The sequence below is a fragment of the Eupeodes corollae genome, chromosome 1 (genome assembly GCF_945859685.1).
Source record: "Eupeodes corollae chromosome 1, idEupCoro1.1, whole genome shotgun sequence".
Classification (NCBI taxonomy): domain Eukaryota; kingdom Metazoa; phylum Arthropoda; class Insecta; order Diptera; family Syrphidae; genus Eupeodes; species Eupeodes corollae.
In genome coordinates, this window is record NC_079147.1 from 296,244,766 (window position 1) to 296,388,944 (window position 144,179).

The 144,179-nt window shown below is 32.4% G+C and overlaps 1 protein-coding gene and 1 pseudogene across 1 annotated transcript; one reads left to right on the top strand and one right to left on the bottom strand.

Annotated features, from left to right (window-relative positions):
• Positions 1-1,029: 1,029 nt before the first annotated feature.
• LOC129940907 (ras-related protein Rap-1b-like) lies at positions 1,030-114,789 on the top strand. The gene is made up of 6 exons (XM_056049434.1): positions 1,030-1,186; positions 59,955-60,337; positions 64,851-65,082; positions 98,655-98,852; positions 113,420-113,512; positions 113,581-114,789. The coding sequence occupies exons 2-6, from the start codon at positions 60,249-60,251 to the stop codon at positions 113,818-113,820; spliced, it is 852 nt and encodes a 283-aa protein (XP_055905409.1). The 5' UTR covers positions 1,030-1,186; positions 59,955-60,248; the 3' UTR covers positions 113,821-114,789.
• On the bottom strand, positions 69,421-72,025 carry LOC129940906 (putative uncharacterized protein DDB_G0271606; annotated as a pseudogene).
• Positions 114,790-144,179: the final 29,390 nt, after the last annotated feature.

Consider the following 144,179-nt stretch of genomic DNA (forward strand, 5'->3'; position numbering starts at 1 on the left):
TCAAGATTCACAAGCAACAAGGATTCGCACATCCTTGCTGCTCCTTGGCCAAAAACAACAATAACCAGAAGCATAAAGATTATTACATCCTCAAAGAATCAAATTCAACATCACACGCTACCGAAATAATATATAATAAAGACGAACCTAGTAACGATTTAGACACCAATATACCTACGGCTCGGTTTGAATAAGAAATCTGCTAAAAAGGTCAACACCCTCCCCAGTATCGAATTGCCTTATTTTATTTATTTTGCTGGTTAAACAAATATATGTAAATTGATTCAGGGCTCTTAACGCACAAGTTGTAATCTATTTTCAAACGAAAAACTGTCAAATATATGCATAGTCAACTAGTGAACTTATCAACATGTGGTATGGCCCGGCGGTTGTTACGGACGGGCCGGGATGAAAACCAGACGACATTACAACTCTCAGAAACGAGCGGGACAGTAAAATAAGCTGATTAAGGCTTAAGGTTGTATTTCTTCCAACCTTCAGAGAGCTATTCGAACGTGAGACGTGAGACCCTTCAGCCCTAATTAATATTGTTCTACAAAACCCCCAAAAAAATATAACTTAACTGTCGCGCCATCATTATCATTCAGTATTCAAAGCCAGATGCTTATAGTAAGCTTTTCCACATCAAGAAAACCGATTTCTCCAAATAGTCTTCTGAATTCGCCGCATTCAGCTATTGGTAGTTCAACGGGAGCCTAATTTGTGCAAGCTTCTCTAAAAACGTAAAGCTTTTTCATTTTACCCCGCTATTTTCTGGATTTTTCAATAGAATTGAGCTTTATGCTCTCCCAGTGGCACTTTAGTTTTTGAAATCCCGTTTTTTGTTATGGCTCCCTCAACAGTTTTCCCCGGGAACTCGAAGCGAATTGGTCGTTTAGCTAAGGTAACAATAACACTTACTCGTGTGATAGTGGTTTAAATTCTGTGTGTGTTTCTTTTTTTGGAAGACAGTGTACTTGATTTTAAAAAATTAATCTACAGATTAATAAAATATTTTGAGTGAATGAAATAAAAATATTAATACAAAAATTATTAAAAATTTTGATTAAATATTGAAAAAAAGTGAAATCGTCGAGTGATTTTCAAACATCAATTTTTCTTTATGGAATAAAAGAGCGAATAAAATTTAATCAAGGATTTTTGTATCAAGGATTTCAATTCTCACGTGAGTTCTACTGCTTTCTATTTGTTTTCTATCTTTTTATTGCAGTTTATTCTCTTTTTATAGCCTTGAGCAACAGGCAAAAGTTTATTTTCGTTTTCGCACATAAATTTTGTAAAAATATATAAAAAAAAAATGTTTAATAGACTAACTTTTGGAATTTACAACTGCGTTGTTTTTTTATTTTTGTTGGTTTCCTTGAAATTGCATTTGCGTATGTTTATCTACCTTGGAGCAACTGGTGGTAGATGGAGTAGATGATTGTACTTATGCTCTCTCGTCTGGAAAATAAAAAGAAACATAGGTATTTGACGGGTATAATGTTATTTTTACTTGCAAAGGTAGATACTTGTCTAACAGGGGCAAGTTTGGGATTCATAGAAAAAAAGGACGAAATGAAGAATTTGAATATAAACTTGGCCACTGAAGGGATATTTTTAAAATTTTGGACGTGATGGAACATTCTGGAAAACTAATTTTGAAGCATTTTAAAGTAAATATTAAATAAAAACATAGATTTTTGAATTTTGGCTTTTGATTTTTTTTTAAATTTTCAAATCTAAAAAATAAGAGAATAAATACAAGAATCCAGTCTTCAAATTTATGTACATAAAAGGCACACAAAATCTTCATTTTGAGCCTAGTTAAATGTCATTGCACAGAACTATCACAGCCTTTATTTCTTAAGACATCTTCTTCGGCATCAGTGTTGAGTTCGTTGTCGCAAACTGTGAAAGATTGTTTTCGAGGTTTGTTTCTGCCTTTTGACTTTTATGTTTCATAAATCGTTTTTTTTTTTTCAATAGCATTTTTTCGATTCTGTCTTATTTTTTAACTTCCCATAGGAAGTTATTGTAATGGGTCCGATTTGTCAAATTGAAAATTTTAACATTTCTCGACGTTTCAAGGCTCCTAGAGTCGAAATAAAAGATTTTTAGAAAGATGTCTGTGCGTTTGTACGTCCGTACGTCCGTACGTTCGCGACTTTTTTTTCGTTATCCATAGCTCAAGAACCAGAAGAGATATCGACTTAAAATACATTTTATTATACAGATAATACTAAAGCATGATGAAGAACAATTTTACCAATTATTATTTGTCGATTCAAATCATTATCAAATATCTTTTCAAAAACTTGAAATTTATACTTCAAACTTATTTTGAATTATAAGAAATATTGTTTTCAACATTTTGAAAAATGTTGAGAAAAATCGAATTGACAGTTTTTTTAAAAAAAATAAAAAAAAACCTAAAAAAAAATGTATAAAAGTTGTTAAAAATTTATTTTCGACTCAAATATATTTTCCAAACATTGAGATATTGGCTTTAATTTACTTTTATCTTTCAAAAAATATAGTTGTCAACGTTCAGTTAAAGTTTGAAAAAAATCGAACTTACAGTTTTTTTTATAAAAAAATAAAAACCGAAAAAAAAATTAACAAAAGTTGTTAAAAAATGATTATCGACTCAAATATGTTTTAAAAACTTTAAGATAATAGCTTGTAATTAATTTTTTCTTATAAGAAATATTGTTTTCAACATTAGGACAAATTTTGAGAAAAATTGAATTGACAGCTTTTTTACAAAAAATAAAAAACTAAAAAAAAATGTAAAAAAGTTGGTAAAAATTGGTTTTGGACTTAAATATCTCTTGCAAAATTTTAAATATTGGCTTCAAACTAATTTTATCTTATAAGAAATATTGTTTTCAACATTTGGTAAAATTTTTTAAAAATTCGAATTGACAGTTTTTTACAATATACTAACTCTAAAAAAAAACAATACCTACTAAAACTTGGTAAACATTTAGTTACGGCTTAAATAGCTTTTCCAAAATTAAAAATATTGGCTTGAAACTTAATTTATTTTACAGAAAATAATATTCAGTATTTTTTATATAAAAATCCAACAGTCCGTTTTTTCATAAAAAATAAAATCTACAAAAAAACGTACGCAGATATGGTTAAAATTGATACGAGTATATAATTATAGACAAACTTTCAAGCAAGACAAATCGACAGACGGGATGGGAAGTTATCATTGTGGGTCGCATCCCGGCCTCTTTTTCTTTAAACTTTCCATTTGAACATGTGCTACTTGATGAGCTTACTGCTTTCGTTATAGATTTAAATGTGGATGTCCTTGGGTCGTCCTTTGTAAGTCCTTTAGGTTGCTTTAAAACACTAAAATTTATTTGTGCTACATGCGGGCTTAGTGGATCCAAAATTGTTAGGTTTTCTTTTTCATTTGATAATTTTATATCGTATATGTTTCTGTAACCTTTGAGGCCGATAACTTAGCCTGTTTTTGGTGCGAAACCAAAAGTTGTCTCGTCCCCATTAAAAATTCGTGCTAGGTTATTCAAAATATCTCTGACGTTAATTTATGTCAAGTTAATTTCTTAGTCAAGTTAGCATTTATAAATGTTTTTAAATTCCCATAGGAAGTTATTGCAATAAGTCCAATTTGTTGAATTGAAGAATTTGAAATTTCTTGCTAGTGTCGAAAAACGATTTTTAGAAAGATGTCTGTGATTGCGTGTGTACGTACGTTCGTGACGTTTTTTCGTCGCTCATAGCTCAAGAACCAGAGAAGATATCGACTACAAATACATTTTTTTATGCAAATAATAATGCAGAAAGATGCATAAAGGGCTCTCAAGAAAAAATGGGTTGGTGTTTTTTTTACCACAGCAGGAGAACAATTTAGTAAACCCTAAATATCTCACGAACTAATGACGCTAAAGACTTGAATTACATTTTATATAACATATTGTAATTGTAAAGTGATACCAAACCAGTATATTTTTTTGAAAAAAAATCCTATTAAAGGATTTTTTTTATAAATCAAAAAAAAAAAAAAAAATTGTCGCCTCGAAAATTATACGAAAAAAAAAAATGATTTCATCTCTAAAACAATTTAGTGCAACAAAAAATAACGTTTTTAACATCTGGTAGGTATAATCATGAGAAAAAAACAAATTGACAGTTTTTTTTATTAAAAATAAAAACCTAAAAAAAAGTTATTAAACACTCAATTTCGATTCAAATATCTCTTTAAAAACTTTAGATTATGGCTTCAAGCTTATTTAATTGTCATCATTCGTTTAAATTTTAAGAAAAATCGATTTCACATTTTTATTTTACATAAAATAAAAACCTAAACAAAAAAAAATTCAAAACTTTGAGATATTGGTGTTAAACTCGTCTTGTCTTTTAAAAAATATTGTTGTCAACATCCATTCAATTTTTTTTAGTTATTTTACATAAAACTAAGAACCTAAAAAAAAATTACAAAAGTTGGTAAAAATTGATTTTCAACTCAGATATTGTTTCAAAAATTTGAGATTATTGCTTCCAACTAATTTTCACTCATATGAAATATTGTTTTCAACATTTGAAAAAGTTTTGAGAAAATTCCAATTGACAGTTCTTCTTGCAACAAATAGAAGCCTAATAAAATGAATAAAAGTTGGTAAAAATTGTTTTTCGACCTAAATATTTTTGTAAAACTTTGAGATATAAAAATCCAACACTCCGTTTTTTCATAAACAACCTTAACTACTTGATATAAAAAATGTTCTTGGTAATTATAAAACTTTTAAGAATAATTGAACTAACAACTTTTTTAACCCAACACGAAAAACCTAAAAACTTTTAAGAAGAGAAATCATCAGACGGGATGGAATGTTATCAGTGTGGGTAACTAAACTAAGCTCTTTTTGGCCCGGTTCAAATAATTATAATTCCATTTCTTGTCACGTCAGCTATTTTTAATGGTGTGATTCTTTTTTCGTAGATCAATATTTTTTTACATCCAGAAGCTCATCTATTAAAAAACCAATCTGTTTAAGCCCATGGGAAACTTTTCTATTTATCCTATTATAAAGTGTAGGTATGGGTACTCCAAACTCCTTGAGAACTCAAATTGTTGTTGGTTATACCTTTTGAGGAATTGTCTAGCCCGGCTTCCGAATATTTTTGATATTTTTGTTTTATTGTGGCTGAGAGATGTTTCCGTTTTAAAATGTACGCAAGAAACGATTGAAGATTAATAATTGTTCGGACACAGGAAAAAAATAAAGAAAAATGTTTTCGAATACTATCCCTAAGGATTTTGTGATATTTAGTGTCCGAAAGAAGTCAACATTTACTAATTTCCCATAATATTTCAAACTTGAGCAAAAGAAAACTAATTTGATGAAGTTGCCTATATTTGAACATTAGCGTTCGAATGGGAAACTCGACCAATAAAATTTATTACATAAATTATGTACTTTTACGAGGAAACAATTGTTTAATTAAATAATAATATATTTAAAATAAGAAAAACACAAGGTATTTACCATAATTAAATTAAATAAAATAATTTTAATGTTGCCATTAATTGTGCTAGTTTAACATTTCCCAAGTTTAATGGTAGTTAAACATTTGAAATTATGCTTTTACATAAGTTAGAAATCAGAGAAATTACTAAGTTTGAACGACATTTTTTTATTAAATGTTCGACTACTGGAAGTGGTAGAATTCAGGCGGCTCTACTCTAAAAAATTTAAGAAAAAATTCTCTGAAAAACATTTTCAAGGTAAACCTTTTTGTTTGCAAGTACTTTTAACATTTTTGAAGGCTTAATGTGTTTTGGTTAAAGAAATGACTAACCTAACATAAGTTTCGAATTCAGAACCAAATTAATATAAAAGAAGATGTGCTATTTTCGAGCCAAGTGCGTGCATACATGAGATGTTTATCAAATATTTTTTTATTTTAATATAACTGGCAAATATTTTAAAAAAATCGCTTTTCTGTTGTTAAAGATTGAAGAAGAAAGTTTGAAGAAGTTCAGTTTTTTTTGCTATAAAAATTCATATCTTTTTAAAGTATTAAATCAAAAGCCATACAAAAATCTTTTTGAGGTTTGAAAATGAAACATCATATTCTCGAAATTATATATGCTTTTAAAAAAAATAGTTTATTTTACATAAATAGAAAATATCTGAAAAATCCGTGATGATATTTACTTTTTGTTGGTACGCTTAAGTTAATTTTGTACCTTTAGTTTAATTTCAATTTATGGACAAATTAATATGTTTCTCCAAAATAACTTCTTCAAATGATGCTTAATTGCGCTAACAGACATTTTATTCGTTTAGGTTAAAGATTAATTTAATTACTGATGGAGGCAAATAGGTAATTGTACCTTGTAAAATACTCGTAAATATAGCTATGCATCTTAGGTTTGGTAAGTAAGAAAGTAAGAGACTTGGAAGCTTAAAAAAATTACTAGATGTGGGCTATGTCTCAATTTAAGGATATGAAGCATCATTTACAATAATCCAAATTAAATCAATATCAGCCCAAAAAAGACATTTATTTTGAATTGGCTTACATATCAATTCTCATTGAAGCGTCTTAATTTGGATATTTCGGGAACTAAAGTCCATAAAAAGTTTCTTTTTTACTAAAAGCATCGTTATACAGACTTGTACGCTATAATTTGTTAAGTTTCAATGTCTGTAGGTATATATACATACATTTAAAAAAAAACTAAAAATGACTTGATTAGAAGACCAAAATTCTGTTCAATTTCGTTTATTTGTTTTTGAGTAGTATATTACTCTTACTTTTTATTTGAATCTTTAACATAAAATAGAAAATAAAGATATTTAAAAAAAACTAAGTACAGATGCTGTACTTAAAGTTATCATTTATTTTCATTATTGAAAATTTTTTTATGATTATTGGTAAACAGAAACTGAAATCACACGATCTAGGCGGCCAATTGACCGGTCCCGAACGCGAAATAAAATGTTTACCGAACTTGCCTCTCAATAAGTCCATTGTTGCGAGTACTGTGTGGCATGTGGCACCGTCTTGTTGAAACCACATGTCATGCAAATCAAGTTCTTGCATTTTAGGCAAAAAGGCGCTCACCATTCACAGTTTCGTTACGATTCGCATCATCTTTGAAGAAGTACGGTCCAATGATGCCACCAGCCCATAAACCCATCAAACTGTGACTTAATCAATGCTTAATCCAAAATCGTCAATTCTGCTTATTTGCGTACTCATTGAGCCAAAAATGATCATCGTCGCTGAACATAAGAAGCGCGCGATGTACTTTCTTAACAAACCACGCATTTTTATAACAAAATTATAAATTATAATTTGCAAGCGTTGTTCGTTTGTAAGACGATTCATGGTTAAATTATAGACCAAACTGAACATGTTTAACAGCAAAACAAAATACGATACGTGCGTCAGCAGTTTAGACCAGTGTTGCAAAAAAGATAATAGCTGAAAAATCACCTTTTTATAAGGCTAGACTTAAATTTTACTTCATTTTTTAACGAATATCTGATTTTTGATTTTATAGTCTCGAATATAATCGTTCTTTGTGTTCCCATCTATCAATTTTTGGTTTCAATAATCAACTCTAACTTCAAATGTTTAGCAGAAAATTTTGTTTCAATGACATACATTTTTCAAAGATACCTGTGTATAAAAATAGTAGTAGGGATCTCGAAAAGGAAGAAAAGCGTGGAGGAGAGAGCGGAGCGATAGCTGTTATGTACAATGGAATTTCTTGATATCTCCCAAATTAATTTCTACTACTATTTTTTGTAAAATTTATTTTTTTATGAAAAAACGGACTGTTGGATTTTTATAAAAAAAAATACTTATAATAGAAAACAACATTTTCTGTCAAATAAAAAGAGTTTGAAAACAATATTTTTTAATTTTTAAAAGCTATTTCAGTCTTAAGTAATTTTTTACCAAGTTTAAGTATTGTTTTTTGTTAGGTTTGAATATTTTTTTTTTAACAGTCAATTAGATTTTTCTCAAAATTTTACTGAATGTTGACAACAATATTTCTTAAAAGTGAAAATTTGATGCAAGCCATAATCTCAAATTTTTGAAAAGATGTTTGAGTCGAAATTCAATTTTTACGAACTTTGAGTAATGTTTTTTTAAGGTTTTTATTTTTTATAAACAAAACTATCGATTACATTTTTTCCAAAATTTTATCAGATTTCACAAACGTTATTCTTCGTTGCACAAAAATGTTTTGAAGATGAAATCATATTTTATTCCTAAAATTTTCGAGGTGAACATTTTTTTTTTCATATTTATAAAAACCGTTTTTAGGATTTTTTTCCAAAAATATACTTCCTTGATATCACGTTGAAATATATAATATACAATTTAATTCAAGTTTTCAGCATCATTAGTTCATGAGATATTTGGGGTTAACAACATTTTCACTTTTATTTTTAAACTGCTATGGTACAAAAACCACCTACGCATTTTTTTTTTCTTCAGAGCTCTTTTTACATCTTTCTGATTTATTGTTTGTATAACAAAATTTATTTGAAGTCTATATACATCTCTTCTGGTTCTTGAGCTGTCTACGACGAAAAAAACGTCGCGAACGTACGTACACACTCACGCAGAGACATTTTTCTTAAAATCTTATATTTCGACTCTAGGGACCTTGGGAAGTCGAGAAATGTCAACATTTTCAATTCGACGAATCGGACAAAATATAATAACTTCCTGTGGGAAGTTAAACAATTACTCCTGAAATTGAAAATATATGTTTGACATTCATTTTTTAAAATAATTTGTGAAAAAATGGAGTGCACAGAAAAAGTTTGGGTAAACATTGTAATTTATAGCTAAAACAAAAATATCCCACATCGATCATATTAATTTATTCATTATAACTCTTTTCCGAGGTCTTACGATTTTGAATGGTCCAGGCACTCCACTATAAGTTTGTTCGCTTGTTTATTAGCATATAAGCCTTTTTTTTAAAGAAGTCTCTCGGCGTCTAGTAAGTTATGAAATACAAATATCAATTATCGTTTTGTTTGTCGAGTGCATCAAATATGATGGCACAATCTTAAAACTCCAGTTAGTATTTTAAATAACATTGTTTTTATATACCTAAGAAAGAAAATTTTACATTTATAGCCATTTGGATTTTTGGATACGCATTAATGCACCTACTCAAGACTTGAGTGAGTAGGTTATTAATAAGGCTGATACTCCGCTTTTGGACCTTATTTTAGTAGCTGATTGAGTAGAATTTGAAGCAATACGTTAAAATAACCGCTTTTTTCGGGAAGTTGTTGCTTGGGCTGTGCGTCCTTTTTGGTTTTTTCCATAGTTTTGGGGATCAGCAAGATAGTTGTTTACAACTGTCTTACTTCTGTTCAGCTGCCTTGCTATTTCTCGGCTTGAGAGTCCCATTTCCTTGAAAGCATCGATTTGTCCTCTTTCTGCTACTGTCAACGTCTTTCCGGAACCCATTTGTAGTTGAAATTTAATAAAAATAGTTATTTGTAAAACGTTCTTAAATATTGTAACCCAAATTTTGAAAAAAATTGCTGATCTGAACTTCTACAACGAAATATTCGCAATGGCCTCATCCTAGTGACTCACTTTTTTATATCCTTTTTAGGTAGCTCATTCATTAATGTAGGGAAATTCCAACGGTCTTTTCTAATTAACCCTTTAATTGTATCACTTTGTTTTAAGAAAATATGTACCTCATGTAGTAAAATTTTCCGGGTTAAACAAATTCCAACAGGTATCGGACCGAAAATCGGTTAAAAAATATGTGGCCTCATCCTAGTGATTGGCAGTGTATGTTTGCTTACACTGCCTAGACTCAGAAAACTTTTAAATGATAAGAATTTTTTCATAGATTTTGTCAAGTGAAAGTTCAAATTACGTTTTCTTGAGCTATTGTCTCCTTAGTGAAACCCACGGTAACTTATGGAATCATTGGGAAATGTTCACTTTTTTTTAATTCTAAGTATGCAAATATTTAATAATTATTAAATATGCATATACGAGTGTGTACATATATGAATGAACCTATACAAGTGCTACATAAATATAAAAATCACCATGAAAAGACAAAACATTTCCACTTTAAATGCAAATGAACTTGTATCACATTGCGATATGATTTTCCCTAGAAAAAGTATATTTATTTTACTGCTCAACATAAAAAAAAGTGAAAGTTTATGTCTACCTACAGCTTTGAATAACACTCAACTGAATCATATCACAGTCCTTATTTTCTTAAGAGCGAGTCATGGAATCAAGTCATCCTTTTTATTTTGAATACGAGTGAACATAAATCCTCTCCAATCAGTAAACCTCCATAAAGGTGATGTTTGAAATAAATGTGTGCTTTAAAAATGGATTTTTTTTAAACTACAGACCCTTTGGTTTCTTAACGCACCACAAGATTTGTTTACCTAGAAAATTAAGTTAAAAATTTAAGATTATTTTATGTTTGACAAACTTGATTGATGTTTTATTTAGGAATGAAATTTTCAATTTATAAAACTGTGTTTTATTTGAATACGTTTTAATAAAATGTCTACATTAAAAGTGATAAGGGATATTAAGTATCCCTGTTGAAAAAAATAACTATTTTGAAGAAAGGACATTTTAAATCCTTATAACAAGATTGAATTCTTTAGATTTAATCTGACATTGAATAGGATGCGAGAAAGGTAGACATTTCTATTGCTTTTCTTTTCAAAGCTTTTCTATATTAAGTCTTATTTTTGCTACGTCAGATATCTTACTTACTTACTTAAGGTGGCGCTACAGTCCGGAGCGGACCTGGGCCTCAACCAACAAGCGTCTCCAGCCAGCTCGGTCCCTAGCTAGCTGTCTCCAGTTTCGCACGCCAAGTTGGTTGAGGTCCTCTCCCACCTGGGTGCGCCACCTGAGTCGCGGTCTTCCTCTACTGCGCCGTCCCTCGGGATTGGATTCGAAGACCTTCCGGGCTGGAGCGTTGATGTCCATCCGCTCTACATGACCTAGCCATCTAAGCCGTTGGACTTTGATTCTGCTAACTAGGTCAGTGTCGCTGTACAGCCCGTACAGCTCGTCGTTATATCTTCTCCTCCATTCTCCATCTATGCGTACGAGACCAAAAATCGCCCGAAGAATTTTTCTCTCGAAGCATCCTAAGACGCTCTCATCTTTCTTTGACAGGGTCCAGGCCTCAGCGCCATAAATGAGAACCGGGATGATGAGTGTCTTATAGATGGTGATTTTACATGCTCGAGAGAGGACTTTACTTCTCAATTGCCTTCTAAGTCCAAAGAAGCAGCGATTTGCAAGAGTTATTCTTCGTTTGATTTCAGCGCTGGTGTCGTTGTCTGCATTAATAGCGGTGCCTAGGTAGACAAAGTTCTTAACTACCTCAAAGTTATAGCTGTCCATGGTGACGTTTTGTCCAAGACGTCGTCGTTCAGTGTCCTTTTTTGATGACAGCATATACTTGGTCTTGCCCTCATTGACCACTAAACCCATCTTCTTCGCTTCCGTCGCAATGCTCAAAAACGCTCCACTGACATCACGCTTTGATCTTCCAATTATGTCAATATCATCTGCGTATCCGAGTAATTGGATGGATCTTTGGAAGATTGTGCCTCTAGTGTTGACGATTGAGTTTTGCACAATTCTTTCCAGAACGATGTTGAAGAAGTCGCATGACAGTGCATCGCCTTGTCTAAAACCTTTTTTGACATCAAATGCATCGGTAAGATCTTTTCCGACCTTGATAGAGCAGCGTGCATTCTCCATCGTCATTCTGCACAAACGGATAAGTTTGACAGGGATGCCAAAACTAGACATTGCTCGGTAGAGCTCTTCCCTATAGATGCTGTCATACGCGGCTTTAAAATCGATAAAGAGATGGTGGGTATCGATTTGAAGCTCCTGGGTTTTTTCCAAGATCTGCCGTAGTGTGAATATTTGGTCGATAGTGGACTTTCCTGGTCTGAAGCCACACTGATAAGGACCAATCAGGTTGTTGACGAATGGCTTCAGACGTTCACATAATACGGCAGAGAGGATCTTATACGCAATGTTAAGGAGACTGATGCCTCTGTAGTTGGCGCAATTTAGAGGGTCTCCTTTCTTATGTATCGGGCACACTATGCTGAGATTCCACTCATCGGGCATGCTTTCTTCCGACCAAATTTTGCAGATGAGTTGGTGCATGCTCCCTACCAAGTCATCGCCTGCTGCTTTGAATAGTTCGGCGGTGATGCCGTCAGCTCCAGCAGCTTTGTTTGACTTAAGTTTAGATATAGCTATCTTCACTTCGTCAAGGTCGGGTAGGCGGAATTGTTGATCTGCGTCGTCGAGGTTGAGTGGTTCTATCTCCCTTACAGCGGAGTTCGGTTCGTCATCGCCGTTATATAATTTGGAGAAGTGATCTTTCCATATTCTCAGCATCGACTGTGGTTCTACTACGATGTTCCCTTGATCGTCTTTACAGGCTTCGGTTCGTGGCTGGTACCCTTGGGAGGTTTTTTTTACCTTTTGGTAAAATTTACGAACCTCATTCCTGTTGTGACATCCCTCTATCTCCTCGATCGCGCGAATTAAGTTAACAGACAACGAAAGTTTTTAAAAAAAATAAACAACTTTATTTGTTGACGTCCAAAAATCAAATGCACAAGATTTTTAATTCATAACCTTCACAATGAGAACAAACTATAGATACATATTTATTATTTGGTGTGAGAACGGAAATGCAGAAGGCTTCTCACACCTGAATTTAAATGGTTTTAGTTTACAAATTCAAAATAAAGCAACTATGTGCTGACAATCAAATTTAAATGAAATGTAATATTATTTATAATGAACATTAAGTAAAGGTTATGATTACATTGATATTGTATATATATATATTTATGAAGATTCATAACTCCTCCCGCCTAAGTATGAAGTGACGGCCATGATAATGTAACATTATCGTTCGGAGCTTCTTGGTCCATTGCTTCCTCTTCAGGATTATTGTTTCTATGACGTTTAAGGTATAGTATGGTTGCAGTTAAGATAAAGATGATGATGATGTAAATCAAAAACTCTGGTCGGTGGTCTGGCATATCTTTGGTCAAAGTGATAACTTCGGTGTTGGTTATTTTGGTTGCTTCCAATGTACTGCTATTAAATTTGTCTAAATGAAGAGAGTTATTAATTTTTATAAAAATTGATGGAATAATTTTAATTTGATCCCAAAACATAGTTAATTTGTTTTTGTAGATAATATTGTTAATTTTTATTTCACATTCTTCATAATGCAAAAGCAGGGTTCCGGAGATAAATTTGTCATCGATTCCACATGTTGAAGTCATCTTCGTGGTCGGGGAATTAATTAATAGTATGAATCCTTCTTCTGGTTGGGTGATACTACTGTTGATGGTGGTTTCGATGACGTCACAGGTTGCTTCCTTGTTTTGAATGATTTTTGGTATGCATTTTTCAGAGGTCAAGTTCTTTAGCTCTTCTTTTGGGCAGTAAAACGTATGTTCAATGGATGTACAAGGTTTGCTCATGTATTGGATGAAATGTTCATTCATAATTACATAGGATTGATTTAAATTTATATTGAGAGTTTCGTTTATAGGGAGTTTTATCAAATGGTATAGGTTGAAAGGTTGTGGGAGAAGGATAGGTAGTTTTATACTGAAAATTATGTTTGTATTATTATAATAAGCTTGTAGAGATAAAAACTCATAAAGTTGTTCGTCAGAAGAAATTTTAATATTTTGTAAATTCATATGTTCATGTATCAGATCAAGCTCACCAGGATTCAAAATTTGTTTGGATATTATATTAACTTTAGCCAAATTAATTGATTCAATTATTTCTTGCAAATGGCTTGTAAGAATTTCAATATTATAATTAATCTGATATATATATTGCATGTATTGAAATTTGTCTTCATCGGTTCGAATTTTTTGAGAGATTACTAATTGATACTTGCTCAAATACTCTTCTAAATCTTTTTGCTGTGCATTAATGTGATTGGTTATGTTTGCAAATCTTTGGATCATTTTGTCATTGATTTGTACTTGTCTGTTTAATTCTTTATTCATGTCATGTTCGTTGAGTTTTAAATTTTGTATGTCTTTATTTATTTGTTCTGCGTCATTATTGTCCATGTTGCCTGTAATTGTTTTGATCAAGGAACCTAGTCCGTTGATTAATCCTCTCCTTTTCCGGTATCGGGGAAGTAAAGACAACAATTTTGTTTGTAGTTCTTTAAATTTGAGATTAGTGACATCTTTCATTAATCCTAGGTTTGTATTTTTATTAATGAACTCTACAGATTTCTTAATGTTGTTAATATTTTCTTCATAGGCGGTTAAATTTACGATATGGATGATTTTTATGTTAGATTCAATCACTCGACTCGGACCTAATTTCATGGGAAGGATGCCTTGACTCTTGGATAGATCTTGTATGTCCATGCGTTGACTCATGGCTTGGGTTACCCTGAAATTTTCGTTTTTTTAGTAATTTATTTTTGTGAGCTTTTCTATTGTTTTTGGTTAGTACTGTTATTTTATTGTCTTTGATTACTGTAAGTTTTTTCGCTCTGGGAGCCATTTTATTCCTTCTGTTATTCCGTTCGAAGATTATATCATCCTTATGGAATAAAGGTGGAGTTTCCCTATTTTTATTAATTTTATCTATGTTTAATTTATTGTGGGTTTGGATTTTGTTTTTAATATCTCTATACAATTGGTCTTGATAAGTTTTTAGTTTGTTAATATAATCATGTTCCGAATCATCACGTGTTAATTGCTTGAATTTATGTGTCCTTCCCGTCATTAGTTCAAATGGTGTTAGGTTTGTCACAGTATGTACGCAGTTGTTGTAGGTTATTAGTGCTTCATTTAATATGTCAGTCGGAATCTGTTTGTTGTTTTTATCGTAAATAATTCGATATATTTCGGTCAAAGTTGAATGGAAACGTTCGACCGGTGAGTTACCAGTAGAATTTTGAGGTGTCGTTATGTGTAAGTTTATATCGTATTGTGTGCAGAAATCTTTGAATAGATTAGATTTAAATTCAGCAGCTGAGTCACACACTATTTTCTTTGGTGTACCGTGTTGCGAAAAGAACTGTCTTAATGAACTGGATATACACATACTGTCACGTGCAGTAAGAATAAAAGCAGAAGCAAATTTCGAAAATTTGTCTAAAATGGTTAAAATTTGTACGTTATGAATGCTGTAAACATCAATATGTAAAATATCCATGGGTTTATTAGGTATTTCTGAATGTTCGTATTGAATTTTCGGTGGATGTCTGTCGTATTTAAGAAGTTTACACTTTTCGCAATTATTAATTGTTTTGGTTATTTTTTCTTTCATTTTGGGAAAGTAATAAGTTCTTCGGAGATGGTTAAAAGTTTCATTGATGCCACGATGATTACTATCTTCATGGTATTTATTTATGATTTCATCTTGTTGGTCGGAATTCGTAACATCGTTTAATTTTTCTGTACACCTAATAAGTTTAAATATTTTATTACTTGCAAAATATTTTGAAAATACATGCTGCACTAGTCTGAATGTATCATTGTCAGTATAAACAGCTGTTAGTCTTTTAGGGTTGAGATATTCTTTTAAGATTGAAATTATAACAGATTCTTTGTCTAGGTCAGGTTGTTTAAAAATGCGTCTATGTTTGGTCTCAAAAAGAACATTATAAACCATGTTTGGTTTCACTACACAGTTAGTTTTGTTCAAAACTAATTGTTCAGTAAACTCATTAAGTGGTCTTTCAGAGATGTATATACCATCGTTTAGATTTTCAGAAGCAGAATGAACAGTTGATATATTAGAATTATTTTCTGATAAACTTGCATTATTTTGAACAGATACATTTGAGGCTTGTAAAATAGAGTTCGAGCCATTAGATTCGTTAAAATGAATTTCTATCCGACTTAAGGCATCAGCATTTGTGTTTGCTTTACCTTTTTTATACATAATCTCATAGTCGAATTCCTCTAATTTCAAACGCCATCTTACAAGTTTTGAATTGGGTTCTTTAAGGGAAAACAACCAATTAAGAGGCTTATGGTCCGTTATGATTTTAAATTTACGACCAAATAAATAGGGTCGGAAATATTTTGTCGACCAGACAATAGCTAGAAGCTCTTTTTCGATTGTACTGTAATTTTGTTCCGAACTCGTGAGTGTTCTTGAAGCGTAGCAAACTGGTCTATCAGATCCTATTGGGCCTTGACTAAGTACTCCTCCTATGGCGACATTACTAGCGTCAGTTGTTAAATTAAATTCTTTAGTAAAGTCGGGATATTGTAATAAAGGATCATTACTTAGAATGTCCTTGCAATGATTGAAACATTTTATATATCGTTCGTTAATAACTATCTTATTTCCCTTTTTTAAGCATTCTGTTAAAGGCTTTGTAAGATTTGCAAAATCTTTTATAAATTTTCGGTAGTATCCAAGCAACCCCAAAAAGGATTTAATTTCAGTTTGAGTTGATGGGATTGGATAATTTTTAATTGCATGGATCTTATTAGGATTCGGTTTCACACCTTCAGATGTCACTAAGTGACCAAGAAATTCTACTTCTTTGCGTAGGAATTCTGATTTATCCAATTGAATTTTAAGGTTAGCCGATCGTAATTTTGAAAAAACCATTTCTAAGTTTTCCATATGTTCTTGTAAGGACGTTGAATAAACGATTATATCGTCCATATACACAAGACATACTTTACCTATTAATTCACGCAGAATATTATCCATTATTCTTTGAAATGTTGATGGGGCATTTTTGAGTCCGAAGGGCATTCGAATATACTCGTAATGTCCATGATCAACAGTAAAAGCGGTCTTTTCTATATCCCTAGGATCTACTTCAATCTGGTGAAACCCAGATGCAAGATCAAGTGTGGAAAAGTACATAGATTTTCCAAGTTTATCTAATATTTCTGTTATGTTCGGTAGAGGGTAACGATCGCCTATAGTTTTATCGTTTAGTTTACGGTAGTCTACTACAAGCCGCCATTTCTGTATGCCAGAGGCATCACGTTTCTTTGGAACAATCCAAATAGGACTACTCCAAGGAGAAAAGCTAGGTCTTATTATTCCTTGCTTTAAAAGTTTTTCGATTTGTGATTTTATCTCCTGTTTGTGCACTTCTGGATACCGGTACGATCTTGTATAAATCGGTATATTGTCTGATGTTTGAATACGATGTTTAATTGTATTTGAGAAGGACAATTTTTCACCTTCAAGAAAGAAAACATCATCATATTTCCTACACAATTTAAAAATTGATTTTTGTTCTTCAGTATTGAGATGTTCTGATCGAATTAGTTTGGTAATATCAATTTCGGATGATATATTTTGAATTTGTTCGTTAAAAGGGCAAATATTGACATTGTTTATTTCTATGAACTGTTGAAAATTTTCTACTGTAATAGGTTGTTCCAAAAAAAACTTTTGTTCAGTGTTTGAAATATTATGTACTTCAATATCACTATACCAGTTTTTTGACTGGTAGATGCCTTCAGGTATTTCTAAATAATTATTAATTTTAGTCGGTTTTATGTATATATCACCATCTTTGTAATCTACAGGTAGTTTTGCTATCATTCTACAATTTGCTGGAATATTGTATATTTTAGACATTAAGTTTGGTTTGAATAACAAGGGCAGAATTGCGTATTCAGTTTTAAGTTTTTTATTAGGTAAGTCAATAGTTGCATTAAGTTTTTTGAGAGTTTCTAAACCTATCAATCCATCAAAATAGTTATGAAACTTAAAAAGGAGAAATGTTATAGGTTCTTTGCAATTGAATTCAGGGAATGCATCAAAGGTAATTTTTTTGTTTAGTGTATGGGTATTTAAAACTGTCTTGATAGTAACGTCTTCTATGTTTTCATGATATTGAGGGTTTGTATATTCTGGGTTAATAAAATTTGCACAAGCACCGGTGTCTATTAAGAATTTTAAATGTTTACCGTAGGGTGAAGCTATATTAATATATGGTAATTGGTTATTTCCATGATTATTTAATTCTAAGAAACCGTATTGTTTTCCGAGGCTTTTATGTGAAAATTTGAATCATCAATTTCATTTTTGTTTTCTGACTTAATTTCCTGATTTGATATGTCGTATTGATAACTAATATTATCTTCATATTGTTCAACATAATAATCTAAATTTGGTTCATAATTAGTAGAGTCATTGGAATTTTGATAATAATCGTAGTCATTATTTGTTTCTGGGTCATAATCAATGTTATGTACTTCTTTTATTGAATATCTAGGTACTGGCTGAGAAAAATTTCTTTGATAGGGATGATTTTGTACGGGAGTTGGAAGCGTTCTAGCTTGGCCGCTTGCAACTTCCATTGGTGTAGAATTAATTTGTGGCTTATTGAAATTGAAGTTTGGTCTAGGAGTAGAATTATAGTGCAATTGGTTAAATGGTTTGGAAGTAAGCATATTATTTGATGGAACAGAAAATCTATTATTAAATTGTTGTTGCGCTGGATATTGTAAACTTGGAGCACTCTGTTGAATTGGTCTATATTGTGGTAATTGGTTGTATTGAAGGTTTTTAAAAAGATGTTGTGGGGAAGAATTATTAAAATTAGGTTGGATTGATTTATTAGGTCTGGAAAATAACAAATTAGAACTCGGTGAAGGTTTAATCAGAGAAACATTTTGGTTGTTCATATTTTGAGAAGGAAATTTGTTTTGAGTTGTGGAATATTTAATATAAAACATATTTTGTTCTTGAACACAATAATTAAAGGCTTCTGTAAGCGTTTTGGGCTTCATTGCACGAATTGTTGAACCTAATGGTTCTTTCAATCCGATTAGGAAGGTATTTAGACACATATCCGTAAAGAGAGATTTTTTGGCTGTAACAACTGATGGTAATTTTTCATGAATTTGAACATGGTTTACTATTGTGGACAGTAATTCTATTACTTTCGCGTAAAATTGTTCAATAGTTTCTGTTGTTTGTCTAAGACCGTGAAGGTCTCTTATCAGAGATGTTTCATTTCTCTTGTCTGCGTAGTGTAGAATGAGATTAGCTTTTATAGTATCCCAGTTTGTTGGGGTGCCATACATGTTTAGTACTTCATTGGCATCTCCCACAATTTTGTTTCGGACAGCTCGTAAAATAACATTCGCATACGGTGTACCATCTATTTGTGGTAATAAAACTAATATTTCCTCTACGTTTTTAATGAAGTCATACAATGACCTCGGGTTACCATCATAGAGTGGTAGGTCTTTTATAGCGTCCGGAATACGGAGACTTTGAAATATAGCGTTTACGTCTGGAGCCGTTGGGATTGTTGGGATCGTTGGGTTAGACATTGTTGAGTTACTAGCAGAAAGATTTGGAAGGTTTTCAGTTTCTGTGCTAATATGATTTTCTTCCAAAATTATTTTGGATTCGTAGGGAGCTGTATTAGATACACGACTTTGTTTATCTTTAGGCATATGTTAAAAAAATATATATATTATTATTAATATTATTATTATTTTTTTTTTTTTTTTCTTAATTATTATTTAGAATTATTTAGAACCAACTTTATAATATATTTTTTTTTTCTAGGCTTAAATTAATTTATTTTATTATTTATATCTTAATTAAAAAGGCAATTTGATTAAGGAAATGAACAATATTCATCAATACAGAACTCACATTAAAACAATCCAGTAGAACATTGTTTCCTATCCTGAATATCGGTCTGGTAAAGTTCTTCTTTGGTGTAGCAGGTTCCTGGTTTGATGAAGGTGTTGTACTTCTGTTGTTGCGTAAGTTCTTTGTGTCTTTTTCACAGTTAACCGGTGTCTTTTTTGTTTTTAGTATCCACAATAAACCGTTGTGATTTTCTTATTTTATTATTCACTATTAACAGTACTGTTTTTTTTTTTTTATTTATTTTTTTTTTTTTGATTTTACACAATAAACCGTTGTGATTTTCGTATTTTATTATTCATTATTAACAGTAGTGTTTTTGATTTTACACAATAAACCGTTGTGTTTTTCTATTTTATTCAACACGATTAACTGTATTGTTTTACACAATAAACCGTTGTGTTTTTTGTGAAAAAAAAGAAATCCGCACGACTGCGCCAATTAAGTTAACAGACAACGAAAGTTTTTAAAAAAAATAAACAACTTTATTTGTTGACGTCCAAAAATCAAATGCACAAGATTTTTAATTCATAACCTTCACAATGAGAACAAACTATAGATACATATTTATTATTTGGTGTGAGAACGGAAATGCAGAAGGCTTCTCACACCTGAATTTAAATGGTTTTAGTTTACAAATTCAAAATAAAGCAACTATGTGCTGACAATCAAATTTAAATGAAATGTAATATTATTTATAATGAACATTAAGTAAAGGTTATGATTACATTGATATTGTATATATATATATTTATGAAGATTCATAACTCGCGCTTCTCATGCTCTCTTTTTTTCCGTCTAAGAAGCCGGTGTTCCTCTCTCCTCTTCTGCTCGTAGAGCTCGCGAGCAGCTCTAGTCCTTTTGTGCAGCGCCGTTTTGTATGCCTCTTGTTTCGCTGCGTGCGCTTGCCGGCATTCGTCGTCAAACCAGGGGTTTCGCTGTGGTGGCCGTGTGAAACCTAGCACTTCAGAGGCGGCATCTCTGATGGCTGCAAGGCAATGTTGCCACTGGTTTTCAATGCTTAATGCAGGAAGCATAGGACTCCTTAGGAGGTTACTAGAGACTCGATCGGAAAAGGACATGGCAGTCTCTTGCGATTGTAGCCGTCTAACGTCGAATCTTCTCACAGTACTTCCTTGTTTTGGCTTGGATCGGGATATCCGTAGCCGTACCTTGGCTACAACGAGGTAGTGGTCCGAGTCAATGTTGGCCTCTCGGAATGTTCGGATATCCTGGATACTGGAGAAGTGTCGTGCGTCGATCGCAATGTGGTCAATCTGGTTGACGGTTGATTGATCAGGAGATTTCCATGTCCCCTTGTGGATATTAAGATGCGTGAACTGCGTACTAGCTACAAGAACGTCTCGCCCCGCAGCGAAATCGACCAGCCTGAATCCGTTGTTGGAGGTGGTGTCGTGCAGGCTGTATCTCCCGATTATGCCACCAAAGATGTCTTCTCTTCCTAGCTTGGCATTAAAATCTCCTAAGACAATTTTAATGTCATAGCCAGGGCACTGCTCATATGTCTTGTCCAAGAGCTCGAAGAACATATCTTTGGTGTCTTCATCTTTCTCCTCTGTTGGGGCATGCGCGCATATTAGGCTTATGTTGGCGAATTTAGCCTTGATGCGGATTGTCGTGATGCGCTCGCTCACACTGTTGAAACTCAAGACTTTTTGCCTTAGCCTAGTTCCAACAACAAATCCACACCCAAATAGACGCTGTCTTTGTTCACGGTAGCAGTCGCCGTAGTAGATATCGCAGTCTTTTAGTTTGCGTTTACCCGGTCCATCCCATCGCACTTCTTGGATGGCTGTAATATCTGCCTTGCAGCAGTTTAGGGCTTCCGCTAATTGTTCGGCTGCACGTGGTCTGTTAAGGGACCTAACATTCCACGTACATATCCGAAGTTCGTTGTCCTTATTTCGTTTGCGTGGGTTGTCAACAGTGAATCCGTCCGTATCCGAGGCTTGTTGTTGCTTCGAAACTATGATGCTTTTACGTGGCCAGGAAGTCACCCCGACGGCACAACCCCCAACCTGGAGGGCCAGATCCTTAGTATAACTCCAAGGAAGGGGAGCCGGATGAACCGCTCCTTATAGGCCTGGGCTCCGAATATGTCAAAGAAGCCCTATAAGGTGTTCACTAAGTAGTTCGACCTTACTGGAACTGTAGACGCCACCGTTGATTCTATCTCGAGAATTCGTCCGCTGCCGCCTGGATAAGGAGAGGTGCCTTAGTGGAAACACCTCTCCCCCCTCTCTCGTTTGCTGCCCCCAACAACTTTCCTCTGGGGTTGGAACCCAATCTCCAGTTGAGGTACTAGGCACCCGATGTTCACCGCGGGGAGGTGAGAGTAGGAGTTGATAGACAGAGGTGGGTTTTGAGAAAAACCTGTGGACGCTTGTGTCCTCTTGAATGCACATGTCTACCATTTGAACATTTACGTCAGATATCGGGTGTTTTTATAATTGGTTTGAGGACTTAGCTGATATAAGCCTTTTATTATCACAATCTAATGGCTTCATGTACAGCAATTTTATTAATTGACGGAGCCATTTAATCAGAAAAGAAAACCTGGGATGCGACCCACATTGATTACTTCCCATCCCGTCTGTCGATATGTCTTTCTTAAAAGTTTTGTACGTTTTTGAGTTTTACTAAAAAATTTGTCAGTTGAATTCTTTTTAAAAATTTTAAATTTACCAGAAATATTTTGAATTTGATGAAATAGTTTGATTTCAAAATCTGTTTTTTTTTACGAGATTTTTAGTCGATAACCAATTTTTACCAATTTTAGAAGCATTTCTTAAAAATGTGTATTTCTTATAAAAAAAATACAAATTGGATGAATGAACCTAATTTGAAGTAAATATTTTCTATTGTTCACTAGATATCAACAACCGAACAGCAATGTTTAATAACTTTGCGTACTATTTTTTGTAAATTTTAATATTTTTATGAAACTGTAGGCTTTTTATAAATTTACTAAATGTCGAAAACAATATTTTCTGTGAAAAGATATTTGAGTCGAAAGTAAATTTTTAATAAGTTTTAGTATTGTTTTTTAGGTTTAATTAATTTTTATAAAAAAAGCTGCCAATTCGATTTTTCTCAAAATTTAATCGATATTTAAAATATTTTGGAGATAAAATTAATTTTTTTTTCGTAAAATATTCGAGGTTAAAAATAGTTGGATTTTTTTCAAAAAAAAATATTTGTTTAATATACTACGTTACAATCTATAATTTAAAATTTAATTCAAGTCTCTAGCATTCTTGGTTCGTGAGATATTTTGGGTTAACCGAAATTTTCACCTTTTTGACTTCCCATAGGAAGTTATTGTAATGGATCCGATTTGTCAAATTGAAAATTTTGACATTTCTCGACGTTTCAAGGTCCCTAGAGTCGAAACAAAAAAAAACTTTTAGAAAGATGTCTGTGCGTGCGTGTGTTCCTACGTTCGTACGTCCGTACGTCCGTACGTCCAAGAAATAAAAACTTAAAAAGAACATTACTAAAACTTGGTAAAAAGTTTACTTACGACTCAAATAGCTTTTCAGAAATTAATTTATTAGAAGTCGATATCTCTACTGGTTCTTGACGACGAAAAACTTCTCAAACGTACAGTAGTACGGACGTACCACCGTACGTACACACGAACGCACAGACATTTCTCTAAAAATCTTTTATTTCGACTCTAGGGACCTTGAAACGTGGAGAAATGTCAAAATTTTCAATTCGACAAAAAAGAATGATTACAATGTTTTTTGAACTTTGCTAAGAAATGTATTTTTTTTTAAAATAAATTTCCAAATTTATTGAACAGAAATATCAAAACAGTTTGACATTCTCAGCTGCCAAGTAATAGAGAACAACTTACGTCACTTTTTATGCAGCTAAAAAAACACCATATTCATGATAAAATAAAATGGTGAAGAAAAAGTAGTTTCTTTTTATTTTATAAAATTCTATTTGGGTTCTTGATCCTTCGATAATTTTCCACCACAATTGGTCCAAAAAATCATCTCATAGTTGGATCTATACAAATATTCGAACAACTTGGAAATCCTCAAACCGATTAATTTAATCCTCCTATTTTGACTTTTCTTCCAAGTTTTGTTCCCGATTCTTTTTCTTTTTCTTCATCTAGACGTATAAGATTTCTAAGTGTTAAATGAATGCACATAAATAATCATCTTTATAGGGATATCCTTTTTTCTTTTGTTATTAAATCCATTTACTTTTGCAAGCTCAGTCAAACCAAAGGGATTCTGATTACAAGAAAGGATGAAAAAAAGCAAACAAAAAAATAAATCGAAAAAGGATTCTCCGAAAAATTGGATTTAATTATTTGAGAAAGTTTTGTTGTCATCTTTTTTTCTTTTTTTTTTGCCGTCAAAGTATCCTTTTTCTATAAATAGAATTTTGAATTTAGAACAGAAAACAGTAAAAGGCACTCTGTCTTAGTCATTATCCTTTTTTTTTGTTTTGTTTCTGGTTCTGTTTTAACTCGGAAATTGTAATGTATACTGAATAAACTTTGCTTTTGGTGGTTTTTTGTTGTGTTAAGACACAGATGGATGTCCAAACCATTAATTATATGGGAATGGACGGCTTTTTATTGCTTCTGCTCCTCGGAAGTTAATGTTGAAAGCACAAAAAGATAAACAAACGATTTCATGATGATGTTTCAGAAAACACTCTTTTCTATATATTCTTGAGCATAAATTCGTCCACTTCAACCCTATGCTTTCTTTTGTTTGGTCGGTGCCACTGCGGGTGTATTGAATACTCCATTTTACTTTATTATAAGGGTATTGGCAGGATAGACTAGAAAAGAGATTATGTCCTTCAAGGCGGTAGATAATACTCGTACTTTTCCTAGACTAAGCGTACATAAAAGCTGTTTTGTTGTCTTATACGAGTGTGCATAGAAGATTTATTATAACAGCAATTTTATTTTAACGAACCAATAAAAGAGCCATTTGGCATTATATGTTGGCATAATGTAAATAAAATGGTTCTGCTGCATGGTGGGGTGATTTTATTACATTAGTTAATGCCAGATGATGGTGGTAGAAATGTTCAACAAAAGGACACTTTTGAGTAAATTATTTACAAATTCGCCTGCAATATAAATAAATAAAATACATATTTAAACAAAACCCTTAAGAATTTCTTGGAATTCGATACAATCACAAAACAAAAATTGTATATCAAAAAATTTTGTGATTCATAAAAGAATATTTCTCTTACATTCGATATTGGCCTTTATGTATGTATGTAGTCATATCGAATTCCAAAAACTTCCGGCTTTTTATATATAAAATGATATTATTTATTCTTTATCAGTGTTATCAGTACGAAAACAAACACTAAATCTCTACTACATTTAACCAATCAGTCCTTATCGCCTAAAATTAATCCTGATAAGTACCTACTTACTTCATATCACTCGTAGCTATGTTATCTATTTTCTTTTTTTGTTGGTGAATTGTTTTAATCGATTTTTCGTTGAAAATGTCACTGAAATATACTCAAGTATCTATTTGCGATAAGTATAATGTTATTATGGCCAAAATAAAATGTCCATTATTTAGTAAGATATAAGAATTCAACGATTATACAAAAAATGTATTTTGTTTTATTGAATTTAACACAAGAGAATTTATTTTAAAAAAAATGCTGTTTCTCAAAACTGTATAGTTAATACTGTATAGTTAATACCTTTCGCAAAGAAGAAATTATATTAATTAATCCAATCAGCCAAAAAAGGCTAGTAAATAATTTGAAAAAAAGTTCCATATACGCCACAGCCCACCTTTGGAAAAATCGTTTCTGTTTTTGAACCTAAATGGATTTAAATGCTTTTTATTTTTGATACAAGAAAATTATATATAATCTAATGCTCTGCTGGACAGACTTCAAAAACGCTATTATGCCCTAATTTGTAAAAATTCTAGAATCGATGCGCAAAACTTTTATTTATTAATTAGTTATTTATTAACGTCTTATTGGAATTGATGAATGATGTTGCCTATCAACTTCTACCACAATATGGTCAGGGTAACAACACATATTTCAATTATATATGGTTTAAATTCACTGTCCAAAGGGGCATCTTTCACACTTGCTTTATTTATCGTAGCCCAATTCTGGATATAGCAATTCGACAGCTAACAAATTCAATTTCCATTTTTTGCACAGTGAGATCGTTGTTACAGGCGATTCAATGTACACAATTCTTCGGGGCTGCGCTATTCTGGTCAGACAACATCCGAAGGTAGGTATGTCGAGATTTTTGCTGAGTTAAGCCACCTGGCTCAGTTAGTTGATGAGTCAACTCGGATTCCTGACGTTGTAGGTCCGCCAATACTCTAAACTTGTTTTTTACCTCTTATCCTAATAAATATGCGTAAGTGTATTATCACGTCTATGCACATCAGACCATTGTGTCATATCTACTTATTTATCATGTCAAAAAAAACCAGTTAAAGAAAAAAACCCTACGAGAGCCGTTTAGCAATATGAGAAAGCCAGCTAAAATGGTCTTCAGAAACTTTAACTGTTCACTATGCTTCCTCGATAGTGACGTGGATTCCAGAGCAGATATGATAAAAAAACTTAATTTTTTTCGGAATTATAAATTTTATCCCGAATAGGTTAAATCCATCAAACTAAAAGAAAACTCATGGTTTGATTCGAGCTATAAAGAGGTTAATAGGATCAAAAATGTAAGTTTCCGGAATTACAAAGCCAACCCAACTGAGGAAAACCGGAATAAGTTCAAACAAGCTATAAAGACTTGTAACGGCCACATTCGACAAACCAAATGTTTGTATGACCAGAAATTAAGGCAAAAAATACTACAAACTCCCAAAGGTAGTGAAAATGTCTGGTCTTTTGTAAAAAAATGTGCACAACACTACGTTATCGTCAATTCCTATGCTCGTTTCCAATGACACTCCTTTTGTAAGCTCGATTGATAAAGCCAATTTGCTTGCAGCACAGTTTACTGTTAATTCGATGCTTTGAAAGCGTAAACTATTTCATGGGACGAATCCTCTTTCGCACTCGTACAGTTGCTAAAGCACTAAAAGATCTTGGCTCTGTTTCGTCTCCGACTCAATTCCTTATATTCAAAAATGATCTTTTGTCTGAAACTTCTAACCCACTTAATGGTTTCGCTGATGACAGTACCCTCAGCTTTTCATATTCGTTTCTAGATTCACATCCTTGTCTTTCGGATGTGGAAAGTCAACGGCAGCGTTATGATAAGCTCAATAAATTCTTATCTTGACAGAATTGTTTAATGGGGAATCAAAAACCGTGGAGAATTTAATGCTCCGAAAACTCAATGGTGTAAACTGGTGCAAAAGCGTAACCCTCCCCCAATGGCACTATACATGAGTGATACTTGCATTTAGGAGATTGAACAACTATCAATCTCAGGTATGTGCATCACAAACCACTTGTTGTGGAGTGATCACATATTTGATGGCACCAAAAATGCGGTTTTTACCCCTTCTGATCTGGCTATAATTTACAAAGCTTGTATTCATCCAAAACTTGATTATAACTCTTATATTTAGGCTGGTGCTCCAATAACGAACATAAATCTTCTGGATAGAATCGAAAAAAGAGCTCTGTAAATGATTGGAGATCGTTCTGTTTGCTTCTCTTGAACACCGCCGCAAGGTCTCATGACTGTCATTGTTTTATCGTTATTTTTATAAGCTCTTTTGAAATAGCCAGTTGTATTCCTCCCCTTAAACAATCCAATAGTAATACCCGTACTGATAGGAATGCCCATCAGTTTACACTTGAGCCCAATTTCGGACGTAAAGTTAAGGACAGAGATTCTTTTTTTTCACCGCACTACACGAATGTGGAATGCTTTACCTGGCTCACTATTTCCCACTCATTACAATGAGCAAACATTACAAATTAATATGCATCGGTTTCTCTTTGCTGTTCCTATCCTCCTTTCCTAATTGCTCGCACTATGTTTAAGCATTATAAAGGTATTCATATCCCCTTAGGGTAACCAGCACCTTTTTTAATTTCGAAATGGTAAATACATATGGAGTACCCGTAGCGTGATCGTTAGTGCGTTGGACTCAACGCATTCTTACAATTACAGTAAGATGCGTTGGCCTCGTTTCACCAACGCCTTAGCGAGTGACATAGCCCCACCAAACAACAGAAACCTGACAAATACAGAAATTGGCCAACACTTACAACAGATGGACGAAACAATAAAACGAACGATGGAACGGACAATCCCAAAGTACAAAGAACAGGACCAAATTGACGCTTACAGAAACGCGACAATTGACGCACTACGTAGGCACAAGAGTGGCTTACTGACAAGACTCAAAAACTTGCACTGACGACTTACAGACCCACGCGACTTCGAGGTTAGGACACTGAAATCGTCAATAAAAAATGTCAATCTGTTGATTAAGGAGAACTACAGGCTATCAATTAACAAGTACTGGGACCGCAAGTTCCGGTCAGTTAATTCGAGTGACCCTAGTATGTTCCCCAAAATCACCAAGATATTCAGGAAAAAAAACGATAATGACCTTCCGTCTTAAACTCCAAAGAACTGAAGAGAACAGAAACGTACTCAGGACAGCGCAAATAGATCCAGAGGAAGCCATCTTCAACGATGACTTTTACATAATTGAAGATCCGAAGGAAAAAGTGGAGGCGGTGGGAGCTGCTTTCCAACAAGTGTACAAGGTGAATGTCAGCATTTGCCCCAACCACGACCTGGAAAACAGAGCCCTACTTAATCACTTTTACCTCCGTAATGATATCACACATTGGCGATCTGAGAACCGCGGTTTCATGCGGTTCAATGACGATTCCTTGGCAAATGCCATAATCGCCGAGCAAACGGGACCAAATCCCTTGTTAGTGACGAAGGTTGAGCTTCAACACATCTTCAATTCAATAAAAAATAAAAAGTCAGCAGGTGTCGATGGTATATCCAACGTTGTACTAAGACATTTACCGAAGGGAGCAATTGACATTTACACCACACTCTTCAACAATGCACTGAATAATGCGTATTATCCAGTGCTTTGGAAAACTGCTGTGGTTCATCCTCTCCCGAAAAAGGGAAAGGACAACTCCAACCCGTCAAATCTTCAGTCGATAAGTCTTCTTCCGATCATCAGCAAAGTTTTCGAAAAAATCATTAATAGGGCTCTGACTAAGTGGGCTGCGGACAACAAAATAATTCCGGATAAACAGTTCGGGTTCAAGGCGGGTCATGACACAATTCATGCTGCGTCTAAACTCGTTTCTGATATCCAATGGAATAAATCAAAACAACAATGCACAAGTGCTGTTCTGGTTGATTTGGAAAAGGCCTTTGACACCGTATGGTTAGAGGGTCTTTACCTAAAATTAAGCAGATTTGGCATTAGCAAGCCATTGTTGTATATACTTTATGATATGCTTAACGGTAGAAAGTTTGTTGTCAAAAGTGGCAATGTAACTTCTATAACAACATTCTCAATTAAAAATGGTCTTCAACAGGGAGCGGTGAATTCGCCGATTCTCTTCAGCATTTACACCAGCGATCTGATGGGTATTCTTACAAAAGCAATTACGTACCCCGACGATCTAATTGCGTACAGAACGGCCCGAAAGGTTGAGGTTATCAGAATTCTCTTGCAGCGTGATTTCGACAAAATTCAGCGCTATTGCGACGACTGGAAACTGAAAATAAATGTCCAGAAGTCGGAGAGAATTCTGTTCCGGACTCCGTTGGCTAGGGCCACGAGGGTTACGTGCAAGAATTGGCGCAAGATGGTCATCGTTGATCTTCACGGGCAGCCATTAGCGAGCAAAAGTGTAGTGAAGTGCCTCGGTATCTGGTTAGATCAGTATTCATATTTCGACAGACATATAAATGCTGCTCTGCCTAGGGCCAGAGGAGCCTTCGCTCTGACGAAACGGCTGTTTTTTAGCAGTCGGCTTAACCCCAGAGTGAAGTTATTTGCCCCTTCCCGGATGGAGAATTTTCGGGTGTTCGAGCGGCAGTGTTTAAGATGCTATACCGGCTTATATTGAACAGCTGAATCTTCATATGTGCAATACTATCCCAACGAGGTCCTATACAACGGGGCTCGAATCAACAGAATTGACAATTTCGTGATAAAACTTGTTCGAGGTCACATTGCAAGAGCTATGTCTTCGACCAACAATTTAATTTTCGGGGCGTTCTATCCGAACGACGAGTATTTTGAAAGTGCACGCTTGAGCGGGTTCATTCCACCAGAGGCATTCCTCTTTTTAGACAAATGCGGTCTGATACAGGATAGATTGGCAGTTCCGTTAATCTACCACGTCAGACGAAAAACCGTGGATAGGCGACTCCAGTACAGTCAGGACGTCATGGCACAAGGCGGAGCGGAGCTCCTTGGGTTCAGTAGGGCTGTGTCCGAACGGGACCGAACTGATAGGGTGAAGCAGGAGAACCAGTTTTGGTGGCTTCAATCGGCACTTGATATTGGGTAGTCGGGATGGGGTTTTAAGCCTTGGCCGCCTTACATACTTGTTTTATAGTTTTAGGGTTTAGTTTTAAGCAGAATAGGCATGGTGGCACAAAAAGAAATAGAAAAAAAAGAACATTAAAAAAAAAACATGGTATAAAAAAAAAAAAAAAAAAAAAGACAACAAAATATGAAAAACAAAAATGTTAGATAGTTAGATTTGCTGCTGTGGTTGTTCTAGTTTTAAGTAGTTTATAGGTAGAATAGGTAGTTAAAGTTAGTTTTAAGTTTTATATTAGGGACCTTATTTTAAGTAGTTTTTAGGTAAAAAAAAGGATCTTGATATTAGTTTTTTTAAAAAATTTCTAATAAATATAAAAATAAATAAAATTTAAATTGAAGTAAAATAGATCTTAGGGCCGAAAGGCATTAGTATTAAGTGTTATAGTTTTACTTAGAAAGTCCGTATGGGACCATTAAGTTAGTTGTAAGTTATGGATAATAAGGCTAGTTTTTTGAATTTTTGTCTAGCTCTAAGATAGGTTTAAGATTGAATAAATAAAAATAAATTTGAAAAAAAAAGTGCGTTGGACTGTCATGCAAGGGGTCTTGGGTTCAATCCCTGCCTGTGCTACCCAACTTTTTTCATGGGTTCTGCCTCTTGCGAGGAATAAACAAATCCTCCAAGAATAATATCTGTCATGAAAAGTGATTTCTGAAATTAACCGTTTGGATTCGGCAAATAAATTGTAGGTCTCCTCCATTCCTAACAACATTACTCGCACACAGAAATGGTTGAGAGTTTTAAATCGCTAGGCCTTGGTTCTTCATGGACTGTTGTGCCACCTAATTTATTTATTTTCTTAAATACATATGGAAACTCGGTAGAAAAGTCGACCAAGAAGAGGATTCGTCCATTCCGGTCGATTGAGTTCAAACATAGAAATATTTAGGATTTAGTCGCATAAAAATACATTTATTAAAAAATCAGAAATTCCAGATTACTTAAAGACCGGTCCAATAGATTTAATAAAATCTTCTCTAAAATGTGTTTATTTATATTTAATATAAAACACACATTTAAGTATTTCTGCAGTAGGGTTCGCTCTATAAAGTCATTGTTTTATTTTAAAACTTACTCAGAAATAATTTTTTTGTATTGCCTTCTTTTAATAGCTTCAAGGATCTTGTGTTTGAGGGATTATGAATTTGGGCAATATGTAGATGTTTATCTTCTGATGTTGATTTTTGTCCGCTTGAAATTGGGCAATCCGCTAGAATATGCCAGACAAACAGGACTTCCTTACAGTTTTCGCAGTCTTTGTGAGGTTGTATTAGTGGCGACTTAAAAATACAGTTTTTCCCTTTTGTTTTATTATCTAGGCATTGGGCAGTAAGTTCATCCGCTTCAATATTGTTAAAGATTTTTCGCATTAGAAGGGGTACGTTAGGCAAATCTTTGACGAATGGAAAGCGATTCGCTTTCTTAGCTGTTACATCTGCTGCTTAGTTACCTTTATGTCGACAAGAATAAGTTTTTTGGATGATGAAAAATGTCTAAATATTTAAGTATATTTTATTTTAAAATTCGATATTTACAACCGAGCAAACGTTATTCTACAAAATTCAAAATGAAGAGTACTAAATAACTTAAAGACAACTAAATTTCTTTAAGAAATTTGAAAAATGTTATATGCAAGAAATGAATTTAAAAAAAAAAAACATTCTGACGATTTTTTAAAAGAAATTAAAAAATAAGTAATTTTAAGATTCCCATAGGAAGTGATTGTAATTGGTCCCGTGTAGAAGTGAAAATTTTGATATATTATATATGTTTTGACGCGATTCCAAACTGATTCCATAATTTTTTTTTATAAATCAAAAAATTTGAAACAAACAATAATTGACACCTCAAATTAATTTCATTCATCCAATTTGTAGAAATTTAAGAAATGCTTCTAAAATTGGTAAAAACTTACTACCGACAATTTTGTCGAACATCGTTCAAACAGTGTTGCCAAAAAAAATATAATTAATTTTACACTACTTACAAAAATATTGGTAGCAATTTTGTTTGTTTGAATCTTTTAATAGTGTTTCCTAAATAAGTATATATTTTTCAACAGATGTCACATGGAGCTAAATATAAAGAAATACAAATTCTCCCTTTCTGTTATTTTTTTAAATAATTTTAATAAGAATTGTTTTCTAATTCAAATTTTCCTCATTTTTTGCAGTGTAAAAAATCTAAATTTAGCTTCTACTACAAACATTTTTTCTATCCTACCAATCTTATTAATTAAAGATTTCGTTTTTTTGAATGAAAATAATGAATTCAGCAATGTTAAAAAGTTTTGAAATGGATTTATTTATATTGCTAGAAAAAATAAAATATTTTCCTTTTGTATTGCTATACCATTTAAAGGAGATTAAAAAAAGGGTTCAAAACCCATAGAAACAAAAACATAATTTAAATAACGAACAAAGACTTATTTTATACTTTGGTTAAATTTAAAGAGAAAACAGTTAACATTAACAAATTGGTTTTCGATCCAAATTTTTTCAAAAAAATTATCATGCAAAAAATATTGTTTGCAAATGTTAAAGTTTTGTCTTAGTTTTGTATATTCTAATCTTAATAACAAATATTATCAAGACATGAGATTTATAGACAAATGAAATGCTGACATTTTAATCCTCAAAAATCCTCAAAATTCAGTTGATTTATTACAATCCATCTAAGTTTAACAAAAAAATACTGAAAACAAACCTTTAAAAAATGTATGACCCTATCAAAATCATTTTTGAAACCCAAGCAAAACAAATTTTGCAAGTCTTAGAGTGAAAGAACTTTTAATCACTCAATTTCACCTTCGTTTCCCAACAGAAGGCAATTTTCAAAATTATCTGATTTAAACCATTTTCAACAACAAAAATAAAACTAACTTTCTGAATTTCGAATTGAGTATGTAATTAGGTTGCTTAGATATAGAAATAGATACAATTATTAAGTAAGTAGGTTGTCCTACCTTTCTATAGGTAGCTTAGCTACTAGGCAATTAACAACTTTATACATTCAACAACAACACGAAACACATTTCAAAAATTTAAATATGAATAACGGTATTATAGGTATAGGTAAGGTAACTACTCTATGGTTTGTGCAGAATGCTAAATACGTGCGATAAGCGAAGCTTATTTCCAGAGCTAACCTAACCTCAAATGGGTTATTAAGAGATAAAAATGCCGCATTCGTGTCTGTCTGTCTGGTCGGGTGTAAAATTCTGTCTACCTTGTCTATGGTGCGGTTGTTGGTTGGTGTCTATGATGTTAGTGGTTTTAAGGAAGGGGTGGAGGGGGGTGGGGGTTGGTAAAGAGGTCTGATGGAGCGAGTAAACATAAGACCTATTGTATTGTGTGTTTAAACATATATTGAGGCCAACCAGTAACAACAGTTCTGGTCCTATAATTAAGCCACTCAAATGAAATGTATGTGTTTTTTTAGGGACAGAAATATGTATAGCATAATTGCCATACAATTTTTAAATAAATTGATAGAAACATAAATGTTCTGATGTGTTCATTTTGTCATGGAAACCAAAAATTAGGAGTTTCGTATAGTTTCATTTTTCAAATAGTCAAAAAGTAAATACCACTTGAAACCAATGAAGAAAATAGTAAAAAGTTTTAATATTATTAGTTTGAATAGGAAAAAGCGAAACTGTTTTAGAGTAATTTTTGTTTTTGAAACTAATCCTTCATCTGAAATGCTAAGTTTTAGGAAATATTTAAAAAAAAATGGCTGAAACCCACACTGATAACTTCCTATCCTCTGTCGATTGTGTTTAAAACTTGAATAACAATATTTCGTGTGTTATAAACAAATTTGAAGTTATACATTTCAGAGTTCACATAATACTTGAGTCGAAACCATTTCATATCGGTTTTTGTTGTTATTTTTAAGTTTTCAAATCCAATTTTTCTAAAAACTTAACTAAAAGTAATCAACAATATTGTACATTATGATAAAACAAGTTTGATTTCAAAATCTATTCATGTTCCCGAAAACCAACTTTTTATCAATTAAAGCAGCATTTTATGGAGGTTTTTATTTTTTAACATCCAGTGAGGGATAAATAATTTAAAGTCAATATTTTTCTTTGTTCTCTTAACACGTGAGTCGAAATCTATTTGTTATCAGTTTTTTGTTGTTTTTGTTAGTTTTGTATTTTGTCCGTACTTTCTAATACTCCCTAGTGCAAAAGGAATATACTATAGTGGCTTTCAACAACGTTGACACATACTTCTGTTATGACGACCTTAAACGTCGAATACTCAATCTGTGAGTTGAATAATATAATGCTAAAAAGCAGGATCATCAACTCTAAGTTGGGGGATTTTCGCACAAAAAGGGCTGTCAGTAGAGGTACTCCGCAAGGTGGTGTTCTGTTCCCTCTCCTGTGGAACACAGTGTTTAACGAACTACTAATATTCCTTGAGAGGGAAGGCTACAGAGTGGTTGCGTATGCCGATGATGTTGCTATCGCCGTCACAGGGGAACATCCTAATACACTGAGAGACCTCCTCCAAAATGCACTCAATATGCTCACTAGATGGGCTGATCACTGCGGACTTAGTATTAATCCTCAAAAAACAGACCTCGTCCTCTTCACACAGAAATACTAGATTCCAGAAATTGTACCTCCTTCAATAAAAGGTGTACCACTAATTTTTACCAATGAAGCCAAATATCTTGTTTTGATATTGGACAAAAAATTAAGTTAGAAATCTTATATACAGGAAAGAGTTAAAAAATAGGAAGCAAATGGGGTTTTCAACCTCGCATAACCTACTGGCTATACACATCGGTCATCCGACCAATACTTATGTACGGGGTTGCAGTATGGTCGTCTGCACTGGAGAAAGTCACAAACTACGACAAACTCAGCAGAGTCCAACGGACTGCATGTCTCTGCATAAGCGAAGCATTGAGAACCACACCCTCAGCAGCGTTAGACACTCTCCTCCATCTGACAACTCTCGACATCCTTAGTTAACAAGTGGCAGCGAGTACAGCAATAAGACTCGACGCCTCATCTCAATGGAGCAACAACAATGTGGGGCACTCCATCATTTTGAACCTCTTTGGTTCTACAACAAAGTACATAGACTACACTATTTCTAAACCCCTATTTGGAAAAAACTTAAAGGTATCCAAAGGAAGACAAAAAACTCCTGGATAACAAAAGTATTCATTGTTATACTGATAGATCCAAGACAAATGAGGGAGTTGGTAGTGGTGTGTACTCAGAAAAGCTTAATCTAAGCATCTCATTCCGCTTCCCTTATCATTGTTGCATCTTCCAAGCTGAAATTTAAGCCATCAAAGAGGTTTTCTCCTGGCTAAGATAAAACGTGATATCAACTTCTGATATCCACATCTTCTCTGACAGTCAGGCGGCTATTAAATCTCTTGACGGTGTTTCAACCAAATCTCAAACGACCCTCGATTGTCGATCGTCTCTTATGGAGATGGTGTAGCAATTTAACATTCACATATGTTGGGTGCTGGGCCACAGAGACATCACGGGAAATTGTAGAGCGGATTAACTCCCTAAAAATGGAACCGTAATGCCTATTTCACCTGAAAGGGAGGAGATAGGTACACCGATAGCTACATGTAAACTTATGCTAAAAGAAACAGCTTTTGCGATAGCAAATTCTAGCTGGCACAATTTACCAACACGCGCAGCCACAAAACAAATATGGCCTTAACTGGACCTAAAGCGCGCTAAAGACTGTTATCTCAAAGCAGACTTCATATTAGCTTTCTAATAGTTGTCCTCAAATGACTTCTGCAGGAACTGTATGGACGAAGAAGAAGAGGAAACAATCTCTCACCTTCTCTGCACTTGCCCTGCTCTTTCTCTAAGACGCAAACTTCATCTGGGAGACTACTCTTTTGATAATCCCAGTGAACTAGCAAAGAAGGACATCAAATATCTTCTTCGCTTTATAAAAAGCTCAAAATGGTTCGACTAGTAAGAAGTAATTCTCTAGATTCATGTGGTACCACAATAGGCCTTTTCTTTTGGCCTATGGGTGTGAATTCTAAATCCGCAGCCACGTTAACTTAACCTAACCTAACCGTACGTTCGCGACGTTTTTTTTTATCATAGTTCAAGAACCAGAAGAGAGATCGACTTCAAATAAGTTTTGTTATACAGGTTATAAAACAGAAAGATGTAGAAAGTAAAAAATACAAAAAAAGTACACAATTTTGGTAAAAATTGATGTTCGGTCTTGATATCTTCCAAATTAATTTCATTGATCCAATTTGTAAAAATTTAAGTAATACTACTAATATTGTTAAAAATTCGTTTTCGAATAAAAATTTATTTAACAAAACTAGATTTTTTTGCTTGATTGCTTGATACGAAAAATATTGTTGCTATTTTTAAAATGTTTAAGAATAATTCAACTGACAATTTTTTAAACCCAACACGAAAACCTACAAACTTTTAAGCAAGACAAATCTACAGACGGGATGGGAAGTTATCAGTCCCTGCTGATTTTTCTAATTTCTAATTTCAATATTCAGTTTAATTATTTACCATTAAGTATTTGATAAAATGTTCTAAAAATAAACTAACTCAATTAGACGATTAATAGTTAAAAACTGTGTTTTGTCTTACCTTAGTCTTAAAATCACTGTTTTGGCTGTTTTAACATTTTTAAAGAATTATATTTTAAAAACCTCATCTAGTGAAAAATTTATAAGGTGCGATTGGAATTCAGGACGACTTTATCTTTTAATAAAGCAATGTTTTGTTTGTGGGACGGGAAAAGAACTAAATTTCGGTGATCATTTATTTTTGTCCCCATGCATAACGATTCCATTCTTTGACATGTGTTTTTCTTAAATGCACAGCCAAGAGTTGTAAAAGAGTAAAAGTAAGTTGTGTGGTTTTATTAAACGTCCAAAACTGTACTTTACCTACCCTATACCTTTGCCTATATTTTGCAATGCAAATTTAATTCCTTCTTTTATTTTTAGTGAACTTTTGCAAAACCACATTTAAAACACAAAGCGGCTTCAATAGACATCAGCAAATTGTGTTAAAAGGTGTAAAAGATTGTGTTGACTTTAAAACTAAGCATATGTATACAAATTCGTGTATCCAAAGTAGATATTTTGAGCTTTATTTGTTTTTGTTTGAAAATATAAATGTTGATTTGTAATTGAATTTACAATCAAAATGAAAACTAAATTGTCCAAAAATGCATTTAACATCGATTTCCATCGATTCTACGAAGTGGACTGGGAATGAAAAGGGATGGAAAATGTGTGATGTTTGCATAAAATATTCAAAATTTGCATTTTTATGAAATTGAATTAAAAATTCGATGATAAATAATGAAATTGAGTTTATTTGATAATTATTTTAGTTTTGAATAATTTATTATTGTTACTAATTTATTTTTTGTTGTTACACCAAAAGTTATTAGGGATATCAGAAGAACCGCTATATAAAACTTTTATCATTTGAATTTTATATGAGTCAATTCACTTCATTAGATTGGATTATTATGAATAAAAATATACAAGTATCGTTAATTTATTGATATTTATTTAATGAGTCACGAGTTCATTTCTATATAATGCGCTTTACTGGGTTTTGCGGTATAATTAAAGGTTCCTATTCCTATGAAAAATCAAACTTACTTTGTACCTATACTTTGGGGGTGGTGGGTTTGAGGTGATGTATTCATATATACTTAGGCTTAATTATCTTTTATTTTGTTTTGTGTTGGATTTTAATTTGATACGTTTATTTTATGTTGTTTATGGAATTAAACATAATACTCAACTCCTACCCAAACAACAAAGTAGGTTGCATGGTAAGCGATTATCATATCGAATAACATTAATTATATTAATTTATTGTGTAAAGGAATCTCATTATGATGTACTTGAAGATATATGTATGTTTATACATACATTTAAATCAAATTCAAATCAAAATAATGTGATCTTTGTTTGTTTTTTAAGTACCTTATTTTTTTAATGTCGGATTTCCTGGAAAATTCACCAATCATTCTATTTTTTTCCCTGAGAATATAATAAATTAATTCAGGACTTAAAATTATTATGTTTTTAATTTCAAGTCCTGAAATATATTTTATTTCAATAACTTGAGTTTGATAACTAAGTTAATGAATGAAATTGGTCCTGGTTGTTCTTCGTTTTAGCAAATGAAATTGTTTGCTATTTAAAACGAAAATTGAAAACGAAGTGTATTTATGTTCTTTTCCGAATAAACCTAAAACATAATAAATACTTAAAGCTAAGTTTTTAACTTCCCATAGGAAGTTATTGTAATGGGTCCGATTTGTCAAATTGAAAATTTTGACATTTCTCGCCGTTTCAAGTTCCCTAGAGTCGAAATAAAAGATTTTTAGAACGATGTATGTGCGTGCGTGTGTACGTACGTTTGTACGTCCTTACGTCTGCACGTCTGAACGTCCGTACGACGTTTTTTTCGTCCTCCATAGCTCAAGAACCAAAAGAGATATCGACTTCAAATAAATTTTGTTATACAGATAATAAGGCAGAAAGATGCAGAAAGGGCTCTCAAGAAAATTGCGTGGGTGGTTTTTTTTACCATAGCAGTTTGAATAAAAGGTGAACATTTTGGTTAAATATCTCATGAACCAAAAACGCTAGAGACTTGAATTAAATTTTATAAAATATATTGTAAAGTGATATCAAAGAAGTATATTTTTTGAAAAAATCCATTTAGCGGTATTATTTATAAATCAAAAAAACTGAACAAAAGTTTTTTTACAAAAAATTAAAAAACGAAAAAAAATTAACAAAAGATTTTAAAAACTGATTTTTGACTCAAATATCTTTTCAAAAATTTGAGATAATAGCTTCTTACTATTTTTACTGATAAGAAATATTGTTTTCAACATTAGGACAAATTTTGAGTAAAATCGAATTGACAGTTTTTTTTACAAAAAATAAAAACTTGAAAAAAAAAAATGTATAAAAGTTAGTAAAAACTGATTTTCGACTCGAATATCTTTTCAAAACTTTGAGATATTGGCTTTAAATTAGTTTTATCTTTCAAAAAATATTGTTGATAACATTCAGTACAATTTAAAAAAAATCGAAGTGACAGTTTTTTTACAAAAAATTAAAAACCGAAAAAAAAAATTAACAAAAGTTGATAAAAAATGATTTTCGACTCAAATATCTTTTAAAAACTTTGAGATAATAGCTTTTAACTAATTTTATCTTATAAGAAATATTGTTTTCAACATTTGGCAAAATTTAAAAAAATATTAAACAGACAGTTTTCTTACAAAAAATAAAACTCTAAAAAAAACAATATTAAAACTTGGTAAAAATTTACTTTCGGCTCAAATAGCTTTTCAAAAGTTGAAAATATTGGCTTCAAACTTATTTTATTTCACAGAAAATATTGTTTTCGATATTCAGTAATTTTTATATAAAAATCCAACAGTTCGTTTTTTTCAGAAAAAATAAATTCTAGACATGGGGATGGGAAATTCTCAATGTGGGTCGCATCCCAGCCTCTCTTTCGTTTTTTTTTTAATTCCTATTTTTTCATATCAAAAACGTCATTCTTAGTAGTAAACAAATACCATGAATTCTATTCACTTCAGTTTTCGTATTGGTTCGAAAAATATTTCGTATTAACCAGCTCTTAGATTTTTTAAATTTCTTTTGAAATTTTCAAATATTTTTTTTTAATTTAAATATTTGTGTAGCAAAAATGATATTATATCCAAAATAATTGCACGCATTTAAGAATAACGAATCGACAATCGAGGTGAGAGTTTTTTGTTTAACAAAAATTAAAACCCTAAAAAAAACACTATTAAAAGTTGGTGAAAATTCAAATTTGCTTTGAATACCTTAACAACAATTAAATATATTGCCTTGAACATAATTGCACATTATATAAAAAGTTGTTTTAAACATTTTAATGCATTTTTAGGAAGATGCAACAATCAGTATTTAAAAAAAAAATTAATTTAAAAAAAGTTAAGAATTGCAGTTTGATTCGAGATGAGGGTATTGACTTTAAAATTTGGTTAGTAACTTTATATATTGTTTCAGAAAAATCCAATCGGTACTACTGCAATTGCTTAAAATTGATTTTTAACCAAAAATTTCGGGCAGTAGATAAAATATTGGTATCCAACTTATTTTACCACATGAAAAACGTTGTTGCTAACTATTAATTGTATATTTTACAAAACTTCAATTGAAAACGTTTTTACAATACACCAAAAACTACAAAAACAAAACTGTTAAGAAATAGATTTTGACTAAACTAGTATAAAAACAAAAAAAAATTGCTTCCAATATTGTTAATAATATTTTATTGAAGTTGAGGAAAAATCACAAAGTGTGTTATTTTTTAACTTCCCATAGGAACTTATTCTAAATGGTCCGATTTATCGAATTAAAAAGGTTGACATTTCTCAACGTTTCACGGTCCCTAGAGTCTAAATAAAAGATTTTTAAGAGGTGATTGTGCGTTCATGTGAGAGCTTGTTTCTTCGTCTATATCTCAAGAACCAGAAGAGATGCCGACTTTTAGTAAATTTTGTTATACATATAGTAATACAGAAAAATGCAGAAAGGACTCTCAAAAAAATTGAGTTGGTCTTTGTTTTACGACAGCAATTTAAAAAAAAGTAGTAGCTTTGGCATGATGGTTAGTGCGTTGGAATCTTAGCTCCTTCGGTTCAGTAGGGCTGAACGGGAATGAACTGATAGGTTGAAGCAGGAGAACCAGTTTTGGTAGTTTCGGCACTTGATAGTGGGTAGTCGGGTGTTTTAAACCTTGGCCGGCCTACATACTTGTTTTATAGTTTAAGGGTTTAGTTTTAAGTAGAATGGGCATGGTCGCATAAAGAAAAATAAAAAAAAATGTAAAAAAAAAGTAAAACACAAAATTTTTTATCGTTACATTTGCTTCTGTGGTTGTTCTAGTTTTAAGTAGTTTATAGGTAGAATATGTAGTTAAAGTTAGTTTTAAGTTGTATATTAAGGACCTTATTTTAAGTAGTTTTTAAGTAGAAATAGTAAAAGATATTGAAATTATTTCTTTTTTGAATTTTCTGGCAAATTAAAAAAAAATAAATAAAATGAATTTATAGTAAAATATATCTTGGGACCGAAAGGCATTCGAATTAAGTATTAATGCTTAACTTAGAGTGTCCGTATGGCACCAGCAAGTTGGCTGTTAGTTATGGTTAATTAGGCTAGATTTATAAATTTTTGTTTAGCTAAAAAAGTGCATTGGACTGTCATTTCAGAGGTCTTGGGTCCGATCCGTTACTGTGCCATCTAAAGTTTTTTTTTACGCGTACTGCCTCTTGCGAAGAAGTGACAAATTCTTGTCATGAAAAGTGCTTTCTCAAATTAGCCATTCGGGTTCGGCTTAAAACTATTGGTTATCTCCATTCCTATAATATCTATAATATCTAACGAACCAATAACGCTAGCGTGACTTGGATTAAATATTATAAAATATATTGCGACGTGACACCAAACTAATAAAATTTGGAAACAAAATTCAACTTCCACTTTTTTATAAATAAAAAAAAACAATAATTGTCACATCGAATATTTCAACTAAAAACTATTTTTTTCCAAAATAATTGTTTGTATTGAAAAATTGCGTTTCAAATTGACAGTTTTTCTTACAAAAAAATAATATATTACTAAAAATTGGTGAACATTTGTTTTCAAGTGTTCAAACTGATTTCATCTTATAAAAAAAATGTGTTGCAATATTCTTCAAAATAGTGGAAGAGATCAAATTGACCACCTTTCCTTTTTCTGTTTTTAACTACATTATAACCTTAAAAAAATAAACTCCAATTTAGCCATGATCAGGCTTCGTAACTTGTTTATTTATATTCAATTAACTTGTTTAAATCATCGCCACCACTTTTTTTTTCAAATTTCTTACAAAAATCTGCTGAGTTCTTAAAAAATTAGAGTCTGAAAAAACGTAAAATATGGTAAGTAACTTATGTTTTATCTTAAAATAAAAAATAAAATTTCAAATGTTCATGAAGTGATTAATGCTATTTGTTTTTTTTTTACAGTTTGATGTAACATCATTAAACCTTCTATTCAATTTACTTGAGTAAATAGTTTCTTTATTCATTATGCAATCAAAGATTTAAAAATTCATGGACTGTGCTTTGGTCTAATCTAAACAAAAAAAAAATATGAAAAATTGAAAGAGAAAATATTAAATTATGAGCTTATTGAACAAAAAGTAAAAAAATTCTAATAAGATGATTCATATCGAATAGCCTACTTATTGGACAACTGTCACTTTTAAAGCTGTCATGCGTTGACTATCAAAAACTACGCCATTACTAATACTGGGAACGATACACTCTTCGACAACGCTGTAGTAGCCAAGGCGGTATCGGTCGGATACAAAGGGTGGGCAAATCCTCCGAGGGTCATCACCATCGACAAGCCTCCCTCTCTATAGGGATCACTCTACCCAACCCAAGGACATTTTGGGTTTCCATTTTTTTTTTTTAATTATATTTTCCCATGGTATGAAGTCGTAGCCCCGTCTAGTGCTGCGGTAGCAAGAACCCGCCGAAGCGACGAGGGGGGCTAGTTCGTGCGAATGCAAGCATGCCAAGCTACCGTGGCCTGGACACCTTGTCCTTTTTGCTGCCAGGATCAGCCCCGGGAGCCTGTAGCCCGAGGTTGTATTGGTAGTAAGGAAGAAGAGGTTTACACTCAAGTGGGTTCGTTACAACGCAATGAAATTGTTAAGATTCAATATAAAAAAGGAGCTTTACTAAATGTTGCAACCAAAGTTTCTTGACTTGTTTCTATTTCTCTAAGAGGTGACAGCAATTGGCTTCAGAAAAATATTTTCCAACTACTTAATTAAAATATTTGCATATTTTAAGACTATAAAAGTATTTTATTTATATATTTTTAATCCAGATTTTAATTATTTCGTCACTTATCGAAGTTTCCTTCAAATGCTTCATTTTTAACTTCCCAGAGGATGTTATCTATTGTAATGGGTCTGATTTGTCGAATTGAAAATTTTAACATTTCTCGACGTTTCAAGGTCCCTAGAGTCGAAATAAAAGATTTTTAGAAAGATGTCTGTGCGTGCGTGTGTACGTTCGTTCCCGACGTTTTTTTCGTCCTCCATAGCTCAAGAATCAGTAGAGATATCGACTTCAAATAAATGTTGTTATACAGATAATAATGCAAACAATTTTATTTTATATTATATATTGTAACATGATTCCAAACTACCATATTTTTGGAAAAAAATTTAACAAATTGTTTTTTTAAAAATCGAAAAAACTGAAAAAAAATTTGTCACCTCGAAAATTTTACGAAAAAAAAATGATTTCATCACTAAAACAATTTTGTGCAACGAAAAATAAGTAAAATGTTGATAAAAACTGAATTGACAGTTTTTTTTACAAAAAATAAAAACCTAAACAAAAAAATTAATAAAAGATGGTAAAAATTGGTTTTCGACTCAAATAGCTTTTCAAAAATTAAAAATATTGTCTTCAAACTTTTTTTTATTTCACAGAAAATATTGTTCAGTAGTTTTTTGTTTTTAAACTCAACAGTCCGTTTTTTTCATAAAAAATAAAATATACAAAAAATAGCACGCAAAGTTGGAAAAATTGATGTTCAGCTCTTGATTATCAAATTAATTTCATTCATTTAATTTGTAAAAATTTAAGAAATGCTATTTTTTCGATTAAAAATCTATTTAACAAAACTAGATTTTCAATCTAAACTTTTTTTTTATACGAAAAATTTTTTGGTAGTTTTAAAATTTTTAAGAATAATTCAACTAACAACTTTCTTAACCGAACTCGAACACCTACAAACTTTTAAAGCAAGACAAATCGGCAGACGGGATGGGAAGTTATCAGTGTGGGTCGAATCTCAGCCTCTTTTGTTTTTCTTTAATTCTTACTTCATCAAACGCCATGCCAGTGTCCCTTCTCTCAAGTTGCTCTCTTCAGTAAATGTACTTCTGACCATTAAAACCTTTTTATTGTCAAATGTAAAGATACAATTCAGCTGCCATTTTTTAGTTGATGTTTCGTTATTAAATGTAAATTAAACTTAGATTTAATGATAATTCGTCACTAAATCACGTTTATTAATATGGATCTATTATATGAATAATCTTAACGATGTGTTTTATTAACACTTGTTTCTCATTTAATTCATCCCCAATGGACACTACAAGGACTAAAACAAACATTATAATTTCATTCAACAGTCCAATAAAAGTTTTATATAACTTGTGTCATCTCACACCTCTTAAAGAAGCAGCAAAGCAATAAACGTTATTAGATTCGGTCCAAAACAAAATCACCACCGCAATAAATTCGAATGAATTCAAATCATTCGCTTCAATTACTTTGCAAACGAAGCGATATGCCTTTGCCATCATTGTTATTGTAAATATCGTCTCCTCGATCTCTCTCACCGTCACCATATCTATCAACTATATAGACCACCAGGGACGTGTCCTGGAAGCCAATTGACAGGGCACAATTCCTGACATAGACACACTAAACTCAAGACTTGAATGATGAATCTCTTATACGACTTGCTGCGCTGCTGCTGCTGTAGGTTGTTGAGAGCAGCTCCCCAAAGATAAATTATGTACGTCTTATACCCATGGCTAAGGATATATAAGATATAGGGATATAGGGTGTAAGAAAGTTGGTTTTGTGCCTGCAATGAGTGTGATGCTAAGCTGAGCTGATGGTGCGAGTGAAGTGAACTCGAAGTCTGAAGAAAGGAACCAACTTCTTCTCCTGCTTCGCTTCTTCTTCTGGGAACAACTTACAACAAAGACGATGACGACGAGGATAGGGAATGTGATGATGCAGATGTCCCTTTTGGCAGAAAAAGAGGGAGGGGGGGTTGGTATTCTACGAGTAGGATACGATTCAAAATGGCTTCCCAATCCCCCAGGTTTTTCTTTTAATTCATTGTTCGTTTTTGTTGCGGAATATACTGCTGGGAATTATCCTCGCGAGGATGCTTCGTCCTTTTTTTCTGTGTTTGCTTTTGTTTTGTTAAGTTGTTTTCTTCCGACCGCATGATGAAGATGGGTGGGTGAAAAGCTACATTCACGACACGACACACCCTCAATACATCCATGGCTTTGCAATGTGAGTCCTAGGATCCTTTTTGACATTATCTCGATAGGAGCATTGAGTTGGAGGGAGCGCTCCTTCTGCATGTGTTTTTTTCTGAATCACTTGGTTTTGGTTCTGGTTCTGGTTCTGGCTCTGCGTTGAAAGTTTCTCTTGTCTTTTCTTGTCTTCACCCTGACATTGTATAAATGATGGAGCATCGTGCAATATTTGTAAGGACTCCTCGTTCCCCGTCCTTTGCTCGAAGATTCGTGATCGGCATTATAAAATATTTCATGTTGCGTTTGCTTTAGCATTTGCGGGTTATACAAAGGTTAGGAACATCGAATATTCGTCGTATCCTGTTCAAAATGGATGCATTACATACCCTAAACCTTATACCAAGAAAGAGGCTTTAGGCTTCGGGGGTTGGGTTTTGGTTTGGATTTAAAGGAACCATCGAGAATATAAGGTGTTTGCTTCGGGGATTAGTTATGGCTTTCTTTTGAGTGAGATTGTAAAGAGGAGCGATACACATAGCTACTGTTTGTGTGACAGATGTTAGCTTAAGGCCGCTGAATGTGAAAGGAGCTTAGCCTTTAATAAACTAACATCAATATGGCAATGGCAAATAGAGGGCGCTATACATGACAGCGTTCAACGAACGGCAACGACGTAAATGCAGAAGGAGCGAGAAAATATAAGATATTTAAATGAATTTGATATAAATAATATAAATCCAATTGATTTATGAGAAAAGATCCTTAATTGAATTCTGAGTTGGTGTTTCTGCTTCTTTGCTCGTTTTGTATTTTGTTCGTTTTAGGGGAAGAAGACGACGAGTATGTAATAAATTCAGAGATTTGCTGAAGGCTCTTATATAAGCTCCATTGAATTAATAAACTTAAGGGTGATGGAATGGATTCTGTGTAAAACTTTATCCTTAAACATTGAAGAATGTCAAAGGGACAACTAATAAAATAATGGCTGGCTTAAACGACTTTTTTTTATTAAACTTAATCGTAGCATATAAAGTTTTGAAAATAAGTTAAATTTAAAAAATAAATACAAAAAAAAGAACAAACCTTTTCCAAGTAGCTTCTTTTTTAGATTATAATTTTCTTTGTATGGAATTCACTGAGGAATTCTAAGGCTTTGTGTGCGTGTAACAAATTTCCTGTAAAAATGAGTTTTTAATTAAAAAATACGTTCTTTGTTTTTTTTTCTTTGAATATTTGATACGTTTCAAGTACCCTATAGAGTCTTAATCCATAGTTCTTAAAGAAACCAAAAACCTTCTGCAAAATTTAATTTCGGAAGTTCTTACCCTATGTAAAAGATTAAACCACTTTTTATTCCTTCCAGCCATTTAAAATTTTGTGTTGCACTCCAAATTAAGAGAACTTTTTATTATATTTATTTAAAGACAGAATTTAAATTTAACGCGTTTAGATTAAAACGGTTCTTGAACTGTTAATAAGCATTTCTTCTAGCTTTTCAAAAAGTTTACAAAGTTGAGTTAATAAGGGGTTTTTCAATTGACACAGGTACATCTAAGCGCTGCGTAGCGTTAATTTTGTTTTGGTGACATCTGTTGCTTACGTCAAATCCTCATGACAAGTTACACGATTGAACACCACGTTCAAATGAAAAAAAAAAATTAATATCAAAGTGAGTGCTTATTTACGCAAACTTTGAGCGCATTGCGCCAATTTTACTGTAAGTGTGGTGGCCTTTCACTGTCGAGTAGCTTCAACGTTTGGGGTCCAAATTTGAGACGACCGGCTCACTAAATAATAAGGCAATACCCTTACGTTTAAGGATGGCATGCCCTAAAGGTGAACATAACACAGGCATCGCTCAAATTTAGCCGGATCTATGCTAAAGAGTCACTGAAAATTGGACCACTCGGATCAGTGCCACCGTAAGAAGTCTTGGCGGACATTTGAATGATGTCATATTCCACACTTAATGGCATACATGCGCCTTTCACATACCTCACACACAGCTTGTTTTATTCCATTTCAATATCTACCCGCCCTTATTGAAATCCCCTTTATAAAAGAAAACACATTTGTGTTGAATAGCTTGGATTTATGTCAGGTAAATTTTCCTTAACAAATCTAATGCTTTGGATATGTAGACAAGATGTGTCACCGATTCATTTGAATCTGATTTCCAGGTAGACACGTATCTATACAAATTTTGTAAGAGATAATTCAATTTGTTATAAGATTCTTATAGATAAGCTCAAAGCTTGTTTTTCCATGGCTTGTTGTTTAAAAGGATATTCAGCAACCTTGATGATAGGCCGCAATGACTAGGAAAATGCATGTTTAGTACCATAAAGGTTTCATCTTAAGTTCCTTAAGGTAGTCACCTTGTGCCACCTCTTTTAAAAAAATATACTTTAATGATATACCATTTCTTCTTAAAAATATTGTATGTTCGATATATGCTGATGACTTAAAATTTCATCTATCTATACAAAATAAAATCGATCATCAAACTCTTCAAAGTTATTAAAATATTTTATCTGTTTGGTGTGGAAGAAATCTTCTTGATTTAAATATAAAAAATGGTAATGTTCTTACTACACATCGCACTTTTATTCGAACGATACACAACTACCAACTTTTCAATATATCTAAAATTCGGAATCTATTGCCCATGTTCTGTCACTTATTGTAAATACACTTTGCGAAAGTGAATTTAGGTATTCCACAATTCGTTAATGTGAATTGGATTTTCGAACATGCAAATGGATGTTCTGTTATTCGGTTTCTTCCATTTTTTTAACGCATTCAAATTAAATTTTTATTTCTGTAAATTGATCTTTGTTAGCTTTCTTGGGCTAGAAACCGAAGGGTTGCAGCAAAGTTTTTGAATTGAAGGAATAGATGAAGGTATTAAAAAAATGGAAATCAAGAAATTACTTTATTTATCAAAACAATTCTACATAATTTTCACACACTTACATTGTGTCATTTAAGTCGAATATATTTGATTTGTTTCGCAAAATTCGTATTATTATTTTTTCTCTTGAATTCAACTTCCATTTTCCACTTAAAATTGCCAATAATATTGCATCCATCTTTAAAAAAGCAAACATTTTACTTCAGAAACAAAATAAAAATGGATGATATTTCAGTTCTAACAGTTCGAAGCAATTTCGAAGTTTTCGAAATCGATCAAATTGAAGAACATGCAATTTCATCTCACGTGAAATTAAAAAGTGATTTCAATTTACTATCGATCGAAATTCAAAGGTTGTCGTTTTCTTTACATGTAGACAAGCAAAATTTCAGTGAGTTCTCCAGTGTGCCTTCTAGGTGTGCCTTGATTGAACTTGATTTCTTAGTCTGTTAGTGTATATTGTTTGTGATTGATTTATTTTCATATCGTATTAAGCGTCCATCAATTCCGGAAAGAAACCAGCAGATAGAGTTTTTGTTGAAATTAATCTTTTTCTAGATGTATTAAACTTTTCAATTCTGTACGCAATGAGCTTGACTTATCAATAGAGAGACTGGAATTTACAATTAAATTACAAAATATTGTACAATAGCTTTAAGTTATCTATTTATATATATTTATATATATAGTGTTCCTTATATTACTTCAATTGTTAGTAATCTATAAGATTTATATTGGTAGATGAATGAAAAAATATGACATGTTTCCCATAGGAACTTATTGTAATCGGTCCGATATGACGAACTTAAAATGTTGTCATTTTTCGAAGTTTCAAGGTTGTTTAAGACAGATGTTTGTACGTTCGTACGTCCTTACGTTCAGTGAAGCTTTTTTGTCGTCCATAGCTCAAGAACCAGTATAGATATTGACTTCAAATAAATGTTGTTCTACAGATAATCATGCAGAAAGGACTCTCAATTTAAAAAAGAGGCTGGGATGCGACCAACCTTGATAAGTTCCCAACCTTTCTGTCCTTTTGCCTTGATTACAAGTTTGTAGGTTTTCATGTTGCGTTAACAAAGTTATTAGTTGAATTATTCTTGAAAATTTTGAAATTACCAACAATATTTTCATATAAAGAAATAGTTTAGTTTGAAAATCTAATTTTGTTAAATTGGTTTTCAGTCGAAAAATGTTGTTTACCAATCTTATTAGAATTTCTTAAATTTTTACAAATTGGATGAATTAAATTAATTTGAAAGATATCCAGAACCGAACATTATTTTTACCAAATTGGCGTTCTATTTTTTGAGTGTTGACAACAATATTTAAAAAAAAATAAAAGTAATAATTTTTTACGACCTTTTGTTAAATTTTCTTTTAAGTTTTTATTTTTTGTAAAAAAAAATGTAAGTTCGATTTTTCTCAGAATTTTACTGAATGTTGAAATCAATAATTTTTAACACATAAAAGTAGATTAAAGCTTATATCTCGATTAAAGCTTATATCTCAATGTTTTGAAAAGATATTTGAGTCCAAAATCAATTTTTACCAACTTTTATTAATTTTTTGCCTAGATTTTTATTTTTTGATATTGATAGAAAACTATCATTAATGTTTTACTCAAAATTTTTCCGAATGTTGAAAAAAAAATGTCTTATAAGATAAACTTAGCTGGAAGCCATAATTTTAATTTCTTAAAAGATATTTGAGTCGAAAAAATTTTGTTTTCAGTTTTTTTATTTATAAAAAAACTTTAATTAGATTTTTTTCCAAAAATATTCTGGTTCGGTATTACGTTACAATATATTATATGAAATTTAATTCAAGTCTCTAGCGGTTTTGGTTCGTAAGATATTTAGGGATAACCAAAATTTTGAACTTTTTTTCAAACTGCTATGGTAAAAAACCGCCCAATTTGTTTTCTTGAGAGCCCTTTCTGCATCTTTCTGCCATATTATCTGTATAACAAAATTTATTTGAAGTCGGTATCTCTTCTGGTTCTTTAGCTATGGCCAACGAAAAAAAAGTCGCGAAATTACGGACGTACGAACGTACGTACACACTCATCTTTCGACTCTAGGGACCTTAAAACGTCGAGAAATGTCAAAATTTTCAATTTGACAAATAGGACCCATTACAATAACTTCCTATGGGAAGTTTAAAAAGCGAAAATATTGGTTAACCCAACATATATTGCGAACCATTAACGCTTGCGACTAAAATTAAATGTTATATTATTGTGATATGATACCAAAAGCATATATTTTGAAAAATTGAAATAACGGTTTTTTTATAAATACAAAAAACGAAAAGGAGATAATTGTCATCTCAAATATTTTACGAATGAAATGATTTTATCTCCAAAATAATTGTTTACAACCATAAATAATGTTTTCGACATCTTGTAAAATTTTGATAAACATCGAATTTACAGTTTTCTTACAAAAAATGTGAATCTAAAAAAAAAATTACTAAAATTTGGTGAAAATTGATTTTGGAATCAAATATCTTTCAAAGAATTCAAGATATGGGCTTCAAACTGATTTGGTGTCATGGAAAATATTGTTTTCGACATTTAGTACATTTTTTTATAAAAATCAGCTTTTTGTTAATAAAAATTATGATCTTAAAAAGAAGTACAATCGGTAAAAATAGATGTTCGATTCTGGATATCTCGTGAACTATTGAAGGTATTAAATTCAAAACGGTTTCTTTCTGTGCTGAATTGTCTTAGAAACATCTAATCTGTATTTGTTTATAATTGGTGAAAATTAATTTTCGACTAATAATCTCGTTACCAAAAATAAGTTTTGAAATTAAACTACACCATAATATGCAAAATATTGTTTTTAATTTTTAGTTTATCTTTTCGGAAAATTCAACTGACAACTTAAAAAAAAACACGAAAATCTGCAAAAACACCAAACAACTTATAAGAAGTATTTTTCGAATCAAATATTAGGAAAACAAAAGAAGATATTGACTTCAAATTATTTATATCAAACAAAATATTGCTATGAATATAATGTCATAGTTTTAAGCAGGACAAATCGATAGACGACATGGGAAGTTATCAGTGTGGGTCGCACTCTAGTTCCTTAGTTTCAGACACAAACAATTCAACAGTTAACATTTAACAATGACAAGTCTTCAAAGTCAGAAGCGCTTTAAATTTTATTTGTTATCAGATTAAAACTGTTTTCATTTAATCATCAAAAAGATCAACAAAGCCGATGAGAATCACCACTTTAATTGTTCTCAAATCAAACATACAACTTACTCCTAACAAACATTTTTAATTTCTTATTCTTAGCAACAAATGCTTATTTCTCAGATGTGTGTGCGGAAGTTTCGTTATTCTGCATAAATGAAATACTCATAGAAACTCACGTCGTTGGGTTTAGAGTTTTTCTAATTTTCAAATTTGTATGAATTCAACTTAAGTACCATCAATCGCATACTAAAATTTAATAAAAATATAATAGCAAGTGTCAATTGCTTTTGGAAATTTTCGATTGACAAAATTCAAATCGCTTTTAATTTTACTTCATCTTTGATCATGATCACTCCCCTATTGATGTGAAAAAGTAAAGTATTTGAAACATTTGATACATAATAAAGGTATGAAGCAGTTCAATCGTAGAAAAATAAAATTTTAATTCAAAATCTACATAAATTATTAAATCTGGAGAAATAATGTTTAAAAGCAAATTCCTGAAATTTTATTAAATTCGTAAACTCTGATCTTTTAGCTAAAGAGTAAACTTTAGTAGAAAGGACGAATGATAAAAATGTGATTAAAACGTTTTGTTTAAATCTATTTTCTTATTTAATTTCTTTATTGTATTTTAATACCAACAAATTTTTAAAGTCTATTGCAAACGAACCATACAAAAAAATAACTATGAAAAACACAAACCCGTAATATTTATTTATATTATTCTATGGTCTACATTTAAATATTTGTACTGACATATTTTTGTTCAATAATATTTGTTTTTTGTTATGCTAAATATTGTAATGCTGCGTAGTCACTTACCAATAAAACGCGACCACCATGACTTTAACATACCACTAAATCCATTTAAATGTTGATCCACTATCCTTAGACGCATTACTCATTTATGCAACAAATAAAAATGATATTAATGTATTTTGTTTAATTTAATTAATGAAACACAATATAGGTTAAGCCTTGTTACATGTGTTACATAAAATTATCGAATATTCAATATCTACATACATATTTTGAAATCGCAACATTGCTTAAAATATGTATGTATTAACGCAGCTCACTAAACAAACCAACATTAATCAAAGACATGACGTGACGACAATATTAATTAATTTCGAAACAATTAAATAATTTATTGTTTGAAATAAATAGTATGACTTTAATTGAATTTCAAAAGGTTCGAAAGGTAATTTTATAGAATTCATCGGAAAAATAAATAAAATGGATACATGACAGAATATTTAGTGCGTAATTATTCATTGTTATATAATATGACGAAGCAACAAAAAGAAAATTAACCATAAACATAATTAAACAATAATATTAATTAATGTATATTTTGCATTAATGCTAACGGATAAATAAACTTAAATAGGCCAGTGTATAATTTCCAACCACATGACAGGATGAAGACAAATCAATCAACAAATCTACTTAACACCTAATTCAAAGCTAATTTAACAAACTACATTTTTTCTATTGAAAATAAAATTGTTATTTCAACAAAGAATACATAAATCCCTTAGGTTTAATTTTATTAAATTCTTTGAAGATAAACTTAAATAGCAATCTACTTAGCAATTCCAAGGGACACCAAAGAAAATGCCATTAGTCAAATTATACTAAACTTAGACACGAACAACATCTTATCCCATCGACCATCACATCGAAAATGGACTTTTGCACAAGAAAAAGGACATTCTTCATGTGTTTCTGTCTGTTCTGTTTCTTCTTTTGAATTCTTGATTACATCTCATCAATCAAAACACATTTGTATTTTTCTACATATTTTCGACTCTTATTTTCAACGAACACGAAAAAGGATCTAACACGAAATGACGTTAATTGCCAATCAGGAAAACCTTAATCGCTGTAATTTATTCCCAAAGAATATCCTTAAAGTATGCATAAAAGTACTATACACAAATTTAAGGTGTATGACTTATGTAGGTACGTTACTTGATGGAAAATTCTATCAAAGCTCATATGGGGAAGGAAAGTGAAAGTTTAGAAGATTCAATTGGATTGGTGGTGACAAATGTCTTACATCCTGAAAATATTCGATACACAAAACAGCCAAAAATAAAAGGAATCACTCCTTGTGATGTTATGATTGTGTTTCCTGAGAGACAATATAAAAAAAGAAACGTCAAAAGCCAAATTTTCATCATTTTTGTACAACTTCAAGATTCTATAAAGGATATGGTATTATTTTTATATGAAATATATGAACACACGATGTTATATTGAAACATGAGTGAAAAAGAGGCTCAAAAGTTAAAAAATAAAACATATTGTTGGTGAATATTTTTTGGAGAAAACAATTTTACGCAGCCATATGAAAACCCATAAAAGTGAAATTTATTTAGGTACACCATGGCGTATATATCATTTTTATACTGATTTCTTACTCCCACGTGATTGGAAACAAGAAAGTCGCATTATTAAAAATACCAACAAAAATCAGAAAAAAATAAACATGATTTTCCGTGTGCTGACATCTTAAGATCTCATATGAAAACTCTCATGAAAAGTCATATACCTTATGGAAAACTTGGTAAGAAATTGAATAATGAATAAAGAACTTACTCGCAGAAAGATGGAATGGGATTTTTAAAAGGAACTGATGTTGACTCATTTGTCATATTTATACCTTCTTTGAATATATACATATGTGTGTTTTTAACATGCATATACAATGTAATATTTCAAAGATTAAATTAAAACAAATATTTTATCGGTCTTTAAGGTAAACTTTAAAAGTTTCCCTTTTAAAATATTTCCAATTTATGTTAAAAGTTTGAGTTGATATTGAAATTTTGTTAGGATATTTGTTTTTAAATATTTTTTTAATGTAAATTTTAAAAAAATAGAAAAATCTTTATAAATAACTTTTAGAAAATTTTCTCAAACAAATCTTAAAATCGTTTCAAAATAGAATAGAATTTATAAAGAACTTTAAAAAATCAACTGATACTTTTTTTTTGTAAATAGTGATTACTTTAATGTTTACTTTATTTTATTCACTGTCAAAATTAAGTTTGAAACGGCAAGTGTTGAAATTTTTTATATAAAATACAAATACGGATACATTTTTAAATTGCTATCATAATTTGAATTATCAATTCATATTTATGTGAAGACTTAACTTCTGCCAAAAATTCTTTTTCATGTGTTAAACCAAAGTAGATGAGGACGATTTTAATGTACACAATTCTTCATTGCTTCAAAATTCGGGCCAGACAACATCCGATGGAGTGTGTTCTGAGATCTTCGCTGAGTTGAACCAACTAAATCAGCTGGTCGGCGAGCCCACTCGAATATCGGACGTGGTAGGTCGAGCAGAAAACACTCTTGACTTGTTTCTTACCTCTGACCCTGATGAGTACACTGTTAGTGCTCTATCTCCTCTAGACACATCTGACCATTGCGTTTTATTTCGTGTCAAAACTCTCCTATTAAAAAACATGGGGAATTCTTAATCTTCAACGCTGGCAAAACCACTGCGTAATAGGTGCACTGGTGATCCCTTGGTTCATCTCACCGAACAGTGAAGCAAATCTTTACATCGCTTTCGAGAAAGTAAGATTATTGCACTTGATATTTCAAAAGGACTTGATAAGGTATGGCATCAGGCTCTCTTATCGTAAATGTGTGCTTTCGGTTCATTGGATTAGTAATTACCTTTCGAATCGTTCAAACAAGTTGTGTTGGATGGATTCAAGTCTAGAAACCACGCAATAAATGCTGGTGCGCCCCAGGGCTCTGTTCTTTGTCCAACACTCTTTCTCATTGTTATTAATGATCTCCTGTCTGCAACTTCTAGCCCAATACATTGTTTCGCTGATGATAGTAGTCTTAGTTTTTTATTCAGATTCGCATTCTCCTTCTTCTGATGTAGAACTGTAACGACAAAATATGATGAGCTCATTAAATTCCGACCTAAACAGCATTGTACAATGGGGAATAAGAAACCGCGTATAATTAAATGCTTGGAAAACGCAAACTGTCTTTTATCGTTTAAGCGAGATATCCATTGCCATTATCCATAGATGGTACTGGCATCGAGGAGACTGAACATCTCGATATTCTCGGTATGTGTATCACCAATCACCTTTTGTGGAACGATCACATACGCGATGTTGCCAAAAATACTTCAAGATGGGTTTTCTAAGGCGATGCAAGAAGTTTTTCTCCCCATCTAATCTGGGGGAGACCTTTATATGTATAGCTTGAGTATAACTCTCATATCTGGGCTGGTGCTCCTGTAACATACTTCAGCATCTTGGAAAGTGTTGAACTTAGAGCATTTAGATTAATTGGTGATATTTCCATCATAAGATCATTTACGTCGTTTAAACATTGTCGAAATGTTTCTTGTCTCACCATTTCTTACAGTTATTTGTTTGTGCTCTAGAGAAATAGCCAATTGCATTCCTTCCCTTAAACAGCTCAACCGTAATACTCGCTCTTCTAGGAATGCTTATCATAATACCATCGAGCCCAAGTTCGGTCGTACTGTCCAGTACAGGGATTCGTTCTTTAGAAACTGCTTAAAGAGTTAGTGTCATTTTTACAAAATGGCATCCTTAGAGTTGTAAGCTAGTCCGTACAAGGACGATTTCATTAAGTTAAGTTCTTTATACAAGCTACCTATTGAAACCTCGTCCTTGAAGTTGAATAAACAAACAGCATTTTCAAACATTTCAAAACTTATTCTATTTTCAAAGTTTATGAATTCGAGTTTAGCAAAATTATTTTCATCTTCTAAAAAATAGTAACGTTGATCTAAATACGTTTCAAAATTTAAGTAAATGTTGTGGAAGTCTTGAATTGGATGTCTTCTTATGTGAACTTGTATTCGTTGATTTTTTAAAATGATTTTCGTTTTTAACAGAAATTCTATAAAGAACTCTGAAAACCAGCAAAATTTCGTTCTTTGGAAAAGTTTGTTCTTTCGAAAACTGTCAAATGAAAAACACACTTAAATCGTTTTGAATTTCAAGTTAGAAGTTTTTGTAATTGGTTAGATTGTTCATATTTTAAATGTTGACATCACGTTCAGGGGTCTCTAGAATCCTTTATTTTATAATACCTTTTTTTTTGTCAATTTACAATCTTTTTTATACAAACTGATAGATTTTTAAGCAATCCTTTTTAAAGTTTCCAGGTCCTTATAGTCTATATCAAAGGTTTGTTTGTAAGATGTATGTCAAATATATGTTCTTATTTCTGTTAGCCATATCTTAAGAAGCGGAGGAATATTGCCTTCAAAAAAATTGTGATTTATAAAAAGATGCAGAAATGACTTTGGAAAACAATTTCGTTGTTTTTTTTGTACTGTAAAAGTTTAAAAAACAAATAAAATGAGGCTTTGATGCAGCCCACACTGATAACATTTAATCCCGTCTGTCGATTTGTCTGAACTAAAAGTTTAGTAGGTTTTCGTGTTTTGTTAAAAAAAAATGTCTTAAAAAATTAAAAATTGTCAACAATATTTGATGAAATTGTTTGATTTCAAAATCTATTTTTGTAAACGAAATTCTTTGTAGAAAATCATTTTTTTCTTATTTTAGTAGTATTTCTTAAAAGATTTTATATCTAAACAAATACAGATTGGATTTTTCTAAGAAAATTAAGCACGGCATGAAATAACTTTAAAGTCAATATCTCCATTTATTGGGGAGATTTCAAGAACCGAACATTAATTTTTATCAATTTTGCCGCCTGTTTTTTGTTTATTTTAATAAAAATTTGTTGAATGTTGAAAACTGTATTTTCTGTTAAATAAAATAAGTTTGAAGCCAAAATCTTCAATTTTTGAAAAGAGTCGAAAATCAATTTTTACCAACTTTTGTAAAATTTTCTTTTATGTTTTATTTTTTGTAAAAAAACTGTCAATTCGATTTTTCACAAAATTTTTCCAAATATTGAAAACCAATATTTATCATAAGATAAACTTAGTTGAAAGCTGTAATCTCAAATGTTTAAAAAGATATTTGAGCCGAAATCAATCTTTACCAACTTTTATTAATGTTTTTCTTAGGTTTTTATTTTTTAGTAAGAAAACTATGGATTCGATATTTCTCAAAATTTTACTGAATGTTGACAACAATATTTCTTATAAAATAAAATAAGTTGAAACCCATAATTTCAAGTTTTTTAAAAGATATTTGAGTAAAAAATCAATTTTTACCAACTTTGAGTCGTCTTTTTCTTAGGTTTTTATTTTTTATTTAAAAAGTTGTCGATTTGATTTTTTTAAATTTAACCAGATTCATGTATTAAAAAAATTTTTTTCGTTGCATAAAATTGTTTTCGAGATAAAACCATTTTTTATTTGGAAAATATTCGAATTGACAAATTTTGTTTCAGTTTTTTAAATTATAAAAAAAAACCGTTAACTACATCTTTTTCCAAAATATATTTGTTTGACATCACGTCACATTTTATAATATAAAATTTAATTCAAGATTCTTCCGTCATTGGTTTGTGAGATATTTAGGGTTAACCAAAATGTTCAACTTTTTTTTAAACTACCTGCTGCTCTTTCTGCATCTTTCCGCCTTATTATCTGTATAACAACATTTATTTGAAGTCAATATCTCTGCTGGTTCGACAAATGTCAACATTTTCAATTCGAAAAATTGGAACGATTACAATAACAATAGGAAGTTAAAAATATGTGAACATTTATCGATTTTTAGAAACTAATTATATTAAATTAAGATTTTTTAGCAACACAAAAGGCGTTTACTATTTGAAGACACACTCTTTTAATATAGTTTATAGTTCTTTGGATTTAGTTCTATTGAAGTCCTAATAAATAACAAATTATTTGGAAAAATGCACTTATAAAAGAAGAATACAAAAATCAATAGAACACAGCTTAAATATTTTATAAATTTTAATATTGTGTTTTTATAAACAAAAAAAAACACGAAATTTAACACAAAGAAAAACAAAAAGTCGTCTTCCCTTAATCACAAAGAAATCACTGAACTATAATAAATCAGTATTCATCCACGATAGCATATTTTCCTTTTTTTTTTAATTTTTCTTATTTCATGCAGTATTCACATCCGTCTTTGTATAACCTACGAAGCTCAACATTGTACATTCTCCTATCCTCCTTAATTGAAAAATCTAAAGCAACTGAAAAAACTAATTATCCTAACAAAACAAAGATCATTATTAAAAAACAAAAAAATACTTGCAACTAAATTCAAAACGGCTAATCCCCGACCTTATTGTTCTATTCTTTTCCTTTGGGTGTTGAAGGTTCTATTTTTTATCCCTTAACGGCGAGTATGGATGCTATGTCAACAAAAAAAAAATTAATTAAATTTTACTTTCGAACATTGAGTCCTTAAGACAAATTTTGAAAAAATGGTTTCTCTTCGCCATTGTCTATTTTTCGGGTATCAAATATTATTTTGGCCAAAATTCTTTAGTTTTTACTTATAAAGGATTTACCTTGATTTTGTTACTGAACTCAATTTATGAGAAATAAATCTGTCAAATATTTATTTTACTCATAACTTATTTTTTAATTTACTCAAATAGTCTTTATTTCCAAGAAATATCCTTATTTGTGTGTATGTTGAATAAATTATGGTTTGACAAGTCGATAAAAATCTCCCCAAAATTAAATCCTCTAAATCCTTAAATTGTACCCCAGTTAAGGTAAATATTGCTTCAGTTAAATTATTTCAACAGAACCTTTATGCTTTTCAGTGATTTAGTAATAATTTAAAGAAAGAAACGAAATATTGTTTGACTTAGTTATGTATTGTACAGTCTATCCTGAAATCCTGAAATTTTACCTCAAGGCTTTTGATTTTTTTTTAATTAATTATATTTTTTGAGTAAAATCCAAATCCGGCTTAGGGTTTAGTGTTTTTTGTTTTAAACTTAATTTTCTATGTTTTCTGTTAATTGGAATAGAAGATCCTTCCTTACTATAAAAAAAAGTATCTAACAATGATATTGTTTGAAGTAAAAATGGATTGTTGATTTTAATCAGGATTCAGGAAAGAATAATTTGAATAAAAGGAGAAGGTCACAATGAAAGTTAAATTTGGGTACAAACAAAAATTAAAATTAAATCCCAATCCGAAGGCGATGACTCTATGTTGTATATGAAAACACTCTAAATTGCTTGGGGCTCTTTATATATACTTACCCTACTGAACCAATTAAATTTGCAAAAAGGACTTTATTTGGCAATGAGAAGATGTTGGCATAGGATTTAAGCATATTTGATACAAAATAAAAGTTTTCAATGTGATAAATATTCAAATGTGTTTCTTAACTATGTTTCTTTTTGTTTTTTTTTTTCCTTACAGATTTGCACATTAAATAAATCTGTCCTCAGAGACAACTTAAAGGACTTTTCTAAGCTTAAATAATCAAAAAATAAAATAAACCAAAAACTATTCCTCATCAAGTGCGTCAACAACTCCCAAAATAACTTCCATATAAAACAAACAAACAAACATACATATCTATTACTTTCAAGGACGTCCATTCATCTTAAGGATTATAATATAAATTTCATCAACTAACCTCACGAAACTTTGAGAGTTTCCACATACACAACATATTTATACATAAAGTCCATCATAAAACCGGACACAAATATGAAAGGAAGACATTTAAGGAGACGATTCAGTCTACAGCCTTCGTTTATGAACAAGGACGACAATGAAGATAAACAAAAACGAGATAAGTAAGTTATAAGGATATTAACACTATTATTCATATATCTACAAAACATCCTTGTAAATATATAGAAAACGTAAATAAAAGGACTTCACATCACATACGAGCGTATATACGAGTAGAGAGGTATTGTAATCTTATACATGAGAGATAAATTGAAATAAGTAGATTATTATATCTTTGGAGGCTTAAATTATTTTGATGACATAGAAATGATCTAGTATATGTTTTAGCTTGTTTAGATTAGGTACGTGGAGTGTCTATATTTTATGTGGATGTTAACTTTTCTAATTAACCTGTTGATTAAACTAAACAAAGTATACTGTGTTTCTTTTATTTTTGTTCAAAACAAAGATAAGTTCAAAAGAATGCAGCTTAAGGACGTCAGAAGAAATACTATTAACTTAAGTATTTAATCATTTGATCCTTGGACTTGGTTTGAGGGAGATTACACCGAGAATGAAATTCCAATTCCGATGAAGAATGAGAGTCTTTTAGAAACGTGTGCCCTTGTTTTCTTGATGAGATTTTTCTTGGCTCTTTGTTTGAACTTTGAGACAAATTAAATCTATATCAGCTTTTGTGAAGTCCTGAATTCTTTGTTACAAGAAATTTTTACATTTATATTAGACTGGTCCAAAAAATCGAGTATTTTTTCTTAGAATATTGTATAAAGGAAAACATTCATGCTTTTTTAAAATTTTATAATTCTTTTAAATTATGTTCTCAAAACTTTGAAAAATTGGGATTCAAAATTAATCAATACATATTTTTTAAAAAGATTCAACGTTTTACGAAATACTTTCTTTTAGCTAACAATTTTCGTGAAAAAGGTTTTTGAATACTAAAAAATCAATATTCAAATGAATAAGTTCATTTATTTCGTGGTTTCAAGTTTGTAACGCTGGCATTTGACACCTGTTGAACTCAGCTGTCATTTGAATTGTCATAATATTAGTTGAATATTTGAAATTGAAAGTAGTGAACTGTTTTAAGATTGCATAATGCGTTTGAATCAAATCAATAACACTAAATACAAAAGTTCTCTAACTCTTTGCCATTATGTAGGTCATCATAATCGATTGACAACCCAAATAAAAATTGCACCAATCATTGAGGCAATTTTTAACAGCTGTCTATTTCTGGTATTTTTAACAGCTATCGATTCCCTCGATATGGTGAAAAGTAAAAGTTATTTTTATAAGCAAAGCAGGATCACAAGTCAACCCTTAAGATCAACGATCTATATGTCTATCATCATTCCTTCATAATTGATGATATCCATTTAAGGACAAATATTGATACAAGACTTCTAGAAAAATCAGTGGAAACGTTGTTACACACACTAGTACGCACCATCGAAAACTTCCTCCATCATAGAGAGTTTACTATGGTTGCTTTCCTTGACATCAAAGAAGCTTTTAACAACGTGGACACATCTGCACTAACATCTCTGAACGTATTGGGTTCGTTTGGGAAGTTAATTAATTTAATGCTAGCAGAATAATTAGCTCAAAACTGAGCAACTCTTCTGCTAAAAAAGTTGTTAAAAGATGGACACCGCAAGGTGGTGTTCTATCCCCTATTCTGTAGGACCTGATTTTACATTTTATCCAAATGATCTGGATGCGGAGGTTTTTAGAGTGAATGTCTATGCTAATGATGACGTTGCTAACAGCGGTTTCAGGAAAGCATCTTAGCACTTTAAAATAACTTTTACAAAATGCCTTAGACAAACTAATTATTTAGGCTCATCGGTGTAGACTGGGTGTTAACCCCCACAAAAACTAATTAGTCCCATTTAAATTGTTTAGTCAAAAGTATGTATTTAAGTCTTAAAAAAAAAACTAAATTGAAAACACATTACACAAGAAAGAGTCAAAAAGTATAATGTTGTTCTCTTTTCTTACAAAAAAGCTGTTGGTAATAAATGGGCTTTATAACTCCGAATAACGCATTGGTTATACACATCGGTAATCACACCGATTTGAATGTATGGTATCGACGATTTTCTTCTTCGTTCGATTAGAAATTTTCTTTCGAACCGTTCAATACAAGTTGTTTTGGAAAGATTGAAGTCTGAAACCCATAAAATAATTTTTTTGGCGTGTCTCAGGGCTCCGTTTTGTCTCCGACCCTTTTCCAAATTTATATAAATGATCTCCTGTCTGCTACTTCTAATCCAATTCATTGTTTAGCTGACGATAGCACTCTTAGGTTTTCTAATTCATTTCCAGACTCACAAATGTGGAATTCTTTGCCAAGCACTATATTTCCCTATTGTTGCAATGTTCAGTAATTCAAAATCAGTATACATGTACACCGACACCTATAATCCAACCCTTATCTTTTTTTCTAATGGGCACACTGTGTCTTTGCTATATTAAAGGTATAAAATACCCTTTAAGTGTTCGGTAATTATTGAAAAAATTATGGTCTGGAAGTTTGGTGGATTGCTTTAGAAAAAGCTATAAGCCGCTACAAAATAAATAAAATAAAACGTTCAGCTTGCTTATGCGGATTTCTTCGCATGTCCTAATTTCCGAAACTGACACCCTTACAGGTTGGTAAAGTTGTTTACTCTGAAAGAATGAAATTAAGAAATTAAGTCTTTCATTCCGCCAATCATTTTAGCGTGTTAGAGGCGGAACTTTTAGCGATAAAAGAAATCTTGTCTTGGCTTAAAGAAAACATCTGATATTCGTATTTTCTCAGATGGTCAGCCGCTCTCAAATCTCTATAAACTCTATAATAGTCCATAACTGTCGATCATCTCTTAAGGAGATTGCATAACAGTTTAACATTCATGTTTGCTGGGTGCCGGACCATACAAATATTTCAGGAAATCTCGAGGCAGACAAACTTACCGGGAGTGATACAGTACAACTCATTCTACCAAGTCAAACAGCAGGTGAAATAACATTATAAAGTGTCAGTTCACAAAAAAAACATCTAGCCTACACTTGATCTAAAGCAATCAAGAAGCTCGCTATCCCTAAGCCGATTGCACAAAGAGGAAGAAATAGTTCTTCACCTCCTCCGTACATGCATTGCTGTAGCTCAAAAGCGCAAGAATTCCCTAGAAGAATTCTCTTATAAAGATCTAAACGGTATTAAGCATAACAACATAATCATTCTTTCACGTTTCGTAATTGGCTCAAACGGTGTCATTGAGCTTAGAAGAAAGCCACAATATTTATGTGGTCCCACAAAAGATCCTTAAACTGGCCTAAGTGTGACTTACTCCATCTTGGAAAGCCCCTTTCACTTATCCTTGTATTCCGCAAACAAAGCAATACTTACATACTTAAATAATGGATAAACTTGTCCTTAATTCGAATCTCACCTTACAAATTTTATATCAGATCAATTTTTTAAGGTATTTCTCTTTAAAAATGTTAAATACGGAGTTTTTAAGGCTAAGAAAATAAAGTTTATATCAAAATGAGTATTTTTGTATACATATAGAAGAAATAAATCACATTATGGCCAAAAATAAAGCTTTACTATTAAAAAGCCAAAAAGTTCCAAAACTATTTCGGGCAAGTGGCCGCAGCGGCTGGTTTAATCCAAATGGCACCTGTCAAATAGATCAATTGCAAGAAGCGTATTGTTAGATTGAAAACCACAAGTTTTAAAAAAATATCTGATAAAATTTAACTGATGTCCATGAAGCTATTGGTTTGTAATATTTTTCGGATAAATCATAAATTTCATTTTCGAATTGCTCTCATGAAAAAACCAATCACTCAATTTTAAATTTAATGCAATCTTTGATTAGGATTCTAAATCACTTGAACCGTTGAGAAGTTTCAAAACTTTAAGTTCGACAAAATGAAACTATTTCAAAATCTTGCTATGGGAAGTTAATAATCTTACATCATCGATACTCCTTGAAATAAATCGACATTCTTAAATTTTTTTGAAACCATCACATAACTCAGAATTCAATTTAATTTGATGAAGGCACATCAAAAAGCACGCATTAAGAAAATACATTATTTCTTTAGAGTATTCGACAACATCAGGAATGTTGTTTATTACAACATGTGACTTTAAGCTAAGAACTGAGATGTTTTAAGCCGATTGCATTGTGGATAGACCAACTCCGACAAAAAACTATTTTTCAAAAATAAATTTGAAAAACCCTCCAGTCACAGCTTTTGTTTCGTTTTCTCTCAAAAGAACTTGCTAATATCTCACGCTCCTTAATAAGCTCTTCTGACATTTTACAGAACAAAACTAAATTGTGACCTTTAGGTCCATATCCCAGATTTTCTTGTTCTCACCAAAACCACATTTTAAAAAGAAAACACTCTAAACCTAGATAGATCTAAGGAAGCTCAATGGAACCATAGTCTTAACTATCATAATCATTATCATCATCATCATCATCATCAGCATCATCATCATCAACGTCATAATCATCCAGGCACTCAAGGGTCATCCCTTGTCCTTGCCCATCATCATACAGTAATTTTTCATTGTACACTTTTGTTTCCTTTCACCTTTTCGTATAGAGTTGGACGACATAATGCAGTTGACGACAGTGTAAGCCCGTCAAATGCCCGGCACAAAATTGTCGTAATGGGTTCGGCCAAAGTAGGAAAAACCTCCATCATCAACCAGTTTCTCTACAACACATTCTCTACGAAATACAAAAGGACAATCGAGGAGATGCATCAAGGGAACTTTTCAATAGCTGGAGTCAGCCTAACGTTGGATATACTTGATACAGCTGGATCCTATGAGGTGAGTTATATTTTTTATTATTTCTTAGAACAAAACAAAGTTCCTTCCACTTTATTCAAAACATTCAAGTCACAGTGCAGGCGATAAGAAAAATAAAACAAACAAAAATATTACATTTTCACCTCGAGGATACAGCGTTTTATTTTGTATTTCTCGAGGGAAGTTTTCAACTATATTCACTCTCGTTCTTCTTCCTTGCAGAAGTTATTTATGACAGGATAAGGGTATTGTGAGCATCATATACTTATAGACGTATGACGTAGGTGTATTACTCTGGTAGTTAGAATTTTCACGCCAGCCAACAGTGAGGCTTTTCTGTGTAAATCACTTGAGAGATGGTTTTTCTTTTCTCTTAATAAATACACTGCACGTCATTTGATTGAGGACTTATCGTTTTCTAAAGCTAAGTAAAGACGATTGAAATATTACAATCTTGAAGATCAGATGATTACAAAAATTGTTACAAATGTCATACAATTGTTAAAATTTACAATTTGTTTGTGTCAATACTGTCAGAAATGACTTTTTCAGTCATTGTCAGGCGTCAATTGAAACTGTCGAATAATTTTGCTAAATACATCTGAATGTTATTGAAAATTCGTTCCTAACTAACTTACTTATATTTTATAAAAATAAAAATAAATTGGGTGACGGAACAGTCCGTTTGAGAACTAGGGCCTAGTGACAACTCTCAACCATTCCTGTGTGCGATAACTGTTGTCAGGGATGGAAGGGACCTACAGTTCTAAGCCGAATCCGAACGGCTAATTTGAGAAAGCACTTTTCATGAAAAGAATTACTCTTGGAGAATTTGTCAATTCCTCGCAAGAAGCAGTACCCGTAAAAAACCTTTTGGTGGCATAGGCAGGGATCGAACTTTCGACCTTTCGCATGACAGTCCAACGCACTTTTTTTTTTTTTATAATTCATTTTTATTAATTCATTCTTAAACCTATCTTAAAGCTAGACAAAAATTCATAAAACCAGCCTAATTATCCATAACTTACAACTAACTTAATGGTCCCATACGGACACTCTAAGCTAAACTATAACACTAATTACTAATGCCTTTCGGCCTTAATATCTATTTTACTTCATTTAAATTTTATTTCATTTATTTTTGTATTTATTAGAAAATTTGAACAAAAAACTAATATCAATATCCTTTTTTTTATTTATTTTTACTTACAAAGTACTTAAAATAAGGTCCTTAAATAAAACTTAAAACTAACTAAAACTACCTATTCTACCTATAAACTACTTAAAACTAGAACAACCACAGCAGCAAATCTAACTATCTAACATTTTTTTTTTCATATTTTGTTGTCTTTTTTTATTTTTTTTTTTATTCCATGTTTTCTTTTTTTTATTTTAATGTTTTTTTTTTTTTGTTTTTTTTTTTTTATTTTTTGTATTTTTTTTATTGTTTTTTTTTTTTTTCTATTTCTTTTTGTGCCACCATGCCTATTCTACTTAAAACTAAACCCTAAAACTATAAAACAAGTATGTAAGCCGGCCAAGGCTTAAAACCCCATCCCGACTACCCACTATCAAGTGCCGATTGAAGCCACCAAAACTGGTTCTCCTGCTTCACCCTATCAGTTCGGTCCCGTTCGGACACAGCCCTACTGAACCGAAGGAGCTCTGCTCCGCCTTGTGCCATGACGTCCCGATTGTACAGGAGTCGCCTGTCCACGGTTCTTCGTCTGACGTGGTAGATTAACGGAACTGCCAATCTATCCTGTATCAGACCGCATCTATCTAAAAAGAGGAATGCCTCTGGTGGAATGAAGCCGCCCAAGCGTGCACTTTCAAAATACTCGTCGTTCGGATAGAACGCCCCGAAAATTAAATTGTTGGTCGAAGACATAGTTCTTGCAATGTGACCTCGAATGAGTTTTATCACGAAATTGTCAATTCTGTTGATTCGAGCCCCGTTGTATAGGACCTCGTTGGAATAGTAATGCACATAAGAAGATTCGGCTGTTCGATATAAGCCGGTACAGCGTCGTAAACACTGCCGCTCGAACACCCGAAACTTCTCCATCTGGGAAGGGGCAACTTTAAACCACACAGGACAACCATAAACGATCATTGGCCGTATGAGGGCCATGTAGCAAATTACCTTCACTCTGGGGTCAAGCCAACTGCTAAAAAACAGCCGTTTCGTCAGAGCGAAGGCTCCTCTGGCCCTGGTCAGAGCAGCATTTATATGTCTGTCGAAATATAAATACTGATCTAACCAGATACCGAGGTACTTCACTACACTTTTGCTCGCTAATGGCTGCCCGTGAAGATCAACGATGACCATCTTGCGCCAATTCTTACACGTATCCCTCGTGGCCCTAGCCAACGGAGTCCGGAACAGAATTGTCTCTGACTTCGGACATTTATTTTCAGTTTCCAGTCGTCGCAATATCGCTGAATCTTGTCGAAATCACGCTGCAAGAGAATTCTAATAACCTCAACCTTTCGGGCCGTTCTGTACGCAATTAGATCGTCGGCGTACGCAATTGCCTTTGTAAGACTACCTATCAGATCGCTGGTGTAAATGCTGAAGAGAATCGGCGAATTCACCGCTCCCTGTTGAAGACCATTTTTAATTGAGAATGTTGTGGTAGAAGTTACATTGCCACTTTTGACAACAAACTTTCTACCGTTAAGCATATCATAAAGTATATACAACAATGGCTTCCTAATGCCAAACCTGCTCAATTTTAGGTAAAGACCCTCTAACCATACGGTGTCAAAGGCCTTTTCCAAATCAACCAGGACAGCACCTGTGCATTGTTGTTTTGATTTATTCCATTGGATATCAGAAACGAGTTTAGACGCAGCATGAATTGTGTCATGACCCGCCTTGAATCCGAACTGATTATCCGGAATTATTTTGTTGTCCGCAGCCCACTTAGTCAGAGCCCTATTGATGATCTTTTCGAAAACTTTGCTGATGCTCGGAAGAAGACTTATCGACCGAAGATTTGACGGGTTGGAGTTGTCCTTTCCCTTTTTCGGGAGAGGATGAACCACAGCGGTCTTCCAATGCACTGGATAATATGCATTATTCAGTGCATTGTTGAAGAGTGTGGTGTAAATGTCAATTGCTTCCGTCGGTAAATGTCTTAGTACAACGTTGGATATACCGTCGACACCTGCTGACTTTTTATTTTTTATTGAATTAAAGATGAGCTGAAGCTCAACCTTCGTCACTAACAAGGGACTTTCTCCCGTTTGCTCGGCGATTATGGCATTTGCCAAGGAATCGTCATTGAACCGCATGAAACCACGGTTCTCAGATCGCCATTGTGTCATATCATTTCGAAGGTAAAAGTGATTAAGTAGGGCTCTGTTTTCCAGGTCGTGGTTGGGGCGAATGCTAACATTCACCTTGTACACTTGCTGGAAGGCAGCTCCCACCGCCTCCACTTTTTCCTTCGGATCTTCAATTATGTAAAAGTCATCGTCAAAGATGGCTTCCTCTGGATCTATTTGCGCTGTCATGAGTACGTCTCTGTTTTCTTCGGTTCGTTGGAGTTTCAGACTCGGAAGGTCATTGTCGTTCTTTTTTCTGAATATCTTGTTGATTTTAGGGAACATACTAGGGTCGCTCGAATTAACTGACCGGATCTTGCGATCCCAGTACTTGTTAATTGATACCCTGTAGTTCTCCTTAATCAACAGATTGACATTTTTTATTGACGACTTCAGTGTTCTAACCTCCAAGTCGTGTGGGTCTGTAAGTCGTCTGTACAAGTTTTTGAGTCTTGTCAGTAAGCCACTCTTGTGCTTTCGCAGTGCGTCAATTGTCGCGTTTCTGTAAGCGTCCATTTGGTCCCGTGCTCTGTACTTTGGGATTGTCCGTTCCATCGTTCGTTTTATTGTTTCGTCCATCTGTTGTAAATGTTGGTCAATTTCTGTATTTGTCAGGTTTCTGTTGTTTGGTGGTTCTATGTCACTCGAACGAAGTTCTCTCGCTAGGGCATTGGTGAAACGAGGCCACCGCATCTTACTGTAATTGTAAGAATGCGTTGGAACGTATTCCTCCAACTCCACGCGTTCGTTCGGAATCTGCATTACAGCACCCAGTCCGCAGTGATCACTGTCGTACTCGACTGTCTGTAAGCAGTTTTGCGGGTGATTACCCACTTTGTCTGTAACTGTCAGTCTGGTGTCGTAAAGCAAAAGGTCCAGAAAGGAGCCGCTTCTTGGATACGATGGCCTTTCAGTAGCCAGCAGGTCGACGCCATACTCAACGCTGTAAAGATTCATCAAATTAAAAAGATGATTACTTCTGGTATTACTATGTTGATTTCCCCAATCTTCATGTTTTGCGTTCAAATCACCGGCCAAGATGAAATAGTTTTCTTCCAAGCTCAGTTTTAGTTCCCTAAAAAGAATCTCGAGTTCTGAAGCAAAGTAAGTAACCTGCGGAGCTCCAGCCGCATAAGCCGCAATCATATACATCCGCTTCCCTTGAGAGAGAGAGATGCATACAACGCAAACTTCTAGCGTCTTAAGCTTTCGCAATTCATTGTTGTATATGACTTTATAATTAATGCCTTTTCGTATAAAGAGAGCGACACCGCCCCCTTGAGTGGAATCAGGCCGGTCTCTTCTTACGATATTGTAATTTTTATGAGTCAATTTGTGTTTGTGGTTTAGCTTAGTTTCGCTAGCCATAAACACATCGGGACTGTAGTCTTTCAACAATTGGAACATATTGGCTCTTCGTTCAATCCTAATCAGTGAATTTACATTCACAGCTAGGACTTTTAGGCGCGTCTCCGGCAGCGCGCCCATTATTGTCTAAATTGCGCCAGGCCAGGCAACAAAGAGTAGAGATGATCTACCCTTTTGCCTTGCTCCTTTATCTGACTTTGCAGTCCTGTTAGTTGACCTTGAATGCTCAACAACAAGGCTACAATGTCAGGCTGCACCTCTGGTGCCTTAGGCAGAGGGGCCTTTGGGGCAACCGTTGGTGGAGCCTGTCTCGTGTTCCCATTCCCTGACACCATTTGGGCGTAGGAAAATTTGGGATCTACGAATTTTTGTGTTGGAGCCTGTCGACTTTTTTCGGCTTTTTGACTGGCCTGTTTTTGTTTCATTTGTTGGACCTTAGGGCAACCCTATAGTTAGCGGGGTGCCCTTGGTTTCCACAAAGGACACACTTGAGCAGGGTCAAATCCTCAACCCGCTCATTCCCCAGCTTGCACTCTCCTTCTTTGTGGGTTTCTCCGCACCTCACACAACGCAACTGCATATTGCAGTTGGCATTGGCATGGCCAAACCTCTGGCACTTCGTACATTGTAGAATGTCGTCGTGCCTTTTTAATGTCTCCCAGCGTACAGCTTGATTGTCGAGAGTTGTGATTCTCTCGACACTATTCAAACTGCTTTGGGGCGATAATGTTACGAGGAACATGGGCAGCCTATAACCCCCTCGTCTTGACTTCACCGTAGTGAAAGGCTTGACCCCGATAAAATCGAGATCGTCACTGGCTTTTTGGCGGAGCTCAGCTAAGAGCTCCTCCGGTTCCGTGCAGGAACTTATGCCCTTCAGAAGGACCGTCTTGAATTTTTCGCTCTTAGGCGTGTAGCTGAAGAACTCAGCTGTGGCCTCTTTTAGCAACTCTTTAACTAACTTGTATTCGGCCAGTGAGAAGCACTAGACCGAATAATTCTTTTCTTTTTCGTTTAGAATTTTAATGAGAAATTTGCCCTTAGTGGCCGACTTACATACCTGTTTAATGTCCTGTATGTCAACCTTATGGGTCCTTATTGGTGGTATTTTTTCTTTGTTAGGCTGTGGTTGTTTCTGGTGTTGCTGCTGCTGTTGCTGCTGCTGTTGCTGCTTCTGCGGCTTTTGTTGCTGTTTCTACTGCTGCTGCTGCCTTGCTTGTAGCTCTTGTTGTTGCTGCTGCTTGGCCTTACTCGAGGTAGATGGGCCCTCCTTCATTGGGCCTGTCACTGCTGGTAAAGCCTTCATTTTTTGCTCCGCTCCAGTGATTTTGGTAGCGGGCTTTGGTTGTTGCTGCTGTGGTTGTTGTTTTTGTTGTCTTGCATCAGGCTTTTTTTGCTTCGCCTGTTGCTGCTGTTGCAGCCGTTGTGTTACTTTTTCCTCCTTTTCAGCTGCCTCTTTTTGTCGGCGCGCTTCGATTTTGGCTTTCAGTGCACTGAGAAGGGGCTCCATCTCCTCCTTCAGTTTTTTTAGCTGGTCCTCATAGGCATCTATTTGCTGCTTTTTTGCCTGCAGCACTTGTGCCAGCTCCACTTCATCGGCTTCGTTGTCGTTGGGGGCTTCAGTCACCTCCATCTCCCTTTCCTTCGGCTGCTCTGGCGGCGCTAGGCTTGAGAACCTATTTTTATTTGTAGGCGACCTATAGTGCCCCTCTCCACCTTCGGAGACGTAGTCGATGTCTCCGTCTGACGACTCGCTCTGTGACGTCATCTCTTGTTGTTTTTTTTGCTGCACGCCTTGTCGCATCGCTCCGCGCTTAGCAGCATTGTTCCTTTCCACAAGGTTAGGCTTGAGCTTTCTCTTAACATTTGTTGTTGGTAATTGACTATCAGACTGGTGGCCTGATGATGTTGCGGTGAATTTGTGTACCGCTGATGGCACCACATTGGCATCACCTGATGAATTGGCAGAGGTATCTTTCGATACCCCTGCTTTCCTCTCCTTATCCATTTGCCTTTTTTCCCAATCAATAAAATCTACGATTTCCCGATTGTGAAAAAAAGCTTCTATATTTTTGGTGCGCTCCGCCCGGGATTCGAACCCACGACCCTTGGTATTGTGTTCGGACGCCAGCTCCACTAGGCTATCGATTTGTTAATTTTCCTTTTGGCAAACTGCCAACTTTATTTTTAGTATTGTTTGCACTATTTAACTTGAAAATAACTTTAAATGAAACACTTCTATACTCGTTGGAGGTCAAATAACGACTGACAGTCCAACGCACTAGCCATCATGCCACGTGTACTACTATATTTTATGGTTTCGTTAAATATTTCATTCAATTGTTAGACAACGATATTCAGCCATATCAAAATTGTATAGAATTCCAATTTCCGAAATTTATCCTGGATGTCAGATTTTTGAAATATTCCTCTATAAAAATATTGAAAAACAAGAAAATAATGTTTTTAAGGCATTGAAATTTTGTGATTTACCAAAAGGCTCTATACTTGGTCCATTTCTTTTTATTAAATAAAGTGATGACATTTATAAGATTGTGACACCAGTAGTTTCAACGTCTAGTGCAGAAATTGAACCCTCAACTTCATTGGAAAAACCTACCACACCAAGTTCATTAGAAGAAATTGAATTACCTAAAACTTTTGGAAATAAGGAGCATGATATCAGCTTTCAGGAAAAAGAACATTTTGGTGAATTGGAAAAGCAAACGACTAGCAAAGAGTGCTCTACTTATTCTGGTATTTCTAAATAGCCAATTCCAATGTGTGATCATTTGAAAATTTGATTTGGTAAAAAAGAGAAGTGCTCATTTTTAAAACAAAGATGGTCCTTTTAATACAGCCGAAGTTTAAAGGTCAGGCAATAAAACAAAGGGGACGAGTAGGTCTGGTTTTATAGTAGGTACCCTCCCAAATGGTGAAAGAGTATTGCGGAAATGGACGATAGATTCAAGCTAACAAAAAGTTTGTTTTGTTTTTGCTGTCGGTTATTCGCATGCAATGAATCGCATACTTCGTGACTGGGTTTAATGTGCGGTGGAAGCTTAGCCCTAAAGTATTAGAGCACGAGAAATCGGATAACCACCTAACTTCATTAGAAAAGTGAAAAACCTTAGAAATGGGCTTAAAGCTGCAAAATACAATATTATACCAGTAACACGCTTTTTGCACGTATCTTTGTTTGTTGCTCGTCTTTTCGGGGCCACAGAGCGGATTAGTCATCGCACAATAGGGGCAATTTCTTGGAATTGGTGAAACTTATACCCATAAATATGGCCCAGTTTTGAAAGAACATTTGTTGAAAATCAAGCATTCAATAGGTGATAAGGCAACCACCACTCGAAGTACTTTGGCATTATTTTTGACAGCACACCCCATGCATCACACATTGACCAAAAGAGCGAGGTAATTAGATACGTTCACATCCAGGAAGTAAAGGTGAGGGAATTCTTTCCATGGTTTTTTCCTACATATGGAAAGACTGCCAAATGCTTACTGAAGATATCTTGAAGCAGCTCAATGAAGATGGTCTTGACATTACCCTGTGCGGGGCTCAGAGGTAAGATAATGCTGCGACCATGGCCGGTATTAATGGAGGTGTTCAAAAATTAATTCGACAAATCAATCCAAAGGCTTTGTTTACGCCATGTGCGAAACATTCTTTAAACTTTTGTGGAGTACACTCTTTAGGAAGTACTCCTTCAAGTACAACGTTTTTTGAGACATTGGAAAGAGTTTACATATTTTTCTCAGCGTCTACGCATTGTTGAGATATTCTCATAAAAAAGTTGGTGTGTCAGTCAAGAGACTTGTAAAAACTAGATGAAGTTCTCATCGCGAAGCCGTTAACCCATTTACGTGAAGATAGTTTGAACTCTTGAATTCCTTTGTGATCCTCAAAAGAAGAATTTGGATACCAGAGGTGCAGTTACCATACTCTTATCTATTGTATGCGACTTTACGTTTTTGTGTTATCTCTTATCGATATTTTGGAAGAGTTGATGCAGCAAAGAAATATTTGCAAAAATCCAGGCTCACTCTAGAAAAAAGTGTTATAAGACAACTTAAGGCACTCGCGAGTTTTCTTCATAAAAATCCTGAGTATTTATTTAAATCGGCCATAATTTACGCAAAAGAACAATCACCGAGCTGGAAAATTCAATTGAAAGCCCGGGAAGAAAAAAACAAGAAAATTATGGCTGGCAAAAGGGCTCAAGACGCTGTTTTGACGTTATAACTCGAAACAGAAAAACCCATGCTAGAATGTCAGGATACATTTTGCACTGAACTTATTCATTGGTCTAATACCATGAAAGACATTGCGTCAGTTTTCTCTGCCCTTCAACCGAAAATATTAGTATATGGAACGGAAGAAGAACTGCCTGCTTTTGTTCCAATGCTTACCTCAATATTTACAGAACTAACAGATAACAGTACCTTATTAGAAATGTGGCGAATACAGCGTCACTTGGGAGCTGCAAAACTTAAAAGAAGCATAAGTTTGCACTGCCTTCGAATTTGTAAGTTTCATTTTTGGGAGGAACTTTTAAGACACATTACAGAGCCTATCATTGGTGTGAGAATTTATTTAACAATTTGCGTCTCAGTGGCATCGTGTAAACGAAGCTTTTCAAAATTAAAGTTGATTAAGAATTATCTAAGATTAACAATGAGCCAAAATAGGTTGACTAGTCTGGCTTTTTTTTTTTATCGAAAAGCAGCACACAAAAATATAGATTTTGATGATATATATATAGGAAAGGTGAATAATAATTGAAGGAACTTTTAAAAAAAAATGTATGAAATACTGAAAACATTTAAATCAACTTCAAACGAAAAAAAGTATTTTGAAGTTGATTTCGAAATAACGCCATTAAAATCCTATAAAAAAATATAAATTGAAATGCAGGAGCAAAGCCTTGGAGAGTTATCGTAAATAATACATTTTGTTTTCTAAAAAGTCTGTTGAATTTTTCAACAAATTAAATACAAATGACCAGTTACATTTTGCGTATGATGAAATTAAAAATCTATTTTTATTAACGAGATTTTTTGTCGAAAACCAATTTCTGTCAATTTTAGTACCATTTATTAAAAGCTTGTATTTCTAGTATAAACAATTAAATATTGTTTCTTTCTAAGAAAATGTAGCACAGAATGAAATCATTTGGAAGTGAATACCTTCATTTATTCAGGATATATCGTGAATGGAATATCTATTTTTACCAATTGTATGTGCTATTTTTTGGAGATTTTAATTTTGCTGAAAAAACTCATTGTTTTATTTTTATGAAAATTTTAGTGAATGTCCAAAAAAATATTTTCTCTAGGTGAAATTTTCAACATTACTGTCAATTTGATTTTTCTTAAAATTTTATCAGATGTCAAAAATATTAGTTATCGTTGATTACAATTATTTTGGAAATAAATAAATAAAACAATAATAGTAAAATAATCTACTGGTTCTTGAGATATGGACTACGAAAAAAACTTCCCAAACATACTGAAGCACGTTTTAATCACCTTTTTTTTAAATTCAAAGACCTTGAAAAGTAGAGAAATGTCAAAAATTTAAATTCGACAAATCGAACTGATTAAAATAGCTTCCTAGTGAAAGCTAATAATACAAACTTAATTTGCTTTCTTTTATAAAGATTCTAACTTAAAGCAAGGAACATAAATTAATGCAAGGAACTCAATAGAGAATACATTCAATTGATTTCTTAGAACTAAGATTACAAAAAGTCCCAAACTCAAATTATACTCAATGATTGTACTCTTTTGAAGAATATTGCATTCACAAAAAATTTCACCTCTACCTTATAGTAATTAAGGTGAGTACTAAAAACTGTAGGATAGAAAAGCAAAAGAGAAGAACTTTCAAAAAAATAGCTTAAATCCAATAACTTGGAGTGTATCAAAGAAAAGATTCAAGAATAGAAGTAAATATGCACGAAACACACGTTTATTTTAAAAGACTGAGATTTTACCGGAAGGTATACACGCCACCGAATATACGAGTATACGTTTACACATTTGAATAAAACTCTGTGCCAAAGTAAAATATGAAGGGTTTTATGTTTGTTTTAATTTTCAGTTTTAAACAAAAAATCCTCTTCCACTTCCGTTTCACATGATTTAAAGGACAACTCATTTAGCCTTTATCCAGAAGGAGTGAAGATGTGAAAACAACGACCATATCTTGGTTGTGGTATAGTAATAATGTTTTTTAATATTTATTATTATCATGTATACTTTTATTTTTGGTTTAATTTTAAAAGCTCAAGATGTTTTAGATGCGAAAGGGATTACAAAATATTAAAATACTTAAGATCATGATGATGTAAAACAAAAAAGAGAATTTTTAATTATTAAACTCTTATTATTATGTTGAATCGAAATTTTCTCTTCCATTAACATTTTTTAATGAATATTTAAAGAATATGTGATGGAATTTTTTTATCTTGATATTTTTAAAAACACTTAGATCTTTAAAAAGGGATCAAAATTAGAACAACATTTATTTTTAGGAATTTGAGGAAAGACTGATATCCATCATCATATTTGAACTCTCTGACACAAGGTTATAAAAAATTAAAAGTTCTGGAAGGATATGACGGGATATTAATAAAATACTTCAAGATTTTTGATAATATCGTGAAGTATCTTATTTATAGAAACAAAACCGACGGAAAAAGACACGAGACAAATTATTCACAATTAATTATCTTGGTCTCTTTAAAAGAAAATAAATAAAATTTATTGCGGGATGAACAAGCGATAATCTTGACGTCTTTCGAATTTTAAGGCAGGTTTAAAGGATGGACATTTTTATGGAGGGTTAAGAACCCTCGCTCTCTACCGAATTTCAGCTCTGTTGGAATTTTTTTTTTGAAGTAGGGTCATAGACTTTCAATGGTAATTGTTATAACTCTTAAGACTTTTATAAAGGAAGAGTTTGTCTTTGGAAGCTTAAAACCAATCAACAGTGTATGAATATTATTCCCTTAGCCAGAAATGTTAAGGCAAATAATTGATGTGTTTTTCTCTTAAGTAAGCCTTTAGGAATCATGCACAAGAAATAGCTATTCATCTTAATTAGTTGCAATGGAATCTTACAGATAAAATATTAATCAATAAAATTTAAAAGCCGGAAACTATTAAAAACTACAAAAATATCTCATTCCCTCAAATATTAATGAATGTGGGATGTAGGATCTTTTTTTTTTCTTCCACAAAAACTTCCCTTAACGCAATTATTAACAGACATACTCAGAACTACACCTACGAGTATTATAGTGCACAGAAATTTTCTTCTTCCTTGAAAAAGATCCAGGGTATATCAAAACTCTATTAACGAACAAAATTCCATTATGATAAAGTTCATGGAGAAAACTGTGTGTGTTTTATTTTTCTTGGTTTTTAGTTCTTTGGCCATGATGGAAACTTTAGACACCTCATTGGTCAGTAGATTGAGTTATAAAGCAGCAAGTTTGTGATTCCTTTAGGTTTCACACTCAATTAGTAGTAAAGTGCACTTTTAGATGGAAGAACATAACTCTGCTACGTAGATATAGACAACATGGCTTTTATGGTCATTGGACAATTCATATCTGGTATCTTCTAGAAATTATTAACCTATACTCTCTATGGACAGAATACACATATTTTTGAAAGTATCTTGCTGTTTTTTTGATGAAGAGGATTAAAAAATAATATTTTTTTCTTTCGTTTTTACTTGTGATAAATCAAGATAGATTCGTAGGTACGTATGTTGAAGAGAAAGTGTTGAATTTTGTATAGGAAACATAATAAAATGTCAAAAAAGTGGGTGTTACAATCCTAGATTTACTCCTCCATGTTTCTCTGTGACTTGAAAAACATCTTTAACGTGAAAATTATTCTTTATTGTTTTTGAAATTGTCTGCGAACTTGACAAAAATATAAAGAAGTTAAGTTTTTCGTTATGTTAATAATATGTTTTCCTTTAAAATGTGATGAGTAAAAACTAAGCAATTTTAAAAAATGGAGAAATACAAGCTTCAAAGTTCAAACTTGACCATTAACGTTTTAAACAGATTAGAGTTAGGTGTTTTTTTTATTGTTTTAAGGCCAAAATATCTTTCGAAAATTATTAAATAAAAAATAATAATATGGTATGTTTAATCATGAATTTAAAGTCAACATACAGTGTTGGCCAAAACAAAAGGAAATATAATTCCCTCGATTATTAAATAATTAAAAAATAAATTTAGATTTCAACTATAATTTTGTATTTTTATTTTTAAAATTTAAATAAATATTAACACTTTCTAATATAACATATAAAATAAAATTGTTTTTGATATAATTTCATTTAATAATAAATATAGCATAATTAACATACAATTAGTTCAATATTAGGCTGGTCTAAACAAAATGTTCTATGGGTTTGAGATCTGGGTTTATAACATACGCCAATCCGGTTTTCTTGAGACAAATGTCTTAACCGTATTGAACGTGTGCTTTGAGTCGTTGTCATGCTGAAATTTCCATCTCAAATTCAACTGATATTTAGCGTGTGACAGCATTTTATTTTGATAAATGTGACAGTACATAAAACGATCCATAGTTGAATCTGTATATCAGAATTCTAGCACTGATCAAAAAGGAATGATTTTTGTGCCGTTTATGTTGCGTTCCATACAGAGATACATAAATCAAATCCAATGTTTTAAAATTCTAATATTTTTTTATTTATTGATGATACGAAATAAAAATAATTTATTTCTGTAAGAAAATTCTGTCAACAGAAAAACACCTTTTCCATTTTATGCCAAATACAATGCCCGAAATTGCTCAGGGATCCTAGAACCCTGCTTTGATTTAAAAATATAACTGCAAAATTTGTATTTAAGTTTAGATGCCAATCGATTTCTTGACTTTTCCACATTTTGTTTGGTAATCGTTAGAGCGTGTTTTTTTTAAGTACATTTAGTGCAGGGTTATCCAAATTTTCTTTTTTTCATGATATTTCTTTTTCAGTATAAAGATTGAACTTTGACATTATTATGAAACAATACATCATTTAAAAGACCACGACGCGAACTGTTGCAAGCATTGATTCTTTTGAGGTAATTTTTGTTCAATGTTTTCAACATTTCAAATTTGTTGAAACTGCTATAACTTCTTAACGCTTTCTGAATGAAACATTTCCACATTCAAAACTTACAGTTTATATAAGGACAATTTTGACAAAATATGTCAATGACTTGAGATTGATTAACTGTCAACATTGTGAAATGATTGAAGTTCTGTGTGCTCTCTGATTTATTTAAATTGTATTGTTTTTTAAAGTCACAACAACAAATAAAGTCACATCGTCATTCAAAAAGTTAAAAAAATCATCAACTGCTAACACAAGGTACGATTCTTTCATTTTTTATTATTGGGGATTCATTGACTGGTACACTGTGAACGTATTGCATATGCAAGCAAAATTTCTCAACTTATATAAGCTTCTTATAACCAATACCTCTGCTGCTGTATGGAATGGAAGTAGAATGTTTAATTTCTTCAATACAAGTGCTGGTAATCCAAAAGGTTGTGGATTAAGTCCATTAACATATGCAATATATATTGATGACGTATTCAAAGATTTACCTGGTGGTATTAAGGTTGGTGAAACATTAATAAAAATGCTCATATACGTCGATGACATTGTACTATTGACTGATAATCACATTGCTTTGAAGATACAAATAAACAAGCTGAAGCGTTTTTGCGATTTGTGGGATTTAAGTATAAATGTGGCAAAGTCGAAAATCATGGTTTTTGAAAATTATCATCAAAGAACAACTTTCCAATAGAAATGGTTTTTGGAACGTGAACCAATAGAAATACACAATCAGTTTCGATACTTTTGTTTTTTGATAACTCGTAACCTTGATTTCCCCATGTAAAACAAAATGAACTGCAGCCAAAACGGCAATAAGTCTTATGTGGAGTGATTTCTTCTGTAACAAGCATGTGGATGCAACTGCTAAATTTAAATTGTTTGATACAACCATTAAAACCATTAAAAAGTCTTTGGCTATCAAAACTTAGAAGAGTTTTAAGTAATTCAACGCTCATTTTTCAAACGCATCTTCAAACTGGATATGCCACAAGTATTTTAAAATAGTTTAAAATCAAATGCTGATTATATAATAAAAGTTATGAAAAGGTCTTACTCAAACCTTCAAAAACAGATATTAAAATATGCACTTAGACGTGAAATGTAGCCTTTAAAAGAATAAAATAATCTAGCTTTTAAACACAGCGTAAACTTCGACCTCAATAATATAGCCTTTACCAATTGGCAGCACTTATTCTACAGTATAGTTAAAATAGATGATTCACTGTATTTTGAATGTGTGAATAGAGCGAAAACATCGATAACTAGGCTTACATATAAAGAATTAAACCACACACTTTTTATTCGAAATTATTTTAACCAAAAACTTACTCTTAATCAAATGAGTGTTATCTTTAAAGCAATGTTGAAAAGCTTTGTTGATATGTAGTTTGTGCAACAGCAATGAAACCGAAAACGTGTATCATTTTCTAGCTGTGTGCCCAATCTTACAAGAAATCCGCAGGCCTTACTTCTCAAAGAGTTTCCTTAGACTTGAAGGTACAAAGGATCTTTTAAATTATTGCTCAGGTTGGAACATTCTTTGTCTCTATATTCATCGATTGAATTTTAAACTTATTTAAATGATGGTTAAATAAAATGCAAATATCTTTTTCTGTTAAAACATGCTCTTCATTTTTTATTTTTAACTTCTCATAGGAAGTTATTGTAATGGATCCAACTTGTCAAATTGTAAATTTTGACATTTCTCGACGTTTCAAGGTCCCTAGAGTCGAAATTAAAGATTTTTAGAAAGATGTCTGTGCGTGCGTGCGTGTGTACGTACGTACGTCCGTACATTCTCTACGTTTTTTCCTAAATAATAAATTTTAACGTGATACCAAACAAATATATTTTTTGAACAAATCCAATTAATCGTTTTTTTATGAATTAAAAAAATTTGAAAAAAAAAATATGTCACCTCGAAAATTTTGAGAATACATAATGATTCTATCTTCAAAACAATTTTGTACAACAATAAATATTGTTTTTAACATCTGGTAAAATTTTGAGAACAATCAAACTGACAGTTTTTTTTTATAAAAAATAAAAACCTAAAAAAAATTACTCAAAGTTGGTAAAAATTGAATTTCGACTCAAATATCTTTTCAAAACTTTGATATATTGGCTTGAATTTACTTTAATCTATTTAAAAATGAAGTTAGCAATAATAAGTAAAATTTTGAGAAAAATCGAATTTACAGTTTTCTTACAGAAAATAGAAAATTGGAAGAAAACTTAACAGAGTTGGTTAAAATTGATTTTCGATTCAAATATCTTTTCATAAACTTTGAAATATTAGCTTAAAACTACTTTTATCTTTTAAAAAATATTGCTATCAACATTCAGTAAAATTTTAAGAAAAATCGAATTGATAGTTTTTTTTACAAAAATTAAAAACTTAAATGAAAATTGAACAAAATTTGGTAAAAATTCATTTTCCACTTATTAATTTAACCTTATAAGAAATATTGTTTTTAGAAAAATCGAATTGACAGTTTTTTTTTTTACAAAAAAATTAAAACCTGAAAGAAAATTTTAAACAAATTGGGAAAAATAGTTTTTCGGCTCAAATATCTTTAAATAATTTTAGATTATAGCTTCAACAGTCAGTAAAATTTTGAGGAAAATCTAGTTGACAATTTTTTTTTACAAAAAATTAAAACTTAACAAAAAAAAAAAAAAAAAAAAAAACAATACAAAAACTTCTTAAAAATTTACTTACGACTCAAAAAGCTTTTAAAAATTAAGAATATTGTCTTCAAACTTGTTTTATTTCACAGAAAATATCGTTTGCGATATTTACTTGTTTTTTTTTTTATAAAAATTCAACAGTCCGCTTTTTCATAAAAATATAAAATCTACAAAAAATAGTACGCAAATTTGGTAAAAATTGATGCTCGGTTCTTGATATATCTCAAATTAATTTCATTCATTAAATTAGTAAAAATTTAAGAATAATAATATATCAACAACTATGTAAGATTTTGGGAGCTTTTGTAAATTTTTAAATACAAACATTTGTGACTCAATACTTCCCACCTTATAATTTTCCTTACGAAAGAAAGGTATACAAATATTTTGTATGTATGAAAGATGGACTACTAAGTGTTACTAAAAGTTTTTTTTTTCAGAAGCTTTAAGTTATGGAGTTATTTTCAAGAAATAGTATTTGATTCCCTACCCCCCGAAATTTGTTTGTTCCAGACTGGAACTTTTGGTGAGTTTAAAGGACAATTAAATACAACAACAATTTATTAAAATGTCCTCAGTGTCCATACCAATTTTCATTCACATGCGAAATATTCAAGGTTTGAAAATATGTGTGCCTATTTTTACATTAACAATTGACTGATTGATTTTACAAATTTAGTTTTCTTAAGTAGAAACCATTAAAAATACTAATAACGTAAAATAAATGAAACGACTTGGTCTGAAAAGCTATAAATAGCATGAAAACATAAAAGTGTGCAAAGGCTTTTGAAAAAAGTCGAAGAAAGAAGCATTTTAAAAGAGCAACATTAAATTCTTGGTGATATTAACTTCAGTTATCCTCCCAATTTATTAACCTAAAATATCAATTTTCAAAACGTATGGGATAACCATTATTTGTTTTTTGATTAATTTATAAAAAGTGATGTTTCATAAATCACTGAGTGTCATTGAATGTATTCACAATAGCTTATTGCACTAAGATCCTTAAAGACTTAAAGTAAACACAAATTAAAAGATATAATGAATTTTCTTTTGTATGTATTCATAATGTAAATTTAACCTCAAAATAAATTCGAAATTAATTTCCTTATTCTTCATTATCATTTTACTTTTTTTTATACTTTCAATTTCCTCGTTTAAATTCAAAATTAATAGCTCTTAAAGCCACAAGAATTAATTATCTTTCTTTTTCGACTTTTCTTTTTGTCTAAAAAGTCCTTACAAAAAAAAACATCCATCCTTAAAAGAAACACAAAAATTGAAAATAAAGCTGAATAAATAACATTGATGACCCACGTATTTCCATCTAACTCCCCCGTGTTATTAATTATCTTCATCACAAGGCTTCCACAGAGTTGGGGTTTCTGTGAGTAAAAAAGGACAGGTCCACACTCTTAACTTCTTGTGTTCCTTTCACTCACAAAAAAAACACACCAACAAAAAATATAACTTTCGAAGTAATATCAAGCCAGGCCACTTAGTACTGCCATTATTTTTCAATTCGCTTAAAACGTTTTCTGAAGTCGGAAGTAAAAGCAAAACAGAAAAATGCTGAAGTATTTTACAAATAAACAAACACATCTTCCAAAAAAATGTAGTATTTAACCATAAAAAACATACGTACCAATTCTGTAAGTTAAGGGAAAAGTTTAAGGCCCTTTTTCAATACCTACCTCAATCTTAAAAAACAATAACAGTGAAAATGGAGGAAGAAAAAAGGAAGTGAAAAATTGAAATTCCATCACCTTTTCCGATACGATTTTTATTTTATTTCTTTTTGTTTTACTTTTTTCTTTCGTTTCTTTTGTTATTTTCCTTCTTTTTTTTAACAACAATGTTTCTTAACAATAAGTTCGTTTCAGCAAGATTTATGTGCATTTTATGGGGAAGCTGTGAGCACAGAGCTAGACACTTTAAAGTGCTTTCTTTTTTGGAAAAGTTTACTTGAAAAACACGAAAGGAAATACTTTACGATATAAACTTTTTTTCTGTACATTATTTTCAATTCTGGTACTTGTTTTTTCTCCCTCCCTAAAAAGTTATTTCTTGATTAGACTGAAAGAAGAAAAGTTAAAGTGGTTTTATAGACTTAGGTGAATTTGCATCCTTGGAAAATACCGTAAATTTGTATGATTTCTTATGACGGGCGTTACATTCTGTGTTTTTTTTTGGGAACGAATTTAGGATTTCGGTATAAGAACTTTTTTCAAGTGTAGATACCACGAAGTAATTACTGTTGAGAGTTTTTGAATGACTTCAGAGTATACCTTGAATTGAGTATTATATTGAATTTGTTTAGAGTTCTTAGAGACACTGGTTCCAAAATTATTGTTTGAAGGGAAAATGATTGTTTATTATTATATTTTGCGAAATTTATGACTTTCGAACGCGTTTTGATTATTGTTTAATAAATACTCCACAACTTTAAAATGTTAAAATTCTATAAAAAACTTAATTTTTGTTTAAAATTCCTAGACATCGCAAATATTATGTGAATTTCCCATTAGAAAATGTAATCATTCCAATTTTATGTGTAAACGAAAACGTTCATACGCTCAGGAAACAGTATTCTTTCAGACTTACAAATATCTCAAGAACTAGAGAAGATATCTACATGAAAATAATTTTTTTTTACAGATAGTTACATCACAAATGCTGAAAGAACATTCAAACAAATTTAATTTTTCTCAAAAGTGAAATAATACACAAAATAAATAAAATATATTTTTTCTACCAGACTGACATTTACAAATTAATTTTTATAATTATAATACTAAAGAAAAATCTAATACAACGTTTTAAAAAATTAAATTTAACAATTTTGCAAATAATTTTGTATACATTTAAGACTTTGATTGATTTAACATGTTCTGAATCGTAAGAAACTCAAACAATATTTGTGTAAGACTTCCCACCCTAGTTCTCTATTCATCAATTTTATGGTTTCCTCTAGACTGAGTGCATCAATTCCAAAGTATCTCCTGCGAAATTCTTTTCGCATTGGACGAACTCCCAAAAAATGGAACATGTTCTCTTTGATTGCATAAATCACACCATAGAGGAAGATCTGGACGGCGAGGAAAAAAGTTTAAGCTGAGGAGTTCACCTCTGACTTTAAGGATTGTACTGATTTTGCGCATGGTGTGATCGGAAAAAAAGTATGGCTTTTTACAAAAAGTAGGGTTGTTTTCCAAAAAGTTGTTAACTTTAGTGTAGTATGCTCTATACAGTGATAATTCCGTTTTCTCAGTTAGCTTATCGTACATCCTGTTTCCGATTTTTATCAACAAAATATCAAATTTCCAAGTAAGCGAAGAAAGGTTATCTTAAGTTGATATTGAAAAAAGTTGTTGAGCATTCGTTTGCCATTTTATACCACTCACCTAAGCAAGCTCCTTTAGAATTAATAGTCTTACTTAGCACAAGACTCAGAATCCTATTTTCTCCCATATCCATATTTCCTGCCATATAATTAAAGTGTAATTTGAGAGTATCAAAGGAAAGGGGACATGTTCCTGTTTCTAGGTGAAGCTTATAGTTGAGCGTCGTACTTGGCAGCCTTAAGGTGGTTTTGATGAAAAAACGAAGGAACTTTTCCACTGCATCGAACGACATGTATCCCCACACTTGCGCTCCGTGAGCAAGAATTTCAGTGACAGTTGCTCGAAAACTTTTTATTGAGCAATATGTGAAACGTCATTTCTTCACACGTTACACATTACACGCTTAGGTTTTCTCGGAGGTGTCTTTCGAGATTCACGTTCGCGGTAATCAATACATCCAGATACTTCTACGACTTCTACTTGAAAAGTCCATTTTTCCATTCTTGAATATCTCCCTACACCGCTTCAAAATATCATTATTTTGGACTTAGATAAATTAACTAATATAGGTTCCAGACTTTGCAATAGCACTGAAGTATATTCATCATCAGCTGCATTCCTTCTATAGATTCAGCAAGGAAGATTATATCGTCAGCACACATAAGACAAGGAATAGATTTTCCACTAAGCACTATACCGCCTCTGACTGAGTTTGTTTTATCGTCTATGTATAGACTGAACAGAAGCGCGCTTTAAATGCATCCTTGCTTAACTCACATTTAGGTCCGAAACTCATTTTAAAGTTGTTTTCCATCCCACATTCGAGACACGTTTTTTGTATACTTTACTCTGATGACTGCTATTATTTTTGAAAAGATTCTACAATTGTAGAGCTTTCCTATGAATAGAATCGAATGCTGCCCGAAAGTCGACGAAAAAGACATACAGATTGTTGCAATTGCAAAGAAAATATTTGATCGATTTGTAAATAATTTTTCCTGAACCCTGCTGAAGCTCAGCCAAAATGTCGTTGCTTTCAATCCAATTGGAAAATCTATTTTACATACAATACGGAACTAAAAAGCTTTGTCACAGTGTTTTTTTTATTCTATTTTTTTAAATTTATTTTATTCAGCGTTGATAGATTTTGAACACTCTGAAACGATAACGCAAAGCGCTTAGAGTTTATTGAATTTAAACTCTGTTTGAGGGTCGAAGTAACGGTGATGATGTTTTTGATATTTACATTTATTTTGATATTTATTTATTTGTATGTCAGCTGTACATCAAGTTGAACTTATAAATAGTACAGGATATAAAACATTGATTTAAGATACAATTAACAAAATTAACAAAAAATTAGTTAACATTAATTATACATTAAAAATGGACTAAAATTAAGAATTACTCATTTCAGAATGCAACAAGAGACATATTAATTAAAAGTTATCTAAATCAAGACTTAAGTAAATTAAATTGAAAATTATTATTTTAAAAGAATGTTCAGTGCAAGTTCGAGAAATATTCAAAACAAATTTGCTTGAAACTTTCTGTTTTCGATACTAGACCTCATATGACTGGAAAGCTCACAGTCTAACAGTATAAATGACAAATTAACTGCGCGATATCAAACACGTAAAGGTGGACGAGCGCAATAAAATGGAACGGCTAGAAAGACACAAATTAAGTCTGTAACATAGATAACTTTGCTTCTTTTTAACAATTAATTTGAAGACTAAAATACAAGAACGATATTTAAAGAAAGCTACTAGATCGCAGCTTGAAAAGAGACATGATCGAACCTCCGTAGTTTAAAAACAAACCGAGCTATTGGATTTAATGCCACCTTCAGTTTGTGAGCTGATTGAGAATCAAGATCAGCAAACAGCTCACACCCGTATGTTATTATAGGTAGGACAAGTGCTTTTACCAGCTTTAATTGAATATGGGTAGGTAGTACGAATCTAGTAACAGATAGTCTCCTAAGTTAACCTGTTGTTAAAGACCAAAACTACATTTCTAACTTGGGCAACATATTCAATAATACAATTATTCAACAAAACAGAAGGGAAATTATCTGAGTTTAGTTTGTTTATTGAAACAAGGAAAGAGCTTTCCTTTTTTTAGGATTGAGTTTAAGTCCGTTCCGTGTCGACCAATCATATATAGCCTGTAAATCAATGTTAGTTTTATATATTGCATCCTTAAGCATCATCTCAGGAAAACTAATATATAATTGGCCATCATCTGCATGGATATGAAACTGACAGTAAGACAAAACAGAGAGCAGATCATTAATGAACAATTAAAACAGTAAAGGTCCAAGGATTGATCCTTGAGGAACACCATTATTAACACAGAGGAACGAGAACATTCTACCATTACAAGACACGGCTTGCATACGATTGGTCAAATATGAATAGATAAGTTTTTTGGTTGTGTCAGAGAAGCTAAATAGGGTCGTCAATTTATCACAGAGAAGATTATGGTTTACAAAGATTATGGTTTGAAAAGTTAAGTAAGGTTATCACAGCTGTAATATTATTGTCTAAAGGATGTCTTTTGTCCTCAGATACTTTGAGTAAAACTCAAACACAACTTTGTCCAGACCGAAATCCAGATTGCAAAGGATTCGATAATTGCTTGTTTTTAATATAATATTTTATCTATTTACTTATCAGACTTTCTAAACTTTAGCTAGAAAAGATAGGATATCTATCGGTCTATATTCCTTCTTCTTTCCCTGTTTTAGGATGGGGATAATTTTCGATGTCTTCCATTGGATGGTATAAGTACTAAGTAGATGTCATTATAATGTTGAGGAAGGATTTTAACAAAGTCAGGTTGAATATTGTGAAGTCTGAAGCATTTAGATTTTATGGAAAAAATTGCTTTACATACCTGTTTATCAACTACGGCACTTACCGAAAGACGTTAATAGTATTATTCTCTGCACATCTAGAAAACGTTTGACTGAATAGGGTTCCTGAAGTATAGAATTTAAAATTTAAATATTACACATCAATATTATCATCACAAAATTGAACAGCTTTTCTCAAACCAATATTCTTAACTTCCTTCCAAAAAAACTTTGACGAGCGATCTGAGTTAAACTTATTAATATAAAATTTGGAAAATCAAAACGTCTCCAACGTCTGTATGAGACATCTTTAGCCTTAATAGCATTAAGTATATCCGCAGAGAGCCAAGGACAACTTCGAGATTTCATATGACACGTTTTTAATGTAACATGTTTTTTTTAAAAGATCTTTAATTACTGATGTAAAGTATTCAATTTGATAGTTTACATTAGATGTGGTGTAAATTGAATGAAAATCCATCGACATACATTCGTTAAATAAGTTTTCAACATTAATATTACGAAAATCACGATACTGGAAAGAGTGCTGGAATTTTTGTATCGAAATTTAAGTCAAGCATTGAAAATATAAGGTTATGATATTAAAACGCAGGGATGGGTAATTGACTAACCATTTAACAAAATTGTCATCATTAGTAGGAAAACATCAATCAAAGATGGTGCACAGTTAGAGAAGAAGTGAGTTGGTTCAGTATTATTAATGAAAAAGAACCCTAGGGAATTTATTGATGTTTTAAAACAATTTGATGAAGGTTAAAAAGATTAATATTTAAATCACCACAAATGAAAAGGTTTGGTACGCGAGAACATATTTCTTCAACAATTGGTGTAATCATCCGCAAAACTAGCCATGCGTAATGGCATATAAATAGTACCAACGCTACACTTATTATCACCCTTAAATATATCTATAAAGTAATAGTCACATGAATCGGTACTATTAAACATGACAAGATCGAATATAACTTTTAACAAAGATAGCGACACCTCCTCCCGTAGTGCGAATTCGGTCAGGCCGATATTATTTCTTAAAACCTTTCGAACAGAACTATATAAATTTTGGTTCAACCAAGTTTCAGGCACGCAAACTATATTATTTAAGTTTATCTCAAAAATCATTTTAAACTCATCAAACTTGTTAAAAAGACCCTGCGGTCTGCGCATTAATGTGACAAATATGTAATCCATTTGTGCTTTAGCAAAAATTTATATTTTTCATTAATGCTGTAAAAACATATGTTATTGTTTTAAATGTATGATGACGTTTTAAATATACAAAAATATATATCTACATCAGATATTCTCTTAAAAGCTTATTTTTTAGATTTTTTAATTAAATTGCCATTATAATTATTCTCCTTGAATCAAAAAATAAAACAAAATCTAATAGAATTTCCTCCTAAACGGACAAATCCTTTCAATTGTCGTGGGTGGATGCACCTTCGTTTATTTATCAATTATGGATAAACTGCGGATGTTCCGGTAATAGCAAATCCTTTTTATCAGCAAAAAGAAATTAAATGAACCTTACTACATCACGCTCGTTTAATACTTTTTTATCAATTTTCTTTTCCCGCCCGTGTCCCCCTGTCTAATGGTTACTTTTTCCTCATCCTTCGTTCAACGTCACGTACAGCGTACAGTGAATCAAAATTTATTTTTCACACCCCTATGAACGGTACGTGACAAACTAATATAACAACCATTTTTTGTTTTTGTTGAATTTCCACATCTCTATATAACTTCCGTTTAAATTTTAACCTCCTTTAACACCTACTGCCTCCCCCCCCCCCCCCTTATAAATCCCTTGGTGCTAACATCACGTCTTAGGTTATAAACTTTCATAATTAATAATAATTGTTTTGTTTCTTTTATTTTCCAACGATCGTAACTTTGACACAGTTATTTTATTCCTTTCATTTTTTCGTCCTTTATTTTTGCTTTGCCTTGAGTAAGCAACCAACTATGTACTGTTACAATGTTCCATTTAAGATTCAACATAAAAATGTTAACAAAATTGATTTAAATTACCCAAAAAAAATAAAACAATAGTAATTTACAAAACATTTGTTACATCATAATTTAATTTCATGAGCAAATGCTAAACGAAGCTAATAAAGGAAATGCTTCAAATTGTGACATTCTTGTTGTTGCTGTTGTTGTTGTTGTTATGCTGTGCTGTAGCTGTAGCTGTTATTTTCATTTGTCAGAAGGACCCTTCAATCACATTTCAATGTGTTTCTTGTTTTTGCAAATATCCTAAGAAAACCAGCTAAAATAATTGAAGTAATTTTAGAAGGAAAGCCTTGAAATTATGTTGGAAATTGTTTGGCATTTAAAATAAAGGAGAATTTGTGTGAAGATGTGGACTTTTGTTGTTGATGTGTTTGTTTCTGATGGAAATGGAAAATGGGAAATTATATTCCATCATCAAGCATATGAGAAGCATTTATTTGGATGAGATGGAAAGGACCATGATGGTTATAAGGACATCAAGCATTTTGTTGATTCAAAGGAATTAACTGCATCGATGGACTGGAAGGAAATATTTCTAAAGATTGGGAAATTTCGGAAAGGATTAAATTGCTTGAGCAATAAACTAAGAATGTTAATTTTACAGCTTTTAGAATTCTTAACGTCTTAACTTGATCTTGGTAAACACCCCAATAGTAACTAAGCCAAATTGAATGTAAAAATAGTTTTTTAAGATATTTAAATTAAATATTACTCTTTTTTTTAAATGGGTAGAAGGCTTTGCACAATCAATTAAGTGAAGCTTTATTGCTTTAAATTGTGATATATTTTGAATTGTTTTTTAGGTACATACAAATTCTTTCAGCTATTGATAACTATCACCTTATCACCCCCCCCCTTCCTGTTACTTACCTTCTACCTTAATTAGTGCCTAAGAGTTACTACAATACAATGATAATATTCTATTTTAACGCCTTTATCTGAATTTTTTTAATTATCCTTATTTAAAGGAACATATCCTAAAATATGGAAAATATTTTTTATAACTCCAACAGAAAGCACCGAAAAGGGAGTAATAAACTATCAAACTATGTGAACTTTTCAGCTTCCGTTGCAGATACCACGTCTTGTAGAGGGATGATTATAATTTTAAAGCCTTCAAATTCTCGTCCTCAGGTTTTGTATCTTTTTTTCCTGAAATTGATTACTTCTAACCCTGAAAATCAGGAATATTATGTCCAATTTAGATCCGCTCGTTCCAATCCTATATTCAAGCTACTTCTGGTGATCCCCGAGGTATTCAGTTAGGCCCTCTCCTATTTATTCTTACAAGTAATGACATTGGCATGGGCATTACACTGATGGTAGGAACATTTTCAAAATCATTACAATTCATAAAGAATTATCTCTTCTATACAAACAGATCTCCACAATTTCTCAACCTGTTGTACACAAAATCGCTTAGAACACTATAACAATAACAAATACCAGACATTGACCTTTTCATACAAACGAATTAAAACAGCTCCCTATCATTACTATCTTCATAATCAGCTACATACAAATAGTATAAAACAGTGAACTTTAATTTTTACCTTACATTGACGAAACAATTCACAAGGCCAACTCTGTATTAGGTTTTGTTAGTCAAAAATTGTTTTAACTCTTGTATTACCCATATACACAATAATTGTCATATAGAAAGCATCCAACGAAGATTTCTTCATTTTGCACTTCAATTCATTTCTTGAAAAACTCCTTTGATCCTATCCCTTTATTGTGATCGCCTCCGTCTATTAAACTTCAACTCTGTTATACAACCGCAACTTGAGAAGTCCTCATCCCTCTATTTACCAAATCACTACACCTCCTATGGCCTTAACGAATTTCGACCCGCATTCTCGCTAGTCAATTCAAATCTATCTAATGTGAACATCAGCACTCCTTTTGACACACCCCGACTCATAGTTATAAGTTGACATTTAAGTCGGTTTTGAAGTTATACATATATCTTGAATTAAGCGCAATAAATGGAGGTTTTAACCCCACTAAAATAGCAAGTAGGTCAAGGGCGGATCCAGATTTGTAATCAGGGGGAGAGGGGGTGGATCACGGACATAACATAATGTGCATCTTAACCTTAAATGTACACATTTCAAGGGCTAAAGTCACAACTTTAATTATTAAATTATTTTAGAACGCTATTGTCCAGCAAGGTATAGTCTAACTATTTAATTTAGTGACTGCATTCAAAAAAAATGTCCTCAAAAATTAAAATGCTATTAAAAAAAATAACGAAATTTCGATCATCAAAAATCATCATCAATTTGAAAATTTGACCATCGACAAGAGCTTGCATTGAAAGACAAGATAATTGAAATCTGATTAAGTTCTTGAGAAAATTTGAAAACAAATTAACGGCATTATGAGGAGTGACCTTCTGGTGCAATCGCAAAATATGATTTTCTTGCAAAAAAAGCCGAATAGATACAAAAATTAGACAAAGTTAGCAAAATTAATCGGTTCATAACTGAAAAAATCGAATTTTCGATTTAGCCTTAAGCTAATTGGCTTAGTTTCATTGTATCATAGAAGTCAGTTGTTGCCATATACATAGTTCCTATGTGTCGCAAGTAAAAATCACTATTTATGACCATACAAAAAATAAGATGGAATTGAAGGCTAGTTTCAGGAATTCAAAGGGAACGTTTTTTTTTAAAACCTGAATCTTTGCTTTTTTTCTTGGAAACAAATTTTATGAAAATAATTTAAAATTATAATAATTAAAATTAAAGTTTTTGACAACAAACCACTTTTTGGTGAATGTCGTTAAATAACTAACAAATCTTTACTTACACAACTTAACTGCATAAGCCTTATTGCTCATATGACCCCCACACCCCCTTTGCATCGTCCATTATTTAAAATTTGATGAAGTTTTTGGAATAGGGCTGAACGTCAGATTGTATGTTCTATGTTATGTTCTTGGTTCACCCCTCAGTTAAATATTATACTTTTTGCAAGGAAATTTAGAAAGTAAAATACAAATTTTGTTTTCATATACAAAAAATAAATAATTCAAAATACAAAATATATATCATATCCATTGACCCAATACGATTAGTTTTGAATTGAAGGGAATTCCTACAAAAATGCAAACAAATTATCTCCTAGGGGGGGGTCATGACCCTTATGCAACACCTCTGGATCCTCCATTGATGTAGGTAACTTTGTTCTGAATTTCAGCCCATTCCTTAAGGTATTTTTTGCCTCTTTTGCTTTAGGACTGCATTGACATAGCATTCCGTCTTCGTTGAAGAATCTTCTGTAATCTGCACGATACATATTAAAGGATTCTTAAATGGACATAAATAAAATAAAAGATGAGATCTGACAATATAAGTAGAAAACCACAAAAGGTCATGCCACAGAAAGGATAATGACCCAAACACACAAAACTATTGATACAAATTTATAATTTTCAGATAAGAAAAACTCTTTATGGTGTGGCCTATTTATCGTCTTCACCTAAATCTTAAAGAGAATCTGTGAGCACCAAATGGGAAGTATTAGAAACTAATACTTCTGAAACTGAAGTGGCGCTTCAGTCTTGATGTGAACTAGTCCTCACCCAACAAACATTTCCATCTAGCTCGATCCCTAGCTAGAAGTCTCCAGTTGAGCACTCCAAGTTGGGTAAAGTCATTTTACACCTATGCGCGTCACCTGATTCTCGGTCTTTCTCTCTGCACTTTCTTGCAGACGTGGAGTCGAAAAACGTACGGGTGGGAGTATTGGTTTCCAAGCGCTCTACGTGACCCGCAGCTATCTCAGTCGTTGAACTTTTGTTCTTCTATCTATGTCTACGTCCTTGTACAGCTCGTACAGCTCGTCATAGACCAAGCCGCAGTATAGCAGGATGGGGATTTTGACTGTCTTAAATAGCAACACTTTGATTGCTCCAGAGAAGGCTTTGCTGCTAATTGTAATTCTTCGTTTGATCTCAGCGCTGGCATGGTGTTATTTTATGTGCTCATAGCGGAGCAGCGAAAGTCCTTAACTCGAAGTTACGTCTGTCGATGGTGAAGTTTTATACTACCTTTTCAAGTACGATGTTTAAGAAATCGCATGACAGTGCATCACCTTGTCTAAAGTCTTTTTGATATAGAAAATATAAAATATAATTTTTTTTGCAACCTTCATATAGCAGTGTGAATTCTCTATTGACATTCTGCACAAACGGAAGAGTTTGGCAGGGATGCCAAAACTAGACATGACTCTATACAGGTCGTCCCTGTAGATGCTGTAATATGCGGCCTTAAAATCGATGAAAAGGTGGTGGGAATCGGTTTGATGTTCTAAGGCTTGTTCCAATATCGGCCGTAATGTGAAACTGTGGACATTTCTGATCCAAAACTACATTAAACATGTTGTTGACGATGGGCTTAAGACGTTCACATATTACTGCAGTGAAGATTTTGTAACCGATTTCTCTATAGTTGGTGCAGTTTAGAGGATCTTGTTTTCCAGTATCGGGCTAACAATACTGAATTTCCATTTATCGGGCATACTTTCATTTAAACATATCTTACAGATACATAAGTTATTGTATGTTCCAAATTATCTCCAGCTCCTTTGAAGAGCTTGGCATTTAAACCTATTTGCTCAAGCGGCTTTGCTTAACTTCAGCTTGGATATGGTAATCTTCACTTCGTCTAAGTTGGAAAGACTTATCGGCGCCGTTATTTAGTTTGCAGAATTGGTCCTTCCATATCTTCAGCATTTACTGTGAAAGAATTTGAAAACTTAACAGAAAAATCATTGACCTGTGGACTGTGATTAAAAATCATTTCAAAAAGTTTACACTATTAGGTCAGGTTAGGTTAAAGTGGCTGTTGATGGAATGGGACAAACTTAGGCCAGTTTAATGGCCCATTTTGATACAACATGAACCTTGAACCTAAACTCAATGAAACCAGTTTGAGACCATTACGAAACGTTTAGATCGTTATAGAAGAATTCTCTTGGGTATGTCTTGCGTTTTTGAGCTTATATACGTTTTGCTTAGAGATAGCAAGCACCTTGATCGCTTTAAATCTTGTGTAGGCCAGATGTTTTTTTCTGACCTGACACGTGGTGATTTTGTTCCACCTGGTGTTTGCCTTTTTAAAAGCTTTCTGCATTAGCAATAGTTTACAAGCTGCAATTGGTATGCCAGAATTTGCCAAACGTGGTAGAATGGGCTGTACTAAACCGATCCTGGCGAGTTCATCTGCCTAACAGTAACCTGGAAATTCTCTATGGCCCGGCACACAGCAAAGGTGAATATTAAACTGTTTTGCTACATAAGAGATGATCGATAGTTATGGACTGTTATAGAGTTTGTAGAGACAGAATCCAGAGATTTGATAGCGGCTTGACTATCGGAGAAAATACTAATATAATATCAGATGTTGATATTACGTTTCTTTAAGCTAGGACAAGACTTCATTTATTCAAAAGTTCCGACTGAAAAACGCTACTATGATTGGGAAGGCGGAATGAGATACTTAATATATATAGAATACATCTCCACCAACCAATTCTTTTGTTTTTGATCCCTCTGCAGAAAGATCTATATTTTTCTGTCGAATTGCAGTTAGGGGATGGTGTGGTTTGTGTGATTTGGAAATGATTCTAAATACCTAAGACTAACGGATTGGCCAATGTTGTTGTTAATCCACTGCGACGAAGCTTTGAGGCGAATAGCAAAACTTGCAACTAATTGTTTGCTCAATATAACAAGACGTGTTAGGTAGAATAAAGTGTCCAGTGCTGCAAATGGGGTTGTGCAAAGCGATCCGCTTATACATAGGCAAGGTGAAAGTTGGAATTTATATAATTAGTGGCGCATTCTAGCTTTCTCTAGAGCAGTCCACAATACTGCCACACCATACACTAAATCGGTCTAATTACCGATGTGTAAAGCCAATGCGTGATTGTGAGTTGTGAGCCCCATTTATTACCAATAACTGTTTTGCAAGAAAAAAGAACTACAGTATCATTTTTGACTCTTTCCTGTACATTACGTTTCCAATTGAGTTTTTTTTATCTAAAATACGACCCAGGTTTGAAGTCTCGTCTAAAAATTTTAATTGGATTCCTTCAATATAGGGAGGGTTGACAAATGGAATTTTGCATTACCGCGAAAATAAGACTAAATCGGTTTTGTGTGGGTAAACCCCAGTCCACACCGGTCAGCCCAAAGTATTTATTTGTATAAGGCATTTTGTAAGAGTTCTTTAAAGGTGTTAAGATGCTTAATGACACCGCTATAGCAACGTCATCCGCATAGGCACTCACTCCGAAACCCTATGCATCCAGACTATTCATTTACCTTCGGGTTCCAGAGTAGAGGAGATAGAACATAACTTTATGGTGTCCCTCTACAAGGTGCAACGCTGTTTCCACCGATTTGCCTTTACGGAAGGTATATTCAGACATACGCAGAAGTCTTGTATCAATACTTGCCCTTAAATGGATTTCAATCAATCTTTCCAAGGTCTGAAGAAGGAATGATGATAGACTTTTAGGTCGTAGATCTTTAGGACCTGCTTTGGGTACAAAAACAGCTTTAACTTCTCTCCATGCCGAGTGAATATGGACCAGATAAAGACAGCTGGTACAAATTGCCTCAAGTGCAATAATGTCTATAGTTTTTTGTAGTTCGGCTGGTATTTTTCCATCTGGTGCTGCAGATTTAAATGTTTTGAAGCTGTTGAGAGCCCATTGTAGCTTGTCCCTTGTCTTCAGACCTTTTGGACATGTTGTATTGGAACTTGAACGAATATGACTGTTGCAAATTTCGGTTAGAGAACTACCAGGAAAGTGAGTATCCAGTAGTAAGTAGTAGAATTTGTCGAGGAGCCAACTGCATTTTTCAATCATCTTGACATTTCTGGATTTGAAAGAATTTTTTGGAGGTTTCAGAAGTTTCTTCTATCGTGCCACAGATGAATCGCTAGAAAGATCGCTTGGATTTCCTTAGTACTTTCTTGTAAATTATTAGGGATTCTTTGTATGAATCCCAGTGAGAGGCTAGTCTTGCGGCTTTGGATCGGTTGAAGAGTTCCCTAGACCTTTAGAAATGAAATAATTTTCTTCTTTTTCTTAAATAAAAAAATATTATCCTTTCTTGTTTTAAAACATTTTTGTTAAAAATATTTAATGAATGTTTAACCGTTTTACTCCAAATCATAACGCTGCCCGATTTAGTGCCACTTTTCTCGCCTCTCCACTTAAAATTTATGAAAACTTTAAATAAGTTCTTTAAAGTCTTATATTAAGCTCTCCACCAAAATTCACTTAACATTTTGTACCTAATTGCTTGGGCTTTTTTTTTTAATTATTGTTAAGTTTAATTGAAATATTTGTTTCTAGTTATTTTGTTACAAAATTGTTTTTTCTAATAAGTAGGTTAACAGTTTGAAGAAAAAACATTTGCATGAAATGTATGCTAAAGTTTCTATTTAACACAATTTTTTTTTCAAGAACTCATCTAAATACAAATAATTCTTAAAGGAAAGGATTTATTCGTAAATCTCAAACAAATATGAAAATATAAAAAATAAATATAAATTGTTCCACATACGCCACCGTCATCCGTATGTGTTCTTCTTACACCTTTACAAAACATTCTTACAATGATAATGCATACAAATATTTCATTTTCACGAAGAAAAATGAAATCCTTTACCAAGGACAATATTTTAAACAAATAAAAACAAATACCTTTACACTTTTCATTGTCAAAATAAAAAATTATATTCTCTTCGTTTTCCCGAGACACGAGACAGCAGAAAAGTACAAAAGCATCTATAATATCCTTTATTCTTCTTCTTCTACCCCTCTAATCTATCTCTATGTGATGCTTCAATCAAAAACACTTTTCTGAGTTCGTAACGATGATGGAAGGAAGGTGAGCATAAGTTCGAGGTCTTCAAACTGAGCAAAAAGTTATCAAAAAAAACTGCAATCTGCAATCTCAAAAAATAAAAATAAATAAAGCAATAAACTACAATCATAATCTTGACACACCATTCAAATCCGCATATCATTTTCATTCGCGTCGTCCTTGTTGTCCTCGTCATCATAAGAACAGTGGAAGATTTTTCTTTGGGTAGTGAAGCAGATGCAAGTCTGAGTTCTCCCCTTTTATAAATGCAAAGCCCCATTAATGTTAGTTGATTTTTGTTTGTAATTCATTCTTACATCATTTTCATATTGTTACCATGTTTAATTTTCCTCTGTGAAAAATCATTTAATAAGGTGTTGGTGTGGGGATTTTCATGCTTTACAGCAACATGAACATATTTTCAAAAAAATGAGAGGAAGAGAAGCATTTTTATTGTGTTTGCAAACAATATAGTAAATAGGTGGTTGGATGAGGATTATGATTCTTTGGACGTCATGCATTAAAGTTTAGTTAAAAGTTGAAAGTTCCGGGGGAGATAAAATGATAGAAGGAAGGATAAATATTTTAAATGACAAAATAATGCCACACAACAAAATTATGTTAGTTTGAAAAAGTGCCATCAATTTCATCTTCTTTTCCCATCAACTACCCTCATCCTACATTAATGTACTCGTATCCTTAATGAACTCAAAACCCATAAATGAGTTTCTATTTTTAAATGAAGTTGTCATTTTTTTAAAGTGCACTGAAGTTGGAAAATTCAAAAAATTCCCTTGAGCAAAATTATGTCTGCAACATTTTATTATATATTTTATTTCTCTGTCAAATAAAATTTAAAAATGTTAAATTTAATTTAATTTTTTTTAATTACAGTTTCCAGCAATGCGTGCTTTATCGATTTCGTCGGCGGATGCTTTTATTTTAGTTTACGATGTAACCGATTCAAGTACATTCGATGAGGTTCGAACGATAAGAGATCAAATTCATGAGACAAAAGGAACAAGTGCTGTACCGATTGTTGTTGTTGGTAATAAAATCGATTTGGTGGAGGAAAATAGCGAGCTGAGAGAGGTAAGAAATAAGAGATGATAACGTTGTGGGAAAGGATAATGTATGTCCTCATATAAGTACATAAATTATACATTCTTTATGGTAAAAGTGGTTTTCTTTGGAAAGAGAATTTCCCGACATTCAACTACGCAGAAAAGATAGTTTCTGAGAGTGTTTTGAAAAAATAAACGTGTATACAAAAACAAGCTATAAATTTTAATAAAATGAGATTGTTTATAAAAAAGGAGAACACTCACTTTAATCAATTTCAAAACCAAAATAGTTCTCTAAATTTACGAGTTTGTGTTCTTGTTTTTAGTGGTTTACCCCAAGAGAAAATTAATATATTCATAAAGATAAAATCTTAAAATTTATATAAGAAAATTATGAGTACAAAAACTAAAATACTGAGTGTCTCAAAATTACAATGAAATTTAAACATTTTATCATTCGTGTGATAAAAAGCATGTTGTTCTAAGAAAAACAATTTGGAAACATTCCACATGATTGTAAAAGAGCGCAACGTAAACATATTCCCAAAAAATCAATGATATGTTACTCCTTTGATAAATATCGTCTTAAATCACTTTTTTCCTCTCCGCAATTTTTGAAAAAATCATTGCGAGAAGAGTCAATTGGGTTATTGAAAAAAAGTTTTATCCCGGATAACATGCCTTCCCGTGGTACCCGTGGCATGATGGTTAGTGCGTTGGACTGTCATGCCAGAGGTCTTGGGTTCGATCCCTGCTTATGTCATCTAAAGTCTTTTCACGGGTACTGCCTCTTGCGAGGAATTGACAAATTCTCCAAGAGTAACTATTGTCATGAAAAAGTGCTTTCTCAAAATAAGCCGTTCGGAGTCGGCATATATACTGTAGGTCCCCTCCATTCCTGACAACATTACTCGCACACAGGAATGGTTGAGAGTTGTAAGTCACTAGGCCTCGGTTCTCAACGGACTGTCGCGCCACCCAATTTATTTATTTTTAACATGCCTTCCAAATAAAAAGAGATGTACAAAGCCTATTCCACTTATTAAAGGATGAGCTAGCTGAGAGCTTATCTATGCGGAAGCATTGTGTTTTTATGTCAGCTGATCTTGTAAAGGCTCTTGACAGAGTGATATTTATCCCTGCTATTAGACAGCTTCATTCATGGGGTGTTCCAAAAAGTATCCTAAAAAATATAATTTCTATTAAGCAACGCGATACAACGCAAACATCGACTCTTTGATATGTGAACTTAATAAGTTAATATACGGATTAGATTTTATCAGTATCTATGCAAATAACATCTTTACTCTAGCATCTGGAGACTCAAGCCATGTCAGATAACTTTTGGAAGCAACCGACTCAGCAACCCATCAATGGGCACAAGAAAGGGGAGCTTCTGTTCTACCAGATAAGATCAAAGCTATTCACATTTGCTCCTGTTCATCTCTTTTTCTGCAAAATGCCTTAATTCCACTGAAAAGGGAACTCAAGATACTCGGCATACTTTTTTCAGGAAATTTTAAATCTAATTCTCAAATAACAAAAAGCAACGAATCAACTAAAACTACGCAACAATGCCCTAAAAATGATTTGATGAAAACGTAAAGGCCCTAATATAGAAACCGCCATCCGACTAGCTAAGACATTAGATGGTTCTCTTCAACAGGGTGTGACAACTTTTATGTGGACTACAAAGATAAATATAGAAACTATCAATTCTACGATCACATAATGCTTCCGAATGGCGACAGGTGCGCTAAAAACAACACCTATATTAGCACTTCGAAGTGAACCTGGTAATCTATCATTTGAACTCTTTGCTAAGAAAAGATCAATATCATTTTCATGCAAATCCCTTTACACAAAAGCTAAGAAGAAATCACTTAGAATGGGAATGTCAGCAAGTACAGTTTTTGTAATAAATTACATGACGTCCTTTTTATCGATTCGATACTGTCTAAGCAAATTATAAGAAAAACAATACACCGGATGTAACAATTTTAAGGACTTCATAGTCAGATGATCTCTGATAAAAAAGCCGATTGAATTTTATTTGCAAATGGTTCGTTCAAGGATCCAAACTTTTTTTACGCAGTAGTGGAATTAGAATCAAATGAAGATTCAAAAATAATCCACCAAAGACTTTTTCCTGATTCTACTGGAAGTTTTGTTTCAGAACTAACTGCAAATTCAGAAATGCTTATTTTTTACCAAGGATCCTCTACAAATTAAACGGACTTGGTTTCAATAAATGTTAGTCCTTAGAAAACATTAGAAGTCTCTTATACCAAAGATAATTGGTTGGCTTTGGTACCGAGGTACGAGTACATGTAGGCATCAAAGGCAACCAAGATGCTAACATCGCAGCCAAGGAAACTTTTAACTTACCATTAACAATTATCCCAGAATCATCGCGTTTAATTTAACATTAGCAGAATAATTGGATAAAAAGGTTGGCACTTTGTGTTAAAGTAGTCAAACTATCTTGCGGTTAGACGAAAAGCACCAAAGCGTATACACAGTAAAACCTTACCAGAGAAAACTGCATTGAATTACTGTTTATGAGGCTGGGAAAAACATTTTTCACGTCAAATTTTTTGTATGGCATATAATTTAAATAATTTTTGCATTAAATTATAATAAATGAATTCTAACTTAAATTAATTTTGAACTCAAAAAACGACTTCAAATGGCATTGTCGCCCTGAAGTCTTCTTCATCAAATAATTTATAAATAAATTTTGTAAATTGTTTAGAGTAAATAAATACAAAAAATTAAATATTACAGTAAAGTTTAGTTATGAAGTTATTTGAGGTCAAAGGGTCATATGCCAATAAACACTCAACACTCACCGACAGATCAAAGACTATGTAAGAAAATAGGAAATTACCAATGCATATTGGGTTTAAATGTCTGCACAGTAAAACGTGTGAAATATATTATTGAGCCTGGTAAAGCATTCGAAATTCGTTAAGTGAATTCTCAAAGGTAAACTGATGAGCTCTCTTAAAAGTAAAAGAAATACCGATGAATTTTTTGAGGTAAAAAATGCAACTGCAACATTTTTCAACAACAAACATTATTTAGAAAGCTTTTTCGAAAAAAAAAACATATTTAAATCTGTTCTTTCAGTTCTAGAAAAATGTAAAACAAAAACACAGTTTAAAAATATACTTTTTGTTTTAAAAGTTAAGAAACAAAATTTAAAAAAGATCTTTTTCCATTTTTTTAGAATCTGCTACAAACCTTGATTTCAGAGTTTGAACTCATTCGATATACAGATGGAATAGCCTTTGAATTCTTTACCATTTTCATGTCATATATGAGTTAAAATCTCGAAATCGAAGTTTCTTACTGCAATACCTACAATGATCCTGTATATTTGTCGCAAGCGAAAAATTTAGATATTTCTTACACGATGAGGATTTTTGGAAAAATGTTTATATAAAATAAAATGGATTGTTTTAAAAATGTCTGATTTTATATCAAAAACTTTATTTCTATGCAGCGTAAATACTATTTACGGGATCAAAAACAGTTGATACAAAATTTATTTAAGGGCACTTTAGCTTTTGTTGCAAACTTTTCCGATTTGAGCAAAAACTAAAATGATAATTTAAAAGTTGAACACCACTTCTTTTTTAAAAGTATTTAAGTATTTTTCAGAAATTATGATTTCCTTACATTTAATGAAAAAATCATGAGCAAATGAAAACGACGCGTAGGTTGGCGCATGTCGTGCCAGAGGTCTTAAGGTGTGTGGCCATTTGAGAGTACTTCTGCTAGTTAACTCTCGAGTGCAACTCTTTGGAGACTGTACATTTGAGAGCCAAATTTAAGGAATGTTGCTGCCATCGCGACCTTTTACTGGAATATTGAGAGTTTTCTTGCTGAGGGTACTCACATAATCGTATCCACTTGATAGATTTCTTCTGCTAGCATATTGTCAGTTGGCCATGTATTCTTACAAGCGAAGGGTTGCAGCTGCTTCAATTAACGGCACTATTCTTAAAAAAGAAAAAAGAATACAAAAAAAAATGTTGGGCCAAACCGTGGTAGATCATCGTTACCAATTCGGTGCTGTCCTTTAAGCTAGCTTCAAATTGAAGATCCTCAACAGCTTTGAAATCTTTGCCATTTGTCAGTTTGAATTTCTGATACCAAACGGTATACCCATAATTTTTAAAAAAGAGAACCAATTAAGGGAAGCCATACTAGTACGCGACCATATACTGGTAACACTTAGATTTTTGGCATTTTTGAAGGAAAACTAAAAGTTAATTCTATTATCTGTGCAGGTGATTCATTCAGGAGTCTGCAGTGCCTTTTTCGGATTCCAGTAAGTACAATAAAAAGAATTGTGAGAGACTTCTGTCCAGCAATTTTCAACAGTTTAAAAAACAGGTTTTTGAAGGTAAAAACGAACAAAAAATTATTTTTTATTTGAACAAAAGTTCATAAAATTAAATGTCATATTAAAAAGTTTTTGTTGAAATTCCTAGAACATCCGGACTTAGTTTTATAACGTGTTTTTTTCTTCGATTTGTCAATATTTTTTTAGTTTTCACAAAATGAGAGAGATTGGTTGAATACTGCGGCAGACTATGAAATGTTGAATATTCGCTTATATGGGAATTTGGATGGAAAGCACGTGGTAATGCATGCTCCAGATAACAGTGGAAGCCTTTAATAAAATTATAAAGGAAGCCATAGCATCGTTTTGTTGATGCGAATTACAAATTCACATATGTCAATGTTGGATGTAACACGCGCATCTCTGATGGAGGAGTATTTTTCAATACATCATTGCACAGTGGATTAACAGAAAACACTACAGTTGTGCTAGATCAAAAACCTCTTCCTGGTAGAGCTATAGAGTAGAGTTATGTGGCTGATCATGCGTTCGCGATGACTAACTTTATATTACAGCCGTATCCGTTTCGCAACCAACCAGCACCTTTACAATAGTTAAAAATGTCTTCGGAATTGTTGCAAAAGATGTGGTTATGGCTGATTTCTTGCTATCTAAAAATGAACCATACTACCTGAGCACGGGCAGAAACTCATGATTTACTCTATGGAAGCTGGATTTTAGATAATAGCGTGGCAAATACCTTTTCTTGATCTTGAAAATGCCTCATAGCACAACTATTGTGTTTCTCAAAAATATGTAAGGGACGAATTTAAAAATGACTTTATGACTCCGGAAGGTTAAGTTCCATGGCAGTACAGACACATTACGATATAGTTCAGAAGGCATTAAAAATGGAAAATTAAACTGCAGAACCCGAAAATAGGGCCACTTACTGCTATATAACTCGTCAGTTCCTACTCCACTTGTTCTTTTTTTACTTTTTTTTAATTCTTTGGGAATCTGTAATATTTGTTCACGATTATAAAAAATATTTTATAAATAAAAATGAATATCACCTGGTTTCTGTTATAACGATTTCGTTTCGTTGTTTTGCAAATTCAATTAATATTACTCCTTTTCTATTTCTGTCGCGAAATGATCTATTCCTAGTTCTCCACAATAATTCAACTGACTCATATTTTTCAATAAGTTGATTGGTTTCAAAATACGAATTGAGTTGGTATTCCACTTGAGAGATCGCTCTCGAGAGCAGCTTGAAAGCGACTCGCAACACGTTTACTCTCAAATGGACACCCACCTTTAGGTTCAATATCTGCCATTGCCATCTAATTTTTTTTTCACGGGTACTGCGCCTTGCAAGGAATTGACAAATCCACCAAGAGTAATTCTTGTGATGAAAAATTCTTTTTCAAATTAGCTGTTTAGTTTAGGCTTAAAAACTGTAGGTTCCTCCATCCCTGACAACGTTACTCTCACACAGTAATTGAGAGTTATAAGTCACTATAAAACGAAAAGAATTTGATGGACTATTCTCCAAGTTATAGTTTTAGAGCCTTCGTACAGTCATATTTTATTCCAAATAAATATTTTTGAAATCCTTGAAATACATATAGCATACATTATGTTAAGTGCAAATTTCTTAGTGTTTTTACGTCTCCCTAAAGTTTTTCAAATTTGTATAACTTTCCTAGTAGGTATTAAAATGACAATGACTAAGAAAAAACAACAAAAATAATATTTTTTGTATTGAAAGAAGAAAAGAAAACTCTAAGTTCAATTTTGAGAAAATATGAATTTTCAATTTATGACCAAAAAATGTGTATGGGTACTACTGTTATTTTTAGTCTTAAATAAATAAAAAAGAACAATCTTTAAATTACTGTTATTTTTAGTCTTAAATAAATAAAAAAGAACAATCTTTAAATCAATTGACCTAATGGTTTGGTCTATTGGGCGAGGACAGACAGACAGACAGACGTAATCGAGTTACCCATTTTTTCGACTTCTTTACCATCATTATAGCATTTTTGAAGAAAATATTGAGTTATAAATTTTGTACGAATCATGAATAGGGCGGTTAGGATAAGTTTTTCTCAAGGTCGGCTAAGTGTGAGTAAATGGACAAGGTCTCCGTGAGATAATGTCATGTCAAAAATAACGAATCGTAAGTTAGAGGACAGCGGAAAATCAGAATTTATTTTAAAATTTCCCGTCCTGGTGTGGTTCCCGATTGGAAAAAAAGTATGTTTTCGAACAACAGGAATAATTACAAAAAGGCCACGTGGTCCCGTATGAACTCCCGAAAATAAGGAAAGGGTAAGAGCCACTGTTCTCCAAAGTCCATGGCGCTCCGTGCGTAAACAAACTCAGGCTTTACAAATTAATCATTCTTCCGTTCAATGCATCGTCAAACTTTAAACTTATAAGTTGATAATTGTTCAAGAGTTGAAACTGATTATCACCAAAACGTATACAATTTTCATTTAAGATGCTCTTGTTATTAGAGGTAGATGACGATATAATGTTATTCATGAATTATGAAGCGCATTTTCATCTCAACGGTTTTGTAAATAAGCAACATTTCCCATAATTTGCTGCATAAAAACCTTAAACTCCTAACGAACAACCGTTGCACTGCGCTAAAAAAGCTTTTATGCAGTTTCAAAATAATTATTCATTGGTCCTTACTTATTTTAGGGACTAGGAACGGTGATAGTAAATAGTAACCTCTACATTGACATGCATAATAACTTTTTTTTTAAATTAGAGGAGTTGTATTTAAGAAGATGATTTATCAACCCATCAAATGTCTGGTTTCAGCAAGATGGAGCACCTCCTCACACTGCAATCGACACCATGAACGTCGTATGCGAAATGTTTCCCGGCCATCTCATTTCACATTTTGGAGATATGCATTGGCCTCCTAGATCACCTGACTGGACGGTGGGCGATCATTTCCTTTGGAGGTATTTGATGTCACTGACTTAGGAATCAAACCACATACAAGAAAAATGCAGAACGGAACGACCCTTTAGTTCCTACAAGTCGCAAGAAAAAATGCTTTTCTCAAAATAAATATTAATTAACCAATGAAAATTGCATAATTTTTCTCAAGATAAAGTTTAATATGGATCTGTGATAATTTATCATAAGGAATCAGAATAAATCAACGCATTCGTATTTTCTACAGCTTTAAAAATTATTCATACTTATATTGTATTTATTTAACTTTTTTAATAAAATTATGACATGCCTCAAAAATTTGTTCTTTTGAATTACCAAATCAAGAACAAAAAAAAACAATCCTTGTCAAACGTTTTAATTTTATTCCTTTTTCCACCTTGTAACTTTTTAATTTATAATTTGAATATTTCCCATTCGTTTGGGAAATCATAAATATTTATGTACTCAAATCCTAATCAAACACAAACTCTCGACCGATGGTTCATTGCTTTAAATTTTATTACTCTTAAAATGTTTCCAGTATCTTCATATACATAAATATACCCTTATTCAAGTACATTGTATTTATTTGATTTCAAAAAGCTGACACAAAAAAAAATAGGAAAATAAGGAAATTTTATAAAACTAGGACGAAAACTTTTGATTTTTCCTTTCACTTGGTCGAACTCACAAGAGATCAATAAACTTGTGTTTTTTTCTGTTGTATCTTATATCGAATGTCTATAATCTCAACATCTAAAAAGAATCCCCATATATCCTTTGGGACTGATGTTCTATGTAAATTTCAACATAAGTCACTCTATAACACTTTTATGAAGAGGAATGAGTAATTTTTTAGAATTTCATTGATGTGGAAAATAATTTTGAAAATAGTCACGGCACGTTTTTTATTTTTTGTTGGCTCCAATGCTTATAGTTTATAATCCAAATGAAAATAAGGAAGAATCAAAGGGCTTTGAGGGTTTCATATAAATGTTGTCCTTTTGTTCGTCTCTTTAGGAGACATATCAATCTGTTTTTTTTTTAAAGCTTGGTTGCAATATATTTCCAGTTTAATGAAATTAACAAAAATATTTCATGTGTTGGGACACTCGTTTTTAAAAAGCTTCAAACACTATTATTTCTTTGTAAAATGTGTTAAAGCACCATCGTCCATTTTCCAAAAGTGTTAAAACTATACAAAATTCTGTGAAGTGTGTATTGGAAGGAAAATAGACTTTGGTTAGCAAATAATTATAAATTAAACATTTAACCTTTATTTTCTCAGTAAAAAACAAAACAATTTTGAACTGCTGTTTTTAATGTTTTTCTAAATAATCCTTTAAAGCTTTTAACATTTGCTGTACAAATCCATGCATTGAAAAGTTAATTCAAATGTATATATATTATATTTATAAAGTATCGGATTTTCCTTACCTACATTAAATACAGTATGATACTTTTCTGGGAAAAAATAGTTTTAAATTTCAATATTATTATTTCGGAGATATTATTTCATACTAGAAATAGCATTAAAATTGGAAGGAATATTTTAAAATTCCTCTTAAAACGCTGGTATTTGGAAAAGCTATTTAGAAATATGAAAAGAAATAAAAACATTTCAAAACATAAAAGAAGAAAGGGTTTTTATTTTTTTTGAGATGTGAGAAGATGCATGAGAAGTTTAGATGGTTATTGTCTATGATTCATAATTGAGAGTGTCAAACTGTGTTGCCGTTGAGTAAGGCTTGACAATTCATTTTGACTTATGTTACCTGGAAATTTAATTTAAATAAAAAAGCGGCACCATTAATGCCATACTTAGCCATAAGCAAGGCGTACTACAGGAGAAGTTAATTGCTTGAATATCATCTTACTTAAACTATACACATTATATTGTTGTCTTCAAAACTGAACATTCTAATTCGTTTATTGTTAATTCAGGTGTACCTTAAGGTAGCCAAGGTCCATTGTTATTTGTTCTGCTTATTCAATGACATTAATATACGCAAATGAAGTGAAAATATTTTAAACAGCAAATACAAATCGTTTAATTTTGAATATTGACAAGTGCAAAATTATGAGTTTTACACCCAAATATAATGTAATTAACTATGAATATATGCTCAATTCTACGAACTTGGAAAAACTATCTAACTTCTCAGACCTATGCGTCATTTGGACTCAAAGTAAACTTTTATTGATCACATTTTTAATTAATCTAATAGAACTCTAGGCTTTATTACAAGATTTGGAAGGCAAGATGCTTATGTCCTGAAACTTCGTTATGCATCATATGTCAGAACAGTCCTTGAATTCGGTTTAATAATTTGGGACCCTTATTACACCACTCATACTTACAGACTTGAAGCTGTCCAAAGAAGGTTCTTGAGATTTACTTTACGTTTTCTCCCATGATCAGATTTTGTTAAATAAAAGTTCATATTCGGTAATTTCAGTATCATTTTTTTCCCACATTATTTAAATTCTTAACTTTGTGTTTCGCGGTACGAGGAAGTCAACTAAGACGATCTCAAAAATTTCGTCAGAACATTTATCTGGTCACAATGTTTTCTCCGTAGTGACGTAAACACTGAGAATGAAATCTTTATTGCAAATAAAGTTAAAAGTATCAAACCCTAAGCTAAGTTATTCTATTTAAAAGGTGGAAGTATTTATCATGGAGAAAGGGTTTGTCACTGAGGTGTGTTAGTGGCAACCCAACTAATGCAAACCGAAAAAAGTTTAGGCAAACAAATTATCAAATTTTTGCATGACCCAAAATCAGGGAATTTTTTGTCTTGCTCAATGGCACTCTTTTAGTTAACTCTATTGAGAAAGGTATCTTGTGTGAAAAGCAGTTCACCACACAATGCACATGTCATGGATCTCTTTGTTCTTAAACGCATTAATGATTCTATGGGACCAATCTTGCATTGGGGCGAGAGTCTTAAAGATCTAGATATAAAACCCCTACAGAAGCTTTTCCATCTATCCTATTCTTCTGGACTCGTTCCAAGTAGTTGAAAAGCAGCCTTTGTTCAGTCAATACCGAAAAATGTCAAATATTCATCTTTCTCAAATTATCGACCGATAGCACAAGTTTTCCTCCTTTTCAAGGTCCAAAAAACGCTGATATTAGTTATTATAAGCTTAAAAAATTTTTGATTTTATGGATCATCTCACCGAAAAGGGAAAAAAAATCTTTACATTGTTTTGAAAAAAGGAGACGAACACCTTCACAGTTGAATTATAACTTTTCTTTTAAAGCTATTTGTGATGGATTGAAGTTTGAAACCGACAATATAAATGGTGGCGTTACGCAGGACGTCACTTTGTATTCAACTCTTTCATGTTTTTAAAAATGCTCTTCTGCCTGCAGTTTACAATTCAATAATTTGGTTCGCTGACAATATAATTCTTAGTTTTTCATATTTGTCTAAAAGCTCACATCCCTCTTCTTAAGATGTGGAAACAAAACATGATTATATCATTAATTTTTAACTGAAACCTATTAAATTGATTGGCAGAAAAGTCATTATTAACTTAATTACGCCACCTAAACAAAGACACAGATATTCTCGCTTTAAAAATATTTAACGTTACTTTAATGGACTGTACTCGAGTGCAATAGTGTAATACTCAATTGCATGACTTGGCTTAAACAGCTTAACCTTAACTGTCACGATTTCAATGCCCCCCAGTTAGCCCCGATCCAAGCTTCGTCGTACTTTGAAAATAGAGATTTTTAGCCGTACTACCGGAATATGGAAGGCCGAGGTAAAGCCTTTGTCTTTCCGTGTCATTGCAAAGATCCAGTATTCACAATTTTTAATGTACAATGACATATCCTTTCTAATCCCTCCCTTTTTCCTATTGCTCACACTATGATTTTGGCATATTAAAGATATACAATACCTTTAGGTTTGGTTAGGTTGATAAGCTGACACTTAGATCAATGTAGATCCATTGTGATACCCTGAAGTATTGAACTTCCCTAATAGAGTGATATTGTTCAAACCATTTAGAGGCTCTGGTGACAGGAGTCTACCTATAATGTCTTTAAGTTCTTCAGCATTCTTCGAAGACTTCTTGTCAATTCCCATCGGTTCAGTTGCCGTAGTGGAAAAAGTATAACACAAAAGTTTTTGCTGAACATTAACATTTAAGTTTGGGTTTAGAAAATGGGCCTTAATGTACTATTCTATTGCTTAACTTACTACTGTATTTATGCCAGTTGATACTACTGTGATTCTTAAAGGTTTGCTCTGATTCCTAATGTCTTAAATTAGGAATTCAATTAACCTAAGTTAAGAAAATGAAGGTTCTTTGCACCCTCCACCAAACTATCGGACAGGTTTTCCAATTTCAGGTACCTAACCGTAATGTCAAGAACGTCTTTTTTATTTTTGATATGGTTATTTCAATTTTAGGTACTGTTAAAAAATACTCCAAGATTTTAAACAGTTCCGACATATAAGTAGGTTGATGACAAGACTATTATCTGAAAACCAACTTGAAATTCAGTTGAGACCTTCATTACTATACAGCACTCAGCGAGTGCTATAAGCTCAAGGGGATAACTAATATAAAACTAAACGTTGTCGGCATACATTTGTATAGAACCATTTTTAACAAAAGACGGCAAATCATTTAAATATATATCAAATAAAAGCGGACCGAGTATTGAGCCTTGTGGTACATTGCGTGAAGTAGGAATAACATCAGTGAGTAGAGTACATTGTTTAGTTGAACCAATGTCTGCGGCCTGTTAAATGAAAAAGTTTGACTGCAGTGTCAAAAAATTAAAGGGTTGGACAAATTTTTGTATATTAAACCGATGGTCAACCATGTCAAATGCCTTAGAGAAATTTTATATGATAAGGAAGCTTATATTTTATTTATCCAACGCAAGACGGATGTTTTCTCTGACTTTTTCGAAAATCTGATTGTTTAGTTTAGTTTATTTTTATCAAACCGAGTTCAACTCTTACAGACTACTTTAAAAAGTTAATATGTATAATAATTTATTCAATACAAAAATAATAATACATAAAAATGGTAGCAATAGATAAATCTTAATTACAAAACAGATGCGATAGCAAAGCAACGTGCAAACGGTTCGTTTCTTCTATAATTTCTTCTATCAAAAGTCTCTCGCAAATGAAAATTAGTGCGGATAGTCCTTGATGGAAAGTGAAAAGTATTCGTTCTAACAAAAAAGAACATTTGATACGATTGATTATTAAATCTTGTACAAAGATTATTGAAAAATATTTTCTCCTTACTTCAAGCTTTTGAATATTAATAAGCAGGCATCTAGATGGATAAGATGGTACTTCTATATTCCAATTTAATTTATAGAAAGCATACCTAGTAAAACTTTTTTGTATATTTTTTATTCTAGAATAATGCTTGATATAATAGGGGTTTTAAACTATGCTGCAATATTCCAGTACCGATTTAACAAGTGCAATATATAATGATTTAAGGGTGTAAGGGTAGTAAAAATACCTAGTTTCTTCTGATAAACCCAAGCACCCCATTAGCTTAACTGACTTTTTAATCGATGTGCTTATTAAAAGAAACTTTTCATCCAATATAACTCCCAAATCCTTTTGTGCCGTAACCCTATCTAAATTCGTATTGTTGATAGTATAATCAAATATGATAGGTGTTTTCTATGGCATTTAAGGATCTGACATTTGGCAACATTCAGGAAGAACTTGTTAGATTCACACCATTCAGCCAGATTTTTTATATCCTCTTGTAGATACAGACAGTATGTAGAAGATTTTATGAGTCGGAAAATCTTAACCGGAATGTATAAATGACATTCCGGATAAACAACAAAGGGCCAATATGACTTCCTTGCGGAACACCTAAAGTTACATCAATACTTTTGGATTTAAACTTTCCCAAATTTACAAATTGAACCCGATTTTTTAAATAGAACGAAATCCATTTTATAAAATTAGAATGGAAACCAAGTTTTGAAAGCTTAAAAATTTGTATACTATGACTAACTCTATCAAAAGCTTTTGCAAAATCTGTAAAGATAATATCTGTCTGTAAGTTCAGATGCGCATAGCATTAAAAGGTTTGTAACAGTAGATCTTCCAGAAACAAAACCATGCTGGTATTCGGATATTAAATACTTGACAAAAAAATATAATTTGTTACAGAAAAGCATTTCGAAATTTTTTTTGATCACCGATAATTTGCAGATAGGCATATGATTGGTAACATTTTGCTTCCAGTCAGACTTCCAAAAGTCCAAAAACTAGCCACTTTTTACTGATTGAAAATCTAGCTGAGTGGTAATGCTTAAGAAACAGTGCAATTTTTTAGTGCAACAGGGGATATTTTATCTGGCCGAGCACTTTTTTTACATCAAAACTAGCTAGAGCTTTAAAAACATCAGAAAAAGTTAAGTGTATACTCCCAATAGCTAATTTGCATTGTAGTGGATATACAATATGGAAAACATGAGTAACGTACAGTAGAACAAAAGGTAATTTGAGCTTAAGGAATCCATTTCATTAAGGCCGAAAACATTTGATTTAACAGATAATATGTTTTCCACTACTTCGGTACTATCCAATGATCTAAAACAGTAACCTTTGTTAGAAAAATCGTTATTTCTGGATGACGATGATATTGACATACATTTGTTTTTGTAAGCTGTTAATAGAAAGAGGTTAAATAGCTTCCCAACTAATTGCAATCTAAAATTGTACTGCTCGAGTTCTTTTGAATTCAGTCCTTGAATCCGTTCCACTGTTACCCAGGGGTCCTAAATTAGGGCAACATCATAATGTCCACTATTCATTACGTATATTTGGATGGCGCTGGCTGGCGTCTTAACGGCATTGAAGATTAATTTGAATTTGATGATTATCAGAGTTATTAACCACTCCATTGACCTGTTAACTTTGGGTTGCAACCAACCTTGTTTTGCATCTTGCTTACTATCTTACAGTGAAGGGAGAAATGTGATTGTATAAAATATAGTTTCTGGAAAAAGTAGTAAAAAATTAGACCATGGACCATAGGCAAAAAATAAATGCTACAAAAATATCTATCTTTTTACAAAATTAATTCAACAATCAATTTGGCTTTTATTTTTTTTAAAAATTCTCAAAACATTCTCTTATAAAAAACACCCTTTATGTTTAAAGAAAATCTAAATTTCTTTATTAAATCGTATGAGAAGCTTTGTATGAAAATTGTATAAATGATTAAATGATCTCTTTTTTAATTATTTATTATTTCAGATTGACAATGAAACAACAGAATCCGTAGTTATGGTTGATTGGGAAAATGGATTTGTTGAAGCATCTGCTTGTAAAAATGAAAACATTACACAAGTGAGTTTAATTTTTCACATCTTCATAGATCATACAAAACATTTTCCTAATTTTTATTTTCTTTAAAGATTTTTAAAGAACTTCTATCTCAAGCTAAAATCACCTATAATCTAAGTCCTGCTTTAAGACGTCGTCGAAGGCAATCCTTACCACCAAATCAAATGGGCAACAATGGTCATCCCAGTACACCAAGTAGTGCGCCCATTTTACCTGGAGCTCATGTTCCATCGGCAGCACAACTTCAACACCTACAAAGAATTCAAGAACGCAGTTTGGGTGGAAAAAGAAATTCTTGCAGCATTTCTTAATTAAAGTTCTTAAATTAATAACATCAAAAATATTTATATTAATTTTTTTTAATTTGTTTCTTAAAAATAAGGCTTACGGGTAATCTTATACAGAAAAATAAATAAATATTTAAGAAAAGCAAACAAACAAAAAACATGAATACTTCAAAGGTTTTCATCAGAAAAATACAAAACAACTTTTAACAGAACAACTTCCTTAAAAATAAATCCACTTCAATTTTAAGGTTTCTATTTGAAAAAGAAAAGTAAATAAACAAAGGTCAATATTTTATTTTTTGCAGGAATACATGAAAATTATGTATATGTAAAATATAAATAACAAAAACAAAATAAAATTATATTTTAAAATGACAAAACCATCTCTAAATTTATTTTATTTGTATCTATTTTTATCAATGTTGAAGTAGAGAAAGTAAATAGATAAAATATTACATCAATTTGTTGGCACTTTTTTGAAAAATAAAGAAATACTTTTGTTGCATAAGTTTCGATTTTTTAAAATGGCCTCCATCAAGTCGAAACGTATGCACGTACACAGGTCTTAAAATTTCAATTGTCAATTGTTTCAATTGCATTTAAAAATCTTTATTAATTTATTTAAGTTTTAATATTTTAAAATTAAAGTACACTAAAATTATTTTCCAGAATTCTGTAAAAAAAATTAAAAAATATCTAGACTGCAAAGCATTATTCTATTCCAAACAACTTTCGAAATGACTATAAAAACCACTTAAGTACTAAATTACACTTTATTTCAAATCAACTATTTTTAAACAAAAAACGCCAACAAAATGTAAAATAATTGATTTTCGCGATTTGTAAAATTTTTATTTCCAAAAAACAATTTTAAGAAAAAATATTACCTATAGTAGAAAACAAGTATTAATTATAAAATTGAATGTAAATAAAATATAAACAAAGACAAAAAATTAATAAAAACAAATTAATAGGGAAGCAGACAAAAACAAAATAACAAATTATAAGTTAGGGTATTTATGTAATAAAAATAATAATAAATTATATATGAACGAAATGAATGTTTATCAAAAACAAAAAAAAAACATAAATCAATATATATCAAAACATACTACTATATTATATATATTATAATAAATTATTATATAAAAATTTTATTCAAAGGAAAAATGAAATGATGACACCACTTTTTTTAAAAAAACATATTTTTAGGTAACTATATTTAAATGAATGAAACAAAATCAAATAAAATAACTTAACTAATTATAAACTTATATTGATGTGAAACTCTAGATATATATATTAAAAAATACAATATATATACATACTTATATATATTTAAGTAAATAAAAATATCTAATATAATAAAATAAATAAAAATTCTTTGCCACGCCAAATTAAAGAAAAAAGAAAAATGTTTGTTAACTAAAATTTAAATTTTATTTAATCTATATTATATTTGTATGTTGATTGCTATAGGAAATAAATGCATCATACTAACGGGAAAAGTGCAACAATTTATACAAACCAAAAACAAAATAAAACTATGCTAAATTTATAAATATATTTTAGTAAAAATGGATTGCGAAGAAAATAAATTAACACTAATATCAAAAATAACTAATAAATGTATATCCTATATAATAGCTAAGAAGAACTATAATTTTGAAGAATTAAATAATATCATTTTCATTTCGAATCAAGAAGAAAGTTGTTTTATTTACAAGTTGAGTTGGAAGACATTTTTGCTATGTCTTAAGCAAAGCAGAGAGGTGCAGCTAGTTATCTTCTTTGCAGTAACCTCAATTGATAAAAATTCTGCTTTGTGTTTGAAGTGTTTTAATATAAAAGTTGTTGTTAGTTTTTTTTTATACAAATACTCGTATTTACATTTGTTTCTTGTTTGCTATAATGATAGGCCTTAGAATGATAGCTTCCAGTATCATCTTTATAGAAGCAGTAACTTTCGATATTGTTTTTTTTTTGTAGGAAAATTAACAAGAAAAACATTTCTTGTTTTAAGGAAAAATGCATTTAGGAAAAATTTCCAAAATTACATGAACCGAAATGACTAAAAACTTATTCACGAATTTGGACATTTTAACTTCCCATAGAAAACTATTGTAATCGGTTCGATTTGTCAAATTGAAAATTTTGAAATTTCTCAAAAGTTTGAAGGCCTCTAGAGTCTAAATAAATGATTTTTATAGATATGATTGTGCGTGCGAGTATACGTACGTTAGGGAGTCCAGTCGTTGTATGGAGAAAAAAAAAGTCTCAAATTTTTCATCAAATGGGTTATTAAAAGTTGCGTATTGACGAGTAGATTCTGACTATGTACTTACTTTTTGAATCGGACATATCTTTTGGGTCTCTACCGACGTTTGAAAGTTTTTAAAAAGATAAAAAAAAACACTATATTTTTTTATTATTTTACCTACTTAATTGTTTTATTTATAAATTTAAAGTTGAAGCTTAAAAATTAGAAAGTATTTTCTTAAAAAATATATGTACGATGATATAATAGAAATATTGGAAACGCTTGAAAACGCTTAAGAACATATAATATCACATTGAATACTGCAACCCACATAGAGTCTTAGTATTCTATTAGCCGTTGTGGCCCAGCTTGAATGTGCCATTTTCCCAGGCTGTCGATTTGCTAATCGGGGAGGGCAGTTACCCGATTTGATAGCTTGACACATTTTAAAGAGATATATTCTGTACTCAAATGATCTACGATATTTTGGTCAATGTCAGGTACATTTGCGAAAAAAAAGTTGAAAACTGAAGAACTTTGGTGTTTTCAGAATCATTTAGCGCCTTACCAATCGGGCTAGAATACTCACGAGGTCACGAAGTAAAAGCTGGTGAAGAGATGTCTTAGTGGCAATTCGTTCACATGAAGTTAACATATTGCCCACTTTAATGGTCGACCTAGTTCCAATTCCATATTTCGAATTACTCCTCTTTTCTAACCCGTATTGGTGGCAGTCCCATCACATCCAATGCAGAGAATAGTTTGTAAATCAAATCCCTTACCTTTAAAAAAGTATAAAATTGAATTGCATATTTCTTTTACTGTACCATGCTTCGGAGTTACGTGACCCAAGAATATTGATTGTGGTTCTGCAAGAATTAAAATATGGTCTTCTAGAACTCGTTTTTGATAATGAAGCCCATCTTTTTTCTTTTCTTCCATCAAAATAATATATACTTCGAAGTGAGATACTATCATTTTGGTTTGGTTAACTGTCTCTTGATTTCAACAATGCTCGATGTATTTTGTTTTTATTAATAACAAGAGTGGTATTATCGGCTCTTATATTTCCGCTGTCCTGGAGAACTGTTGAAGCCATCGCTGCGGCAGATCGGACATAAAGGCCGTATCTGTCGCAAACACTCTTGCTACAGATGGTAGATCAAGTATATTGCGCTTACCTGATTATGTTAATGGCTCTGATATACAGACTATCTCGGATGGTTCCACTGAATTGTTTCTTCTTTCTATAAATTCGACGGACTCTGCTGTATCGACCACATTTATTAAACCTTCTAAGACAGAAGAGGAAACTCTTTGGTGATTTAATTCACAACGTTGTTTTCGCTTTGAATTCTCAAAGTTTCAAGTTTGTCAACAGCACCGATCACCATTTTTCTATCACTTCTTTGGTCTATTAAAAATGACATTTCATTAGCAGGTACTTTTTTATCCTTTTCACCATGACATTTGTCAAATGTATCACACTTACACGATGCAATGTCAAACAATTTTGAAATTGAAAGATTGATAAGGCTTGCAATTTGCTGTTATAGCTTACATTTTTTTCGAATTAGGATATCTTTTAAGAGTCAAATATTTATCGAAGTGAATTTTGATTAATTGTAAGATTCGACTATGACACACAACTGGAATCGACGCACTTTTCCACATATTTTCGATTTCTGTACTCACACTATGAAAAACTTTGGAATTTGTCGGATTTCTACCATTATATTTTGTTTTCAGGTTGCTTTGTGACAAAAGAACATATTTTATTACTTCTTTCACTGTTGGTAACTGATTTTTTTCAAGTTCTCGAAAGGGCCCGAAAAAGGGACACATTGTTTCTTGTTGACGCGGTCCAGAACTCATTTTGACGAAGATGATTAAATAATAGCAAAAATACAACCCAATTATAACACAAAGCGAACACTACTATAAACACTACAATAGCAGATTTATTTAATTTCTTTTCCTAGTTGCAAAAACATTTATAGAAAACGTCACAGAAAACTGAATTTTTAAAAAAAATCAAGTAGGCTTCTTTTTTTACTAGCGATGAAGGGAATCGAACAAATACATACCTACACAAATTATGTTTATGGCTACCGGATCGATATTTTTTTTTATTTGAAAAACGTTGCGACCGCAGTTAACTGATAGATCCGTTATACTTATTTTTTTGTGGAATACGAATTAAAAGAATTGATAACTACTAGTAGTACCCGTAGCATGATGGTTAGTGCGTTGGACTGTCATGCAAGAGGTCTTGGGTTCAATCCCTGCCTGTGCCACCATAATTTAAAAAAAAAAAAAAATAATTTTCGCGGGTACTGCCTCTTGCGAGGAATTGACAATTCCTTCAAGAGTAATTCTTGTCATGAAAAAGTGCTTTCTCAAACTAGCCGTTCGGATTCGGCCTTAAATTGTAGGTCCCTTCCATTCCTGACAACAGTACTCGCACACAGGAATGGTTGAGAGTTGTAAGTCACTAGGCCCTGGTTCACAACGGACTGTTGCGCCACCCCATTTGATTTTGAACTACTAAATTAATATCAAGGAATCTTGCGACGAACGAATAGTATAATTAGTAGGTACCTACCTAATAAGACAAACGAACCATTTTTTAAGAAATTGGGTCTAACAAAAACCAAAAAAATGCTACTAAAATATCAGCCCCAAGTCCTAAACACACTATTAAATAACTAAATAAATAAAGTTTACATCTGTCAACATGGATTAACTTTAAAAAAAAAACTGTTGAAAATACAAAAAATAGAAGATAAATTGCATATTTTTTTTATTAAATTTCAGTGCGCGGTAGAGGCCCAAAACTAAACCTGATTTTTTTTCTTTATTTTTTCCATAATATACTCTTTAATACGCAACTTTTGGGGGGACTTTCGTTAAGTGGCTCCAAATAAAATTTGACGGGACGCCCTAACGTACGTCCGTACGTCCATATCTCAAGAACAAGTGTTTAACAGATAAAAAAGACCCTCAAAAAAATTAAATGCGTTTTTTTTACCATAGCAATTTACATTTTCGGTTTCGCTAATAACTTGAATTGAATCTTATATTATATATTTTGACGTGATACCAAGGTAACTAATTTTAAAAACAAATTCAACAAAACTGAACATTTTTACCTTCAAATTAATTGTATGCAGCAAAGAATAACTTTTTTGACATCTGATACCAATTTGAAAAAAGTTCGCAAATTTACTAAATTTTTGTATAAACATTAAGATCTAAAAAAATACACAAAATTGGTGAAAATTGTTGTTCGACTTTCGATATCTCTTGAATTAATGATTTTATACTGTGCTAAATTTTCTTAGAAAATTCAATCTGTAGAAATACAAACTTTCAACAAATGCTTCTAAAATTGGTAGAAATTAGTTTTCTACCAAAAATCTCGAACAAAGAAAAATATTGATTTCAAATTATTTTTTACCACAAAATAATGTTGTGGACACTTTGCTAAAGTCTTAAGCAAAACAAATCGATAGACGGGATGAGAAGTTATCAGTGTGGGTGGCATCCCATCCTCTTTGTTAGTTTTGTAATTGCATTCAGAATGTGATCTAAATTGTAAGCCAATAACTGAAAGCGGTAAATTAAGTTTCTGATAAAAAACACTATAAGTTGGATAAAACTCAGTATTTTTGATTGGAAACGACAGAACAGCGTTTTTAGTTAGTGAATAAATATTTTTTGTTTTACTACACGTAAGAAAATTTTAATGAAAATAACGTCAGACTGTCAAAGTTCTGTCAATTTGGTTGACTAAAAGTTACAAAAACTCAGTTTAAGAATAAAATTTGTTTAGGGAAAGTTAATGTAACTTAATTATTTCATTGCGAAAATTACAGTGACCAAAAAAGCCGACGAAAAACTATACTTCCACTAATCACAATTACTACACAAATTGGTCAATAAATAAACCCAAAGGAAAATTTGTTTTGTAATTCTTTAGAAAAGTTGGATTGTCAAAGTTTTTATATTGACAATACGAGTTTTGAGGCATCTAGTTTTGACGTTTCAAGTTTTTATTTTGATTCCACTCCTTGTCTCTTTAAAAACAAATTAAGAACGAGCGAAATAAAATGGTAGAAAGTACTGAAACTTCAAGAAAATTCTAATGTGGTGACTGTCCATGAATGATAAAATCTTTCTTAAGTATGTTTTAAATGCAAACATTTTAATTTAATGAAACAATTTAGGGTAGGAATTTCATTTTACCAACAATACAATCAAAGAAAAACTGAGATACTACCTTCAGAATAATTTAATGCAAGGAAAAAAAACGCTTTTGATATCTGTTGTAATTTTTATAGAAATTTAATTGAAAAGTTGGCAGTAGTTCGAGTTCGAAAACATAAAAATACTATTAATAATAAGTGGTTTAAAACTGATTTTTGGCTCAAATACTTTGACAAAAAATAAGGACAATGATTTCAAAACTAATTTCATCAACAAAAAATATTGTCAACTAAAATTATGAATTGCAAACTTTTCGAATTGTTTTTTTTTTTCTATTTTAAAAATGATTATTTAGACTTTAGACTAAAAATCACAGAAATTCATACTTAAGCAATAAACTTAACGGTTAAACAGATTAAATTCCAAAAAAATAAGATTCCTAAATTTCCATTACTAACAATTCTTTTCAGTTTAATTTTTTTAACAAATTTTAAATTTGTCAAGCTTCTCTAAGACCACATATAATTCTCAAAAAGGTCCGATTAATTCACTTAGTTAGAATTAATTAGAACTTTCCTGGTTAGAAAAAAATAGACAGATATAAAAATGAAGCTTTTGAGAGATGATAAAATGACGATGGCTACAAAGTAACATTTCTGTCAATTTGACGTTACAATTTGGCATTTTGAATAAAATTGTGAGTCCGCCTTAATTCCTGTCCGTTTTCAATCACCTACAACAATAGAGATACAAGTCAAAATAGTCACAAAAAGACTTAGGGACCAAGGTCGATAACTGAAGTCAGGCTGTTCTATGTCGTATTGTTAATGTTTAATTTCCCAGAGTCGGAGTTATTGAATTTCTATAATTTTGCAATCTTAACAGTATTGTAAAAATACATTCTATATTAGAATTTGACTATTTGTAGTTGTTAATTGATATTCATATTTAAAATTAAACGGTTTAATTGAATTTCCTTTAAGAAATGAAATCATTCAGCAAAAAAAAAACTTCCCAATGGATGAATATGAACGCTTTTGGATATTTCTTAAAAAGCTTTATGTGTCCAGTCCAATGGGATTTGTTTAGTGAAAACTTTGTATATGAATATAAAAGGTAAAAACTTAGTATATGTATCATTGGATATGCTTTCCAATAGAAAAATATGTTGAAAAGAAAGCTTAAAGCTCATAAGCTCAAGAAATTTGAAACGAAACGTCAAACAATTTGATATTCAAACCGGAACTACTATTTCTTGAGCTTTTATGGGTTTACACAAAACAAATACTATTCTATGTTCATCAACCACTTTTGTGTCAGCTAAAAATTTAAATCAGTTCTTTAAGAGTTCTCATAACAACATTTTGACATTTCTCGACGTTTCAAGGTGCATAGAGTCGAATCAAAAGTGAGATGTCTGTGCGTCCATAGCTCAAGAACTAGTAGAGATATCGACTTCAAATAAATTTTGTTATACAAATTATAATGCAGAAAGGGGTCTAAAATAAGGATGGTTTTTTTTTACCATAGCATTTTCAAAAAAGGTGAAATTTTGGTTAAACCAAAATATCTCACGATACTTTGACTTGAATTGAATTAAATTCTATTTATTTTAAAGTGATACCAATTTTTAAATTACCAACAACATTTTTCATATAAAGAAATAGTTTAGTTTAAAAATATAGTTTTGTTTAATAGATTTTTAGTCGTAAACAAACTTTAACCAATTTTAGTAGCATTTTTAAATTTTTAACAAATTGGATGAAAGAAATAAATTTAAGAGATATCAAGAACCGACCAGCAATTTTTACCAATTTTGCTTAATATTTTTTGTAGATTTTATTTTTGTATGAAAAAATGGATTGTTTAATTTTTATACAAAAAACTACTGAATATCGAGAAAAATATTCTCTGTGAATTAAAAAAAATTTGAAGACAATAATTTTAATTTTGGAAAACTTATTTCAGTCGAAAGTGAATTTTTACCACGATTTCGTACTGTTTTTTTTTTGTTTAGGATTTAATTTTTTGTAAAATAAAACTGTTAATTAGATGTTTCTCAACATTTTACTGAATGTTGACAACAATATTTTTAAAAAGATAAAAGTGCTTTAAAGCAAACATCTCTAGGGTTTGAAAAGATATTTGAGTAAGTTTTTAATTTTTGTAAAAATGCCCATTTTATATTCTTAAAGTTTTACCAGATGTTAAAAACAATATTTTTCGTTGCACAAAATTGTTTTTTATTCGTTACATTTTCAAGGTGACAAATTTAAAGAAATAAACAGACACGCAATTTCCTTGAGAGCCCTTTCTGCATCTTACTTACTTACTTAAGGTGGCGCTACAGTCCGGGCGGACCTGGGCCTCAACCAACAAGCGTCTCCAGCCAGCTCGGTCTGTCTCCAGTTTCGCACGCCAAGTTGGTTGAGGTCCTCTCCCACCTGGGTGCGCCACCTGAGTCGCGGTCTTCCTCTACTGCGCCGTCCCTCGGGATTGGATTCGAAGACCTTCCGGGCTGGAGCGTTGATGTCCATCCGCTCTACATGACCTAGCCATCTAAGCCGTTGGACTTTGATTCTGCTAACTAGGTCAGTGTCGCTGTACAGCCCGTACAGCTCGTCGTTATATCTTCTCCTCCATTCTCCATCTATGCGTACGGGACCAAAAATCGCCCGAAGAATTTTTCTCTCGAAGCATCCTAAGACGCTCTCATCTTTTTTTGACAGGGTATAGGCCTCAGCGCCATAAATGAGAACCGGGATGATGAGTGTCTTATAGATGGTGATTTTACATGCTCGAGAGAGGACTTTACTTCTCAATTGCCTTCTAAGTCCAAAGAAGCAGCGATTTGCAAGAGTTATTCTTCGTTTGATTTCAGCGCTGGTGTCGTTGTCTGCATTAATAGCGGTGCCTAGGTAGACAAAGTCCTTAACTACCTCAAAGTTATAGCTGTCCATGGTGACGTTTTGTCCAAGACGTCGTCGTTCAGTGTCCTTTTTTGATGACAGCATATACTTGGTCTTGCCTCATTGACCACTAAACCCATCTTCTTCGCTTCCGTCGCAATGCTCAGAAACGCTCCACTGACATCACGCTTTGATCTTCCAATTATGTCAATATCATCTGCGTATCCGGGTAATTGGATGGATCTTTGGAAGATTGTGCCTCTAGTGTTGACGGTTGAGTTTTGCACAATTCTTTCCAGAACGATGTTGAAGAAGTCGCATGACAGTGCATCGCCTTGTCTAAAACCTTTTTTGACATCAAATGCATCGGTAAGATCTTTTCCAACCTTGATAGAGCAGCGTGCATTCTCCATCGTCATTCTGCACAAACGGATAAGTTTGACAGGGATGCCAAAACTAGACATTGCTCGGTAGAGCTCTTCCCTATAGATGCTGTCATACGCGGCTTTGAAATCGATAAAGAGTTGGTGGGTATCGATTTGAAGCTCCTGGGTTTTTTCCAAGATCTGCCGTAGTGTGAATATTTGGTCGATAGTGGACTTTCCTGGTCTGAAGCCACACTAATAAGGACCAATCAGGTTGTTGACGAATGGCTTCAGACGTTCACATAATACGGCAGAGAGGATCTTATACGAAATGTTAAGGAGACTGATGCCTCTGTAGTTGCCGCAGTTTAGAGGGTCTCCTTTCTTATGTATCAGGCACACTATGCTGAGATTCCACCCATTGGCCATGCTTTCTTCCGACCATATTTTGCAGATGAGTTGGTGCATGCTCCCTACCAAGTCGTCGCCTGCTGCTTTGAATAGTTCGGCAGCAATGCCGTCAGCTCCAGCAGCTTTGTTTGACTTAAGTTTAGATAGCTATCTTCACTTCGTCAAGGTCGGGTAGGCGGAATTGTTGATCTGCGTCGCCGAGGTTGAGTAATTCTATCTCCCTTACAGCGGAACTCGGTTTGTCATCACCATTATATAATTTGGAGAAGTGATCTTTCCATATTCTCAGCATCGACTGCGGTTCTAGTACGATGTTCCCCTGATCGTCTTTACAGGCTTCGGTTCGTGGCTGGTATCCTTGGGAGGTGTTTTTTACCTTTTGGTTAAATTTACGAACCTCTTTCCTGTTTGTGACATCCCTCTAACTCCTCGATCGCGCGCTTCTCATGCTCTCTTTTCTTCCGTCTTAGAAGCCGGTGTTACTCTCTCCTCTTCTGCTCGTAGAGCTCGCGAGCAGCTCTCGTCCTTTTGTGCAGCGCCGTTTTGTATGCCTCTTGTTTCGCTGCGTGAGCTTGCCGGCATTCGTCGTCAAACCAGGGGTTTCGCTGTGGTGGCAGTGTGAAACCTAGCACTTCAGAGGCGGCATCTCTGATGGCTGCAAGGCAATGTTGCCACTGGTTTTCAATCCTTAATGCAGGAAGCATAGGACTCCTTAGGAGGTTATTAGAGACTCGATCGGAAAAGGACATGGCAGTCTCTTGCGATTGTAGCCGTCTAACGTCGAATCTTCTCACAGTACTTCCTTGTTTTGGCTTGGATCGGGATATCCGTAGCCGTACCTTGGCTACAACGAGGTAGTGGTCCGAGTCAATGTTGGCCTCTCGGAATGTTCGGATATCCTGGATACTGGAGAAGTGTCGTGAGCCGATCGCAATGTGGTCAATCTGGTTGATGGTTGATTGATCAGGAGATTTCCATGTCCCCTTGTGGATATTAAGATGCGTGAACTGCGTACTAGCTACCAGAACGTCTCGCCCCGCAGCGAAATCGACCAGCCTGAATCCGTTGTCGGAGGTAGTGTCGTGCAGGCTGTATCTCCCGATTATGCCACCAAAGATGTCTTCTCTTCCTAGCTTGGCATTAAAATCTCCTAAGACAATTTTAATGTCATAGCCAGGGCACTGCTCATATGTCTTGTCCAAGAGCTCGAAGAACATATCTTTGGTGTCTTCATCTTTCTCCTCTGTTGGGGCATGCGCGCATATTAGGCTTATGTTGGCGAATTTAGCCTTGATGCGGATTGTCATGATGCGCTCGCTCACACTGTTGAAACTCAAGACTTTTTGCCTGAGCCTAGTTCCAACAACAAATCCACACCCAAATAGACGCTGTCTTTGTTCTCGGTAGCAGTCGCCGTAGTAGATATCGCAGTCTTTTAGTTTGCGTTTACCCGGTCCATCCCATCGCACTTCTTGGATGGCTGTAATATCTGCCTTGCAGCAGTTTAGGGCTTCCGCTAATTGTTCGGCTGCAAGTGGTCTGTTAAGGGAAATAACATTCCACGTACATATCCGAAGTTCGTTGTCCTTATTTCGTTTGCGTGGGTTGTCAACAGTGAATCCGTCCGTATCCGAGGCTTGTTGTTGCTTCGAAACTATGATGTTTTTACGTGGCCAGGAAGTCACCCCGACGGCACAACCCCCAACCTGGAGGGCCAGATCCTTAGTATAACTCCAAGGAAGGGGAGCCGGATGAACCGCTCCTTATAGGCCTGGGCTCCGAATATGTCGAAGAAGCCCTATAAGGTGTTCACTAAGTAGTTCGACCTTACTGGAACTGTAGACGCCACCGTTGATTCTATCTCGAGAATTCGTCCGCTGCCGCCTGGATAAGGAGAGGTGCCTTAGTGGAAACACCTCTCCCCCCTCTCTCGTTTGCTGCCCCCAACAACTTTCCACTGGGGTTGGAACCCAATCTCCAGTTGAGGTACTAGGCACCCGATGTTCACCGCGGGGAGGTGAGAGTAGGAGTTGATAGACAGAGGTGGGTTTTGAGAAAAACCTGTGGACGCTTGTGTCCTCTTGAATACACATGTCTACCATTTGAGCATCTGTCTGCATTATTATCTGTATAACAAGATTTATTTGAAATCGATATCTCTTATCGTTCTTGAGCTATGGACGACGAAAATAACGTCACAAACGTACGGACGTACGGATGAACGAATGTTCGTACACAAGCACGCACAGACATCTTTCTAAAAATCTTTTATTTAAACTCTAGGGACCTTGAAACGTCGAGAAATGTCAAAATTTTTAATTCGACAAACCGGACCCATTACAATAACTTCCTATGGGAAGTTAAGAATATTTGTCACTTCTAATATTTTACGAACAAAAAATGATTTTATTGAAATTACAGCCTTTTTATAAAAAATAAAAACCCAATCAAAACATTACATTAAACAGTCAGTATTGTATATAAGAAATGTAAACTTTTAAGATATGTTACTAAAATTGACATAAATTGGTTTTCGGCTAAAAATCTCGTTAACAAAAATAGATTTTGAAATCAAACTATTTCATTATATGAAAAATATTGTTGATAAATTTAAGGATTTTTTAGAATTATTCAACTGAAAACTTTTTTAACAAAACACGAAAACCTATAAACGTTTTAAGCAAGTCAAATCGACAGGCGGGATGGGAAGTTATCTCTAAAGGTCATCCCAGCCTATTTTTTCTTTATTAAAAAGAAATCAGAGAATTTGTATATTTTTTTAAAATTCTTTTATTAAAAAAAAAAACGTTTGTCAACTTTACCATGTGACAGCTGTCACTTCCGACAGATTAACTTCCATCATATGTATATTTTAAGTGTTGCATTCTTCGATGTTTTAAATCAAGCAATATGTTATGATGGTAAAGAAGTCAAGAAAAGTGGGACTGGCGATATCGTCCGTATGTTTCTTCAAAGCTTGGAAATTAAGGTTTAAATAAAATTTGCGTTAAGAGGTTTTTTTTTCCATTCTTTCTTATGACCAAAAATAACAGCACTTCATTTCAAAATTTTTTGTCAAAATTTGAAGATTCGAATCTTCTTAGAAACGATCCGAATGATATTTTTATAAAATTTTCTCTAAAATGTTGATTTAACTTGGCTTCTTGCAATATAAAAAATATATTTTTTGTGCTGCATAAAACCTTTATTTTTGTATTTATTTTCGTCAATCATATATTAAGAAACGATATCCATTCAAAATCCCTTCTTTGAAAGGCAATAACAATAAATGATGCAGAAAGGAATACACAAAGTAATTTAAAGAAAATATTTAAGAACCATAAATATCTCTCTAACCAATATTAATTTTGACTTGATATTTAATTGACATAAGTCATCCAAAAAAATTGTATGCATCAAAGAGTTACGTTGTTTAAAAATAAAATGCATGACTGGGTCCCACGAAATTTCTCCTGTATGCAAAGAGTCTGTTTAAAAAAGTACCTATATAAGATTTAAAAATATAAATGTAATATAAGTTTGCCTCCAAAAGATATAAATGCCATTTAATTTGTCAAAAAACTGCGCGATTCATCCCAAGACACACCTCTTAACGAAAACAAATGTTTGTGTATTCAACTAGTTCGTTAAAAGCTTTTTCCTTATAATAGCTTTATTTTAGTTTAATATTAGAAGAACCAGGATGGAAAGTAAATTATCTGAAGATAAGAAAGAGGAAGAAAATGTATGTTTAAATTGTAAAGCGATCGCCTATTGGCTGTGTAGTTAAGCAGGTGTCTAGAACGAATAAGGAAGGGTTACATTTAATACAGCAAAAGTAATTTAAAAAAAACTATTTTAAGATTCAAAATTTTAGCTGAAAAATAAGTTTGTCTTCAAAAATTGAAATGCCATTTTATAAATCAAAAAGCCATTGACTTAATTTTTTTTTAAAATCATTAGAGCGGTTTTTTGTTTAAATAAATTTTTATAAATAAAATTTTTCTATTTTGTTCTTAAAATATTTTTGGTGATCGAAATATACGCTTGACCCGTTTTTGAAATATAGAATTTTGAAAAAAGAAATCAATAATTTTTTAAAAATCCAAACAATACAAAATTTCACTTTTCATAATTAAATATTGTTAAGGCAATATAAGAGTTTATTCGAAAAAAAATTATTGAAATCATTTTATAAGTTGCTGAGAAAATTAAAAAAAAAAAATAACGGTTCTACGAGCAGTACCTTTTCTGAGCAATACAAAAATATGTTTTTCTTATTAAAAGAAGCCAAGTTAAAATTTACAATTTAAGAGAAAATTAAAAAAAAATGCATAGGTTTGGTTTTGCTAAAATTCGGATTTTCGGTTTTTGACCAAAAAAATTTTATCGGGAGCACTGTTAGTTTTGAACTTTAAAAAAAAAATTTTAAAAAACTTAACGCGAATATGCTCAAACCTTTAACTTCCAAATTTGAACGCAATCGACCCAATGGTTAAGGCTGTATAGGAGCTTGGACCAACAGGATGAACGGACGAAATCGCGGGACCCACTTTTCTTGACTTCTCTATCATCGTAATATCATGTTTGCTTAAAATCTCGAGTTTGAAATTTTGCTTGAATGCAAAACTTGCCATACAGTTCCTATATGACGCAAGTAAAAACAAAAATAACTGCTTCAAGTTTGTAAAAATTAGTTTTAGACTAAAAATTTCGGAAACAGAAACAGATATTTAAATCACTTATCTGTCATATGCAAAATATTGTTACTGACTTTTAGTTGATTTTTGAGAAAAATCCAATTGATAGCTTTTGTATACAAACCACGAAAACCTTCAAAAACAACTTAAAACTATCAAAAAACTATGAAAAATTGTTAGTGTGGGTCACATCCCAGCCTCTTTCAATTATTTTCGTATCATCATTTAAACCAAAAGCGTCGAGAATAATAACATTTGAGTGTAAAAACCATCTTTTATAGTAACTAACCCCTTTCAATAAATGTGTACTTGAAACAGTTAAACTTCTGAATTTGAACGATGTCAAGTTTTTTCCACACAAAATTTGGTTGATTCACTCACAACTAACTTATTTTATTATTTATTTTTGAACATCTATTCGTCTCTATTGGAAACAACCCCTTATATGCAATAATTTCACAGATTTGTACTAACCAAACAATATATAAAAACGAGTGTTTTTATTTATAGATGTTTCATGCCCTGCCCATCATCAATAAACAATTAACTATCCTCTCAAAAACGTGATCAAACCTTGAATGTTGGTTGAATGATTGAAGTAGGCTTAAACCATTGCAACCATCATAAAAACAATTCAATGGAAAAACCAAACCATTTATGTCAGTATCAAACTCTTATACTCGTAATACGTTACCATGTTTTGATTACACTGGAATTACCTGTCATTCTTTTGGGCCAACAACCCAACAAACATCCGATGTCGGTTTTAATGGTGAAATATACTTTGTACACATTTTCTCTCTGTTGTAACGGTAACATCATCAAACCGATGGTTGTTACTATTGACAACAAAGAGTATTGATAGCATAACGGTAAATCACAGAACGTAGTACGTTTGTAGGTAAGGTAGGTTTACAAAGCCGCCATCACCCACCATCATAATAACCCTAAACCTACATAACCTAACCGTGTACTGGGTTATTTAATTTTTGAAGGATTTCGATTCACCATTTTCAATTGATTCGAAAATCCCAAATTCATGGTGCGCTTAATTACAAAATTTCAAAGTGGTTCAACACAACAAGGAGTGAACAATTTTCAAAGAGTATCACGAAGCACGATTCTTTTGGTTGAGGGTTGGGTTTCGAATTGGATGGGATTTGGGTTTGAGTTTGGTGTTTGTTTATTTTTATTGTGTGGTGCCACATGTGTCATGATAACAAGGAATTTCAATATTTAAATAAAAATCAGTTTTTTTTTTGAAAAATTCTCAATCTCCTAGGTTTTCGGTGGTGAATTGAATTTCTGTATAAAATGTGGGTGCGACTCAAGAATGTTACCTAAATAAAGGTAGGAACATATCCAAAGATATGCACAACTGGCTTAAAAAAAACTTACACCCCATAATGTCCTTGTACAAGGTAAACACATGTTTTTATATTAAATATATTTGTAAAAAACCAAACAAACTAAAACACAAAACAAGCATTTTCATTCGGGATATGTTTGTGTACATTTTTATTTTAATGGCCAGAATCGAAAACAATATAAAATATAATTTGCCTTAAGCTATACAAAATGTATGTTTATGTTTTAACTTATTTGTTTTTTGGTAAATTTTATTTGTGTGTTAGTCAAGTCTTGATGTCGTTGGTTGATTTTAAATTTTCAATCCAAAGCACAAACAATTTTATATATTTATGCAGTCTCCAAAAAGAGGACTTTTAGGTTTTGGCAATCAATTTTTATTTACTTACATTTTTATTTGATTTTAAGGAGAAAATCTCGTAAAGGATTTCTATTTTAAGAACACCCAATAATAAGGTAAAAGAAATTTGTTTCAATTCAATATTAATGTGTGTGTTTTTTTGAGAGTCAATAAATTTGTTAAATTGATGAAAATATGTAGGTATGGTCGATTATGTGAACCCTAATCTTAAAGTTATTCATTATTAAGAGACATACAGAAATGGGCATTTTTAGAATGACAAAAAGGAAGTTAAAATAGGTTTCCAAAGAAAAAGATGGTACTTGACAAAGAAGTAAGGATATGCCAAATTTATTTTTAGAGGAAAATAAAGGCTTTTTCCCATAATACGTTCATTTTAAACAACCCTCTTTTAAGGCAGCTGTTACTTTTGAAGCTGTCATATTTGAAATTTGAGAATTGAAAACTAGACTTTTACTATTTGAAACGTTCTATAAACATAACAAAATGATCTGTCGAATATGTTTCTTTAAAAATGAGGACTATTTTCAACTTAAAAGCTACATTAATAAACAAAACTGTTCCATTCTAGGCTGGGAGAATTAGAATAGAATTGCTAAAAATCCTCCCCATTCTGTACGTAAAGGGTGTTTATTTTTTTAAGGGCTGTTGATTTTGAATTCAATACAAAGTATTTAGGAAACTGTTGTCATTTCTTCCTAATGTGATAATATTGGTATGGTTTAATTATGTATGGAACAAGATATCGACCAAATGGCAGTTGCGACCTCGCGACACTCCTTTATCCGATGGTCCGAATTTTTGATGACGCTGAGGAATAATTGGGATTCTATGGCGGTTATTGGCCGAAGGTCTAGAATTTTTGCTGATGTATTAACGTACACCTTTTCATTCAAATAACCCAAAAGAATTAAGTCCAACACTTTGAAATCACATGATCTTAGCGGCCAGTTGACATCGTCACCACGTGAGATAACACGGCCATTGAATTTATCGAGCAAAAGAGCTATTGTTTCGTTGATTGTGTGGCAAGAGGCATCATATCTTAAACCCAAATATCGTCCATATCCATATCTTCAAATTCGGGTCATACAAAGTTTGTTATCATCTCACGATAACCGGACTCATTTTTTATAAAATGCACGACTGGATCGCAAGAACTTGCTCCTTTATGCAAAGAGTCTGTTTAAAAAGTACCTACCTATATGATATTTTAAAATATACATGTAAAATAAGTTTGTCTTTAAAGATATATAACATGCCATTTGATATGTCAAAAAAAACTCATTTTCAGTTTTTTTGTAACTACAAATTTTCCATTTTCTCTTAAAAATATTTTGTTATGCAGTTGTTTAGTGATTGAATAGAAATTTATTCTGGACGAATTATCATCGTATATATTATTTCATTAGGATGTCCCCCTTTTAAGGCTCTCATATGGAAACAAAGAGAATTTTCCGTAGACTATGTGAAATGCATTTAACTGAATATTTGAATTTGTAGAACAAACTTAACTTTTCATTATAATAAAAATACGAAATACTCAAAAAATATTATGTTAATATTGTCCGTAAACTAGTTTCATCCCAAGACACAACTCATCCTACCTACGACAACTCATTTCGGATTTCAAAAACTGTTGTAATCATACTTAACGAAAACAATTGTTTGTGTATTCAACAAGTTCGTTCAAGGCTTTTTACTTTAGATAGCTTTATTTTAATTTAATATTAAAAGAACCAGGATGGAAAATAAATTATCTGTATATAAGAAAGATACAGAACACGAATTTTTAAATTGTAAAGCAATCGCCTATTGGTTGTGTAGTTAGGTAGGTATCTAAAACGAATAAAGAATAATTCATTGACGTGCTCAGCTTTATGCAAATAAATAGATAAAGACATGTTTAAGATGATAATGTACGTAAGTTCCTACGGCCGTACGTTTGCCATGTTTTTTTCGTCGTCCACAGCTCAAGAACCCGAAGAGATATCAACTCCAAAAACATTTTTTTATACAGAAAATATGGCAGAAAGAAGCAGAAACGTCTCTGAAGATAATTGAGTGGGTGCTTTTTTTACCACAGCAATTTGAATATATTTTTGGAAAAAAAGTAAATTAACGTTCTTTTTATAAAACGAAAAAAGTAAAAAAAATTTGTCACCTTTAAAATTTTACCAACACAAAATTATTTTATTTTATACAATAACGTTTTAAACAATTGGTAAAATTTTGAGAAGAATCGAATTGACAGTTGTTTTTACAAAAAATAAAAACCTAAACAAAAAATTAATAAAAGTTGGTAAAAATTGATTTTAGACTGAAATATCTTTTCAAAACTTTGAGATATTGGCTTCAAATTAATTTTAACTTTTAGGGAATATTGTTGTCAATGTTCAGTAAAATTTTGAGAAAAATCGAAATTTTTCAGTTTTTTTGATTTATAAAAAAACCGTTAGATGGATTTTTTTCAAAAAATATACTTGTTTGATATCACGTTACAATACATTATATAAAGTTTAATTCAAGTCTCTAGCGTTTTTGGTTCGTAAGGTTGAACCAAAATTTTCACGTTTTTTCAAACTGTTATGGTAAAAAAACACCCACGCAATTTTTTTGAGAGTCCTTTCTGCATCTTTCTGCCTTATTATCTGCTTTTACAAAATTTATTTGAAATCGATATCTCTTCTGGTTCTTGAGCTATGGACGACGAAAAAAACGTCGCGAACGTACGTACACAGTACACCCGCATGCACAGACATCTTTCTAAAAATCTTTTATTTCGACTCTAGGGACCTTGAAACGTAGAGAAATGTCAAAATTTTCAATTGGACAAATCGGACCCATTACAATAACTTCCTATGGGAAGTTAATAAAGTCTTGAAATTGATGTTGAATCTTCCGAAACATTTTTCGACAGAAGAACTGCACCAAATTTGTAATATTGATCTTATATCGTTAAGACTTTCAAGGCTTTATGAGAGATATATATCATAGCATGCAATTCTTGTTTATTTATTTATTACTTATTTATTTAATTAGTTTGTTTTTAAAGTTATTTATTTATTTCGCTATTCGTTTAGTTAATGTTCAATGTTTGAAAACTTATTATTTATGTATTTATTTATGACTTATATTTATTTATTTATTTGATTATTTATTTAATTAATCATCTATTTATTTAACATTTATTCATGTATCTATTTACTTATTCATCTTTTAATGAATGTTTTTAGAAGCTTTTCCTTCACTATATTTTTGTTCTACATTTTCATTTGCTTAAAATACTGTTTATTCTTATTGTCAGTAGCAAGGTAGTAATACTTGAAGTATAGAATTTTGCAATCGAATGGTTATTATGTTTAAATATATTTTAGAGACCAATTTTAGTTTAATTAAGAATTTTGAAAACTTCAAAAGCTAAACTATCTATAGCCACCCATTCCATTATGAACTCTTTGACAATATAAAAGCTTTGTTCGATGTACTTTTATGTGTTAAACGAAGTAGAAGAATCAAATTATGTCTTTTGTCTATGACTAGAGTTCTTTTTGTCATCAAATCATTCAACTGAATCATGTCCTTTGATTTTTCACCTGCCTTATCCATTCAGATCAACTTAAAAAATTATTCAATTGAAAGATCACTGAAATAGAAATTTAAGAGCAAACAGAAGTTTCAACGAAGTACATCATCCGTTGAAAACTAAAACTATTTTTCCATGGTACTATCTGAATAATCGTGTTCTAAAAATGTAAAGGAATTATAAACGATATTTCCTTCAAACTAAATATACGTTTTATTTTCAAACAAATAGAATTAGTTTCTAAGAAAAGACTTCTTTTTAATTATCTTTCGAGGGCATTTCATAGAAAATTCTTGAGAATACAACAAAACGCATTCTTAGTAATTATTTGTCTTTATACATGTTTACAAAAGGAACAATTCTATAAATTTAATCCCAGAACCACCCACACTCAAATTGTATGCCTCAATTTTAAATCCATGCAACATAAATCCTTTTCATTTTTTTTTTCAACCTTTTTAATATTTTTTTTCTTTTCCATTCAATGGTTGATTTTTAAACAAAGAGTACAATTAAAAAATATTTAAAAAGAAACAAGAAACTTCTACAGAGGTTATTAGAATTAAATTTTCTCATTATCCTGAATGACAATATTATACCCATATAATACCCTTGTTGCTGCAGATGAAATAATTAACTTCTTTACCAATGAAATTCTCATATCCCGGATGTCAAAAAAAGTCGTATCCTTATTAAAGTTCTGTTTTCTTATATTTTCCATTGTCAAAAATAACGGAGTATGGTTGCGTGAATTGAATATAAATTTAATTCTCTCGTGCAAATTGTTGAATTTTATGAAATGACACAGAAAAAAACTTAATTTTAATGAGTAACTCATATAAAAGAGAATCCTTGACATATGGGGAAATATAATGGTAGTAGGGAGAAACGGAACATTATTATAATTTTCCAGCCAAAAATATGAAATAAAAATGGGACTACCTTCTGTTTTATAAGGAATTAATTTGTCAAATCCCCACAGAAAAGGATGTACACAAATTTTCGAAAAACCTAACGAACCCACTTAAACGTGTGGTAGCTTATAACATGCAGAAACATCTTTACGACCAACTTTTGTATCTTTTTAAACTTACTTAATTAAATATATACAAAGATACTTTTCTGTTGAAAGCATTTTGTGATTTAAAACAATTTCGTTAAATACCAAAACTGAAGGAAACTTTAAAACAGAACATAATAGAATTCGGAAGGAAACTGATAGATTAACTTTCAAAAACAAATTCAAAGAGTTATAAAAGTTTTATAAATCTTAAGAGAATTCATTGATATGGTTACTTATTTATTTTATATAAATGTACGCAAGTATTTATTTTGGTGCTTACCATAGATACATCAGGAAAAGACTATTTGAAGTTTTCAAACCTCATTTCCTGTATATAAGTATGTATGTATGTACATACAAATGATTTCGAGCTTGAAATTTGAAACTCTTTTTTGGAAAGTTTCTCAAAGATGAAATTATTTGTAAATTTGCAAAATTTGTTCCTGGAAAACAAAAATACGAAAATGGCATTGATGTTATATTTTGGAATGAAAGTTTCTTTTGAAAAAGAAAACTAGTGCAAGACTAAATTGAATATAAATGATAGATTGTATACACCCACAGCTATGACCAAAATAGTATTTCACTTAATTGAAGCTTACACTTCAAGATAAAAGTTGTTTTATATAAAGTGTAAAGATGCTGCCAAACAATATTCAAAGAAGAATTTTGTGAGCATACAATATTTAATATCAAAAATTTACCTGGATGATAAAAAATTCGTCATTTTATTCCTGTGATAATTTTTATGTATAGGATCACAATTTTTATTTATAATTCTTGTACATAATTCATCAATTTGTATTGTCAATTTGATAAAATAAATGTTGCCTTCAATTCTTCATCAAAACGAGCTCTCCCCGCCATTTTATTGCAAGCGACATTTTCAATAAAAAAGATAACTTAATAATTAAAATTTGCTTATAACACAAAGAAACTTGAGGACTAAGATAAGACATCTTAAGCATAATCAATAATTTCCAATCCTGACTATGGATACAAGTTGGTACAAGGACTAGCAGTAAGCTTTTGATTAGTCGTTTACGATACAATTTATTCTGGCGCTTACGATAGATTGGTAGGAGGGTCGTGAAATCGTTGAAATGGTTCTTTGTATTGAATAATTTTTTTTAAAATATGATGAAGGTTTTAGAAAATTTTTCTCACAACATTGATCAATTGGTTAATTGATATGATGAACAATTTTAAATTTTATGAAATATTTATCGATATTATGAAAACAAATTAGTTATATCGATAATCACATTCATCCTTCATTTTATAAATTAATAATAATTACATTCGTAGTTTTGATGAAAAATCATCAGAAAACCGTGTTCATCGTAAACATAATGAAATTTTCCATTCAAACATTTGAATGAAATTGCTAGTTAAAAAGTTGATAAAATAAGATTTCTTCATATTAAAGAACAGTTTATTAGGCACATTTTTTTCATCCAATTTCTTCATCAATAATATGAAAAGTACATTCATATGAAAACCTACATCGTGAAGTTCTTTTAGCAGTGTTTCATAGAAGCATATCCATAAGTGAGGTAGTGAAAATAATCTGAAATTTTGCAAGGATGGAACTTAACAAAATTCAAGGACCTTTGCGTCACCGAATAGCAACTTTTCAGCAGACAATAGTAGAACTGCTTAAAGTGATTACACCAACAAAATAAATGTTAAAGAAAGGAGCCAAGTTTTGCTGTGCACAAAAAATCTTAGTAATAAATTTATCAAGAAAAGTAATGAGATTCAAAAATACGCCAAGTTCTAAATCTACGAATGTTTATGATTGAAGTTTACTGAATAAAATAAGTGTTTAACCTTCAAAGATTCTTTCCGAGGAGCTAACATCGAATCGGACCACTACCTTGTTGTAGCCAAGGTAGCACTTCGGGTTTCCAGACCCAAGGCAAAACAAGAAGATACTGGGAAAAGATACAACGTTGAACGGCTACAATCGTACGAGATCACCATATCCTTTTCCGACCGAGTTACGAAAAGCTTCTCTTGAAATTCTCTGCCGCCAACACAATGCATCAAGAACAAGTGTCAACATTGCCGAGGTACAATCAGAAAATCTACCTGGGCTGAGTTTCAAGCAGCCCCCAACAAGGAACCACTGGTTTGATGTGGAATGTCGACAAATGCTGCCAAACAACAGGCACTTAAAGTGGCGTTGCATAAAAGGACGAGAGCTGCTCACGAGCTCTATAAGCAGAAGAGGAGAGAGAAACACCGACTTCTCAGAAGCCTACGGCTCAAATTTACAATTACATAAACCTTGAACTGAAAGCTGAAAAGACGAAAGTAGAAACATCATAGTTGAACCGCAGTCACTTCTAAGGATATGGAAGGACCACTTCTGCAGACTGTATTCCGCTGTCAGGAAGATTGATCCATTCAACTTAGACGACGAAAGCCAACAATCACATCCTCCCGGCTTAGACGAAGTTAAGATTACCATATCTTAGCTAGAGTCTAATAAAGCCACTATAGCAGATGACCTGATTGCGAGCTCCTTAAAGCAGCTGGAGATAATTTAATTAAAATCATGCACCCACTTATCTGTAAGATATGGTCTCGATAGAAAGAATGTCCGATGAATGGAATCTTAGTATTGTTTGCCCGATTCTGAAAAAAGGAGACCCTCTAAACTGCACTAACTATAGAAGCATCAGCCTACTTCACATCACTTACAAAATCTTCAATGTTGTAACAGTGAAAACCCAAGGCTAATTGTCAACAACCTAATAGGTCCTTATCAGTTTGTTCTAGACCAAAAACGTCTACCCTCTATCATATATTCACATTACGGCAGATCCTTTAAAAAACCCAAAAATATCAAATCTACATATGACATGACAACATCTACAGGGACGAGCTGTATAGAGCCATGCCTAGTTTTGGCATCCCTACCAAACTCGTCCGTTTGTGCAGGATGACCCGACTATGGAGAAAATTAACGCTGCTCCATAAGGGTTGGAAAGAACTTAACAAACCCTTTCAATGTCAAAATAAAGGCTTTGGGCAAGGTGATGCGTTGTCATGCGCTTTTTTTAACATTGGAGTTAAAAGAATAGTGCACAGCTCTCACGTCAACACTAGAGGCACTTTCTTTAAGAAGTCTGTCCAATTACTTGCTTAGTTGATGACATTGACATAATCAGAAGAACTCAGCGTGATGTCGATGAGGTTTTTGTGAGTATTGAGGCAGAGGTTGCAAAAATTGGTTTATCGGTTAATGAGGGCAAAACAATGTACATGTTGTTGTCAGGAAAGAACTTACAACAGCGAACATCTCGGTCAAAACGTCACCATCGACATACGTAACTTTGAGGTAGTTAAGAATTTCTTCTACCTAGGCTCCGCTATGAACACAGAAATCAACACCAGCGCTGAGATTAAGAGAAGAACAACTCTTGCTAACCGCTGTTTCTTTGGACTAAGAAAGCAACTGAGTAGCAAAGCCCTTTCTCCAGTTATCACAGTGTCCCTACATAAGAACGTCATCATCCCTGTCCTGCTAAACGGTGTAGAAGCATGAACTATGACAAAATCGGATGAAAGTACCTTTGGTCGTTTTGAGAGAAAAGTTTTTCGTGTGATCTACGGTCCCGTATGCATAGAAGGAGAGTAGAGTAGGAGATGGAAGGACGGGCTGTACAGCGATGTAGACTTAGCCAAAAGGGTAAAAGTCCAACAACTGAGATAGCTGGGTTACGTAGAGCGCATGGAAACCAATGCTCCTGCCCGGAATGTCTTCAAATCCATACCCACAGGACAGCACAGTATAGAGGAGGATCAGGTGGGGCGCAAAACTGGAAAGTGACCTTACCCCACTTGGAGCGCGAAACTAGCTAGGGATCTGTATGGAGAAGTTTTTTAGGACAAGCCCTAGTTCCCACACGACTGAAGCACCACCTTAAGTAAGTAAGTATAACTTTAATTTTAAAGTTTTGTCTTTAAATATGCATCCACCCCTTCCTTTTTTATTAAATTTCATCGTTTTAAAAGCATCAAAAGTGTTCCTTGTAAATGATAATATCTACATGAAAAGTGGGTGGATACCATTCCTTCAAGAGGGTATAAAGTCATGGTTTTTTTTTCTGGAAATTTCATTATTCTACAAGAATCAGAAGTATTTTATATAAACGGTACCACTCACAACTTTCAACCATTCTTGTGTGCGAGTAATGTTGTCAGAGATGGAAGGGACCTACAGTTTATATGCCGAATCCGAACGGCTAATTTGAGCAAGCACTTTTTCATGACAAGAGTTACTCTTGGAGAATTTGTCAATTCCTCGCAAGAGGCAGTACCAGTGAAAAGACTTTAAATGTCATAGGCAGGTTTCAAACGCAAGACCTCTGGCATGGCAGTCCAACGCACTTACCATCATGTCATGGATACTACTAATAATTGGAATTAATTGGAATTAGATATTCCAATGTAAACGATAGATGTATATATTCAACAAGATGAAACAACTTAAAACCAAAAGGATACAAAAAAATTGGCAATTTTACAGGAACAAAATTTTTACCGCGTTATTTTTTAAGATCACAATTGACTTCTGCTATTTAGAACATTTAGAATTTCTCCAAATCGGATTAAAGATCTTAAATATGGATGTTATGATGATAAGTTTTGGCAAATTTCATCAAAAAAAATATATCTTGTTTTACATTGTTAATGACATACCATCTTCTATACAACAAAATAAACTTGCATTGATTTTCCATCTTTTATTAAAAACCCTTTTTCAAAGTAAAATTTTATTAGAGATTTATTCTGCCGAACAAAATAATTATTTACTCTTTTCAGTAAAAAGATACTTTCTATAAATCAGGCAACAATTTAGAAATTCAAATGTTCTCCTTTAATTATTTCGAAATAATTGTTCAATCCTTCAAACATTCATCACTTTAACTTAAATTTATACTTACAATTAAAATTAGAAAACAAATCAAATCCTATAAATTATTGCTGCCTCCATTATTCACTTTTATTCACACCATTAACTACTAACTACTGATGTTCATTCATTTATTCACATTCATTCAAATTTCCTAAAAGAATATAATTATTTTCCGGTAAAAGGCAAAGTTTCAAATTATTGTGAAGTGAAGTTCATTGATTTCGTATTTAATGAAGTGAACAAAATCTCAATCAACTCAAATACACAGAAATTCTCCAAAAACAGAACAACAATTTTGTGTTTCAGGTTTTGTTAGAAAAATAAACAAAAACAAAAATCGAATCCTTTCAAAATCAAATCAAAATCTCGTGTATATTTCAATGTTTCGTTTAATCTGATGTTAAAATGAATTGAATAAGAAAAACATCAATAATTTTCAAAAGGACAAGAAAAAGGACACAAATTCTTTTTGTTTGTCTATAAGACATCTGATGCTTTGTTCTATTGCTTTATCAATTGATGAGGAGGGAAAATACGTATTTAGAATGAAAAACTCGTCTATCAATGTAATCCTTTAAGATTAAATTAGCTACGTGACATATTTTGATCCTTTCGGTCTCGGTCTCGGTTTAGGTTTAGTTTTGGTTCTTTGTTGGAGTAGGGTATTTTCTTGTTTTAAACGTTTCTGCTTTATTGAATATTGATAGAAAATAAATATTGACAGTCATCAATTAATTTCATGATACACAAAAATCATTATAATAAAACAAAACAATTTCCATTTTATGGAAAAAGCATATGACACAGGTGTAAAGTATTAGGATTTAATGTTGTAAAACTATATTTAATCTACAACTACACTTCTACACAAATATTATAAAGAGGAAAGACTTGTATTTTTGTATGTAACGAATAAACTCCAAAAGAACTGGACCGATTTTAATAATTCTTTTTTTATTAGAAAGCTACATTATCACTGAGAAATAAAGGCTGTATTTAGTACTAGATTACTATAGAGATCTTTAGAAATTCCTATTAAAAGCAACCGAAGGTGCACGAAAATTAGCTTTAAAATGTCTTTTATCACATACGCTGTGAAGAGTATTATTATAAGGACAAAACCAAGATGGTAATTTCTCAGAAAATATACTTAAATTAGCAGACGGAAAGCGTACTACTCCAATTGCAAACAGCTCCAAGGTACGTGTGAATATTTAATTGGTTCAAAGTTTACAGTCTAGAAATTCTTATATACACATTACACAACCTATCCCAACGTCAACAATGTCCATTGGCTCTGTTCGAGAGTTCGATATTGTCACCCAGAAACGACTCAGCAAAGGAGATCAACAAAATTATTATTGAAAAAGTACCAGGTGTTTTAAAATGTTACAAATCTGCTGTTACACCTTGAGCAACATAGAAGATACAGTGCACTACCCACAGGAATTTTTAAATTCCCTCAATCCTGCTGGCTTGCCACGTCGTGAATTAAAATTCCAAATAGGTACGCCTGTTATGCTTTTAATAAATTTAAGTCATCCCAATATGTGTAATGGTACAAGACTATTGATCAAAGAATTAAGAGATAATGTGATTTTAGCAACTATCATTACGGGTCCCGCGGCATAAAATTTGCAAAATCTCATCGATTCTTTATTTGAAACGTTAGATTGGTCCATGACATTTATTTTTTGAAGATAATTTCATTTTAATGTTGACCGCGGCTGCGTCTTAGGTGGTCCATTCGGAAAGTCCAATTTTGGGTAACTTTTTCGAGCATTTCGGCCGGAATAGCCCGAATTTCTTCGGAAATGTTGTCTTCCAAAGCTGGAATAGTTGCTGGCTTATTTGTGTAGACTTTAGACTTGACGTAGCCCCACAAAAAAAAATCTAAAGGCGTCAAATCGCATGATCTTGGTGGCCAACTTACCGGTCCATTCCTTGAGATGAATTGTTCTCCGAAGTTTTCCCTCAAAATGGCCATAGAATCGCGAGCTGTGTGGCATATAGAGCCATCTTGTTGAAACCACATGTCAACCAAGTTCAGTTCTTCCATTTTTGGCAACAAAAAGTTTGTTAGCATTGAAAGATAGCGATCGCCATTCACGACGAATCGACATTTCACGGTCTTCAGCAACACTCTCAGAAACAGACGCAATATTCTCTTCTGTACGCACTGTACGCATTCGTGTGGTTGGTTTAATGTCCAATAAAGTAAACTGAGTGCGAAACTTGGTCACAATCGCATTAATTGTTTGCTCACTTGGTCGATTATGTAGACCATAAATCGGACGTAAAGCGCGAAACACATTTCGGACCGAACACTGATTTTGGTAATAAAATTCAATGATTTGCAAGCGTTGCTTGTTAGTAAGTCTATTCATGATGAAATGCCAAAGCATACTGAGCATCTTTCTCTTTGACACACTGTCTAAAATCCCGCGTGATCTGTCAAATACTAATGCATGAAAATCGTAACCTCAAAAAAATCACCCTTTACTACATGCAAGGAGAATTCGTTAGATTACAATGGTAGAGAAGTTGAAAAAAAGATCTTGCCATTACGTTCGTCTGTTTGTCTGTCCTCGATTTGGTTTAAACTTTTAAATCAAGGACTTTAGTAGATTTGCGTTATCCGTTCACACAAAAAACAAAATTAATTTTACCAGAAACGGCTACAATAGGACTCTCTAAAATTGTTTAACCGATCAAAAGATTTTCATTAAATATAAACATATCAACATTTTTGAGTACCAATTTTAGTAGCATTTCTTAAAAGCTTTTATTTCTTTTGTAAATAAGTACATATTAAATTTTTCTAACAGATGAACTCCTAAATTGCTGAACCGACTTTAATAAAATATGCGATAGATAACATCTCAATTTAAGATCGCAATACTATTTTATTGCAAATTTGTTATACCTATCTTATTTGTCAGTCAATTATTTACCTGTTAGCTCCAAACGATTCTCAAAGATGGCGGTATCTGTTAACTGCATTTGAGTAAGTATTCAATAGATGACGCTTTGCCAAACTTCCAAACGTTGCAATAAATTACAGGCAGTAAAGGGGTTATTAGTACCATTTATATGTTTATATTTAAACAGAGTGAGAGAATTAAGAAAATAGGGAAGGATTTAGGAGGACATGCTGACGCACATTAGTCTTATCGTTGTGAACATCAAAATGGGAGGGAAAAACAGAGTTGGCCATTCTCGATATGCGATTTAAGGGTACACTGATGAGCATTCCTGAAAGTGCGAGTATTACGGCTGAATTGTTCAAGGGGTGCAGGGGGTGCAACTGACTTATTTAATAGAACATTTTTTGTTAAAAATATCGATAAAACAACGAAAGGAATGGAATCGGCGGTGTTCTAGGGATGTACATTTTTCGATTATAGTTCTATCGCCTATCACTTTTAAAACGTTTATGAGTTCTATCTAAGAGATTTAAACTAGTTAAGGGGCACCTGTCCAGACATGGATGAAGGGTTTGTAAATTACAGCCAGATCAGATTAGGGGTGAACAATTTCTTGCACCGTTGGAGAAATCCTAGCACGATAAATCAGCTGGGACCACGTCTCCAAGTTTTGGGGCGGAGCTTATTTTATCACAGATGATTTCCATGTTTCTCTTGGCTTTCCAAGCCGCCTTCTTCCTTGAGGATTCCATTGAAAGCACTGCTTTGCTTTGTTGTCGTCCGGCTTCCTCAATGCATGGCCAATCTAGCGCCACTTTCTCTGTGCGATGTCAACATCCACTTTTTTCCACAGTTCATCGTTAGATATATTTTGTGGCCACCGGAAGTTCAGGATGTAACGCTTACAGCGGTTGACAAAAGTTTGCAACCTTCTCGAGTAGTAAGAAGTGCACTTCCATTTTCGCAGGCATATAGCACGGATTTTACGTTGGAGTCAAACTAATTTAACTTGGAACGGTACGTACTTGGTACGTCATAACTTCATCAATAGCAAGCAAGAACAGAATCGGTGACAATACATCACCCTGTCTCACTCCCTGTCGCACTTCAAATGCGTCGAAAAGTTGTCCATTGTGAAAACGAAACACCTTGCGTTGTTGTAATGCCTCTAACACCAAGCGATCTCCAGGTAACATTGGTTCTCCGACACTTGTTTTAAAACAATTCGCAAGTTGTTAATATGGTCGACACATGATCGGCCACTGCGAAATCCCGCTTGATGCCTCTTGAGGGT

Bases quoted from the DNA above. Each gene is read 5' to 3' on its own strand.
- LOC129940907 (XM_056049434.1), top strand. From the start codon at position 60,249: ATGAAAGGAAGACATTTAAGGAGACGATTCAGTCTACAGCCTTCGTTT. The intron at 65,083-98,654 runs GTGAGTTATATT...TTTTAATTACAG, and splicing joins ATACAGCTGGATCCTATGAG to TTTCCAGCAATGCGTGCTTT. The intron at 98,853-113,419 runs GTAAGAAATAAG...TTATTATTTCAG, and splicing joins AAAATAGCGAGCTGAGAGAG to ATTGACAATGAAACAACAGA.